Here is a 144,179-nt window from a genome sequence, read left to right as displayed (position 1 = left end):
CAAAGCCTTTGCCGTGCGCTAAAGTCCCTTTGCCGTGCGGCAGGACTCTTTGCCGTGCGCCTACGCACGGCAACGTTTTTTTTATTTTACCATTTCAATTGTCATATATGAGAATTTAGTTTTATTTCAAATTAAATTAAACCTGTTTTTCCAACATGAGTACTTTGTAATAATGTTCTTATCATGTTTTCTTAAAACTATAGCGGTGCAAAATCGATCGCCTAAATCCTAACCCTAACTGTCGGTGCACACACATACCGCTGTTTTGGGCGGGAGGAGGGGGAGAACGACCGCCGGAGCACCGGAACCCCACCAAATCTTGCATGTGGGCCTATGCTATGTGTCAAAGTGTGGTGCAAGGTGTAATGGTGCGAAATTAGCTCCCCTAAACCTAGAACCTAGCCCTAACCCTACGCCGAACCCTAACCAGTAGATCAGGCACACCGTCGATCGTGTGATAATGGCTCGAGCTGCGGGTGTATGTGCCAAAGGGTCCCAATCTTGGTTCTCCATGTGTATATGTCCTAAACAAACCTAAAAGAATGAAAAAGTACATTGGTGCACCCTCTCGCGGAGAAATCTAGGGGGGTAGACCCACCGGGGCACATGTTCCGCTGTTTTGGGGGGAGGAGGGGGAGAACGACCGCCGGAGCACCGGAACCCCACCAAATCTTGCATGTGGGCCTATGCTATGTGTGAAAGTGTGGTGGAAGGTGTAATTGTGCAAAAGTAGCTCCCCTAAACCCTAGAACCTAGCCCTAACCCTACGCCGAACCCTAACCAGTAGATCAGGCACACCGTCGATCGTGTGATAATGGCTCGAGCTGCGGGTGTATGTGCCAAAGGGTCCCAATATTGGTTCTCAATGTGTATATGTCCTAAACAAACCTAAAAGAATGAAAAAGTACATTGGTGCACCCTCGCGCGGAGAAATCTAGGGGGGTAGACCCGCCGGGGCACACGTTCCGCTGTTTTGGGGGGAGGAGGGGGAGAACGACCGCCGGAGCACCGGAACCCCACCAAATCTTGCATGTGTGCCTATGCTATGTGTGAAAGTGTGGTGCAAGGTGTAATTGTGCAAAAGTAGCTCCCCTAAACCCTAGACCCTAGCCCTAACCCTACGCCGAACCCTAACCAGTAGATCAGGCACAACGTCGATAGTGTGATAATGGCTCTAGCTGCGGGTGTATGTGCCAAAGGGTCCCAATCTTGGTTCTCCATGTGTATATGTACTAAACAAACCTAAAAGAATGAAAAGTTACATTGGTGCACCCTCGCGCAGAGAAATCTAGGGGGGTAGACCCGCCGGGGCACACGTTCCGCTGTTTTGGGGGGAGGAGGGGGATAACGACCGCCGGAGCACCGGAACCCCACCAAACCTTGCATGTGGACCTATGATATGTGTCAAAGTGTGATGCAAGGTGTAATGGTGCAAAAGTAGCTCCCCTAAACCCTAAACCCTAAACTGGGGAGGCTTCGAGCCCTAAACCCCTCTAAATCCCTAAACCACGACGCCGGAGCTGCAGAACCATGCTTCATAAACCCTAACCCTAACCCTAAACCCTAAACCTATACCTAACCATAAATACTTACCCTTTAACCTAAACCCTAGCCCTAGCCCCTAAACCCTAGCCCTAACCCTACGCCGAACCCTAACCAGTAGATCAGGCACACCGTCGATCGTGTGATAATGGCTCTAGCTGCGGGTGTATGTGCCAAAGGGTCCCAATCTTGGTTCTCCATGTGTATATGTACTAAACAAACCTAAAAGAATGAAAAGTTACATTGGTGCACCCTCGCGCGGAGAAATCTAGGGGGGTAGACCCGCCGGGGCACACGTTTCGCTGTTTTGGGGGGAGGAGGGGGATAACGACCGCCGGAGCACCGGAACCCCACCAAACCTTGCATGTGGACCTATGATATGTGTCAAAGTGTGATGCAAGGTGTAATGGTGCAAAAGTAGCTCCCCTAAACCCTAAACCCTAAACTGGGGAGGCTTCGAGCCTTAAACCCCTCTAAATCACTAAACCACGACGCCGGAGCTGCAGAACCATGCATCATAAACCCTAACCCTAACCCTAAACCCTAAACCTATACCTAACCATAAATACTTACCCTTTAACCTAAACCCTAGCCCTAGCCCCTAAACCCTAGCCCTAACCCTACACCTAACCCTAACGAGATCGTGCACACCGTCGATCGTGTGATAATGGCTCTAGCTGCGGGTATATGTGCCAAAGGGTCCCAATCTTGGTTCTCCATGTGTATATGTACTAAACAAACCTAAAAGAATGAAAAGTTACATTGGTGCACCCTCGCGCGGAGAAATCTAGGGGGGTAGACCCGCCGGGGCACACGTTCCGCTGTTTTGGGGGGAGGAGGGGGATATCGACCGCCGGAGCACCGGAACCCCACCAAACCTTGCATGTGGACCTATGATATGTGTCAAAGTGTGATGCAAGGTGTAATGGTGCAAAAGTAGCTCCCCTAAACCCTAAACCCTAAACTGGGGAGGCTTCGAGCCCTAAACCCCTCTAAATCCCTAAACCACGACGTGAGCTGCAGAACCATGCATCATAAACCCTAACCCTAACCCTAAACCCTAAACCTATACCTAACCATAAATACTTACCCTTTAACCTAAACCCTAGCCCTAGCCCCTAAACCCTAGCCCTAACCCTACACCTAACCCTAACCAGTAGATCAGGCACACCGTCGATCGTGTGATAATGGCTCTAGCTGCGGGTATATGTGCCAAAGGGTCCCAATCTTGGTTCTCCATGTGTATATGTACTAAACAAACCTAAAAGAATGAAAAGTTACATTGGTGCACCCTCGCGCGGAGAAATCTAGGGGGGTAGACCCGCCGGGGCACACGTTCCGCTGTTTTGGGGGAGGAGGGGGATAACGACCGCCGGAGCACCGGAACCCCACCAAACCTTGCATGTGGACCTATGATATGCGTCAAAGTGTGATGCAAGGTGTAATGGTGCAAAAGTAGCTCCCCTAAACCCTAAACCCTAAACTGGGGAGGCTTCGAGCCCTAAACCCCTCTAAATCCCTAAACCACGACGCCGGAGCTGCAGAACCATGCATCATAAACCCTAACCCTAACCCTAAACCCTAAACCTATAACTAACCATAAATACTTACCCTTTAACCTAAACCCTAGCCCTAGCCCCTAAACCCTAGCCCTAACCCTACACCTAACCCTAACCAGTAGATCAGGCACACCGTCGATCGTGTGATAATGGCTCTAGCTGCGGGTATATGTGCCAAAGGGTCCCAATCTTGGTTCTCCATGTGTATATGTACTAAAAAAACCTAAAAGAATGAAAAGTTACATTGGTGCACCCTCGCGCGGAGAAATCTAGGGGGGTAGACCCGCCGGGGCACACGTTCCGCTGTTTTGGGGGGAGGAGGGGGATAACGACCGCCGGAGCACCGGAACCCCACCAAACCTTGCATGTGGACCTATGATATGTGTCAAAGTGTGGTGCAAGGTGTAATGGTGCAAAAGTAGCTCCCCTAAACCCTAAACCCTAAACTGGGGAGGCTTCGAGCCCTAAACCCCTCTAAATCCCTAAACCACGACGCCGGAGCTGCAGAACCATGCATCATAAACCCTAACCCTAACCCTAAACCCTAAACCTATACCTAACCATAAATACTTACCCTTTAACCTAAACCCTAGCCCTAGCCCCTAAACCCTAGCCCTAACCCTACACCTAACCCTAACCAGTAGATCAGGCACACCGTCGATCGTGTGATAATGGCTCTAGCTGCGGGTATATGTGCCAAAGGGTCCCAATCTTGGTTCTCCATGTGTATATGTACTAAACAAACCTAAAAGAATGAAAAGTTACATTGGTGCACCCGCGCGCGGAGAAATCTAGGGGGGTAGACCCGCCGGGGCACGCGTTCCGCTGTTTTGGGGGGAGGAGGGGGAGAACGACCGCCGGAGCACCGGAACCCCACCAAATCTTGCATGTGGACCTATGCTATGTGTCAAAGTGTGATGCAAGGTCTAATGGTGCAAAAGTAGCTCCCCGGTGTGTGACCTTCCTCACATTTGGGCGAGAACACTTAGCTGATTTTTCGAAGCGCGTACGTATTAATTGCTCTGAAACCCTGATATATGTGGGGGATGAACATGGAGAGTAATTTTGTATTGCACATTGTCTTAATTAACACTAATAAATATTCATCAAAAAGTAGAACTAAAAAAAAAATAAGTATTAGATGAAATAAAATAGAAAGAAAAACAAATAAAATGAAGTATGGCGCACGGCAAAGAAGAAGTCGCACGGCAAAGGCGGCTTTGCCGTGCACTTTCTCTGGCCGCACGGCAAAGGGTGGCCCACGGCAACGTCCCGGCCCTTTGCCGACCATATTTTCTTTGCCGTGCGTCGTTTATTGGCTTTGCCGTCCTGGATTCTTTGCCGTTCGCATTTGATGGACTTTGCCGTGCACATTAACTTTGCCGTGCGGCACTGGTGAGTTTGCCGTGCACATGAACTTTGCCGTGCGCCCCGCTCTAACTTTACCGTGCGTATATTGTTTGCCGTGAGTGCCTCTTTCGGCGCACGGCAAAGATGTCTTTGCCGTGCGGTGCCTCACGACAATGATAGGCCGCACGGCAGCGCCTGTTTTTCCCGTAGTGCATCATGACTGGGAAGGTCGCTCCAGCAGCAGCATCACCATGTCCCATGGCCATTGTTGATGTCACCCATGGTGTAGTCGGAATAGCTAGATTTTTCAAGGAACCAAACAAACCGGCGAGGAAGAACTCGAACCGCAGCGAGAAGTCACGCCGAGACGCTCCCCAAAAACTTTATCGCCCGTCTCATGCTGCAGGATCTCGACGGACGGGGTTTCGGAGGCCTTCTCTCCCGGACGGTCTTGCGCGCAGTCATCGGGATGGTGAAGACTAAAGAGCAACACATCAAAAGGAACTGAGAGAGAGAGAGAGAAGAGTGTGTGATGAGTGCATTTTTGAAGTGTTTTTACTATTTTATTTCACATAGGTATCCTTGTGTAGCAATAGGATTTTGGTATTTCACTGCGCTTTCGTGCACCTTTTATGCTTGTTTCAGCAGGATCTTAATATATCAAGGCAATGATGAATTATCAATAAAAATTATCATCTTTATGTTATTTTGACGTGATAAAATTCATCTGAGCACTTAACCGTGCACTTGGACCAAAGGAGGATGCGAGGAGGAACTCCAGAGGGTTTAGTGGGTATCGGTACCGGGGGACCTGCCCGTACACACCGCCAGGAGCTCTGCCTCGTCAAATACTTTCACCTCGTGTAGACAAATCAGAGATCCAACATTCATAGCTGCTGAAAACACCGAAACACCACCTCTGAGAGAGATCTGGAGGAGAAACTTGGGAGAAGACATAATCGGGGCTGCTACACGGATCATTGGAAGACAAGGCATCATCTCCCTCGTCATCAACAGCTGCATCTTCATCTTCATCACCATCACCAATCCCTTTCTTATTCGACCATAGTTGTGATCTCAATTGCTATTATGGATTTGTATTTGAATTCATACCGATACGTTTATTCCATCCATAAGATTATGATGATGTTCTCGATTGCTTCCAAGTGTGAGTAGTTCCATTTGTTCTTGGGGAGATGGAGAAACCCTGGCATATATCACTATGAGATGAATCATGGATGATCAATGATTTTAATATATGACTGTGTGTTAGTTTTCTCTCTAGATATTATGTGAAGTGCACCATGTAATATTCGCCTTAGGTACTAGAGAGAGAACTACCCATTGAAGTTTGATATAGTGTACGTCGGGAAGTGACATTACCGTGGCGGTGCTCTATCATATGGAAGAGTGGGATAAAGAGAGACTCACTAAGCTCATATCGATGACCATGGGGAAATCCTTAATTGCAATAGACAATATGTGGTTGCAGAAGGCTTGGCCGCAGTGGTTATTTAGAGATGCGATGACAGATGGTTTTCTGAACGAATCTTATTATGGAGCTCTCTCCACACACACACCATGATTAAAGGCCTATTTTATCTTGACTAACAGTAATTCTAATGCTAGAGGTGGATCCAACAAATCCCCGAGAAAACTTTGCCTTATCACGTTTTGTTTCATTTCTTACTACACTTGTTACTTTATTGCTTTGTTTACTTTCTTCCAATCAAATACAACTCTCTTCAAAACACCCTTACTTAAGATTAAGGAGCGACTTAAAAGTGGTCCTTGATAGATAGTAGCAAGGGGAATTAAGATCTTAACTAGTAGCTCCTCGTGGTTCGAAACTCTTATTTTCAAACTAGCTACAATTGAACTGTGGACTTGCAGTCATCAGTGTGTAACTCCTGATATGTTCTGTCTCCCGATATAGCCTGGGACATGAGCACCGACCGAACCGCCACCTGTAGGAAGCCAGGGACACGTGGCGAGCTTGCACACGCATGGTTGACACGTACCTAGGGACACGAGGCAAGCTTGCACAATGCACATCGACACATACCCAACTCAATTGGTGCACCAATCAAAAATTTAGGCTTCGACAAAAGGGGTTATGAACTCGAACTCAAGTCACAAAATGCGATGAGACACGACGCGCGTGCGATGCGTAGCGAGGCAGGGAGGTTGGCGGAGGAGGAGGAGTGTGCGAGGACTCCTTGTCTTCTCATTCTCTTACAAGTAAGCGACTAGAGGAGCAGCCCCTATAAACCACTCCAACTCCCTCCCAACTAGCAATGTGACACTAAATTTTAGTCATCAAAGTTGTTCCCAAGCTGCCATCATGATGGGCCTTGAGATTTAAGAAATTGTAGGTTATATGGGCTGCCTAACTGGGGGTTGGAACTCATCTACATCCAATAATCCCCCACCAGATCTCAGAAGCACATTAGGATACACATTAGTTCCAATCACTATTTAATATACCTGCACTTTAGTGGAGAATGTTAAGTTGAACTTCCACTTAGAGAAGGAACTACGCTTGACCACAACTGAACAATGGACTATGCCTTGAATTTTCTGCCTTGTGCAGCAAGTTTCACTCAATGCCGACATGGTTTTAGGCTGCCATAGACTTCCCCTCGGGTTGATCTTATAATTCATACTCCTCCACCCTTCTAGTACAAAACCATCAGGCTGATCCATGTAAACTTCCTCTTCCAACTCTCCATTTAGGGGAGCTTTCTTGACATCTATTTGATGAATAAGCAGATTGTGTGAGACGGCCAATGAAAATAGTACTTGAATTGTGGTAAATCTCTCCACAAGTGACTTGGTATTGAAGAAATATTCTCCTTCCTTTTATCTACAACCTTTAGCCACAAGTCGATCTTTGTACTTCTCAATAGTACCATCAGCTTGAAGCTAATTCTTAAATTCCCATTTACATCCTACATGTTTGCATCTATAAGGAATCATAGTTAACTCCCATATTCTATTACCCAAGATGGAATCCATCTCTCTTTGAACTGTTTCCTTCTGGTAGGAATCAGGAGATGCAAGAGCTTCTGAAGTGGTAGTGGGAGTATCATCTACGAGGTACACAATGAAGTCACTACCAAAGAACTTTGCAGTCCTTTGTCTATTGCTCCTTGTGGGAGCTTCATTGTCATCCTCATCAGAATCTGAATTCTCATCATCAGAATCCTCACCAAACTCCATAGGAGTTTCAGGAATTGGATCAGATTCCCAACTAGACAGGCCATGCATATCTCTAATACAAACTATATCCACAAAGAATGTAGCATCTCCTGACTCAAAGATGGTGCCGACATTCATGTCATCCACTCCAGATTTCACAACAGGAAATCTATAAGCAATATTATGGGTAGCATAGCCAAGAAAGATGTAGTCCATGTTTATTTTTCCAAGTTTGACTTCTTGTTGTTTGGCAAATTTACTTTCACCAAAGAACCCCAAGTTCGTAGGTAGGAGAGTGTTGGCCTTTTCTTTTCTCATTTCTCATATGGGGTAATCACTTTATTCTTAGTTGGAACACAGTTTAGGACATGCCACGAAGTCAATATAGCCTCCCTCCACCATTTCTTGGATAAACCCGAAACATCTAACATGGCGTTAACCAAATCTATCAGAGTATGTTTTTTTTCCTTTGTGTAATCTCATTAAATCCTGGGGAATTGGGAGGCATCCTCTCAGGAATTATACCATGTTCACATATAATAAATTGAACTCATTAGAAAAGTATTCCCCACCATGATCGGACTGAACCATTTTTATCTTTCTTTCAAGTTGATTCTCAACTTCAGCCTTATAGATTTTAAATAAATCTAGAGCCTCATATTTTCTTTTCAGGATATACACGTAACAATACCTAGTGGATTCATCAATTATAGTCATGAAATATTTCTTTCCACCTCTTGTCAACCACCATTCGTATCACATAGATCTGAATGTATGAGCTCTAGTGGTGCCAAGTTTCTTTCCTTCGCTGGCTTGTGAGGCTTGCGAGACTGCTTTGCTTGCACACAAGCATGAGACTTTAGAGCCTTTTACAAAGGTGAATTTTGGAATTAAACTCATACCGAAATTAATATGAAAAAATCGTGAATGCCAAACATTAGTATCATTAACACTAGTGTTACATAGTTCACAACATTATGGCAGAAGTCTTCCCAAGAGAAGCGAAACATGTATTCGCATTCATAACCCTTTCGAAAAAAATTCATACGATAGACAGTAGAACTCTATTGGATTCAAACACCAAATTAAACCAATATTTCGTAATATGGGATCCACTAATGAGATTCTTCTTGCACTAGTAAGGAAAATGCTATAGGGGGACGCAACACAGCAGTCTAAATGCACACGACTGCTATTACTGGTCGCGGGCCAAAACGCGCACGCAACTAGTGTGTTTGTACTGGTAGTGTAGAGGAGAGTAGCGCACACGATTACTAGGTGGGCCCTAGATGCACCCGGTCCTAGAAAGTACCAACAGCAAGCGCCAATGGAGGTACTGGCTTGCTATGTCCATACCGGTTGTGTGTCCCTTTCCTAGCCCGCTTCCAATATATTTGGCTGACTAAGGGCAGGTGAGCGAAAATATTTGTAGTGCTCCCTATGTTGGCATGATACTACTAAGTAGATTATTCGTAGCCTACCCTATTTTGGCATGCTACAACTAATAGAAAAAATCTGCACTTCCGGGGGATTGATATCGCCTTTTTCAGTTTTTTATAAAAAAGAAAATGATAGAAATTTCAAAAAATAAAATCCTTCGACATGGCCATGTGTTATGTCGTCTAGTTTTAAGGAAAAATAAGTAAACATGAACTTCGTCCTATTTTGCAAAATGGTGTCATCCTTTGGTAAATGTCTTTAGATTTTGCATACGACCTTCGATGAAGAATTTTTTTAATATGAAAATGTATATGCAAAAAAGTTACATCCAATTTCGACTGGCTATGATGGTTCGCCGATTTTTTATAATTTGAAAAATCTAAAAGGAAAATAGTTTTTGGAGGTTTTAGATTTCGATGAAAAAAAATCTGAAAATTTTCATTAAAAAATCACATGCCCACTTCTCCACCCTCTTTCCCTCATCCTCTTACACTTCTCCACCTTCTCCTCTCATCCTCTTCCACTTCTCCACTCTCTTTCCGTCATCCCTTTCCACTTCTCCACCATCTTCCATCCTCCTCTTCTTCTCCACCTTCTTCCCTCATTCCCTTTCATATTTCCACCATCTCCTCCCTAGAAACGGCGACCACCTCCTCCCTGATGACGGCAGACACCTCCGCTCCGGCATCGGCATCCACCTCCTCCCTGAGGATGGTGACCACCTCCTCCCCAACAAAGGTGACCACCTCCTCCCAACAACGGCGACCACCTGAAACGTCCTACTCTGATGCACAGTTACAATGCACTGCTCCGCCACCACCGATGCTCTGCTCCGCCACTGCCGACACCCTACTTCGGCGACCTGCTTCTCTCCTAGATCCCGTCAATGCCAGGAGGAGGCGACATGGACTCAATTGCTTTCTTTTGGTTTTTAGAGTGTTTTGTGTAAACTCACGTGGATAGTTGGGTGTTTTTTAAATTGCAAGAAACACATTAGCGGAGGACTGAAAATGTGCACGCGACTAGTATAGTAATTGTAGCACGCCAAAATCGGTGTGCGGCTGGTACCTGGACTACCGGTCACGTGCGGGGTGGGCATACGACTGGTACTGACTACCACCAGCGAGGTACCAGTTGCGGGCCAGGGCCCGTGACTAGTAGGCTTATCCCTGCTAGTGCTGGTAGAAGGGACATGCAACACATTCTTCAATTGCACTATCTTGCCTGAAGTAAACTCCAGATCTACCGTGCCAACATCAAGAATGGTAGCATGTAACCCATTCCTTATCATAACAGTGGAACATCAGGCCTGATAAGAGGTAAACATGCAGATGTCAACACACACATAAACATTAGCACCCATATCGACCCACCATTATGTGGGCTGAAACACTAACATAATAGTAGGTAATAAATTACCGTATCTGTTCCTTCCTCTGTGTTACCAATGACCATGTTGACAAAATTGGAATTCTATCCAACTTAACCTTTCTTTCCTTTGCGTTGTGGACAATGATGAGCCCAATGTGTCATGAGCATACCCTTCGGGTACCCATTATTAGTATACCTGACTCGGCCGAATATGAAGAACGCCCAAGAAGGCAACCCGAAGAAGTAGTTGACTAGGACTCTTGTAAAACCCTAGGCTAGTTGCATATATAAATCCAGCCAAGGCACCCATATAGGGGAGGAAAAAGAGACAACATAGTTTCGGCTTCATCGTCAAGAGACAACATATATCCGGGCGGGATCCGTCTGCATCATCATTAAGCTCATCATCGGCTAACTCGTCTGCACCGATGCCTTCAATCTTGCATGGTTCCGCATGAGCCAGTGCGAAGGCTTCATCGTCTTCAACTACTATAGATTGCATCTGGCCGGTTTATCTTCTTCGGCTGTCTGGTTCCATCAGATTGATCCACGCATCGCGAACTGGTGGCGGCGGATGTCATTTTCTCTATCAAAGCCAAGCTTCAGCCGAGTGCCACCCAACAGAATTGGTTCCTGTGGAAGCCATCGACTGCTGCAGGGAGACAGTTATTCGCCGGTTCAGAACGTGATGACTTCAGAATTAGGAATAAAACAATCGGTCTGACAGGAAAAACAAGAAGATGTGATGTGGAGGATACGACCATCGCAACAATGAAGAGAAGCACATGCGTGTGTCTAGGCCTGGATTTCAAGCCGAGCCAAGCCAGCTCGGCTTGACTCGCTAAAGCTTGGTCAACTATCGAGTTAGCTCGACTCGACTCGTTTAACAATCGAGTCCAGATTTGAAACTCGGCTCGACTCGCAAAACTCGCGGGCAACTCACAAGTAGCTCGTTTAAAATAGTCAAATAAAACATGTACAATACACTTTTCATAAATATTTAAGAAGCAGTATATCACGAGAATAAGTTTGGTAGTAGCCACTCATTAGACAAGGCATAATCCACACATTCGATTAACCTTAACCAGCAACATTCAAGCCAAATCAAGAACCACAAATATGTTAACTAGACTAGGCTAGCGCTTAATAGTCCAATTTATTACATTATTACGAAAGTCTAGACAAGGAGCCACATATCACATAGATAGAAAATAGAGCATAAGTTGTAGTTTGGTTAGATTATACACCATATTGTTCATTTTACCGAGCTAAACAAGTTACTCACGAGTTCGATGAACTCGGCTCGTTTAGCTTGAACTCATTTAACGACAAAATATAAAACTTGGCTTGGTTCGTTATACACCGAGTTTGAGTCAAGGCGAGTCGAATTGTGAGTTACTCGTTTAGCTCGCAAGTTTCAAGCTTTAATTCTAGGCCTACACCTGTCCGGTAGAAGCTCGTGCGGGTGCAACCACACAGAAAATAGCAAATTGAGATGACAGGAGCGCATTGTGCAAGGAAAGAGTTCATGAATCTTTACTATTATATTTCAGTTGGTCGCACGTCATACAACGCGTTTGGTGAAGGAGATTAAGAACATCCTGACCGTTCAATTTAATCTCGTGGCCTCCGCTTAACATCCAACAGTCTGTGAATAATTATGGAAACAATAATCATGCTACAAATTAATAAGGAAAAAATCTCACAACCATCTTTAGCACTCACGGTGTCAATCAATCACAGTAAAACTTAATTAGGAAACAATCTATTTTCACTCAATCACAGTATCCGTAAGCGTAATCAGGTTGTTCTATTTTAAGGAAGCAATCTTACACTTCCATTCTCTCCATCCCATTATCTCCATAATCAGAGCATAATCAATCTTTTGCACTCTCCCATCCCATCCGCCCTCTCCCGTACGGCCATACCATCAAGCGGCGGCGCCCTGACTCCCCCTTGCGTTCCCGATCTCCACCAGCGCAACGCCCATCATCGAGGCGTTCACGCTCGGTGCCAACGCTGGTGTGGTGCTCCGCGTTCTTCCGCAGCTCCAGTGCCATATCCGTGATCGAGGATAAAGGCTTCAACGCCGCTGGTGCCAGTAACAGCAATAACACGGGCTGCTCATCCTCCTCCGAATCCTTCTCCGGGAGTGCCCACGCATGGTCTGTGTCCATCTCACCGCGCTTGGAGCCTCCGGTGCTCGTCATCCGGTGTGTGCGTGCAGCAAACCATCACACGTCAGGATGATGTGTTCTTATTTTTCAAGTTCTCCTTCAAACACGCTGGCAAATCCATCTCCCTCGTTCAAAGGGGACACTATGATAAGGCACAATTTCATCTTCCAGTGGCTCAGTAGCCATTGAAAGATGAGGGGCCAATCATGGAAGCCGGATCACATGGCAGCGGTGGCAAGGGCATCTTCTTCCCTGGGATGTCATGGTCTGGTATGGTTCTTAGTTATTGTTGCCTCATTCTGTGCAAGCTTCCAATCACCAGCAAGATGTATGACTAAATGCTCCTACAGGCTGTAGCTAAGAGCAAATGCGAGAACATTCTTTCAGAATAGGTTAGGATCAATGCCAGGCTGTATCTACTTAATTATGATCTTAAAAAAGCGCTTACTTGCATTTTGCAAATATTTCCCTAAATTTTAGCATGATTTTTCACCAAATTGTAGCTTCTTAGCGGGCTTATCTTGCATTATTCTTCTCTGAACTTTCACATGATAATTTAACTTAAAATTATTTTCCTATGTATCGTTGTACTACAGACATCAGCTACTGAGTGTTTTTTTACTTCAGGCTAGATAGGGCTAAGATAAGTTTCTCTTATCAATACAACTACTTCATTTCTTATGAGAGCAACATCAAAGCAAACACAAATGCGTGCGACATGCAAAATTCCTAAATGGTTTTGTGCCCAATGCTGTAGGAAATCATCGAGGCGAGGCTTCCATGATAAAAATCTTGTGAGATGGCAACCATTATTGTTTCTGGCCTATAATAATATTTAGAGCTATATTGTGAACTCTCTTACTCCTTAGATTGTCGCCATTATCGGAAGAAGGTATTTGAATCCCCCCTAAGTCTAAGACACCTTGCAGAAGAATTCGTGATTGCGAGATATTAAAGGTGATCTCACCATCCCTGTTCCTAATCAATTTTTTATTCTTATTTCTTGAAGTGTATCAGTATACTCATTTACTATTCTTTACTGAAAATCTACACTGAGATAAGTTCTAATTGCACATTTCAATGTTACAATATTTTGCATAGTTATCTATGCTAAAATCCTCCTTTGTCTAACAGGAATTGTTTTGCAGATCCAGGACTCTCTTATTCACGGTGGCAATACTTAAAATGATTCAGTACCCTAATGATTCGATTTTCCAAATGCCATAAGTGTAAATTAATTGTTGACGCCTATAATTTCAATGAACTAAGGATTCACTTGAAGCCTCTTACCAGAACGAAATAACATGTCTTGTCAGCTGAGACTGACATATTTCATGATGTAGCAATAGCCAATAGGAAGCAAGTTGAGTATGATCACCGGCTCAAAATCGAAAGCTATATGCAACATTATGGTTCTTTCTTATATTATTATTCATGGTTGAGTTCATTTTAAAATCGGGTGGTTCTGGCATTCAGTTTGTAGTATATTTTCTTGTGTCATACTTTTGGACATTTTGTCTTCTACAATATTCAGCCTGGTCTCAAACTAATTAGATAAGGATTGCCCAGAGGAGAAATAATGATATTTTCAATTCCATGGACTACTCATATTTTAGTTCATGAGCTTGCACTGCTCCAACACATGTCAAAGAAAATTAGCAACTACCGCTCTATGTTTCATTCTCAAGGGAACTTCACTGAACCACCTGAATATGCTTCTGACATTGCACATTATGATGATTATATATCAGCATGTATATGATTAATTCACGTATAATTGATTTGGGAGATTGCCATCAAAATTAGAGAAGTCTGGTTTTATTTCTGCAGTTCATTTTCGATACATGATATAACATGTCAAAAGAGGGACCAACCAGATTACTCATGAGACTGCGAAGTAGGCAAGCGGGGGTTGAGTGGTGTTTCATCTAATGTATTGGATATATCTACCTTCCGTGGAGGTTAGTAATTCATTTATAACCCCATGGAGTTTGTTTTGCAGGTAGGTTTCATGAACGCAAACCCTTCTTCGAGTGCTCAAACGCCAAACCTGTAACATATCGCGCTAGATACCACCATAAAAATAATATTCACGTGCAAGAAATCCCTAGCCAGATGGATATTGCAATTACCTTAGGCTTTTTTTTTCCTTTTGTTCTCATCCTTCAACACGTCTGGCTTTGCCTATTTATTTTGCAGGTTGGATCGTCGGAGTTAGGAAGACATGGAGGCGAATGACAAGAAGAACTATGGAGGTGAGTTGTGAGTTGTCTCCGAATCATATTTCTCGATTATTTATTCCCTATCCTTCAAAGTTCTAATGGGAGGCGTAATGAGAGTTTAATGTATTCTGGATCAAGTACAACGTAGTGGCGAGTAAGAACCTGATGCTTAACTATATGTCTTCTTCCTTTTCTATTTATAAGTTTACCTTCAGACAGATTACCCAAAGATGTAGAAATATGGAGGCGTCTTTTCTTATTTTGTATTAGTCATCGGCATAAACCATAAGTGGGTACATTTATTTGTATAAGCTGAAGTAGAATAAAAATCGTAAGTGAATTCACCTATATCTATTGCCGCACAAGAGACAGAGTCGAGACATATGTCATTATGGAATAGTAGGTGATTTCTGTTAATATTTTCACCCTTTATTCTAGCTACGTCACATTTTCTTCCCTTTTTGAGGTCCATCCGATTAATAAACTCAAAATTACCCACCTCTGTATGATGCAATATTGTATGAACAGTCCTAGCATGAGCACACAATTAATCTGGTATCATGAGATTTATTGCATATCCACAATCTAATTGTCTAGAACTGAAATTGAAATGGTCATGGATAGTATTTTTTATGTACAAGTTACCAGTGCAGGGATGTTGTAATTGGTGATATTCAACTCTTCACTTAATGATTTTATTACTGGTAAAAACTTGGATTATTGATTGATGAATCTGTGTGTCATGCATTAGATTTTTCCTCATTTTCTTTTCTAGATTCAGTTCAAGTCTTTGGTGTTTATTAGAAAGGAATTGAGAGATGCTGACCAAGGAGAAACATTCTAGGAATAGGAGCTAGCTAGATTGCAAGATTGGATCATCTTTTTGAGCTTTGAAAATGAATACTATGATCAATTTTAGCTTTCTAACACTTGTGACATACTCCCTCTGTTCTCAAATATAGGACTTTTTGGCCCAGTTCAATGTGGATTGCCAAAACTTCTCATATTAAGTAACTGGGGGTAGCTGAACTTACATGAGAAGCTTTTATATGTTGTTCGAAGATGCTAATCGAACGCACATATTTTGAGTGAAAATAGTTATATTTCTCATTTGTGACCAATTTCAATGATCATTTGAGATACGAAGAGTTAATCCATGCATTTTGTATACTATTGTACCAGTTTGGTTTAAATGGTATTCAATGTATCATGTGATTTTTTTATGTACTCTGAAAATTGAGGTATGTTCAATGGTTAATTATTCATATTACGTCAATTTCAAAGTTTAAGGCTTATATGTTTTTTGAAAAAGTCAAACCAAGTAAAATTTGATCAATTTTTTTTGAAAAATCTTTCATCGTTTATCTAATTGATATTGATTTTATATTTTGTATGTTAATGATTTTTAGTAAAACCTTGGTCAAACTTGACATAGTTTAATTTTCTAAAAATAATATAAGCCTTAAGCTTTAGAATGAAGATAGTATACATTTGCTAAGATGATATTTTGTCTGAGAGGGACATGAGAAGGTGGAGCGGGGCATGGTAAAAAGACAACACATTGTCAAGCTGGGGTGAAAATGTTGTGAGGTGAAAGATTAAAATATTCATGAAACAAGATGAGAATAAATATATTTATATTTATATTTATATATCCGTAGCAACGCACGGGTATTCAACTAGTTATTTAATATACTATCGATAGTCCAAGCCCCAATCAGCAAGGAAAGCTTGGAGCCAAATGAAAAAAGAGAAGAGATAGATTAAACATTAGCTAATTGCTAGCTCCGTACAAGAGATAGTGGCAGCAAGTCCGCGTATTTTGTATCGGCGAGTTATCAAGCTACTGCACTAATGAGTCATCACGGTGCACCGTAATTCGAAAAGTACTTTGATTTATATTTTCATCGACTTCGGAGGAGCCAATAGCCATCAACTACACCCACCTTATCAACTGCTACTCCCCTACATGGATCAAGCTATCCGAGTTCATCAGCGACGAACATCCAATACAAAAATATCAGGTGCTATATTTTCAGGTACGTAAAATTTATTTCGCCAAATATTTTTGGCTCGTACTATTATTTGCGATGTAATATAATTGCAGATCTAGAATAAGCTTTGACTATTTTGGTGTGTTCATTCCATTCTCCATCACGCATACTCGACATCTCGCACTCACCACGCCCAGGTCGAATTTCAACAATGATCGTGGATCCATAGATTCATCGTGAATTTATCTTCTTCGGTTCAGTGGATATAGCGGATTTATCTTCTTAGGCTCTGGATGTATCTTCCCTGGCTCAGTGGATTTACTTTCTTTGGCTTAGTGGATTTATCTTCTTCGGTTCAGTGGATATATCTTCCCCGACTTAGTGGATTTATCTTCTTCGGCTCTGGAGATATATCTTGCCTGGCTCAGTGGATTTATCTTCTTCGACATACTGGATTTGTCTTCTTCGGATTCATATTATAAGGTTATCATTGATTTCCTCTAATATAATACAACCCGGTGCATTTTCGGGCCAGTGGATTTATCATCTATCATTATTACTGGATTTATTTTCTTCGGGTCAAGGGATTCATCCTCTATGATATCGGCGGATTCATCTTCAATATATGTTTCATATTTAATGGCATAATATTCAATGTGGATTCATCTCAAATAGTTCATCTTGAATTCATCTTCATTACTTCAACTTTAATGATGTAAGCTTCAATGGTTTAATCTTCAAACGATTTCATCTCCGGTGGCGTAAATTTTCATTGGATTCATATTATATTATTGTCAATGGTTGCATCCTAAATGGCTTCACCTTATATGACGTCGCGACTCCGTCAACTTATTCCGAGTCACAACTACTCTGGGGCTCAACAATGACTTTACCCCGATTCACAACTACGACACGACGTTTAAGCAACAATCATGACATCATCCCAGCAGCGCTCGGAGGCTCGGCTATTTCTTCATCAATAATTTGGCGGCATCCACTTTCATTATTTGGTGGTTTCAACTTCGGCTGGACTTTTTCGCCGCACTCGAATACTTTATCGACTCAGCTACATGACCTACCTCCGTCGACTCCATCGTACCCTACAAGCTAAGTGTTCTTTTAATTTACACAAAGTTCATTATCATTTACTTTCGCCGCACCCGACACTCGGGGGTTGCGCTGTATAAATTCACTCTACATCTCAGGCCGACAAAAGAACAATTGCGCCTAGGAAAAACTACATCAATGAAGAACTCTACGAAAATTTCTTCAAGGAGGAGCTCGATAAAAAAAATCTTCAAGGAGAAGCCCGATAAAAAAATTCAAGGAGGAACCCGACAAAAATTTCTTCAAGGAGGAACCCGACAAAAAAAGGTGGAAAAATCTTTGGGTCCATTGACTCGTCATTTGTTCTGATCGAGGACACCGGCGGTGTACCCGACAACAATATAGAAGAACCCAATACATTCGGCTATCCCATCACGGCCGCGAAAAATATAGAAGAACCCAAAAAATGGGTCATTACATCAGCCGAACAAGGCGCTAGACAACACATTCTCGGAGCGCGTCCGCCGCGGTAAAAACTCCGAATGCCATGACTCATAAAAAGGTCACGAAGGCAAGACCCCAGGATCCATCGTGTGTGGCGTGGAATTGCACCCGAATGCACTCTCCCACTCTATCCACACCAGCAGATGTAAGAAAATTCCTGGCGGACGCGCTGTGGATCCGATAATTTTGCTGGAATTCAGTTTCGGTAAGTCCTAAAGCGGCACATTCTGAATTACGCCACTATCCCGAATTCGTGTCCGGGGACGCGAGTTTGAAGTAGGTTTATCTGGATTTTCCACTAGAGCAATTAACTGGTACCTGATCCGTCAGATGAACTAGCCGCATTTACCAATATCCCTGTACAATATAGTTGTCGAAGAAAATATAGCATCTCCTTGGACTCGAAGAATTTGAAAAAGAGAAAACACACGGAAATTTCATTCCATTTTGTAAATATATACAGGTTTGTAGACTCAACTCGACTCTGCGACTCGAGTGGAGCCTACTCCCATCGGGAGCACATGGATTTCATTAAGTCCTCCAGCAGGAGTCGATAAGAAGAGGGGTTGCGCCCAGATATATTGTCAAGTTCTTTATCGAGTGGTACAACTTAAGTATATGCCCAAGTGCAAACACCTGCTTATAGACTCTAGGGCTACTCCCATTGGGAGCGCTGGTCGCGCACCCGATAGAAAAATAACTTCGAGAATCGTCGACATCATCTATGCTACACATGATCCACGATATCGACCTGGTATATTTCCGGATCAATGGCCTCGCCTTGTATTTCTTCGACTTCCCTAGACACTCGGAGGCTACTGTCAGGGGCATACCCTTCGGGTACCCATAATTAGTATATCTGGCTCGACCCAATATGGAGAAGGCCCAAGAAGGCAACTCGAAGAAGTAGTTGACTAGGACTCTTGTAAAACCTTAGGCCCATATATAAAGCCAGCCAAGGCACCCATATAGGGGAGGAAAAAGAGACAACATAGCTCCACCTACGACGGCCCCTGTAAACATACTTATGATCATATACTAGATTGCTAGCAGCATGTAGGGATCCTCCACCGAGTTGACCCGAAGTTGGGTACGCCGTGTGTCTCGACCCCGAGGGTCAGGGCTAGACAAACCCAGATATCACATCTGGCGTAAGCCGAACCTAGATCTCTAGGGCCTACAGGGTGAGAATCGGTAACACAACAGTGACTCTACGACTGAAAGAAAATATATTACAACTCTTAACAGAATTAAGATCCAAATTTATTACACGCAGAGGTCACTGACCACAATTCAACAAGCAACGGAAAGCAAATTATGTTATTCTAGATAAGAAGACTGCAAAGGGCCTAAGAGGCCATAACATAAGGCGACGTCCCAGCCCATAAGTCTCAGGCTGCCACCTGGGGAACTCCGAACTACTCATCGATGTCAAGGTAGAAACAACCATCAGTTGGAAGGACTTAGTACAGGGACTCATCAAGACTTAGTACAACCTGTTAGCAAAGCGGTTATGCGAGGCTTTATGTGGAGCTTATCTTGCGGAAAGCCAGTTTTCCTTTGTAAACAGGAGGGAGCGGAAGCTCGTCTATTCAGACCATTTTCAAAGGGGATAAGTGAGCGATAACAACTCTAGCTCTAATATCATCAAGTTGAATCCACCGAATCTTCATCATCACCTGAACCTATCACCTAGGATCACCCTCTCGACACCCTGAGAAGGGATCCTTATTCACACATAGATATCAAGTTTTGACGATCAGGTTCAATTTGTCTATGATCATCACGTCCTTTCCCAAGTCATCCGTAACCGTGGACATGAGTTTTCGAAAAGATTTACCCTGCAGGGGTGTACAACTTTACCCACACACGCCGACCGACTCTTAATGCCACTAGTATTACACACTTCCTCGGTGTGCCGGCAGAGGGTGGTCGACCAAAACATTTCCCTTACTTTGCCTATTCCACGAGTCAAACTAACTGGGGAACTCCGTCATTGTAGGTAGCTATTATCTGAGGCGGTCCCGGTCGTTATGCGCAGGGGATCCAGTTCAATGCCTCCAACATCCTTCACCCCGGCCACACCCTATATGATGCACTTTGAAAACCTTTTCCACCTTTTTCCCATGCGTATGGCAAATGGAACTCGCAAACTAATTGACTCATGGGTAAGCTAGGCAAGTTCGGGCCAAGGGGTTCCCATGGGCCCCGTGTGACTGTACGCTCGGTCTTGGCTCCGAAGGCGAGAACTCAGGTCCTAGTCTCGGCGAGAACGAGTCAAATCACCACATCCCCATGTGGCGACCCATCCAAGCCTTTAAACATGTTTACTAACATCATCTCTGATCTTACCACATCATCCTGACAAACTAGGTTCATTCGTAGCTCTGATTCATCAACCGGATGGATCAGACTTCAATAGCTAAGCAAGGCTAATCATATCATGTATACCGCTCTAGCGATGCGAACAAGATCAACCTAATTTTCCTGGGAGCGGTGGATCAGGAACTTTGGGCTACAAGGATGGAATATGCAAACATAGGATATCTACAACTGCCGAAACATATTTGAAGCGGATGCAATATATAAGAACCAGAAGTAAAAGCATTTCGAAACCATATATGAACCAAATTAGGGCTTGCCTTGTCCCTCGTTGTTCTGGTGCTGCTCTTCGGTGGCGTTGATCTTAGGTTCACGTTCGGTCCCTATCGAGAAGAACCAAACACCGGAAAGGAAGAGCACAATCAAGACATGGTACAATGCAATGCACATACAATATGATGACATGTCATATTAAAGGGTTTTGGGTAACCCTAGGTGCATCGATGGAAAATTAAAGGGGTTCGGCATCGATCCCGACACATGAGAGGGGTCGATTTGGGTTTCCGCTAAGGCATGAATTTTAGTTGGTTCAAACATGTGTGAAACATGGATAAACAGCTAGGATTTGTTTTTCTCATCATTTTGGTATATAATTTTATATTTTTTGATTTAAAATGAATTACTTATGAATTATGGAAAATAAAACAGAAAATAGAAAAACTTTACCGCGTCACACTGACGTCATGCTGACGTCAGCGCGACCATGGGCTCGCGGGTGGAGCATCAATCGGCCGATTCGGGCCGCAATAGGGTGCGCGGGCAGGGGCAAAAGACTCGGGGCGACGCGGGGAGGCGTTTGGTGGTGGCGCCGCCCGCGTTTGGTCGCCGGAGCTTGGCCACCGGCGAGGAGCGGCGAAGGCCGGGGCAGTAGCCCGTGGTGGCGGCGGTAGGGAGGGTTAGGGGGCGAGGCGAGGAAACCGGGAGAGAGAGGAGCTCACCGCGGTTGCAGTGGAGGCGTCGACGATGGCCGGGGAGCCTCGCCTGACGCGAAATCGAGCGGGGCAGGTCCAGCAGTAGGTAAGCTAGGGTTAGGGTTTCGCGGCCGCAGGAGACCGCAGAGAGGGGGAAAAGGGGAGGTAGGGCTCGGGGCGGAGGTGGAGGAGCCCTTATAGCCATCGGGGAGCGGCAGAGCTCATCCTAGACGCCGGCGCCATCGGGTGGCCACGCTGCAGCCACCGAGCTGCTTCGGTCGGCGGGGAGAAGATGGTAACTTTGCAGAAAACCCCCTGCGGGGTGGTTGGGCTGGTTTGGGCTGCGCTGGGCCGACTTGGGCCGAGCCAGAGAGAAGATAAGGGAGAGGGAAAATGGGCTACGCCTAGGGAGAGAGAAGAGAGCTCTCTCTCTCTATTTTTCCCTTTTTCTAGTTTTGTTTTTTCTCTTTTCAAAAGTGCAAATTCAAATCTGTTTTGAATTTTGTTTGAAACTCAAATTTCTAGAGGAAATAGAACTCACACATGGGTTTATTAGGTAACAACAAAAGCATGCATGGGGCTTATTTTATAAAATCTTGGGAGAATTTGAGACAAAGAAATAAAGAAGGATTTGAATAATTATTAGGGTTTGATTCAAACTTTGCTAAAATTCAAACTATATGCATGCAATGCTGATGAACACTCATTTATCTATTTTATACTAAAAGCAAAATAAGGGAGTTTTCGAGGCACCAAGTTAATCCATATATGCTATAATAATATAGACCAATGATCTTAATTTTAATGTCTAAGATTAAAGAATAAATTGTTTTACGCACAACAATATGCGTGTACAAAAATAGACAATGTCACATGTATACTGTTTGACGTTTAATATGGTTGTAACCCATATACCGTGTTCCACTAATAAAAAAGATTAGAAGATCTCGCTGCTTATATAACGATTCAATGAAAAAAGAAGAGTTTGTGCACAACACGGAACATATTGACACGGTCTAAAACTGTCACGGTAGCCAATCTACCTTTCAAAAATAAGATATGGTAGTCAATTTGCATAGGACTCTGCAGTCCCTTTTTAACCTTTAAAGAAGGACACGGTAGCCAATCTACATGGAACTATTGGTCTAAACCTTTTTTTTCGCTAGCCAATCTGCAATAGTTTTGGTACGTACAAGATCAAAACAACTCAACTTCCGATACCTTTGCATCTGCACGGGCGATGGAAAAATACATGTACATGATGCTGTTTACAAACAATTGCAGTAAAAAAAAGTTTGGCTGCCTTATTCACGAAAAAAACAAAGTTTGGCAACCGAGCTAATTCACGAGCAAGATTGATATACACTCGATGTAAAAATAATAGTTTTGAGGAAGGCATCGGTCGTGTATCAACAAGCCCTGTTCAAAAAATAACACTAGCTGTTAATGTTAGTATGTGCATAAAAAATTTACGCAATAATAGCATGATCTACACCGATTACAACAATCTATTAATTAGATAATTCATAATAGTATATGTGGTCTTAGCGCCTATACGTGTTGTGTGCAAACTTTTTTTCTAAACAGAGTAACGGTCTGATCTACTATTTGTGGCTGGGACTTGAACAAACCAATGGTTACATAAAATTGTGGTTGGTATAATTAACGGTCAACAATGTCACGAATAAGCAGTAAAATTCCACAACTAAAATAGACGTGCAACTGGTAGATAGTTAATTAGTTTTGTGTGGATAAGATGTAATGAAAGATCATTGGTACTAAATCCATGCACTTCCGTTTGATAGGTTTAGGTGAACTCCCGATTTACTTGGACTCCAACAGTTTTTCTTTTAAAAATAAACTTCACCATGGCTTCGAATTGAAATGCAGCAAATCTGTCTCGCCAAAGTGTGCTCGACTAGCTAGCTAGGTGAAATTGATACATTTGAGTGTGTAGATGTACTAGGATATTTATTTGTACATTGTAATTAGTCATCATTTTCTCATGTTGGCTAGCTAGCTACTAGCTAACTCCGGGTTGTTTGAAGAATTTTGTGCTGAAAATGACATAGTGCGTAAAGAAATTGGCTGTTAGCCAGTTTATACACGTGAGGTGTATCACCTGTAAATATACCACATATGCACATGTGAGGAAAATCCACAATAAAAAATGACATGCATCACTGCATTATACAGTATGCATGCATGCAAGGCTAGCTCAAGTATGCTTTGATGGGCTAATTGCCGAACCTTAATTACTCCAGTGGTTTAATTAAGCTACTCATGACCACTTTATATGTAGCTCTTTTTTTATTTGATATATATGTAGTAGTTATTTGTGTTGGTTTCGCATGGGCACATGACATTTTTTTACATGAGGAACTTAGGAACTGAAGCCTAGCCGACACGCCGGCGTGGTATGTTGTCTGTATCTATGACTCTACCATGTACTTAAAAAATCCCACTATTTTAGGATGGTTAATTATTCTTATCACATATGTGCTATTATATATACCTAAAATTTGTAATAGTCATAGGATAGTTTTATGTATTATCATAAAATATGATAGCTATGAAACTTTGAAACCACTAAAGATGATGTCCTCGCATCTGCGAGGGCCATTGCGCTAGTTCATATTAAGAAGTTTGGGATGTTACAACTCTACCCCCCTTACAAGAATCTCGTCCTCGAGATTCCTAGATTTTAGAAAAGAAGGAAGGGTACTTAGATCGTAAACGATCTTCTCGTTCCCAGGTTGCTTCTTGCTCAGAATGATCAGACCACTGAATTTCCAGGAACTTGATGCTCTGACGTCGAGTTTTACGCTCGGCTTCATCAAGGATACAAACAGGGTGTTCTCGATAAGTTAGAACCTCTTGAAGGTTAAGAGTCTCGTGATCAACACCACGGATAGGATCTTTGAAGAACCGCTTGAGTTGGGACACATGGAAGACATCATGAACTTCAGGAAAGGTTGAAGGTAACTCCAACTTGTAAGAAACATCACCACGCTTGGCAAGGATGTGGAAAGGACCAACATAGCGAGGTGCTAGTTTGCCTTTGATACCGAAACGACGGACACCCTTGAGAGGAGTGACCCGAAGATAAGCTTGATCACCAATTTGATACTTCACTTCTTGATTATGGCAATCATAGTATATCTTTTGACGTGACTGAGCAGTTTTCAGACGCTCGCTAATGATGCGAACTTGATCTTCTGTTTCATTGATTATATCTGGTCCAAAGAACTTTCTTCCTCCAGTTTCGGACCAGTTCAAATGAGTTCTACACCTTCTGCCATACAAAGCTTCAAAAGGTGCCATGCACGGGCTAGATTGGAAGCTGTTATTATAGGTGAACTCGGCAAATGGAACGCACTTTTCCTAATCTTTACCGAATGATATAACACAGGCTTTGGGCATGTATTCAAGAATTTGATTCACTCTTTCTGTTTGACCACCGGTTTGAGGATGATAGGCTGTGCTGAAGGAAAGACGAGTTCCCATAGCTTTCTGAAGACTTTCCCAAAATTTGGAGGTAAGCAAACTTCCACGATCAGAGATGATCTTCTTGGGAACACCATGAAAAGCGACTATCTAGGATATGTATTGATCAGCTAGTTGACTAGCATGAATATCTTCCTGAACAGGAAGGAAACGAGCAACCTTGGATACACGGTCAACCACTACCCATATAGCATCTTTTCCATTTTTGGTCTTGGGGAGACCGGTAATGAAATCCATGCCAATTTCATCCCATTTCCACTCTGGAATTGATAGAGGTTGGAGAGTGCCAGCAGGTCTTTGATGTTCAGCCTTCACACGACGACACACGTCGCATTCAGCAACAAACTTAGCGATCTATTGCTTCATCCTAGACCACCGGAATCTTTGGCGGAGATCCCGATACATCTTGGTACTACCAGGATGGATGGAGAAGGGTGATTCATGAGCTTCTTTAAGGATTAGCTCTTTTAGATCCGATTTATCCGGCACGACTAGACGTTTACCGAAATAAACGGTACCTTGATCATCAATGGAGAAACATTTAGCAACTCCACTATCAATGTTCTTCTTGATCTCGGTAATGCCAGAATCTTGCTTCTGAGCCTTATTGATCTGGTCTTCAAGAGAGGGCTTCACCTCTAGATTAGCAAGGAATCAACTAGGAACAATCTCAAGGTTGAGTTTTGCAAGTTCCTCATAGAGAGAAGGTTGCGCTTGCTTAACCATCAGATTGTTGCAATAGGACTTCCGACTTAGCGCCTCAGCAACGACATTAGCTTTTCCGGGTTTATAGTTGAGACCCAAGTCATAATGTTTGATGACTTCCAGCCATCTTCTCTGTCTAATATTTAGATCTGGCTGGGTGAAAAGATACTTCAGACTTTGATGATCTGAGCAACTCACAACGATTACCATAAAGGTAAGGTCGCCATTGCTTAAGAGCATGGATCACAACTGCAAGCTCAAGATCATGTGTAGGATAATTGAGCTCATGTGGTTTCAACCGTCGAGAGGCAAAGGCCACCACATGGCCATCTAGCATCAACACACATCCGAGCCCTTGGAGAGAGGCATCGCAATAGAAAATGAAGGCTTTGCTTGTGTCCAGAAGGACAGGCACAGGAGCAGCAGTCAGTTTGGTTTTCAAAACCTGGAAAATTTCTTCAACCTTTTCTGACCATTCGAACTTCTTGTCTTTCTTGAGAAGATTGGTCATTGGCTTGGCAATCTTGGAGAAATTTTCAATGAAACGGCGGTAATAACCTGCCAGACCAAGAAAAATCTGAATCTCGTTAGCTGACTTAGGTGTCTTCCAGTCAAGAACGGCTTGAACTTTATCTGGAATGAATTCAACACCTTTTTCAGAGATAACATGACCAAGGAAGATGAGCTCTTTTAACCAGAACTCACATTTGGAGAACTTAGCGTAGAGACGGTGCTCACAAAGTTTGGTTAGCACCAGGCGTAGATGTTCATCATGTTCATGTTCGGTTTTGGAGTAGATCATAATATCGTCGATGTAGACCACGATGAACTTGTCAAGATACTCCATGAAAACAGAGTTCATGAGATGCATAAAAGTGGCAGGAGCATTTGGGAGGCCAAAGGAGATGAAAGTGTACTCGTAAAGACCATAACGAGTTGTGAACGCTGTCTTTGGAATGTCCTCCTTTCGGATTTTGATTTGATGGTACCCTGATCTCAAATTCATCTTTGAGAAGACTGTGGCACCGGACAACTGATCAAAAAGATCATTGATTATAGGAAGAGGGTATTTGTTATTGATAGTCACTATGTTGAGCGGACGGTAATCAAGAACCAGCCGCGGATTGTTGGTATCTCTCTTCTTGACAAAGAGGGCAGGGCAACCCAGGAAGAAGTACTAGGTTGGATGAAGTTCTTCTCTTCTAGCTCCTCTAACTGCTTCTCCAGTTCAACCAACTCTTCCGGAGGCATACGATATGGTCTCCGGGAAACAGGGGCAGTTCCGGGAACCTACTCAATGACAAAGTACACACTTCGATCAGGCGGCATGCCATGTAACTCTTCAGGAAAGACATCTGGAAAGTCAAGGACCGCCTAGACATTGGCAATTTCTGTCTTAGGTCGGGCTTCTATAGCATACAACACGGTTTCAGGGGTAAACCTTGCCGACGGAGGTATTGCGGATGGAGCCCAGTACAAAATGCTTTTGCCAGAAAGATTGGTCAGCACAATAGACCTGGATGTGCAATCAATGACAACCTTATGCTTTACCAACTAATCCATGCCCAAGATGACATCAATGTCAGATGACTTGATGGCAATGAGAGAGGTGGGAAATAACATATGCCCTATACTGATTATAACCTCACGGGTAATCCAGATGGTTTGCCAACGAGAACCAGGAGTTGTGATCTCTAGAGGGGAGGGCATTGTCTCAAATGGTATATCGTGCTTTCCTGCAAACTATTGAGATATGAATGTATGCGATGATCTGGAATCAAACACAACTGTAGCTAGGATTGATTATATTAGAGCGTACCCATTAGGACGCTTGGATCCTCTTCAGCCTCATCAGTAGAGACATGGGTCATACGAGCACGACTAGAGGAGGGATATTTGTCATCCTTCTTGGACTGAGAATATCCATGACCAGCAGACTTCTGGGGGCACTCCTTTGAGTAATGGCCAGGCTGACCACAAGAGTAGCAGCCACCACTCGGCACAGTACCTATGGCAGGACGATAGCTTGAACCACCAGATGCTGGCTTAGAGTTATTGCTAGAAGACCTTGGTGCATAAGGAGCACGAGGTACAACACTGTAAGGGATCCAGACACGGCGCTTCTTGTTGTTAGAGGAACACGCACGAGAATCACCTTCTTCACGCCTCTTAGATTTGTCCATATCCTTCCTTCCATTCTCCATCAGAAGAGCACGGTTATGCAGGTCTTGGAATGACTGGAAGGTGAAAGGCAACATCTCATAGCGAAGCTTAGGGTTAAGTCCCTTGCGGAACAGATCTTGCTTGTCAACATCATCAACCACATCACGGGGTGCATAGCGAGACAACTGAGTGAACTCGCGTCCATATGTCTCCACATTTAGCTTCACCTGAGTGAAGTCCAGGAATTCCCTCCTTTTTATGTCCATGACAGTCTTCTGCACGGAAAGCTATGACAAACTCCTCCCAGGTAACATCATGTCCTGGCGCTTGAAGAGCCAGAAAACCTTCCCACCAAGAACCAATAGCACCTTCTAACTGGTACATGGCAAAGTTCACGCGTTCACCTGGTGGAACACGAAGAGCATTGAAATTGCGCTCGATGGTGCGAAACCAATCATCAGCGTCAAGAGGCTCCTTGGGGTGGGTGAAGACAGGAGGCAGTGCACGGATGAAGTCCCCAAGTGTGACACAGTTGTCGGGAAGATGTTCTGTGTTTTGAGCTACACGCTCCAGGAGTTGTTTATTCCTCGGGCGGTTGGTCTCAATGTTGTTAAGAACCTGCGCCATGGTGGGAGGTGGCGGCAGTTCCTGTTCAGCATTGTTTTGTCCGCGTCGACCAGGACCACGACCAGCCATCCTGAAGAGAAAGACAAATATCATGAGAAACGGATTCCTTGGAAATGATTCAATGGAAATGATTCAGTGGAAATGATTCAGTGGAATGATAACAATCACTGAATGGAAGGAATAAGATTCAGATCTTCTGATGTAACTTTAGGAACACTGAGTTAAGCAACCAAGTACGGAGTACTTACAGAGAAAACAACCCAAACCTGTAGTTCCTAGATGTTTGGAAATAACAGGGTAGAGGTAAAACCTTTTTCAATCAAAACAAGGTAAGATGACTCAGCATTAGAGTGACACCAGGTAAGGAGTAAAAAGAATCCTATTCAGATTTTTGCAAATACTTTTAGGTTTCAAATAGTTTTCACAACTACTAGACTCAACATCGACCAGTAGAAAGGGTTTCCTATAGGCAGTCCTACTCTGATACCAAAACCTGTCGCGACCCCGGAGGTCAGGGCTAGACAAACCCAGATATCACATCTGGCATAAGCCTAACCTAGATCTCTAGGGCCTACAGGGTGAAAATTGGTAACACGTCAGTGACTCGACGACTGAAATAAAATATATTACAACTCTTAGCAGAGTTAAGATCCAAATTTATTACACGCAGAGGTCACTGACCACAATTCAACAAGCAACGGAAAACAAATTATGTTATTCTAGATAACAAGACTGCAAAGGGCCTAAGAGGCCATAACATAAGGCGACGTCCCAGCCCATAAGTCTCAGGCTGCCGCCTGGGGAACTCCGAACTACTCGTCGATGTCAAGGTAGAAACCACCATCAGTTGGAAGGGCTTCGTCTGAAACAAAGCATGCAAGGCTGTGTTCAGGGACTCAACAAGAGTTAGTACAACCTGTTAGCAAAGAGGTTATGCGAGGCTTTATGTGGAGCTTATCTTGCGGAAAGCTAGTTTTCCTTTGTAAACAGGAGGGAGCAGAAGCTCGTCTATTCAAACCATTTTCAAAGTGGATAAGAGAGCGATAACAACTCTAGCTCTAATATCATCATGTTGAATCCACCGAATCTTCATCATCACCTGAACCTATCACCTAGGATCACCCCCTCGACACCCTGAGAAGGGACCCTTATTCACACTTAGATATCAAGTTTTACGATCAGGTTCAATGTGTCTATGATCATCATGTCCTTTCTCAAGTCGTCCGTAACCGTGGACAAGACTTTTCGAAAAGATTTACCCTGCAGGGTGTACAACTTTACCCACACGCGCCGACCGACTCTTAATGCCACAAGTATTACACACTTCCTTGGTGTGCTGGCAGAGGGTGGCCGACCAAAACATTTCCCTTACTTCGCCTATTCCATGATTGAAACTAACTGGGGAACTCCATCATCGTAGGTAGCCATTATCCGAGGCGGTCCCGGTCATTGTGCGCAAGGGATCCAGTTTAATGACTCCAACATCCTTCACCCTGGCCACGCCATGTATGATGCACTTTGAAAACCTTTTCCACCTTTTCCCCATGCATATGGAAAATGGAACTCGTAAACTAATTGACTCATGGGTAAGCTAGGCAAGTTCGGGCCAAGGGTTCCCATTGGCCCCATGTGGTTGTACGCTCAGTCTTGGTTCCGAAGGCGAGAACTCAGGTCCTAGTATCGGCGAGAATGAGTCAAATCACCACATCCCCATGTGGCAGCCCATCGAAGCCTTTAAACATGTTTATTAACATCATCTGTGATCTTACCACGTCATCCTGACAAACTAGGTTCATTCGTAGCTCTGATTCATCAACCGGATGGATCAGACTTCAATAGCTAAGCAAGGCTAAGCATATCATGTACGACTCTAGCGATGTGAACAAGCTCAACCTAGTTTTGCTGGGAGCGGTGGATCAGGAACTTTGGGCTACAAGGATGGAATATGCACACATAGGATATCTACAACTGTCGATAAAACGTATTTGAAGCATATGCAATATGTAAGAACCAGAAGTAAAAGCATTCCGAAACCATATATGAACCAGGTTAGTGCTTGCCTTGTCCCTCGTTGTTCTGGTGCTGCTCTTCGGTGGCATTGATCTCAGATTCAAGCTAGGTCCCTATCGAGAAGAACCAAACACCGGAAAGGAAGATCACAATAAAGACATGGTACAATGCAATGCACATACAATATGATAAAATGTCATATTAAAGGGGTTTGGGTAACCCTAGGTGCATCAACGGAAAATTAAAGGGGTTCGGCATTGATCCCGACACATGAGAGGGGTCGATTAGGGTTTCCGCTAAGGCTTGAATTTTAGTTGGTTCAAACATTTATGAAACATGGATAAACAGCTAGGATTTTTTTTTTTGATCATTTTGGTATATAATTTTTTTTGATTTAAAATGAATTACTTATGAATTATTGAAAATAAAACAAAAAATAGAAAAACTTTACCACGTCACGCTGACGTTAGGCTGACGTCAGCGCGACCTTGAGCTCGCAGGTGGAGCATCAATCAGCCGATTCGGGCCGCAATAGGCCGCGCGGGCAGGGGCAAAAGACTCGGGGCGTCGCGGGGAGGAGTTTGGTGGTGGCGCCGCCCGCGTTTGGTCGCCGGAGCTCGGCCACCGGCGAGGAGCGGCGGAGGCCAGGGTAGTAGCCCGTGGCGACGGCGGTAGGGAGGGTTAGGGGCGAGGCTAGGACACCGGGAAAGAGAAGAGCTCACCGCGGTTGCAGTGGAGGCGTGGACGATGGCCGGGGAGCTTTGCCGGCGGCAAAATTGAGCGGGGTAGGGCCGGCAGTAGGTAGGCTAGGGTTAGGGTTTCGCGGCCGCAGGAGAGCGCGGGAGAGGGGGGAAAAGGAGAGCTAGGGCTCATGGCAGCGGTGGAGGAGCCTTTATAGCCGCCGGGGGAGCTCATCCTGGTCGCCGCGCCATCGGGTGGCCGTGATGCGACCACCGATCTACTTCAGTCGGCGGGGAGTGATACGTCCATTTTGCATCACTTTTTTATATCATAATTTACTGTTATTCATTGATATATTTCATATTTAGAGGTGATACTTATGTTATTTCATCTATTTTGCATGTTTCATGATTATTGGAGGATCACTCACCGGAGTCAGGATTCTGCTAGAAAAAGCACCGTCGGAATGCAATATTTCTGGAGGTCAACAATTTATGGAAATTACACAGAAGATCTTATTTTTCTAGAAGATGAAGCCAGCCAAAAGGAGGAGCCGAGGAGGGCCGCCATGGGCCCCCCATAGGCCGGCGCGGGCCCTGGCCTGGCCGCGCCGCCTTATGGGGAGGGGGCCCACAGCCCCCTTCGGCCGCCTCTCCTTCGCGTAGTTCTTCGTCCCGAAAACCTAAGCTCCAGAGGATAGTCGCGAGGAGTCACAGCCGCCTCTGTGGGGCGGAAAACACCAGAGAGAAAAGAGCTCTCCGGCAGGCTGAAATCTGCAGGGGAAATTCCCTCCCGGAGGGGGAAATCGACGCCATCGTTACCGCCATCGAGCTGGACTTCATTGGGATCATCATCACCATCATCTCCACCACCGTCACCGTCATCTCCACCGTTGCACCTCGTCACCGCTGTAACATCTAGGGTTGAATCTTGATTGTTTGATAGGGGAAACTCTCCCGGTATTGATTACTCCTTGTTATTGATGCTATTGAGTGAAACCATTGAACCAAGGTTTATGTTCAGATTGTTATTCATCATCATATCACCTCTGATCATGTTCCATATGATGTCTCGTGAGTAGTTCGTTTAGTTTTTGAGGACATGGGTGAAGTCTAAATGTTAGTAGTGAATTATGATTGAGTAATATTCAATGTTATGATATTTAAGTTGTGGTGTTATTCTTCTAGTGGTGTCATGTGAACGTCGACTACATAATACTTCACCTTTATGGGCCTAGGGGAATACATCTTGTATTTGTTTGCTAATTGTGGGGTTGCCAGAGTGACAGAAACCTAAACCCCCGTTGGTATATCGATGCAGGAGGGATAGCAGGATCTCAGAGTTTAAGGTTGTGGTTAGATTTATCTTAATTACTTTCTTGTAGTTGCGGATGCTTGCAAGGGGTATAATCACAAGTATGTATTAGTCCTAGGAAGGGCGGTGCATTAGCATAGGTTCACCCACACAACACTTATCAAAACAATGAATATTAATCAACTATATGAAGCGAAAGCACTAGACTAAATTCCCGTGTGTCCTCAAGAACGTTCGGTCATTATAAGTAAACAAACCGGCTTGTCCTTTGTGCTAAAAAGGATTGGGCCACTCGCTGCAATTATTACTCTCGCACTTTACTTACTTGTACTTTATTTATCTGCTATGTCAAAACCCCCTGAATACTTGTTTGTGAGTATTTACAGTGAATCCTTCATCGAAACTGCTTGTCAACACCTTCTGCTCCTCGTTGGGTTCGACACTCTTATTTATCGAAAGTACTACGATACACCCCCTATACTTGTGGGTCATCAAGACTATTTTCTGGTGCCGTTGCCGGGGAGTGAAGCGCTATTGGTAAGTGGAATTGGTAAGGGAAACTTTTACTGTACGTGCTGATTTTATTTCTGCCTACTGCTATAATTCATTATGGAGAGATCTTCTCTTGAATTTCTATTTGGAAAATCTACTACTACTTCAAAGGTAGTGGATGAGGCGCCAGGTGAGAAAGAGGTTCCATACAAAATACCTATGAAAATTATTGAACGTGTTGTGGATAACCGCTATGAAGGGGATGGAACTGTCCATCCTGGACACCATTTACTGTTTTTACATGAATTATGCGGGCTATTCAAATGTGCAGGTATTGCTATGGATGATGTTAGGAATAAACTATTCTCTATATCGCTGTCTGGTAAAGCGGCGCATTGGTATAAATTACTGAAGAATGGGGATTCTCTTGATTGGAATGATATTGTGCCTCTATTTTATTCTAAATTCTATCCTCCAAGTGAAATTCACAAAGACCGGAACCGCATATATAATTTCTGGCCTCATGATGGAGAGAGTATTGCCGAAGCATGGGGGACATTGAAGTCTTTAATGCTCAAATGCCCCATTCATGAGCTTCCTGGTAATATCATCATTGATAATTTCTATGCAAGACTTTCTTTTCAAGATAAAACCTTGCTGGATACTTCTTGTTCTGGATCATTTACACGCAACAAAGAAGAGTTTAAAAGGGACCTTCTTGATCGGATTCAGGAGAATACTGAAGGATGGGAGAACGACAAAGATAGAGAGTCAGGTATAAATTATGATTACAAATGCATTGAAATTTTTATGAATACTGATAAATTTCATAATATGAGTGCTACTTATGGTCTTGACCCTCAAGTTGCTGCAAATCTTTATAAAGCTTTTTCCTCTCATTTCGAATTACCTAGGAAGAATTTTGATAAGTATCATGAACCGTACAAAGATAAAACTGATTCATCTATAAATAAATCTGTTGTAATTGAAACTGTTGATCATGTTCTACCTGAAGCTTATATTGAAAAAACTCCTTTCCCTGCTAAAATGAAGGAGTATTCTGTTATAACTAGTGCGGTCAATAAAAGTGCAAAGAAACCTATAGAACCTGAAGAGCAAATAAAGGTTGAACCTGCTATTGCAATAGTTAAAGATCTTGTGACTGAAAATGTAGAAGATGGTCATATTATTTTCTGTGAAGATGCTTCTAACATTGTTTCGCATCCTAATAAGTCTAGGGAAGCCAGTGTTCCTATGCTCTCTGTTAGAATTGGCGATCATTGTTATTATGGTTTATGTGACATTGGTGCAAGTATTAGTGCCATTCCTTATGAGCTTTATACGGAAATCATGCATGAAGTTGGTTCGTGTGAACTTGAAGATATTGATGTGGTTATTCGGTTAGCTAATAGAGAAACTATCTCTCCTATTGGTATTGTTCGAGATGTGGAAGTTCTATGTGGTAAGATTAAATATCCTGCTGACTTTTTGGTACTTGGTTCTGCTGCTAGTAAGTCTTGTCCTATTATTTTTGGTAGACCTTTTCTAAATACTTGTGGAGCTGTTATAGATTGCAAGAAAGAGAAAATTGTGACTAAATTTGCTGGTGAATCTTATGAGTTTAATTTCTCTAAATTTACCAAAACTCCTTATAAAGCTGATTTGCCTAATAATGATTTTAGAGTTGAACAGTGTGCATCTATTGCTCTTGCTCCTAACAATCCTTTGCAGCAACATTTGGAGGATAGTGAGAGTGAAGTCTTTAGGGAAGAAAGGAATGAGCTTGATGAAATTTTCCTTCGTCAACCTATTCTTAAACATGACTTGCCGGTTGAAGATTTAGGTACAACACCACCACCAAAGGAAGATCCTGTTTTTGATTTAAAACCGTTGCCTGATAATCTTAAGTATGCTCATATTGATGATAAGAAAATATATCCTGTTATTATTAGTTCTAAGCTTTCAGATTTTGAGGAAGAAAGGTTATTGGAAATATTGAAGAAACACCGAGGAGCTATTGGCTACACTCTTGATGACTTGAAGGGGATTTCTCCCTCTATTTGCCAACACGCCATCAACATGGAAGATGATGCAAAGCCCGTTGTTGAACATCAGCGTCGTCTAATTCCTAAGATGAAGGATGTGGTAAGGAATGAGGTATTAAAACTTCTTGAAGCAGGTATTATATATCCTATTGCTGATAGTAGATGGGTTATTCCTATGCATTGTGTTCCTAAGAAATGAGGAATAACTGTTGTGCCTAATGATAATGATGAGCTCATCCCTCAAAGAGTAGTTGTAGGGTATAGAATGTGCATTGATTATCGAAAAGTTAATAAAGTTACTAAGAAAGAACATTACCCTTTACCTTTTATTGATCAAATATTAGAAAGGTTGTCTAAAAATACTCATTTTTGCTTTCTTGATGGTTATTCTGGGTTTTCACAAATTGCTGTTAAAACTAAAGATCAAGAGAAAACTACTTTCACTTGTCCCTATGGAACTTATGCTTATAGACGTATGCCTTTTGGGTTATTTAATGCTCCTGCTACTTTTCAAAGATGCATGTCTGCTATTTTTCATGGCTTTTGCGAGAATATTGTAGAGGTATTCATGGATGATTTTTCTCTCTATGGGAATTCTTTTGATAATTGCTTGCAAAACTTCGATAAAGTTTTGCAGAGATGTGAAGAAACTAACCTTGTTCTTAATTGGGAGAAATGCCACTTTATGGTTAATGAAGGAATTGTATTGGGACATAAAATTTCCGAGAGAGGTATTGAAGTTAATAGAGCTAAAGTTGAAGCAATTGAGAAGATGCCCTATCCCAGGGATATTAAAGGTATTCGTAGTATTCTTGGTCATGCTGGGATTTATAGGAGATTTCTTAAAGATTTCTCCAAGATTTCAAAGCCTCTTACTAATCTTCTTCAAAAAGATGTACCTTTTGTTTTTGATGATGATTGTAAGGAAGCTTTTGAAACTCTAAAGAAAGCCTTAACAACTGCTCCTATAGTTGAACCTCCTGATTGGAACTTACCTTTTGAAATTATGTGTGATGCTAGTGATTTTGCTGTAGGCGCTGTTCTTGGACAACGAGTAGATAAAAAATTGAATGTTATTCATTATGCTAGCAAAACTCTTGATGCTGCTCAAAGAAATTATGCTACAACTGAAAAAGAATTATTAGCTGTAGTCTTTGCTTGTGACGAGTTTAGATCTTATATTGTTGATTCAAAAGTTACAATTCATACTGATCATGCTGCAATTAGGTACCTAATGCAAAAGAAAGATGCTAAGCCAAGGCTTATTAGATGGGTGCTTCTTTTGCAAGAATTTGATTTGCATATTATAGATAGGAAAGGTGCTGATAATCCTGTTGTTGATAATTTGTCTAGATTGGAAAATATTACTTATGATCCTGTTCCTATTAATGATAGTTTTCCAAATGAACAATTGGCTATAATAAAGGTGAGCTCGCGAGATAGTCCTTGGTACGCTGATTATGCTAACTTTATTGTTTCCAAGTACCCACCTCCAACCTTTTCAGCTCAGCAAAGGAGGAAATTCTTTTATGACTTGAGGCATTATTTTTGGGATGACCCACACTTATATAAAGAAGGAGTGGATGGTATTCTGCGTAGATGTGTTCCTGAATATGAACAACAAGAGATATTGAGTAAATGTCATGGTAGTGCTTATGGAGGACATCACGCCGGAGATAGAACCGCGCAAAAGGTTCTACAATCAGGTTTCTATTGGCCAACTCTCTTCAAAGATGCAACGAAGTTTATTTTATCTTGTGATGAATGTCAAAGGGTTGGTAATATCTCGAGACGCAATGAAATGCCTATGAATTATACTCTTGTTATTGAACCATTCGATTGTTGGGGATTCGACTTCATGGGTCCTTTCCCTTCTTCAGAAGGCAACACTCATATACTTGTTGCTGTTGATTATGTTACTAAATGGGTGGAAGCCATACCCACAAAAAGTGATGATGGTGAGACCGCTTTAAGAATGCTTTTAGATATTATTTTTCCTAGATTTGGAGTCCCTAGATATCTTATGACTGATGGAGGTTCTCATTTTATTCATGGTGGTTTTAGAAAAACTCTTGCTAAATATGGTATTAATGATAGAATTGCTTCCGCTTATCATCCTCAAACTAGTGGGCAAGTAGAATTATCAAATAGAGAGATTAAATCTATCTTGCAAAAGACTGTTAATAAATCTAGAAAGAACTAGGCTAGTAAATTGAAGGAAGCACTATGGGCTTATAGAACTGCTTATTAAAATCCCATGGGTATGTCACCTTATAAGATGGTTTATGGGAAAGCTTGTCATTTACCTTTAGAACTAGAGCACAAAGCTTATTGGGCTGTGAGAGAATTAAATAAAGATCCTAAACTTGCCGGTAAGAAGATATTGCTACAATTGAGTTCTCTAGATGAATGGAGAAGTGAAGCTTATGAAAATGCTAAACTCTTTAAAGAGAAAGTTAAGAAATTGCATGATAGAAGAATTATCAAAAGAGAATTTAACGTTGGAGATAAAGTCCTATTGTATCGGTCTCGTCGCAGATTCTTTGCAGGAAAATTACTCTCGAAATGGGAAGGACCATATGTCGTTGAGGAGGTGTATCGTTCAGGAGCAATTAAAATTAGCTCTCTCCAAGGCGATGCCACACAAGTGGTGAATGGACAAAGACTCAAGCATTATATCTCAGGTGATTCTTATAATGAAGATGTTGATGTTATTCGAGTGGTGACTCCGGAAGCTTTCATCAAAGGCCAAATTGATAGTTCTGCAGAGTTCGACTTTGAATAGGTAACAGTACTGGTAATAAAAAGTCCGCGTTTAACTTTCCGATCAATGTTTTTGCTATTTTTTGAAAATATGAAAAATTACGAGATCGAAACGGAGTGGAGGAGACGCACGAGGGCGTGCCCCCATAGGCCGGCGCGGGCCCCAGCCTGGCCGCGCCGCCCTATGTGGTCGGCTCCTCGGTGTCCCTCTCTGACTCTGGTTCGACCTGGTACTTTCCTTTCGTCGTGAAAATTCCTGCTATATAATCCCCCGGACCCCTGGAGGTCCGTATATCGTTTTCTCGTCGTGTTTTGTTTCGAGCTGTTTTCTGCCAGGATCTGCTTCGGATCTAGAACCAGCATGTCTTCGTCGGAGACTCCGAAGGACAACTTCTTTGAGGACGTCGTCAACCCGTACATGAATGAGCTGAAGATGCACCCGAAGGAATTGCTGCTCGTAGATGGATAGTTGAAGATTGAAGATGTCCGAGGTCCTAAAGGAGAAGGAAGTTGGAGGACATGATGGAGAAATTAGAACAAGAGGTCTTCAACTACAAGAAGATGGCTGAGCGTGAAGTGGACATCTTCCACAAAATTGTGTCTGAACTTATTGATGGACACAAGAAGGAGACTGCAAAGCTGTGGGACGATATCCTCTCGCTTCACGACACTACCAACAAACTCCAAGCTCAACTCTATGATGTTCAGAATCAAAACTGTGAGTATGAAAACAGGTTTAAACACATAAGCTATGCTGCTAGTTTCAGGATTCCTGAGACCAAGATGTCGTTTGTTGATGGAGAGCCTTGATGACCCACAAGTATAGGGGGTGTATCATAGTATTTTCGATAAGTAAGAATGTCTATCCCAACGAGGAGCAGAAGGTGTTGACAAGCAGTTTCGATGAAGGATTCACTGTAAATGCTCACAGACAAGTATTCAGGGGGTTTTGATGCAGCAGTTGAATAAAGTACGAGTAAGTAAAGTGCGAGAGTAACAATTGCAGCGAGTGGCCCAATCCTTTTTAGCACAAAGGACAAGCCGGTTTGTTTACTTATAATGACCAAACGTTCTCGAGGACACACGGGATTTTAGTCTAGTGCTTTCGCTTCATATAGCTAATTAATCTTCATTGTTTTGATAAGTGTTGTGTGGGTGAACCTATGCTAATGCACCGCCTTCCTAGGACTAATACATACTTGTGATTATACCCCTTGCAAGCATCCGCAACTACAAGAAAGTAATTAAGATAAATCTAACCACAGCCTTAAACTCTGAGATCCTGCTATCCCTCCTGCACCGATATACCAACGGGGGTTCAGGTTTCTGTCACTCCGGCAACCCCGCAATTGGCAAACGAGTACAAGATGTATTCCCCTAGGCCCATAAAGGTGAAGTATCATGTAGTCGACGTTCACATGACACCACTAGAAGAATAACACCACAACTTAAATATCATAACATTGAATATTACTCAACCATACTTCACTACTAACATTTAGACTTCACCCATGTCCTCAAGAACTAAATGAACTACTCACGAGACATCATATGGAACATGATCAGAGGTGATATGATGATGAATAACAATCTGAACATAAACCTTGGTTCAATGGTTTCACTCAATAGCATCAATAACAAGTAGAAATCAATACCGGGAGAGTTTCCCCTATCAAACAATCAAGATCCAACCCAAATTGTTACAGCGGTGACGATGTGTGATGTCTACGCCCCCTCCTTTTCCTGTAGACAGTGTTGGGCCTCCAAGAGCAGAGGTTTGTAGAACAGCAGCAAGTTTCCCTTAAGTGGATCACCCAAGGTTTATCGAACTCAGGGAGGAAGAGGTCAAAGATATCCCTCTCATGCAACCCTGCAACCACAAAGCAAGAAGTCTCTTGTGTCCCCAACACACCTAATACAATAGGTGCACTAGTTCGGCGAAGAGATAGTGAGATACAAGTAATATGGATGAGTGTGAGTGGTAATAGCAATCTGAATGAAATATGGCAGCGAGCAAACATTCAACAAAACAGTAGACAAACGGAGATTCGATGCTTGGAAGCAAGGCCCAGGGATCCTGCTTTCACTAGTGGACACTCTCAACAATGATCACATAATAGGACTACTCTACACCCTCTTGTTGGATGATGAACATCATTGTGTAGGATTACACGAACCCTCAATGCCGGAGTTAACAAGCTCCACAATATTCAATGTTCATATTTAAATAACCTTAGAGTGCAAGATAGATCAACACAACCAAACCAAGTACTAACATAGCATGCACACCGTAACCTTCACACTATGAAAGGAGGAATAGATCGCATCAATACCATCATAGTAATAGTTAACTTCATAATCTACAAGAGATCACAATCATAGCATAAACCAAGTACTTCATGATGCACACACTGCCAACATTACATCATGGAGGAGGAGTAAACTACTTTAATAACATCACTAGAGTAGCACATAGATAATATTCAACTTGATCACAAAGAGAGAGAGATAAACCACATAGCTACAGCGGAGCCCTCAGCCCCGGGGGTGAATTACTCCCTCCTCATCATGGAGGCAGCGATGGCGGTGAAGATGGCGGTGAAGACGGCGGTGGAGATGGCTCCGGGGGCAATTCCCCGTCCCGGTAGGGTGCCGGAACAGAGACTTCTGTCCCCCGAATTGGAGTTTCGCGATGTGGCGGCGCCCCTGGAGTCTTTCTGGAGTTTCGTCAAGCGGTGTCGAAGTTTTAGGTCACGACGGCTTAAATAGGCGAAGAATCGGAGTCGGAGGGGCCACGGGCCGCCCAAACCATAGGGGGCGCGGCCCCCCTGGCCGCGCCGGGGTGTGGTTTGGTGGCCCTGTCCCCCTTCTCTGGCGGTTCTCGTGTGTTCTGGATGCTTCCGGTGAAAATAGGAACTTGGGCGTTGATTTCGTCCGATTCCGAGAATATTTCGTTACTAGGATTTCTGAAACCAAAAACAGCAGAAAACAGGAACTGGCACTTCGGCATCTTGTTAATAGGTTAGTTCCAGAAAATGCACGAATATGACATAAAGTGTGCATAAAACATGTAGATAACATCAATAATGTGGCATGGAACATAAGAAATTATCGATACGTCGGAGACGTATCAGCATCCCCAAGCTTAGTTCTGCTCGTCCCGAGCAGGTAAAACGATAACACAGATAATTTCTGGAGTGACATGCCATCATAACCTTGATCATAATATTTGTAAAGCATATGTAGTGAATGCAGCGATCAAAACAATGTATATGACATGAGTAAACAAGTGAATCATATAGCAAAGACTTTTCATGAATAGTACTTCAAGACAAGCATCAATAAGTCTTGCATAAGAGTTAACTCATAAAGCAATAATTCATAGTAAAAGCATTGAAGCAACACAAAGGAAGATTAAGTTTCAGCGGTTGCTTTCAACTTGTAACATGTATATCTCATGGATATTGTCAACATAGAGTAATATAATAAGTGCAATATGCAAGTATGTAGGAATCAATGCACAGTTCACACAAGTGTTTGCTTCTTGAGGTGGAGAGAAATAGGTGAACTGACTCAACAATGAAAGTAAAAGAATGGTCCTCCATAGAGGAAAAGCATCGATTGCTATATTTGTGCTAGAGCTTTGATTTTGGAAACATGAAACAATTTTGTCAACGGTAGTAATAAAGCATATGTATCATGTAAATTATATCTTACAAGTTGCAAGCCTCATGCATAGTGTACTAATAGTGCCCGCACCTTGTCCTAATTAGCTTGGACTACCGGATCATCACAATGCACATGTTTTTACCAAGTGTCACAAAGGGGTACCTCTATGCCGCCTGTACAAAGGTCTAAGGAGAAAGCTCGCATTGGATTTCTCGCTATTGATTATTCTTCAACTTAGACATCCATACCAGGACAACATAGACAACAGATAATGGACTCCTCTTTTATGCATAAGCATGTAACAACAATTAATAATTTTCTCATTTGAGATTGAGGATATATGTCCAAAACTGAAACTTCCACCATGGATCATGGCTTTAGTTAGCGGCCCAATGTTCTTCTCTAACAATATGCATGCTTAACCATAAGGTGGTAGATCGCTCTTACTTCAGACAAGACGAACATGCATAGCAACTCACATGAAATTCAACAAAGAGTAGTTGATGGCGTCCCCAGTGAACATGGTTATCGCACAACAAGCAACTTAATAAGAGATAAAGTGCATAAGTACATATTCCATACCACAATAGTTTTTAAGCTATTTGTCCCATGAGCTATATATTGCAAAGGTGAATGATGGAATTTTAAAGGTAACACTCAAGCAATTTACTTTGGAATGGCGGAAAATACCATGTAGTAGGTAGGTATGGTGGACACAAATGGCATGGTGGTTGGCTCAAGTATTTTGGAGGCATGAGAAGTATCCCCTCTCGATACAAGGTTTTAGGCTAGCAAGGCTTATTTGAAACAAACACAAGGATGAACTAGTACAGCAAAACTCACATAAAAGACATATTACAAGCATTATAAGACTATACATCGTCTTCCTTGTTGTTCAAACACCTCACTAGAAAATATCTAGACTCTAGAGAAACCACTCATGCAAACCAAATTTTAACAAGCTCTATGTATTTCTTCACTAATAGGTGCAAAGTATATGATGCAAGAGCTTAAACAAGAGCACAACAATTGCCAAATATCAAGTTATTCAAGACATCATACCAATTACTACATGTAGCATTTTACGTTTCCAACCATATAACAATTAACGAAGCAGTTTCAACCTTCGCCATGAATATTATGAGCTAAGAACACATGTGTTCATACGAACCAGTGGAGCGTGTCTCTCTCCCACACAAGCATTTATTCAAATAAAAACAAAAACAAGAAACATACAGACGCTCCAAGTAAAGTGCATAAGATGTGACGAAATAAAAATATAGTTTTAGGGGAGGAACCTGATAATGTTGTCGATGAAGAAGGGGATGCCTTGGGCATCCCCAAGCTTAGACGCTTGAGTCTTCTTAGAATATGCAGGGGTGAACCACCGGGGCATCCCCAAGCTTAGAGCTTTCACTCTTCTTGATCATAGTATATCATCCTCCTCTCTTGACCCTTGAAAACTTCCTTCACACCAAACTTCTCATAAACTTCATTAGAGGGGTTAGTACATAATCAAAAACTCACATGTTCAGAGGTGACACAATCATTCTTAACACTTCTGGACATTGCTCAAAGCTACTGGAAGGTAATGGAACAAAGAAATCCACCCAACACAGCGAAAGAAGCAATGCAAAATAAAAGGCAGAATCTGTCAAAACAGAACAGTCTGTAAAGACGAATTTTTAATAAATACTTCCGTTGCTCAGATCAGAAAACTCAAAACTAATGAAAGTTTCATACATATCTGAGGAACACGCACGTAAATTGGCATATTTTTCTGATTTTTCTACAGAGAAAACAGCCCAGATTCGTGACAGATAGAAATCTGTTTCTGCGCAGAAATCCAAATCTAGTATCAACCTTCGATTAGAGGCTTCACTTGGCACAACAAAACACAAAACTAAGATAAGGAGAGGTTGCTACAGTAGTAAACAACTTCCAAGACACAAAATAAAAACAAATTACTGTAGCAAAATAACACATGGGTTATCTCCCAAGAAGTTCTTTCTTTATAGCCATTAAGATGGGCTCAGCAGTTTTAATAATCCATTCGCGGGAAATAGTATTTGAAGCAAAAGAGAGCTTCAAGAGGCAAATTCAAAACAAATTTGAGTCTAACATGCTTCCTATGAAGAGGAATCTTGTACACAAATGAATTCATGAAGAACAAAGTGACAAGCATAAGAGGATAAAACACGAGTAACTTCAAGATTCTCAACATAAAGAGGGGAAACTTAATATTATTAAGATGCATACGACCATATTTCCCTCTCTCATAATAACTTTCAGTAGCATCATTGATGAAATCCACAATATACCCATCACTTAAAACATTCTTATCATGGTTCATATGCATAGAAGTATCATTAAATTTGGCATAAGAAGAGTTATTCTCATTAATAGTAATTGGAGCAAGATTATTATCAAGAATTTGAACATGGTAAACAAGTTGCATATTAAGGGAATTGCTTTTGGTAACCCAATCATGACTATGACAAGTTTCATAAGGATAGTTAGAACCTATATCATAGCATTCTTTGTAATAATCATCAAAGATCGGAGGCACAGTGTCATCATAAGAAATAGAATAGTTATCTTTCACAGTCGGTTTATCTGTGTCCACACCATCATTGTTATTAGAAGGAGATGTATCAAGAACATAATGACCAGTAGCAAAAGGATTTTCAAACACCTCTTCCCCAAGCTTAGAGCTTTCTATATCATTATGGGAGGAAGCATGGATAGCACTGACACTATGGCAATTATTATCATCTTCAGAATTAGTTTCCCAGATATTTGTAATATCAAAAGTAGTGTGCTCATTCAAATCATGATCGCTAATGTATGTAAAGGGCATAGGAAGATCATCGTATTCAGATTCATTATCACAATAATCATTAGGAGCAACATACTTACGGTTACCTAGCGTTATCTCATTCACGCGGGGATACGCCGTTACCTCTTTCTTTTTATTCTCCTCCTCCTTCTTCTTCTTCTTCTTCTTCGTTCCCTTCTTCTTCTTCTTCTTCTTCTTCTCTTCCTTCTCCTCGTTCCCTTCTTTAGGAGGAAGAGGCTTGAAGGGTGGCTTGTCCGCATAACCTGATTTACTTTCAGAAACAATAGAAGAAACTTGGGAGGATCCCTCCTTTTCATTAATTAGTTGAAAGCACACAGCGGTCCTATCATATTTTGGCAAGGTGTCATCTTCTAAAATATTTTGTATGTAAGTATTTGTATGGCTATTATCAATGCAATAAGAAAAACACCCATGCAGGACATCATCAATATCAAGATCACTCATATGTAACAAAGAGATTTTCCGCGACAGTTCTTCACACCCCAAAAATAAAGTAAGTTCATCATGCTGATTAGGAGTAATTTCATCATCACAATACAAATTTGCAGCACTCATTGGGTTCAAATTATCATTGGAGGAGCATTGAAAATTAAAATGACCCACTTCATGGCAAACTTCACAAATAAAAGGATAGAGGGCACAAACTTTTTTACCAAGATCATCTAGAGCCCTAAGCCACTTTCTAGTTTTTTCATTAGCATGATGGATACAATATTCATCTTTGATTTGATTAATTCCACAAGGTCTATGTATTCCACAAAAATTAACACGCTTATAGGAAATAGCATTCTTAGGAGTTTAAGCATGCTTATTGCAATAATTAACAACAATTTCATTCTTCATGCAAGCCTCTTTAAAAGGTTCATGATACTTATCAAAATTCTTTTTAGGCAATTCAAAATGAGAAGCAAAGGCTTTATAAAGATTTGCAGCAACTTGAGAGTCAAGACCATAAGTAGCACTCATATTTCGAAATTTATCGGTATCCATAAAAGCTTCAATGCATTCATAATCATAATTTATACCTGACTCTTTACCTTTGTCGTTCTCCCATCCTTCAGCGTTGTCCTCAATCCGATCAAGAAGATCCCACCTAGCTTCAACCTCCTTGCTTGTGAAAGATCCCTCCGAACAGGCATCCAGATAGTCCTTGTGTTGTCCTGAAAGCCTCGCATAAAAATTGTTAACAATAACATTACGGGGGAGCTCATGAATGGGACATTTGAGCATTAGTGACTTCAATCTCCCCCACGCTTGAGAAATACTCTCTCCATCACGAGGATAAAAGTTATAAATATAATTCCTATCAATATGCACTTCATGAGGAGGATAAAATTTAGAATAAAAGAGAGATGCAATTTCCTCCCAACCAAGAGAATGACTATTCTCCAACAATTTATACCAATGCGCCGCTTTACCGATCGGCGAGAAAGAGAATAGCTTCTTCTTCACTTCATCCATAGAGATACCTGCACACTTGAATAACCCGCATAATTCATGCAAAAACTGTAAATGATCTCCAGGATGGACAGTTCCATCCCCTTTATAGCGGTTATCCATAACACGTTCAATAATTTTCATGGGTATCTTGAAAGAAGCACTTGCAGTAGGTGGATTTAAAGTATCACAAGCATTATTAGAGTTATCGCATATGGGAGATAAAGCATTATCAGAACAAATTTTCTCCCCTAAAGATGGGAAGCCAAAAAGATCACAGAAACTAGCTTCCCCAAGCTTAGACTTATTCATAGCATTAGCAGTGATTGCGTTCATACCAATAATATTGCTACTAGCACGCAAATGAGGTTCCATAGGTTCTTTAATTTTCGCATCACACAATTCATGTCTTAGCTTAGGAAATAAATTAAGAAGCTCATAGTTATATTCCATTATGCCTAACTAGTGTAAAACAAGAAACAAAAAGATGCAATTGCAGGATCTAAAGGAAATAGCTTCGAGCACGCACACACTGGTGCCGAGAAAGAAATCTTGTTACAGGAACCGGAGTATGAGTGCCTTTTACCTTTCCTCCCCGGCAACGGCGCCAGAAAATAGCTTGATGTCTACGCCCCCTCCTTTTCCTGTAGACAGTGTTGGGCCTCCAAGAGCAGAGGTTTGTAGAACAGCAGCAAGTTTCCCTTAAGTGGATCACCCAAGGTTTATCGAACTCAGGGAGGAAGAGGTCAAAGATATCCCTCTCATGCAACCCTGCAACCACAAAGCAAGAAGTCTCTTGTGTCCCCAACACACCTAATACAATAGGTGCACTAGTTCGGCGAAGAGATAGTGAGATACAAGTAATATGGATGAGTGTGAGTGGTAATAGCAATCTGAATGAAATATGGTAGCGAGCAAACATTCAACAAAACAGTAGACAAACGGAGATTCGATGCTTGGAAGCAAGGCCCAGGGATCCTGCTTTCACTAGTGGACACTCTCAACAATGATCACATAATAGGACTACTCTACACCCTCTTGTTGGATGATGAACATCATTGTGTAGGATTACACGAACCCTCAATGCCGGAGTTAACAAGCTCCACAATATTCAATGTTCATATTTAAATAACCTTAGAGTGCAAGATAGATCAACACAACCAAACCAAGTACTAACATAGCATGCACACCGTAACCTTCACACTATGAAAGGAGGAATATATCGCATCAATACCATCATAGTAATAGTTAACTTCATAATCTACAAGAGATCACAATCATAGCATAAACCAAGTACTTCATGATGCACACACTGCCAACATTACATCATGGAGGAGGAGTAAACTACTTTAATAACATCACTAGAGTAGCACATAGATAATATTCAACTTGATCACAAAGAGAGAGAGATAAACCACATAGCTACAGCGGAGCCCTCAGCCCCGGGGGTGAATTACTCCCTCCTCATCATGGAGGCAGCGATGGCGGTGAAGATGGCGGTGAAGACGGCGGTGGAGATGGCTCCGGGGGCAATTCCCCGTCCCGGCAGGGTGCCGGAACAGAGACTTCTGTCCCCCGAATTGGAGTTTCGCGATGTGGCGGCGCCCCTGGAGTCTTTCTGGAGTTTCGTCAAGCGGTGTCGAAGTTTTAGGTCACGACGGCTTAAATAGGCGAAGAATCGGAGTCGGAGGGGCCACGGGCCGCCCAAACCATAGGGGGGCGCGGCCCCCCCTGGCCGCGCCGGGGTGTGGTTTGGTGGCCCTGTCCCCCTTCTATGGCGGTTCTCATGTGTTCTGGATGCTTCCGGTGAAAATAGGAACTTGGGCGTTGATTTCGTCCGATTCCGAGAATATTTCGTTACTAGGATTTCTGAAACCAAAAACAACAGAAAACAGGAACTGGCACTTCGGCATCTTGTTAATAGGTTAGTTCCAGAAAATGCACGAATATGACATAAAGTGTGCATAAAACATGTAGATAACATCAATAATGTGGCATGGAACATAAGAAATTATCGATACGTCGGAGACGTATCAATGTGCAGCAGTGGAGACGGCGGTGATGATGATGGAGATGATGACGATGGTGATGGAGATGATGTCCAGCTCGATGATGGTGACGATGGCGTCGATTTCCCCCTCCGGGAGGGAATTTCCTTGGCGGATCTCAGCCTGCCGGAGAGCTCTTTTCTCTCTGGTGTTCTCCGCCTCGCAGAGGCGGCTGTGACTCCTCGCGATTGTCTCTCTGGAGTTTAGGTTATCGGGACGAAGAAATACGCAAAGGAGATGAGGCCAGAGGGGGCTGTGGGCCCCCTCCCCACAAGGCGGCGCGGCCAGGCCTTGGCCCGTGCCGGCCTGTGAGGTGGGCCCATGGCGGCCCTCCTCGGCTGCCCCTTCTGGCTCCCTTCGTCTTCTGGAAAAATAGGAATTTTCATATAATTTCCGTCAATTGTTGATCTTCCGAAATATTGCATTCTGACAGCGCTTTTTCCAGCAGAATCCTGACTCCGGTGCGCGATCCTCCAATAATCATGAAACATGCAAAATAGATGAAATAACATAAGTATCATCTCGAAATATGAAATATATCAATGAATAACAGCAAATTATGATATAAAATAGTGATGCAAAATGGACGTATCAACTCCCCCCAAGCTTAGACTTCGCTTGTCCCCAAGCGAAACTGAACTCGGTAAACAGGACCACATGTTTATGGAGTGAAGAGTCGATAAATAAAATACGGACAAGAAGCATCATATTCATTCACACAAGACATTCTAGTAAACAACTTCCTCATATAATTCAACTTGAAACAAGTAGGAGGTAATCACAAATAAAGGTGCATAAGAAATCATAATTGGTGATGGCAAACTTCGTTCTTGGTCAGAGAACAATTAACAGGTTATACTTATCTATCGAGCGGCGCTCTCATGTTAAAGTTTATATGGCACAACTTGCATACTCAATCATAATAATCTCCTCATAATCATTGATAACTTACAAAGCTATATTCATTCGGATAAAACTTGTACTAAACAAGGAAGAGTAAAAGACATGATGAAGTAAATCACAATATAGATGGTTTGATCACAACAACTCAAATGCTTGCTTAAGATGGAGAGAAATAGGTTTACTGACTCAACATAAAGTAAAAGATAGGCCCTTCGCAGAGGGAAGCAGGGATTAAGTCATGTGCTAGAGCTTTTTCAGTTTTGAAGTCATATAAAGAGAGTAAAAGTAACATTTTGAGAGGTGTTTGTTGTTGTCAACGACTGGTAGCGGGTACTCTAACCCCCTTGCATGACAAACTCTCGAAGAGCGGCTCCCATAAAGTTTTATTTTAGGTTGGCACTCCTCCCAACCTTTACTTTCACAAACCATGGCTAACCGAATCCTCGGGTGCCTGCCAACAATCTCATACCATGAAGGAGTGCCTTTTTATTTTAGTTTTATTTAGATGACACTCCTCCCCTCCTTTTCTTTCTCAAGCCATGGCTAACCGAATCCTCGGGTGCCTTCCAACAATCACGTACCATGGAGGAGTGTCTATTTATAAAATTATGAAGGTTAATTAATCGGGGCTGGGAACCCCATTGCCAGCTCTTTATGCAAAATTATTGGATAAGCGGATGAAGCCACTAGTCCATTGGTGAAAGTTGTCCAACAAGATTGAAAGATAAAACACCACATACTTCCTCATGAGCTATAAAACATTGACACAAATAAAAGATAATAAATTTTGAATTGTTTAAAGGTAGCACACGAAGTATTTACTTGGAATGGCAGGAAATACCATGTAGTAGGTAGGTATGGTGGACACAAGTGGCATAGGTTTGGGTTAAGGTTTGGATGCACGAGAAGCATTCCCTCTCGGTACAGGTTTTTGGCTAGCAAGGTTAATTAGCAAGCACAAGAGTTGAGGGAAACAAACAAATATACATGTGATAGAAACAATCATGCATCTTCCTTGTAAGCACAAACAATTTTAACTTCAGAATAATAAGCTAAGAAGCTAACAAGAAAGAAAGACAATGAAACAACATATCTACATGTATTTCTCTTTTCTACTTAAACCTCAAAGTGTTGTTGCTATTGACCAATGCTAAGTTTGCCAAAACCAAATAGATTTATTCAATGCTCCCAAAGTGATACCAATACTAATAACAAGATCAATCATATAATAGAGATTGCAAACTAAAATAAGATGTGCAATATGTAAATGATAAGACTTCTCATTAATATTCCATAACGATAACTCACACCAAGGGATACATAGACAACCAACTAAAGGAGAGATACTTCCACACTGCAACCCATCTTATATGATAACTTCCCTACTCATGATATGACACTACTTGATAGTAAAAAGTAAAAGATAGTGATGATGTGATACCGCGGCACTCCCCCAAGCTTGGAACAAACCAAGGGGATGCCAATACCGATGATGAATTACTCCTTCGGCGGTGGTGGTGATGAATTTCCATCATCAGATTTCCAAGGAAGAGGCTCTCCATCAACAAACGACATCTTGATCCCGGGAATCCTGAAACTAGCAGCATAGCTTATGTGTTTAAACCTGTTTTCATACTCACAGTTCTGATTCTGAACGTCATAGAGTTGAGCTTGGAGTTTGTTGGTGGTGTCGTGAAGCGAGAGGATGTCGTCCCACAGCTTTGCAGTCTCCTTCTTGTGTGCATCAATAAGTTCAGACACAATCTTGTGGAAGATGTCCACTTCACGCTCAGCCATCTTCTTGTAGTTGAAAACCTCTTGTTCTAGCTTCTCCATCCTGTCTTCCAAGCTTCCTTCTCCTTTAGGACCCTGGACATCTTTGATCTGCAACTCTCCATCAACGAGCAGCAACTCCTTGGGTGCATCTTCAGCTCGTTCATGTACAGGTTGACGACGTCCTTGCAGAAGTTGTCCTTCGGAGTTTCCGACGAAGACATGATGGATCTAGATCCGGAGCAGATCCTGGCAGAAAACAGCTCGAAACAAAACACGTTGAGAAAACGATATACGGACCTCCAGGGGTCCGGGGGATTATATAGCAGGAATTTTTACGACACAAGGAAAGTACCAGGTCGAACCAGAGTCGGAGAGGGGCGACGAGGTGGCCACCTCATAGGGCGGCGCGGCCAGGCTGGGGCTCGCGCCGGCCTATGGGGGCACGCCCTCGTGCGTCTCCTCCACTCCGTTTCGATCTCGTAATTTTTCATATTTTCCAAAAACAGTAAAAACATTGTTCGGAAAGTAAATCGCGAACCTTTTATTACCAGAACTGTTACCTATTCAAAGTCGAACTCTGGCGGACTGTCAATTTGACCTTTGATGAAAGCCTCCGGTGTTTCCACTCGAATAACATCAACATCTTCATTATAAGAATCACCTGAGATATAATGCTTGAGTCTTTGTCCATTCACCACTTGTGTGGCATCGCCTTGGAGAGAGCTAATTTTAATTGCTCCTGAACGATACACCTCCTCAACGACATATGGTCCTTCCCATTTTGAGAGTAATTTTCCTGCAAAGAATCTGAGACGAGACCGATACAATAGGACTTTATCCCCAATATTAAATTCTCTTTTGATAATTCTTCTATCATGCCATTTCTTAACTTTCTCTTTAAAGAGTTTAGCATTTTCATAAGCTTCACTTCTCCATTCATCTAGAGAACTCAATTGTAGCAATCTCTTCTTACCGGCTAGTTTAGGATCTTTATTTAGTTCTCTTACAGCCCAATAAGCTTTGTGCTCTAGTTCTAAAGGTAAATGACAAGCTTTTCCATAAACCATTTTATAAGGTGACATACCGATGGGATTTTTATAAGCAGTTCTATAAGCCCATAGTGCTTCCTTCAATTTACTAGCCCAATTCTTTCTAGATTTATTAACAGTCTTTTCCAAGATAGATTTAATCTCTCTATTTGATAGTTCTACTTGCCCGCTAGTTTGAGGATGATAAGCGGAAGCAATTCTATGATTAATACCATATTTAGCAAGAGTTTTTCTAAAACCACCATGAATAAAATGGGAACCCCCATCAGTCATAATATATCTAGGAACTCCAAATCTAGGAAAAATAATATCTAAAAGCATTCTTAAAGAAGTCTCACCATCATCACTTTTTGTAGGTATGGCTTCCACCCATTTAGTAACATAATCAACAGCGACAAGTATATGAGTGTTACCTTCTGAAGAGGGAAAAGGTCCCATGAAGTCAAATCCCCAACAATCGAATGGTTCAATAACAAGAGTATAATTCATAGGCATTTCATTGCGTCTGGAGATATTACCAACCCTTTGACATTCATCACAAGATAAAATAAACTTCCTTGCATCTTTGAAGAGAGTTGGCCAATAAAAACCTGATTGTAGAACCTTTTGCGCGGTTCTATCTCCGGCGTGATGTCCTCCATAAGCACTACCATGACATTTACTCAATATCTCTTGTTGTTCATATTCGGGAACACATCTTCGTAGAATACCATCCACTCCTTCTTTATATAAGTGTGGGTCATCCCAGAAATAATGCCTCAAGTCATAAAAGAATTTCCTCCTTTGCTGGGCTGAAAAGGTTGGAGGCAAGTACTTGGAAACAATAAAGTTAGCATAATCAGCATACCAAGGGCTATCTCGCGAGCTCACCTTTATTACAGCCAATTGTTTATTTGGAAAACTATCATTAACAGGAACAGGATCATAAGCAATATTTTCCAATCTAGACAAATTATCAGCAACCGGATTATCATCACCTTTCCTATCTACAATATGTAAATCAAATTCTTGCAACAGAAGCACCCATCTAATAAGCCTTGGCTTAGCATCTTTCTTTTGCATTAGGTATCTAATTGCAGCATGATCAGTATGAATTGTAACTTTTGAATCAACAATATAGGATCTAAACTTATCACAAGCAAAGACTACAGCTAACAATTCTTTTTCAGTAGTAGCATAATTTCTTTGAGCAGCATCAAGAGTTTTACTAGCATAATGAATAACATTCAGCTTTTTATCTACTCGCTGTCCAAGAATAGCGCCTACAGCAAAATCACTAGCATCACACATAATTTCAAATGGTAAGTTCCAATCAGGAGGTTCAACTATAGGAGCAGTTGTTAAGGCTTTCTTTAGAGTTTCAAAAGCTTCCTTACAATCATCATCAAAAAGAAAAGGTACATCTTTTTGAAAGAAGATTAGTAAGAGGTCTTGAAATCTTGGAAAAGTCTTTAATAAATCTCCTATAAAACCCAGCATGACCAAGAACACTACGAATACCTTTAACATCCCTAGGACAGGGCATCTTCTCAATTGCTTCAACTTTAGCTCTATCAACTTCAATACCTCTCTCGGAAATTTTATGTCCCAATACAATTCCTTCATTAACCATAAAGTGGCATTTCTCCCAATTAAGAACAAGGTTAGTTTCTTCAAATCTCTGCAAAACTTTATCAAGGTTTCGCAAGCAATTATCAAAAGAATTCCCATAGACAGAAAAATCATCCATGAATACCTCTACAATATTCTCGCAAAAGCCATGAAAAATAGCAGACATGCATCTTTGAAAAGTAGCAGGAGCATTACATAAACCAAAAGGCATACGTCTATAAGCATAAGTTCAATAGGGACAAGTGAAAGTGGTTTTCTCTTGATCCTTAGTTTTAACAGCAATTTGTGAAAACCCAGAATAACCATCAAGAAAGCAAAAATGAGTATTTTTAGATAACCTTTCTAACATTTGAACAATAAAAGGCAAAGGGTAATGATCTTTCTTAGTAACCTTATTAACTTTTCGATAATCAATGCACATTCTATACCCTACAACTACTCTTTGAGGTATGAGCTCATCATTGTCATTAGGCACAATAGTCATTCCTCCTTTCTTACGAACACAATGCATAGAACTAACCCATCTACTATCAGCAATAGGATATATAATACCAGCTTCAAGAAGTTTTAATACCTCATTCCTTACCACATCCTTCATCTTAGGAATTAGACGATGCTGATGTTCAACAACAGGCTTTGCATCATCTTCCATATTAATGGCATGTTGGCAAATAGAGGGAGAAATCCCCTTCAAGTCATCAAGAGTATAGCCAATAGCTCCTCAGTGCTTCTTCAATATTTCCAATAACCTTTCTTCCTCAAACTCTGAAAGCTTAGAACTAATAATAACAGGATATATTTTCTTATCATCAATATGAGCATATTTAAGATTATCAGGCAATGGTTTTAATTCAAAGATAGGATCTTCCTTTGGTGGTGGTGTTGTACCCAAATCTTCTACCGGTAAATCATGCTTAAGAATAGGTTGACGAAGGAAAATTTCATCAAGCTCATTTCTTTCTTCCCTAAAAACTTCACTCTCACTATTCTCCAAATGTTGCTGCAAAGGATTATTAGGAGCAAGAGCAATAGATGCACACTGTTCAACTCTAAAATCATTATTAGGTGAATCAGCTTTATAAGGAGTTTTGGCAAATTTAGAGAAATTAAACTCATAAGATTCACCAGCAAATTTAGTCAAAATTTTCTCTTTCTTGCAATCTATAACAGCTCCACAAGTATTTAGAAAAGGTCTACAAAAATGATAGGACAATATTTACTAGCAGCAGAATCAAGTACCAAAAAGTCAGCAGGATATTTAATCTTACCGCATAGAACTTCCACATCTCGAACAATACCAATTGGAGAAATAGTTTCTCTATTAGCCAGCCGAATAACCACATCAATATCTTCAAGTTCACAAGAACCAATTTCGTGCATAATCTCCGTGTAAAGCTCATAAGGAATAGCACTAATACTTGCACCAATATCACATAAACCATAATAACAATGATCACCAATTCTAACAGATAGCATAGGAACACTAGCTTTCCTAGACTTATTAGGATGTGAAACAATATTAGAAGCATCTTCACAGAAAATAATATGACCATCTTCCACATTTTCAGTCACAAGATCTTTAACAATTGCAATAGCAGGTTCAACTTTTATTTGCTCTTCAGGTTCTATAGGTTTCTTTTCACTTTTATTAACCGCACTATTTATAACAGAGTACTCCTTCATTTTAGAAGGGAAAGGAGTTTTTTCAATATAAGCTTCAGGAATAACATGATCAACAGTTTCAACTACAACACATTTATTTATAGATGAATCAATTTTATCTTTATACGGTTCATGATACTTATCAAAATTCTTCTTAGGCAATTCATAATGAGAGGCAAAAGCTTTATAAAGATTTGCAACAACTTGAGAATCGAGACCATAAGTAGCACTAATATTACGAAATTTATCAGTATCCGTAAAAGCTTCATGCATTTATAATCATATTTTATACCTGACTCTCTATCTTTGTCGTTCTCCCATCCTTCAGTATTCTCCTGGATGCGATTAAGAAGGTCCCTTTTAAACTCTTCTTTGTTGCGTGTAAATGATCCAGAACAAGAAGTATCCAGCAAGGTCTTATCTTGAAAAGAAAGTCTTGCATAGAAATTATCAATAATAATATTACCAGGAAGCTCATGAATGGGGCATTTGAGCATTAAAGACTTCAATCTCCCCCACGCTTGGGCAATACTCTCTCCATCATGAGGCCAAAAATTATATATGCGGTTCCAATCCTTGTAAATTTCACTTGCAGGATAGAACTTAGAATAAAACCGGGGCACAATATCATTCCATTCAAGAGAATCCCCATTATCCAGTAATTTATACCAATGCGCCGCTTTACCAGACAGCGATATAGAGAATAATTTCTTCCTCACTTCATCCATAGCAATACCTGCACACTTGAATAAACCGCATAATTCATGTAAGAACAGTAAATGATCTCCAGGGTGAACAGTTCCATCCCGTGTATAACGGTTATCCACTACACGTTCAATAATTTTCATAGGTATTTTGTATGGAACTTCTTCCTCACCTGGCGCCTCATCCACTACCTTTGCAGTAGTAGTAGATTTTCCAAATAAATATTCAAGAGAAGATCTCTCCATAATGAATTATGGCAGCAGGCAGAAATAAAATCAGCACAAACAGTAAAAGTTTCCCTTACCAATTCCACTTACCAATAGCGCTTCACTCCCCGGCAACGGCGCCAGAAAATAGTCTTGATGACCCACAAGTATAGGGGGTGTATCGTAGTATTTTTGATAAGTAAGAATGTCGATCCCAACGAGGAGTGGAAGGTGTTGACAAGCAGTTTTGATGAAGGATTCACTGTAAATGCTCACAGACAAGTATTCAGGGGGTTTTGATGTAGCAGTTGAATAAAGTACGAGTAAGTAAAGTGCGAGAGTAACAATTGCAGCGAGTGGCCCAATCCTTTTTAGCACAAAGGACAAGCCGGTTTGTTTACTTATAATGACCAAACGTTCTCGAGGACACACGGGATTTTAGTCTAGTGCTTTCGCTTCATATAGCTAATTAATCTTCATTGTTTTGATAAGTGTTGTGTGGGTGAACCTATGCTAATGCACCGCCCTTCCTAGGACTAATACATACTTGTGATTATACCCCTTGCAAGAATCCGCAACTACAAGAAAGTAATTAAGATAAATCTAACCACAGCCTTAAACTCTGAGATCCTGCTATCCCTCCTGCACCGATATACCAACGGGGGTTCAGGTTTATGTCACTCCGGCAACCCCGCAATTGGCAAACGAGTACAAGATGTATTCCCCTAGGCCCATAAAGGTGAAGTATCATGTAGCCGACGTTCACATGACACCACTAGAAGAATAACACCACAACTTAAATATCATAACATTGAATATTACTCAACCATACTTCACTACTAACATTTAGACTTCACCCATGTCCTCAAGAACTAAACAAACTACTCACGAGACATCATATGGAACATGATCAGAGGTGATATGATGATGAATAACAATCTGAACATAAACCTTGGTTCAATGGTTTCACTCAATAGCATCAATAACAAGTAGAAATCAATACCGGGAGAGTTTCCCCTATCAAACAATCAAGATCCAACCCAAATTGTTACAGCGGTGACGATGTGCAGCAGTGGAGACGGCGGTGATGATGATGGAGATGGTGACGATGTTGATGGAGATGATGTCCAGCTCGATGACGGTGACGATGGCGTCGATTTCCCCCTCCGGGAGGGAATTTCCCCGGCGATCTCAGCCTGCCGGAGAGCTCTTTTCTCTCTGGTGTTCTCCGCCTCGCAGAGGCGGCTGTGACTCCTCGCGACTGTCTCTCTGGAGCTTAGGTTTTCGGGATGAAGAAATGCGCGAAGGAGAGGAGGCCAGAGGGGGCTGTGGGCCCCCTCCCCACAAGGCGGCGCGGCCAGGACGTGGCTCGCGCCGGCCTGTGAGGTGGGCCCATGGCGGCCCTCCTCGGCTCCCCCTTCTGGCTCCCTTCGTCTTCTGGAAAAATAGGAATTTTCATATAATTTCCGTCATTTGTTGATCTTCCGAAATATTGCATTCTGACAGCGCTTTTTCCAGCAGAATCCTGACTCCGGTGCGCGATCCTCCAATAATCATGAAACATGCAAAATAGATGAAATAACATAATTATCATCTCCAAATATGAAATATATCAATGAATAACAGCAAATTATGATATAAAATAGTGATGCAAAATGGACGTATCAAGCCTCTTCCTTGGAAGTCTGATGATGGGAAGAATTCACCACCGCCGAAGGAGTAATCCATCATTGGTATTGGCACCCCCTTGGTTTGTTCCAAGCTTGGGGGAGTGCCGCGGTATCACATCATCACTATCTTTTACCTTTTTTATTATCAAGTAGTGTCATATCATGAGTAGGGAAGTTATCATATGAGATGTGTTGCAGTTTGGAAGTATCTCTCTTTTAGTTGCTATGTATCCCTTGGTGTGAGTTATCGTTATGGAATATTAATGAGAAGTTTTATCATTTACATATTGCACATCTTATTTCAATTTGCAATCTCTATAATATGATTGATCTTGTTGTTAGTATTGGTATCACTTTGGGAGCATTGAGTAAATCTATTTGGTTTTGGCAAACTTAGCATTGGTCAATAGCAACAACACTTTGAGTTTAGGTAGAAAAGAGGAAATACATGTAGGTATGTTATTTCATTATCTTTCTTTCTTATTAGCTCCTAGCTTAGTATTCTGAAGCTAAAATTGTTTGTGCTTACATGGAAAATGCATGATTGTTTCTATCACATGTATATTTGTTTGTTTCCCTCAACTCTTATGCTTGCTAATCAACCTTGCTAGCCAAAGACCTGTACTGAGAGGGAATGCTTCTCGTGCATCCAAACCCTTAAACCAAACCTATGCCATCAGTGTCCACCATAACTACCTACTATGTGGTATTTCCCTGCCATTCCAAGTAAATACTTCATGTGCTACCTTTAAACAATTCAAAAGTTATTACCTCTTATTTGTGTTAATTTTTTATAGCTCATGAGGAAGTATGTGGTGTTTTATCTTTCAATCTTGTTGGGCGGATTTTCACCAATGGACTAGTGGCTTCATCCGCTTATCCTTTAATTTTGCAAAAGAGCTGGCAACGGGGTTCCCAGCCCCAATTAATTAACTTTCATTAATAATTCTCTTCACATGTTTTGCTCTGATTCATCAGTAAGCAACTTAATTTTGCAATAGACACTCCTCTATGGTATGTGAAATGTTGGAAGGCACCCGAGGATTCGGTTAGCCATGGCTTGAGAAAGCAAAGGTTGGGAGGAGTGTCATCGTTAAATAAACTAAAGTACATGTTTAAACAAAAGAGAAAGGGGATGATCTACCTTGCTGGTAGAGATAACGTCCTTCATGGGAGCCGCTCTTTGGAAGTCTGTTTGGAAGGGGGTTAGAGTACCCACTACCATTCGTTGACAACAACAAACACCTCTCAAACTTTACTTTTATGCTCTCTATATGATTTCAAAACTGAAAAAGCTCTAGCACATGATTTAATCCCTGCTTCCCTCTGCGAAGGGCCTGTCTTTTACTTTATGTTGAGTCAGTAAACCTATTTCCCTCTATCTTAAGCAAGCAATTGAGTTGTTGTGATCAAACCATTTATACTGTGATCTACTTAATCATGCCTTTTATTCTTCCTTGTTTAGTACAAGTTTTATCTGAATGAATATAGCTTTGAAGGTTAACAATGATTATGAGGAGATTATTATGATTGAGTATGCAAGTTTTACTATAAGCTTTAATATAAGAACGCTGCTCGATAGATAAGTACAATCTGTTAACTGTTCTCTGACCAAGAACGAAGTTTGCCATCACCAATTATGATTTCCTATGCACCTTTATTTGTGATCTCCTTTTACTTGTTTCAAGTTGAATTATATGAGGAAGTTGTTCACTAGAATGTCTTGTGTGAATTAATATGATGCTTCTTGTCCGTATTTTATTTATCGACTCTTCACTCCATAAACATGTGGTCCTGTTTACCGAGTTCAGTTTCGCTTGGGGACAAGCGAAGTCTAAGCTTGGGGGGGAGTTGATACGTCCATTTTGCATCACTATTTTATATCATAATTTACTTTTATTCATTGATATATTTCATATTTAGAGGTGATACTTATGTTATTTCATCTATTTTGCATGTTTCATGATTATTGGAGGATCACTCACCGTAGTCAGGATTCTGCTGGAAAAAGCACCGTCGGAATGCAATATTTCTGGAGGTCAACAATTTATGGAAATTATACGGAAGATCTTATTTTTCCCGAAGATGAAGCCAGCCAAAAGGAGGAGCCGAGGAGGGCCGCCATGGCCCCCCCATAGGCCGGCGCGGGCCCTGGCCTGGCCGCGCTGCCTTGTGGGGAGGGGGCCCACAGACCCCTTCGGCCGCCTCTCCTTCGCGTACTTCTTCGTCCCGAAAACCTAAGCTCCAGAGGATAGTCGCGAGGAGTCACAGCCGCCTCTGCGGGGCGGAAAACACCAGAGAGAAAAGAGCTCTCCGGCAGAAACCTAAACCCCCGTTGGTATATCGATGCAGGAGGGATAGCAGGATCTCAGAGTTTAAGGCTGTGGTTAGATTTATCTTAATTACTTTCTTGTAGTTGCGGATGCTTGCAAGGGGTATAATCACAAGTATGTATTAGTCCTAGGAAGGGCGGTGCATTAGCATAGGTTCACCCACACAACACTTATCAAAACAATGAAGATTAATCAACTATATGAAGCGAAAGCACTGGACTAAATTCCCGTGTGTCCTCAAGAACGTTTGGTCATTATAAGTAAACAAACCGGCTTGTCCTTTGTGCTAAAAAGGATTGGGCCACTCACTGCAATTATTTCTCTCGCACTTTACTTACTTGTACTTTATTTATCTGCTATATCAAAACCCCATGAATACTTGTTTGTGAGCATTTACAGTGAATCCTTCATCAAAACTGCTTGTCAACACCTTCTGCTCCTCGTTGGGTTCGACACTCTTATTTATCGAAAGTACTACGATACACCCCCTATACTTGTGGGTCATCAGGGAGACAGTGGTAACTTTGCAGAAAACCCCCTGCGGGGTGGTTGGGCTGCTTCGGACAGCGCTGGGCCGACTTTGGCCGAGCCAGAAAGAAGAGAAGGGGGAGGGAAAATGGGCTGCGCCCAGGGACAGAGAAGAGAGCTCTCTCTCGATTTTTTTCCTTTTTCTGGTTTTGCTTTTTCTCTTTTCAAAAGTTAAAATTCAAATATGTTTTGAATTTTGTTTGAAACTCAAATTTATAGAGGAAATATAACTCACACATGGGTTTATTGGGTAACAACAAAACCATTCATGGGGCTTATTTTATAAAATCTTGGGAGAATTTGAGACAAAGAAGTAGAGAAGTATTTGCATAATTATTAGGGTTTGATGCAAACTTTGCTGAAATTCAAACTACATGCATGCAATGTTCATGAACACTCATTTATTCATATTAACAAGGTTGGGATGTTACACCGTGTGTCTAATCTCGCTCCCGGAATCTGCATCGTCGCTCTTCCCCGAAACCCAAGTCTACAATTCGTAGGCATTGGTGAGGTGATCCCTCGTCACAATGGCCCATCTCGCCACACACCCAGCAATGCCATTTTTTCTTTGTTTTCCCCTTCTTCTTGAAATTGGTGCTCGGGGAGACTCCCTTGTTCTAGCCCTTGGACTTGTGGCATTTTTTCTGCACCATATTGGCAGTAGATCGTCCCTTGGTTCTACCAGTGTGTTTTTCTTTTTCCCTCGCCTTCTACTAAACATTCAGAGAGCCAATGATATTCTCAACATGCCTCCGATGTTTCAAAGAAGTGGGAAAGTTCGTCCACAAAAGCATCCCGTGATAATGCACCTAGCTTAGAGAAAATGCATCCCGCGAAAAAGTTGTCCGGTAGCACACACTTGAGGAGATCGAGTTCCTTTGCCATTGTAACATCCATGTTTAATAAAACCTAATTAGGGTTGATTGTGCATCATCAGCATCATAATTTTCCTAAGAAAATTTGCATCAATGAATTGTTTTGAAAACCCTAAGGTTTGTCTAAATCTCTCTCTTTTCAATTGCTCTCAAAGGTTTCAAAACTCCAATGAGGTTTTATGGGACTTCTGCGATCTGTTAAGAAGTCCACGGGTATTTTGAAAATGTCGAAAATGTTTGAATCTTCAAAGAAAATTCAAAACAACAAAAGTTTTTGTTTGAAAAATAGATATAGAAAACGAGAGAAGAAACCCTCTTCTCTGGTTTGGGCTGCCAGCCCAGCCTCTCTCTCTCTCTTCCCTCTCTTCCCTCTCTTCCGCAGCCCACCAGGCCGACCCAAGCAGCTTAACCAACAGCGCAACCAAATCCCAAGGGGTATTTGGAAAAAATACCATCTTCCCCGCGGAGTCAAGCAGCTGCCTGGTAGCTCCCCGGCCGCCCGATGATCACCGCGCGCTGCTATGCGTGCCGCCGCCCCCGGCGGCTATAAAGACCCCGCCAGCCGCCGCCAAACAACCCTAGGCCACCCAATCCCCCTCTCACTCACTCTCTGGCTCTCCCTCGCGCGAAACCCTAACCAGAGATCGTCGGCCACCCCTTCCTCCACCGTCTCCGACCATCCCCGAGCCCCACCGCCTAGCCCACGAGCTCCGCCTCATCACCCTGCCTTTCCTCGTCAACACGCATCCCGGGAAGGCATGTGGCGACCGAATCGGCCCGTCCCCTCCAACGCCGGAAACCACAGCTCGCCACCATTCCCGAGCCCCTCCGGTCTCGCTGTCTTCACTAACGTGCTCAAGGTGAGCCCCTGATTCTCCCAGTGCTCCTGTCTCACTCGCTAGCCTTCCGTAGCGCTCCCGCACCGAGCGCCTACCCGCGCCGCCGCTCAAGATCGCCGCCGGGGATGCTCCGGAGACCTTCACGCAGCGGCGCCACCCTCGTTCGGTTCCCTGTGAACCGGCACGTCGAACGCGCCATCAAGTGCCTTCGCGCATGCGCTCTAGCACCAGCGCGGTCTGTTCACCGCCGCGGTCTGCCGGAATTGACCACCAGCGGTTGACCGCTGTGGGGCCCGCCCCTTTTTGTTTTTGTTTTGTTTTATTTGTTTTCTGTAAATAGGAAAATCCATGACAGGTGAGACCCCTGTCAGATTTTTATTATTTTCGTAAGTATTTTACAAAAATATTAAATCCCTGACATATGGGTCGAGTCTGTCAGGTTTTTATTAATTTCTAGAATTTTTAGAAATGATTTAAAATGAATAAAACTTGTAAAATTCATAACAAATTCATTTTAAATCAGAAAAATACGTATAATATATAAAAATGTTTGTAAAAATGAGATCTACATTTTGGTATCAAAATCATGCATGCTTTCTGTAAGGGTATTTTACCCTTAACCATTATTTTCTATAAGTGTATACACAGGTTTTAGTCCACATACGAGGTTGCAAGGTGGTGAGAAGGTTTTCAGTCGGCATACGGGGATGCGAGGTCATGAGAGACCCCCCAATTGATGTTCTGAACTAGTGACGGTGTTTTGACTCTTTTCTATAAAGAGGATGTTGCCAAAGCCACATATACACATCCTACCACATAATCTTCACACCAAAAATGCTGAGATGAAGAAGTGTTCCGAGAAGAGAAGAAGAACTGAAGCTCTATGAGAATTTGGCACACAGCCTGGCGGGCCGAGTGCTGCTACCGGAAAAGTCGGCACACAGCTCGGCCAACCGGGTGCTGCTGCCAGATGCCAGAAGAATTGAAGCTCAGGAGAAGTCGTCACACAGCCCGGCATGCCGAGTGGTACTGCCGGGCAGCTCGGCAGGCAGACCGGCCCACCAGGTGCTGCTGCCGGGTAGGCCGGTATGTGGCCCGGTACTGCCGGGTCAGCTGCCAGGTGCTTCGACTCTGATGTCTCAAACGGCTCTTTTCTCGAGAAAACTATATAATCCCCTTCTTCTTCCTTGAAGGTGTAAGGAGACCAGTGCAAAAATCTCAAGACATTTCTCTCTCTCTCATACTCCATTATTGAGCTCCAAAACCTTCAAATCTCCCTCCTTCTCCACCCAAACTCAAATCCCTCCAAGGAAAAGCTAGAGGAGGCCTTGATCTATAGTTCCACCAAGCCAAATCTTTTCCCCCCTTGTATTCATCAAGATACTTGCTCTCTAGGGTTTCTTGGAAACCCTAGGTGGGAAAAAGAGGTCTGGAAGCATCCGGGTTGTGGATTTTCTCCTGACAAGATTGTGAAGGTATGGAGGCTACCTCAAAGTCTACCACAAGTGAGTGAGCTATTCCTTCATGGGATAGGCTCCGGAGAAGAAGGTGAGCCTTCGTGGCGTTGGGGAATCCTTTGTGGGACCCCCACCTCTCCAAACGTGACGTACCTTCTTGCAAAGGAAGGAAACACGGGAATAAACCTTCGTCTCCGCGTGCTATTGGTTATCCCTAACCGAACTCTTTACTTGTGATATAACTGCCTGTGAGAGCCTTCGTGCTCGAGTTACTTGTATCATCATATAGGGTGCTTCACCTAGTTTGCATTAGGCTCATCTTTATATTCCGCAAAGCCTAACATTGCAAAGAAAGAATTAAAACTTATAGTAACCTATTCACCCCCCTCTAGGTTTACCATCTCTGAACTTTCACTGTCAACAATTAAAATGGTACTATTAGTGGAACTTTAATAAACCTTCTCTTTACATATGGAGTTAAATTCAAATGCTATGCTTTATGCATTTGAACTCCATTTAAATTGATGAACATATCATAGGGTTACCTTCAATACCTTTAATATGTCATGTCATCATTCTTGTTTATGCATTCCATCGATGTCATGTGTTGATTGTTGTTTTATCTTTCCAGCATTTGCTTCTTCTCGAACGATAGAGCACATGCCCGAGACGATGAAGATCGACAATGATGCAACTCAATACTTCCATCGACGAACAAGTCAAGCATGGGATCTCCGAAGATCCAGATTGGTTTGTTAGGGACAAAGGTAAGCCCTAGCCTGGTTCATATTATGGTTTCTAAATGCTTTTATTTCTGGTTCCTACATATTGCATACGATTCCAATAGTTTTATCGGCAGGTATAGTTATCCTATGTGTGTTGAATTTACCATCCTTGTAGCCTAATTACTCTAATCCACTGCTCCCAGCATGACTAGGTTTGAGCTATGTGTGCATCGCTAGAGCCGTTATACCAAATATGCTTAGCCATGCTTAGTTGACAAATTCTGATCCATCTGGTTTTTGAATCAGAGCCGCGAATGAACCTAGTTTGACATAATGACGTGGTAAGATAAGTGATGATGTTAATAAACATGCTTAAAGGCTTGGATGGGCCGCCACATGGGGATGTGGTGATTTGACTCGTTCTCGCCGATACTAGGACTTGAGTTCTCGCCTTCGGAACCAAGACTGAGCGTACAACCACACGGGGCCCACGGGAAACCCTTGGCCCGAACTTGTCTAGCTTACCCATGAGTCAATTAGATTGCGAGTTCCATTTTCCATAAGCATGGGGAAAATGTGGAAAATGTTTTCAAAGTGCACCATACAGGGTGTGGCTGTGGTGAAGGATGCTGGAGGCATTGAACTGGATCCCCTCACACAATGACCAGGACCGCCTCGGAGAATGGCTACCTACGATGACGGAGTTCCCCAGTGAGATTGACTCATGGAAATAGGCGAAGCAAGGGAAAGGTATTGGTCGACCACCCTCTGTTGGCACGCCAAGGAAGCGTGTACATGATGGAACTAATAGTCGGTCGGCGCGTGTGGGTAAAGCTGTACACCCATGCAGGGTAAATCTTTTCGAAAAGTCGTGTCCACGGTTACAGATGACTTGGTGATGGATTTTGTGATCATAGACAACATGAACCTATTCGTCAAATGATACGTCACAAACGTATCTATAATTTTTGATGCTCCACGCTTGTTTTGTTACAATTCTTATCTGTTTTATCTGCACTTTTCCACACTTTTTAGCATTTTCTGGGACTAACCTATTAACGCAGTGTTGCAGTGCCAGTTCATGTTTTCTGCTGTTTTTGTGTTTCAGAAAAGTTGTACATGAAAGTTTCTTGGGATTGGATGAAACAAAATCCCAGAGTCTTATTTTTCCGGGACGAAGACGGAGCCAGAAGGACACGTACAGGAGAGCTACCACGTGGAAGTACATAGGGCAGGCGCGGCCCCACCCTTGGCCGCGCCTGGCGCATGTACTGGGGCCTTGTTGCCTAGTTTGCTTCACCCTTTCACCTATTTATTCCTCGTATCGGGAAAACCCCAGGGACCGGAGCCTCCATCCACGAAAAGTTCCGACGCCACCGTCAACCAAAACCCTAGTTCGGGAGGGTTCTGCAGTCCATCCCGGCACCCTGCCGGAGAGGGAAATCACCTCCGGAGGCCTCTACATCGCCATGTATTCATCCGAGGTGATGCGTGAGTAGTTCTCCACGGGACCATGGGTCCATAGCAATAGCTAGATGGCTGTCCTCTCCTTGTTGTGCTTCATGTATAGATCTTGTGAGCTACCTAACATGATCAAGATCATCTATTTGTAATTGCTACATGTTGGTTTGATGTGGATCCGATTTATAGAGAGATTGCTTTGGTTGAGATTATGTATTATGTTATTATGATCTTGCATGTTCTCCGTTTCTAGTAGATGCTCTGGCCAAGTAGATGCTAGCGACTCCAAGAGGGAGTATTTATGCTCGATAGTGGGTTCATGCCTCTATTTAACCATGGGAAGTGACCTTGTTCTCTAAGGTTGTATATATGCTGTTGCTACTAGGGAGAAAACAGCGGTGTTCTATTCAAGGGTAGTTTCATCATTTACTTTACACATATTGCTTGAAGCGATAGTCCGTTGCTTGCAACTTAATACTGGAGGGTGTCGCAGATGCAATCCTGAAGGTGGATTATTAGTCATAGATGCAGTTGGATTACGGTCTATGTATATTGTCGTAATGCCCACATACTTTCATAGCATGTATTATGCACCAACCATTAGCGTAGAATCTCTGTTTGTCAATTGCCCATCTGGAATTTGTTTACCCAACATATTTATTTTATTGGGGAGGCGCCTCTAGTGAACTATGGACCCCGGTCCTTCTTCTTTTAATTACAATCTTCTAAAACATTTTTCCGTTCTTTTCTCTGCAAACAATTCTTCTTCCACACGGTTCGTTTAATCCTTTGTTTTCAGTAAAACTAGTGAGCTTGACAACCTCGCTGAAAGTTTGGGACAAAGTACTTGGTTTTTTGTGTGCATGTCTCCACGTTCTTGCTGACGCCGGCAGTGCGCCCTGCCACGAGTTGGTTCACAACACCTCGGGAGAGAACGTTTTTCTCCTACTGGTCGATAAACCTCGGTTTCTTACTGAGGGAAAACTTCCCGCTGTGCTCATCATACCTTCCTCTTGGGGTTCCACTCAACGTTGCGCATAAATTCTCCTTCATCAACTCCACGCTCAGCAAGACTTTTTCTGGCACCGTTGCCCTGGAGAAAAGCATCTCTTCTTCGAGGAGAGTCTCTCACTCTCAACTCTTTTACTTTGTTATTGTTTTGCTTGCATATTTTATTTTTATCTTGTTTGCATTTTATATCAAAAATCCAAAAAAAAAATTAGTGTAGTTTTTATTTTTATTGCATTTAGTTTACCATGATTATTCCCGAGTTTGAGTTTAGGAACCTATCTATAGGTGATGGATCTATAGTAGGGATAAATAATATTGGAGAGTTCCTTAATCATATTAGTAAGTATGAGAAAATCCCAGAAAAATCTTTAGCTGAACTTGCTCCCGATTATGAAACTGCTATGGCTTGCCTAGTTAAAATGCTAGAGAGTAAATTTATTAGCCTTCACCCATCCTTGCAATACATGTTTCTTAAACTGCATGAAACTGAGGATGGTGAGAAAAAAGAATTTATTCTTGAAACCTTGCTTAGAAAATTTAGGTATGAAGCTATAGAAGCAAGGAAAATATTTGATCATTATGGTATGTGATGTCTACGCACGCTTCTATTCCTGTAGACAGTGTTGGGCCTCCAAGAGCAGATGTTTGTAGAACAGCAGCAAGTTTCCCTTAAGTGAATCACCCAAGGTTTATCAAACTCAGGGAGGAAGAGGTCAAAGATATCCCTCTCAAGCAACCCTGCAATTATGATACAAGAAGTCTCTTGTGTCCCCAACACACCTAATACACTTGTCAGATGTATAGGTGCACTAGTTCGGCGAAGAGGAAGTGAAATACAAGTAATATGGATGATTGTAAGTAGTAATTGCAATCTGAAATAAATATGGCAGCGAGTAAACATGCAGTAGAACAGTGAATAAACGGAGATTCGATGCTTGGAAACAAGGCCTAGGGATCATACTTTCACTAGTGGACACTCTCAACATTGATCACATAACTGAATAAATAAATGCTACTTTCTCTACACTCTCTTGTTGGATAACAAACACCATTCATTGTGTAGGGCTACAAGAGCTCCTCAAGCCGGAGTTAACAAGCGCCACAACATTCGGTGTTCATATTTAAGTAACCTTAGAGTGCATAATAGATCATTGCAATTATACCGAGTACTAACATAGCATGCACACTGTCACCATCAGGCTATGAAAGGGGGAATAGATCGCATCAATACTATCATAGTAATAGTTAACTCCATAATCTACAAGAGATTACAATCATAACCTATGCCAAGTACTACATGATGCACACACTGTCAACATTACATCATGGAGGAGGAATAGACTACTTTAATAACATCACTAGAGTAGCACATAGATTAATAGTGATACAAAGCTCATCATATGAATCTCAATCATGTAAGGCAGCTCACGAGACCATTGTATTGAAGTACATAGGAGAGAGATTAACCACATAGCTACCGGTACAGCCCTTAGCCTCGGGGGAGAACTACTCCCTCCTCATCATGGGAGACAGTAGCGGCGATGAAGGTGGCGGTGGTGTCGATGGAGATGCCTTCCGGGGGCACTTCCCCGTCCCGGCGGCGTGCCGGAACAGAGAATTTTGTCCCCCGAATCTTGGCTTCGCGATGGCGGCGGCTCTGAAACTTTTCTCGTATCGTGGCTTATTCGTTTAGGCTTTTCGCGACGGAGGCCTTAAGTAGGCGGAAGGGCAGCCTCGGAGGAGTCCTGGGGGGCCCACACACTAGGGGGCGCGCCCCCCTTGGCCGCGCCGCCTTGTGGGGTGGGGCCCTCTTGGCTCCCCTCTGGCCCCTCTTCGGTGCTCTGGAACTGATGTCTACGCACGCTTCTATTCCTGTAGACAGTGTTGGGCCTCCAAGAGCAGAGGTTTGTAGAACAGCAGCAAGTTTCCCTTAAGTGAATCACCCAAGGTTTATCGAACTCAGGGAGGAAGAGGTCAAAGATATCCCTCTCAAGCAACCCTGCAATCACGATACAAGAAGTCTCTTGTGTCCCCAACGCACCTAATACACTTGTCAGATGTATAGGTGCACTAGTTCGGCGAAGAGATAGTGAAATACAAGTGGTATGAATGAATATGAGTGGCAATACCAATCTGAAATAAATATGGCAGCGAGTAAACATGCAGTAGAACAGTAAACAAGCGGAGATTCGATGTTTGGATACAAGGCCTAGGGATCATACTTTCACTAGTGGACACTCACAACATTGATCACATAACTGAAACTACTCTACACTCTCTTGTTGGATGACAAACACCATTAATTGTGTAGGGCTACAAGAGCACCTCAATGCCGGAGTTAACAAGCTCCACAACATTCGATGTTCATATTTAAATAACCTTAGAGTGCATGATAGACCAACGCAATTATACCGAGTACTAACATAGCATGCACACTGTCACCGACAGACTATGAAAGGAGGAATAGATCACATCAATACTATCATAGTAATAGTTAACTTCATAATCTACAAGAGATCACAATCATAAACTATGCCAAGTACTACATGATGCACACACTGTCACCATTACATCATGGAGGAGGAATAGAGTACTTTAATAACATCACTAGAGTAGCACATAGATTAATAGTGATACAAAGCTCATCATATGAATCTCAATCATGTAAGGCAGCTCATGAGATCATTGTATTGAAGTACATGGGAGAGAGATTAACCACATAGCTACCGGTACAGCCCTTAGCCTCGATGGAGAACTACTCCCTCCTCATGGAAGACAGCAGCGGTGATGAAGATGGCGGTGGTGTCGATGGAGATGCCTTCCGGGGGCAATTACCCGTCCCGGCGGCGTGCCGAAACAGAGACTTCTGTCCCCCGAATCTTGGCTTCGCGATGGCGGCGGCTCTGGAAGGTTTCTCGTACCGTGGCTTATTCGTCTCGAAGATTTAGGTCAGGAAGGCTTATATAGGCGAAGAGTCGGAGTCGGAAGGGCCACGGGGGCGCCACACACCAGGGGGGCGCCCCCCCTTGGCCGCGCCGCCACCATGTGTGGTGGCCCTGGGCCTCTCCTCTGGCCCCACTCTGGCTCTCTGGAAGCTTCCGGGAAAAATAAGGTTCTGGGCGTTGATTTCGTCCAATTCCGAGAATATTTGCTTACTAGGATTTCTGAAACCAAAAACAGCATAAAACAGGAACTGGCACTTCAGCATCTCGTTAATAGGTTAGTTACGGAAAATGCATCAAAACATTATAAAGTGTGAACAAAACTTGTAGGTATTGTCATAAAACAAGCATGGAACATTAGAAATTATAGATACGTTGGAGACGTATCAGCATCCCCAAGCTTAGTTCCTACTCGTCCTTGAGTAGGTAAACGATAACAAAGATAATTTCTGAAGTGACATGCTACCAACATAATCTTGATCCAATAATGATGTAAAGCATATGAACTGAGATCAAATCACTCAAAGCAAATGTCTATATTGATATAAGAGATGATAATGCAAGAGTTAAACAAGCTAGAAGTTTTCATGAACTATTGCTTCAAAGACATGAAACCGTACAAAGTTCATTAAAGATGTGTTAAGTATCCAGCGTAGAAGTTCTATCCTTCATTCCAAGCATCAAGTAAATTTTCACAACATAAGAAGGATTCAGTCAAGTAAACATAAACATGAACATCATAAATCAACTATTTCGAAGTCTACTCAACCGGTGAGCGCAAGCATTTGGTATTAGCACCAGGATGTTATGGCATGAAGAACGTTAATGGGGGTTTGGAAGGCCAAATGGAAGAAAGTCTTACAAAGCTATAAGTGATCATTAGACAAGAGGAAGTCTTATAATCGAAGCTATGCAAGGAGTAGTGATTGCCATGCAACGGAAGTACATAGAGCTATATGTGTATGAAAGCTCTCCAATGGAACTAGTGGGGGTGCATCCAACTTGGTTGCTCACGAAGACCTAGAGCACTTTTGAGGAAGCTCATCATTGGAATATACAACCCAAGTTCTATAGTGTAAATTCCCCACATAGTTATACTAGTAAAACATGAAAACTCTCTCATATGGAGTGTAGGTGCTAAACATGAGCACAAATGATGACTATGAATACTGCAGGTGCTAAAACATGAGCACAAGTGTGGATAAAAGATAGTAATGCTGCCCCCTTTTTCTTTATTCTTTTTTTTTCTTTCTTTTTCTTTTTATTTTCTTGATGGCCTCCATGGCTCTTTTCACTTTTAGGGGCAACATCCTAATATGACAACACACTTTTTGGTACAAATAACTCATAATGAATGAAACATGATGTATAAAACTGTATGCCTCTGCCGGTGTAGCAGGATGTGCAATGATCTAGCGTAACATGGGTAAACCACACATCAGCTGTATAGAATCATGCAAAGCAATATATAAATAATAAATGACAACATGTAATGTCAAATGGAAGTTGCATGGCAATATATCTCGGAATAGCTATGGAAATGTTGTGGTAGGTAGGTATGGTGGCTGTTTTGAGGAGATGTATGGGCTTATGTGTAGGAGAACAAGAGAAAGTCCTCCCACGGGTTTGGATGTACCGGCGAAGTATGCACAATTATCAATGTGAGCAAAAGGTAATGCACAGTACCGAAGAGGCTAGCAAATTTGGATGGTGGAAGTGCCAAAAACTGTAGCTTAACATTAGTCAAAAAGAACTCACAAGCTTATTGCAAACAACTAGCAGGTTCATCATTAAGAGCATGATTAAAATTTACTCCAAGGAGGGCCATTCACGGTGGCACAAGTACCCCGCTAGCTCCCTCAACCTTCAGCACAACTTAGTTATTACGATGAACTCTCAGACATGGAAAGCTATCAAGTCCAACTACACCTTCAACTATTTAAGTAGAGTTTGTAGTACGGCACAAGCTTAAAGACAACAATCCACTACTAATTTTAACTTATTTATCTAGCAAGCTTTACCATCTAAATACCTCAAATCGTTTGCAAAGAATCAAGTTATCAAAGCTCAATGATCTACAAGATTATGCAAGTATTTCATTATACCACTACCACATGCAACATTTTCTGCTTCCAACCTTCGCCATGAACATTAAAAGTAAAGCTAAGAACACATGTGTTCATATGCAACAGCGGAGCGTGTCTCTCTCCCACACAAGCATGAATTTATTCAGAGAATGAAAATAACAAAACGAAAATAAAACACACAGACGCTCCAAGTAAAGCACATAATATGTGACGGAATAAAAATATAGTTTCACTAGAGGTGACCTGATAAGTTGTCGATGAAGAAGGGGATGCCTTGGGCATCCTGTAACGCCCCACTTTTGCAAACTTGTTTAATTGTCCTTAATGCAAAAATCAGGGGGAACGAAAACTTTTTCTTTAAGCTAATTAAATGAATTGCCTTGATCTGTTTGTTGTGATGAGTTGCTTTGATCTGTTGGTAGATGTATAATCTTGATTGCTTGTTGAATTTTGTCTTGAGTACCTCAAAGAACAACACCTCTAGTGGTCAAACATACAACTCACCTAACAAAACACATGTGTGACTTAGGAAAAATTGTTTTCCTTTTTACTACACCAAACTCTTCTTCTGATGGCAACATGTGTGTGCCATCTTGATTTTTCTCTTGGTGGTACAAGATAGCTCAATCATCCTTAATTCAAAACTTGGGATCATCTACCCCTCATAATATCCTTCTCTTATACCCACTCATCCTTGTTGGTTTTGAGGCCATGTCGACCATCTGTGTTGACAGGCTTAAAATGTCCAAACTTTGGCAGTTGATATCTAAGCAACCACCACTGTTATTGGTGATCTCAGTTCATGGATCCCATCTATGCAACACCCTCTTCAACCTCCACGTCTTGCATGTCTCAGTCAATCCTTGCAGCTCATATATTCAACTTGATCTTGTATCCTATTCAATGATTCAACCCTAGATCACTTCCTTCAATTTTACCTCTTGTTTTTATTCAAGTTTAATCTTCACAAAACCAAGAGTGGGAATGGTGGATACATTTTGTAGCCATCATCTACCCTTGAGAACACTTCTCCCTAAATTAGTTTTCTCTCTCAAAAATCCTATTGATTTTCCTTCTCTAGTTTTGATCACAAAACTACTTCTAGTTTTATTAAATCTTTTCAAGATATTTCTTCAAGGAAAGCAAAGAACTGAAATGGGTTTTGTTTTTCATCCTATTTCTACCAAGCACTGATTTCTAAAACATTACTCTCTATTTTGCTTTGTTTTTAACAAAAGTCTTGTTTATGGTACCTATACCATTTCTTGTTTACTTTAAATTTGAGAAAAACTCTACTTTACTTGAGAAAGTAAGTAGAATATTTTGAACTCCTATGTTCCAACTAGTTTTCTCTCAACATATTCAAAATTCCATTTCACTTGAGTTCATTCCCAATTGTCTCTAGACAATTGAGGTGTGTCCCATACCTTTCAATTAAATCCTTTTTTCAAATGGCAACACTTGCACACCTTATGCACACCTCTGGCCTACCACATTGTATTTCTCCATCCTCCAATTCTTGATCAAATGGATGATCATTTGATACTCTCAAATGACTCCCATTTGACCTCTTATTTGTAGAGCAACTTATATATATTTCTTCCTACCCATCTCAATCATCTATTTTTTTTCATTATCACATTGGTCTCATGAATTGAAGATTTATGTCTATATATTCATCTTTGTGAGTTTATGAATACTTCACTCACCATCTCTCTTAATCTTGCTCTATTATTGACTAAGCCACTGTCACCATACCATCTACCTTGACATGCTCATGCATTGTTGCATGTGGTCAACCCCAATATTTCCAAGATTGAATTCAAATGAAAACTTCTATTCATTAACTCTACCTTGGGAACTATCTTCATCATAAGTTGGTCTCCACCAAAGTGGTGAAGATTATTCTCATGGCACATGTCACCTTCATACCCCTTTTTTATCTATATGTATCTACTCCTATTTTTATCATTATCAAAGTCACTCATTGATATTATCTTCTCAACATCATACCTTGGTCTATACACATTGATGTTGTGCCTCTCTCTCACATTGCTCACTTGTGCTTGGCAAGAATGGAGCCGGCCATGACAATTTCGGCCAGCCATGTTTCTCCTCATTTTCTTCTCTTGCAAGCATTGCCTCCCAACTACTCCAATCAATAAATGGGCAGCCACCTTCCTTGGCCAATGAAAAAGGAGGCAGCCACCCCTCTCCCTCTATAAATACCCCCTTGGCCGGCCAGCACCTCCCCCTTTGCTCATTTTCTTCACTCTCCACTCCTTCCTCCACTCCAGCCACTCCAACCCCTTCTTATTCCCACGAGCTGCTGCTCCCCCTTGCTCACATGGCCGGCCATGGCCATGAAAACCAGCCAAGATGCAGCTCCCCTCCTCTCTCAAGCTCATCCTCCCCATGAGAGCATTCCTCTCACTCTCTTCTCCCCCAACCCTAGCTGGTTTCCTCTCCTCTTTTTCTTCCTCCATTGCTAAGATTGGATCTTGATGCAGGTGCATGTTGGTCCAAGCATGGAGAAGCTTGAGATCAGATCTGAAGTTCTTGAGCAAAGTTCGTCCAAAACCTTGCAGTAATTTCTGCTATCTTGCTGTTTCAGATTCTGGTACGATCTTGTAAAATCCGTCAAATCTTGTGTGCAGATCCAAATCGAGTGATTCAAAGTTCCACAGATAGGTATTGAAAAGATCTACAACTTGGCGTTGGTCCCATCCTCAGATTCGTTACGGATTTTGCATGGTAAATAAAGTTCTGTAAACATGCAGAATCACTGTTTGTTAGATTTGTTCCGTTTTACAGAACCTTTTTGAGCAAACTCAACTCTGGGCGAAAGCCCTCTTCAGTACCTTCATTTTGGCGTTGGTTTCATTTCAAATGACCTCTTGAAATTGAAATGGTTCACAGATGAAGATCTGGTCAGATCTGACTTTGTCGAATTAAACCAGGAGGTTGGAAACGAATTTTTGAACACTAGTAGAAAAACGGTCATCTATACCGGTTCCAGAGGGCCATTCGTACCGGTTTTGCAACCGGTACAAATTATTCGGCACTAAAGCCCCCCCCCTTTCGTACCGGTTGCTTACGAACCGGTATAAAACGGGCCTCCACGTGGGCCACCAGGAGAGCTCAGGGCTGAGGATCTTTGGTACCGGTTGGTAATACGAACCGGTACCAAAGGTTCCCCCCGCGGCAGGGAATTTTCCCAAATCTCTGCCGCGGCAGAGAATTGGCTTTTTAGGGTTTTGGAGAGGTTTAGGGATATCGGTTTGATTCATATCGCGTCGATGCACCAGAAACGCGTTTGGGTTTAGGTAGTACATGAAGATCAAGATGATGCATAGCAAGTTGGTGCATATAATATAACACACATGTTATTGCATGAGATCGCAAATTAAGTAGCACTATGCATGAAGATCGATCTTCATGCATAGTGGTGCTCTCCGAGGCGTACTCTATATATGTCTATTACATGTAGCATAGTGGTACTCTTCGAGTCAACGATATATGTAACATGTACATCTTCATTCATTGTGGTGCTCTGCGAGTGGTGGTATGACGTCCCGAAGGAAAAATCCCGCCAATTCCTCGCCTATTGCTATGAAGCGGTCATCGATTGAGAGCTTGTTCCGCTTTCTTGCCAACTATAAAAGAATAAGATACAAATGAATACATGAAACAACTATTACTGAAACTCGGCACAACTTATGATAACAAAACAAATTTGTGAAGATTGTTTTTGTACCTCTTTATTTCTCTCATTATTCGTTCTCTCGTTGACAATTCTGCGGATGAACTCGCAAACGAAGAATCCACAGAGATCGGTCCCCGGAGGTTGTTGCGGGCATTTCTTTACAAGAATATAATTCAATCAAACAATAGTCAAGTATGATAATTGAAAGGTGTGTGGACCTAGGTAGTACTACTTACTTTCGCACGCCATCGCAGCTTCGGTGGCCATTCACGGGACGTATCTTCCTTGATGAAAGTTTGCCATACGCTGCTCGACAAAAGAAAATGCATAAAAGAGTCATCAATTAGTTCAAAGCAGGAAATTAACGAAACAAACCGATAAGAATTCAAATTACCTTCGAGCATTAAAAAACAAGACACGTATAGATCCTTTTCTTTGGTTAGTGAGTCCAAGACTTCAACTTCTCCAATTTCCAAATTGATGACGAGAAGAATAAAGTGAAACCTACGCACGTTTCAATATGTAGTCATTAGTTAAAATTTTGACATACGGTGAGCAAAATATAATGTGTTATAAGACAGTAAGACTCACTCGAAGTTGTAAGGCCAAAGTATTAGCTTTTTGTCACGTTGTCGCTTCAAAAACCTTAGCAAAGTCTGCGGTGTATCCTTGTTATAGAGGGGATCATCTATGGTTTTGACATGCATTGTGTTCGGGTCAATGAACCCAATGTACGTGATATCGTCCCTTTTGCATTCGAGCATCTTCGATCTGCATAATATAGCGCACAAAAGATTATAATCTGCAGACAATGAACGACTTCTCAAATTAAATAAATAAATCACTTACGAGACAATAGCAGCGATGATTGATTTGTCGAGGGCCCGGAGATTGTATAACCGAAAGAGTTCGGCGAAGTCAACGTTCACACAGTACTCCTGGAAGTAGTGCTCTTCCCTAACTCGCACCATGATAGTCTCGATCCCTTCCTTTGAGGCCTTAAGGTACCACGAATGCAAGTTACGCATACATGTTGGTACCTTCCCGAGATTCTCGACCAAATCTTTCCCTTGAACAAACTGATATGCTCGTTCAGCTAAGGCGTAATCGGTTGCGTCTTGTCGAGAACTTTGAACGGTCTTCCCGTCAAACACCTTGAGAGGGGCGACCGATTGAACGGGTTGTTGTCCGAGCTGGTAGACACTTGTGTATCCCTTTTATCTCCCCGATACCCGATTTAACGGGTTTTGTCGCCTCGATCATCTTGTCATACGACCTTTCAATAGAACGCGCATAGTCGGATGGCGGCGATGGTACAGGGTCATATAGATTGTCAACGGTACGCACAACTTTCTCCCGATCTAGTGTCTTCTCGAAAGGTATCTACGGCACTTTCGGTGCAAAAATTTCTTCACCTCGGCCTTAACGGCCTCCGCGTTTTCCTGCGGAGTTTTTTCCCAAGGTAACTTCTCAGGAGGCGGCAGTTGTTTCTCCTTTCTAGCTTTCTTCCTAGGCGGCGTACCGTTCCGCTTAACGGACGCTGTCTTACGCGGAGGATCTCGAGATGGTGGACTCACGCTGGGGTCCCTCTCAGGTAGGTGTGGACTTGGCTGCTCACCAGGACTGCCACCGGGAGGAGTCGATGGCATTTGCTGCTCATGTGTAGGAGTCGGTGGCCTTTGCAAAAGGACGACGTACTTCTTCGGCCATAGGGCGAAACCGTGCTTGACATCGCCCAGTGTCCTCTCATCTTCACCTCTAGGAATATCAAGCTCCACTTTTTCAAACCCCGAAACAACTTCATCCACCCCGACACGAACACAACCAGGTGGAATGGGCATATGATGGTGCATTGCTCCATCTTCACTTGGGTACACATAGCCGACCGCCACCTTAACGAGACGCGGTCCTGATTAACATATGTAGCTCGCAATCTGTCTTCTCCGTGACATAATCCACGGGGTAGCTTCCTCCACATCCGTCAAGATGCGAGGAACCGACATCGCTTCTTCGCTGAGATGGGGCAGCATCGGCTTGTGGATCTGTAGAAACAGCGGCTGATCGGGTGCCCTCTCGATTTCTCTCAAGAGCCTCCACCCTAGATAACAACTCCGTTACAATGTCGGCGTCCTTCTTCTTCTTTCGCGAACGGCTTCTATAAGTGTCAGCGCTGTCCGGCCACGCTTCCTTCATGGTGAGACCTGGGCGAGCTCGTACCCGTCCAACATGTTCAGGGTTCCCCAGAGCGAGTGTCAGCTCGTCATTCTCTCGATCGGGAATGTACTCTCCCTTTCTGACCTTTTCAATTGCATCTACAAGCTTCGGTACAATTGCCTCAATTTTTTCCTTCCATTTTCCCTTCGCAACGATCAACCCTGTCTTTGGGTCCAACCCTGCCCCATGAGCGAACAACCAGAACTTGGACCGTTCGGGCCAGTCCCATGTCTGTGGAGTGATTCCATGATCCATCAGTTTATTCTCAAACGCTGTCCACTTCGGAATGGCACTCTTGTAGCCACCTGACCCCAAATGATGCGGAAGTTTCTTCTTTGCAGCATTTTCGGTATTTTTCTTCGATCGGGACACAAACTTAGACGATTTCTTATACTCCTTAAATGCGGCCCAGTGATCTTTTATCTTCACTAGATTTTCGGTATTATCATCGAATACTGGATCTTCATTCTTATATTTGTCCCATAAATTTTTCTTGAAGCTCGGAATTGTATGGCCATCTTCTTCCATGTCCATTCCTTGACTTTATCCTTCGGCCTTCCGTCATGTCTTCCGGTCGGCTGAACTTTGTCAGTAGCGGTTCCCAAAGAAATTTTTTCATGCTGTCGTTGACATAAGTAGCACCACTCTCCGGGTTCTTCGGCTTATGCCACTCTTGAATGCTGATCGGTACATGGTCCCTAACAATAACTCCGGATTGACTTGTAAATTTGCGGCAAAACTCCTTGGGCTCCACTGGTTCACCATTAGCCTTGAATGCCGTGAGGGCTAACCTGCCCTCGCCCTTTAGCACCCGCGTCGGGCCTCGTTTTGTTCTAACAGACTTGCTCGATGATCCAGAAGGCTAAAAGAAAAAATTATTCGTTAATAAGTGCAATACAAATAAATGAATGCATCTAGGGATGAACACAGACTAATTGATACATAGATATACACCTCGCCGGAGTTTGTGATGGACACTTCATTGTCTTTTCTAACTTGTTCAGACTCAAGTCCCTCGCCAAAATCATTCAGAAAGTCGGGGTACTCGTTGTCATCTCCATCGTCGGGTTCCGGACCACGGGCACTCTCATAGATCAATCGCTGCACCGCTTCTTCCCCCTCCTCATCTCGGACGAAGGTGCCGTCCTCCATACCTCAATGTCACTGCAAAATTAAGAAAGCAATTGTATTTCATTCATCATGTAATGATCATATAACAGATTGCTAGATGGATAACAATTGAAATGAAGAAAGCAAAAAAACCCTAACGGACCGCCACGGCCACGGACACGGTGTTCCCCCTCCTCCTCTCGCTCTTCTCTCTATGTCGCGGCGGCACCGCCACGGACTCGGCACCGCTACAGACCCTAACCCTAACACTCGGCGCTCGTCCTCTCGCTCTTCTCTCTATGTCGCGGCGGCTGTCTATATATCGACCGTACACCCCTCGCCGTATGGATACACGCCTAGCACTACAAAGCAACGGAACAAGGGATGGTCCAACCCAGCTGCCATCTCGCCTAAATAAAACACTCCCCCACACTTCACCACACTTCGTGGCGCTCTTCGCCGTCCCGCTCCTCTCCTTCCACTTCATCTCCACCAACGACCCCTACACCATGAACCTGCGCTTCATCGCCGCCGACACGCTGCAGAAGCTCATGATGCTCGCCATGCTCACCGCCTGGAGCCACCTCTCAGCGAAGCGGCGGAGCGCCCGGCCCACCCGGCCCACCCTGTGTGTCCGCCCATGGTCAGTCATACAAGAGGCAAGCAAACAGACACACGAGCAGTCTCCCGTGAAAACGACCATCCGCCGGCCGGCCGGCCGGCCTTACCGTCCTATCACATGCATAGATGCTGTTCGCAATCACATACCGCGAGCACCAACAACCACACACACCCGTAGCCCAAGATCCGACGAAGCCATGGCGTCCTCGCACAACAGAGAGGACCAGGTCCTCATCACCGTCGCGCTGCTACTCGTCCTCTCCTCCCCGCGGGCCGCCAGTGGCGCGCCCAACACGACGCCGCTGTCCGTGCGGTGCAACGGCGCGGTGTACGGCGCCGGGGACCCCTTCGCGGAGAGTCTCGCCTACGTGCTCGCCGACCTGCTGGCCGCCACGCCGTCGTCCCGCGCCCGCGACGCCTACAGCATCTCCCCGTGCCCGAACGCGTTCGCCTACGGCCACGCCGCGTGCGGCGGCGCGCTCGACAGCCGCGGACTGCGCGACCTGCCTCGGCTCCGCCGGTCTCAGCGACGGCGGAGCGCGTCGTGGCGTCGGCCCGCCGCGTCGGCGCGCCCACGAGCGTGGTCCACGAGACCACGTTCTTGCTTGGCATTTCGTCGAACACACCCCGAGCGCCGGCGCGAGGCGGCCGGCCTTGGCGTAGCGCGTGCGCTAGCGCGGTGGCGACGAAGACGGAGGAGACGGCCGAGGACCTGACGGCGAAGGCGTGCAGCGACGCGGCGTGGCCGGCGTCGCCGGCCGCGGCGCAGGCCTTGAGCGCGAGGCTGACCACGAAAGGGTCGGCGGCCGCGAGCGGGGAGGCGTGGATGCGGGCGGCGGAAAAAAGGAGGAGAGGGCCGGGGAGGTACCTGCGGGCGGCGGCGGCTGCGTCGGCGGCGGCGGCTCGTCGGCGGCGGCGTGGGTGCGTCGGCGGCGTGGAGTGCGTCGGCGTCGTCGGCGGCGTCGGGGCTACGTGTCGCGCGGGGAAGAAGAGGATTTGGGGCTCTTGTCCGCGCGGCTAAGTCTAAAACATGGCGATGGGCCTTTAGTACCGGTTGGTACCACCAACCGGTACGAAGACCTTTCGTACGGTTGGTGGTACCAACCGGTACTAAAGGTTTTTTTTTTTTGTTTTCTTTTTTCTTTTCTTGTTTTCTTTTCTTTTCTTGTTTCTTTTTTCTTTTCTTGTTTTCTTCTTTCTTTTCTCGTTTCTTTTTCCTTTTATTTTGTGTTTCTTTTCTTTTCTTCTCATTTTCTATTTCTTTTCATTTTCTATTTCTTTTCTTTTCATTTTCTATTTCTTTTCATTTTCTATTTCTTTTCTTTTCATTTTCTATTTCTTTTCATTTTCTATTTCTTTTCTTTTCATTTTCGTTCCCCTTTCTTTTGTGTTTCTTTTCTTTTATATTTCTTTTCTATTTATTTTGTTTTCTGTTTCTTCTTTCTTTTCTTTTATGTTTTTTTTCTTTTCTTTTGTGTTTCTTTTCTTTTCTTTTTATTTTCTCGTTTCTTTTCTTCTCTATTTCTTTTCTATTTCTTTTTCTATTTCCGTTTGTTTTCTTTTCTATTTGTTTTCTATATCCTTTTTTATATTTCTTTTCTACATATTTTCTAATTCTTTTCTATATATTATCTATTTCTATTCTTTACTCTTGCCACGACGCCGTCCGCGCGGGAAACTTTATTACGATTGAACTCGAATTAAAATACATAGTTTAACTGAAAATTAAAGATACATGGCCAAATTCTACTGTTGGAGTCATTCAGTCATACTCCTGCCTAGCCCTGTAGTACTCGCCACTGTAGTCGTCGTAGTCGCCGTCATCATCGTCGCTGGCATCGGGGTCGCGGTACTCGAACGTCGGCGGGTGAGCACGCGTGGGCTGGGACTGAGGGTAGCGCAGGCGGGGGCCACGGTAGGCCATGACGCCCTGGAGAGTCCGGCCGCGCCACCACAGCCGACGGCCGGCCTCGTTGAAGTTCGGAGGAGGCGGGCCGCCCTCCTCGTGCCTGGCAAGCGCCCTCTCACGCCGATTGATGAAGAAGCTTTCCCAAGTCGGGCTGTAGTCGGGATGCCACTGGGGATTCCTCCGCTGCTCTGGCGTGAGCTCGAAGTAGTAGTGGTTCGTGATGGCCATCTCGCGCGCCACACCTAGAGGGACTGGAGGGACCGGTACGCCTCCGACGCTTAGCAACCAGCCGGTCGGGACGCGGTAGCCCGGCGGGCAGGGGTAGTTCGAGGCGCAAAGCGCCTCCGCCTCCCGGGGGGTTAGAGATGCGATGGAAGCCATGGGAGAGAATGATGAGGTTTGCAGATATGAGTCTAGATGTGATATGTAAATGGTGGCCAAGCCTACATATATATAGTGAAAAAATGGCGGGAAGACAGAGGCGGGAACCGGTGGAAAGCGCGGGAAGAAAATAGGCGGGAAGACAGATCGAGGCAAACCTTTAGTACCGGTTGGTGGGTGCAACCGGTACTAAAGCTGTCGGCGGGATAAGGACGCCCTGCTCGATGAGATAAAGTATGTAGCGCACGACGCCCGGTCGGTGGGAGAAGGACGCGTGGGTAACCTTTAGTACCGGTTGGTGGGTGCAACCGGTACTAAAGCTGTCGGCAGGATAAGGACGCGTGGGTAACCTTTAGTACCGGTTGGTGGGTGCAACCGGTACTAAAGCTGTCGGCGGGATAAGGACGCCCTGCTCGATGAGATAAAGTATGTAGCGCACGACGCTCTGTCGGTGGGATAAGGACGCGTGGGTAACCTTTAGTACCGGTTCGTGTCTACAACCGGTACTAAAGCTGTCGGCAGGATAAGGACGCTCTGCCTATAAAAGGAGCATCGATACACCATGGGAAGCAGCTCAACAAGCCAACATGGATGGAGAGTTTCATCACCATGGATGGAGGAAAGGGTTGGGAAATCTCCCGTGGCGGAACTTGTCGAAGATGCCCTTGGTGCACACGCCCTATGGCATCTTCGGAAGTTCCGCCTCGGAAAAAATTCCCTGCAAGCCCGTGGAAGACTCCATCTCCTCTAACAAATGTTGGGGAAAGGGTTGGGAAATCTCCCGTGGCGGAACTTGTCGAAGATGCCCTTGGTGCACACGCCCTATGGCATCTTCGGAAGTTCCGCCTCGGAAATTTTTTCCTGCAAGCCCGTGGAAGACTCCATCTCCTCTAACAATGTTGCGGAAAGGGTTGGGAAATCTCCCGTGGCGGAACTTCTCGAATATGCCCTTGGTGCACATGCCCTATATATGGCATATTCGGAAGTTCCGCCTCGGAATATTTTTCCTGCAAGCCCGTGGAAGACTCCATCTCCTCTAACAATGTTGCGGAAAGGGTTGGGAAATCTCCCGTGGCGGAACTTCTCGAATATGCCCTTGGTGCACATGCCCTATATATGGCATATTCGGAAGTTCCGCCTCGGAAAAATTTCCCTGCAAGCCCGCGTGACTTAACTAGTAAAACAAGCCAACCATCTCCATTGTTAATATCTTACATACAGTAACATCATTACACAAAAGTGATTTCCATATTGAGATACACAAGTTATGATCCCTATATGTAGCTAGCTAGTCTTCTGAGTTTTCTTCGCTCGTTTCCCTTTCTTCTTCTGCGACGCAACCATGGACAATCTTCATTGTTTAAGATGATGCTTGGGTCAATTTTTACCTTGAAGGGTGGAATATCGTCAAACTTATTATAATCTTCTCGACATGTCTGTCTTGTCCTCTACTCCCACGATGTTTCTTTTTCTGAAAGAACTATGTGCCGCTTTGGCTCATCGTATGATGTGTCCTCTTGCCTTTCTTTCCTTTTTTCGGTTTGCTAGACATATCCTTCACATAAAAAACCTGAGCCACTTCATGGCTAGGACGAATGGTTCGGTGTCGTACCCAAGATTCTTGAAATCCACTTGTAGTCATTCCGTCTGCGGGTCTACTGTGCCCCGTCTTTCAGGTTGAACCATTTACACCGGAACAAAGGGACCTTGAAATTAGGTCCATAGTCAAGTTCCCATATCTCCTCTATGTACCCATAATATGTGACCTTGTTCCCATTGCCATCTTCTGCATCAAAGCGGACACCACTGTTTTGGTTGGTGCTCTTTTTGTCTTGGGCGAAAGTGTAAAATGTGTTCCCATTAATCTCGTACCCTTGAAAAGTCGATATAGTAGAAGATGGTTGCTTGGCCAACAAGTACAGCTGCTCGTCATCGGTGACATTCATGAGACGTGTTTGCAACCAACCGCCGAAAGTCTTCATGTGTTCTCCATCAATCCAATCTTCACGTTGCTCCGGGTATTTAGAGCGTAAGATCTCCTTGTGTTCCTCTTTGTACGGAGCCACCAAGATGGAATTAAGTAGAACTGTGTAGTGTGCTTGAGTGAAAGAATGTCCGTCCATACACGTTGCTGATTTCTTTCCTAGCGTGCCTTTTCCACGCAGTCTCCCTCATAGCGCGATTCAGGAACACCGATCGGCTTAAGGTCAGGAATAAAGTCAACACAAAACTCAATGACCTCCTCTGTTCCATAGCCCTTGGAGATGCTTCCTTCGGCCTAGCACGGTTATGAACGTACTTCTTTAAGACTCCCATGAATCTCTCAAAGGGGAACATGTTGTGTAGAAATACAGGACCGAGAACGCCAATCTCTTCGACCAGGTGAACTAGGAGATGTGTCATAATATTGAAGAAGGATGGTGGGAACACCAACTCGAAGCTGACTAGACATTGGACCACATCCTTCGTAAATTTTGTAGAGTAAGTGGATTGATCACCTTCTGAGAAATTGCATTGAGGAACGCACATAGCTTCACAATGGGTACTCGAACATTTTCCGGCAGAAGCCCCCTCAATGCAACCGGAAGTAATTGTGTCATAATCACGTGGCAGTCATGAGACTTTAGGTTTTGAAACTTTTTCTCCGACATGTTTATTATTCCCTTTATATTCGACGAGAAGCCAGACGGGACCTTGATGCTACTCAGGACTTCAAAAAAGATCTCCTTCTCCTCTTTGGTAAGAGCATAGCTGGCAGGACCTTGATACTTCTCTGGATTCAGGTTGTTTCCTTCGTGGATACTTTGCTGGTCCTGCCGTGCATCCGGTGTATCTTTTGTCTTCCCATACACGCCCAAGAAGTTTAGCAGGTTCACGCAAAGATTTTTCGTCACGTGCATCACGTCGATTGCAGAGTGAACCTCTAAGAATTTCCAGTAGGGTAGCTCCCAAAATATCGACTTCTTCTTCCACATGGGTACGTGTCCGTCAACATCATGCGGAACAGATTGTCCGCCGGGACCCTTTCCAAAGATCACTTCTAAATCCTTGACCATATCATATATAACTTCCCCATTAGGGCGGGTAGGCTTGGTTCGGTTATCTGCCTCACCTCCGAAATGCTTTCCTCTCTTTCTTACGTGATGTTGTTTTGGAAGAAATCGACGATGCCCCAGTACACATTCTTGTTTCCCAAATAAATACTATCAGTCTCACCTAAACAGTGTGTGCATGCATTGTATCCCTTGTTTGACTGCCCTGAAATGTTACCAAGAGCAGGCCAATCATTGATGGTTACAAATAACAACGCTCGTAGGTTAAATTCCTTTTGTTCGTGCTCATCCCACACAGGTACACCTTCGTCACGCCACAACTCTAAAAGTTCTTCAACCAATGGCCTCAGGTACACATCAATGTCGTTGCCGGGTTGCTTCGGGCCCTGGATGAGCACGGCATCATAATGAACTTCCGCTTCATGCACAACCAAGGAGGAAGTTTATAGATACATAGAGTCACTGGCCAGATGCTATGACTGGAGCTCTGCTCCCCGAAAGGATTAAAGCCATCTGTACTTAGACCAAATCTTAAGTTCCTTGCGTCATCTGAAAATGACTTGAACTCTCTGTCGATTTTTCTCCACTGCGACCCGTCAGCGGGGTGTCTCAGCATCACATCTTTCTTACGGTCCTCTTTGTGCCATCGCAACAACTTGGCATGCTCTTTGTTATGGAACAAACGTTTCAACCGTGGTATTATAGGAGCATACCACATCACCTTCGCAGGAACCCTCTTCACTGGGGTGGACTCACCCTCAACATCGCCGGGGTCATCTCGCCTGATCTTATACCTCAATGCACTACATACCGGGCATGCATTCAAATTCTCGTACTCCCGCGGTAGAGGATGCGAGTCATTGATGCATGCATGTATCTTTTGCACCTCTAATCCTAGAGGGCAGACAACCTTCTTTGCTTCGTACGTGCTAGAGGGCAACACGTTCTCCCCGGAAGCATCTTCTTTATTATTTTCAGCAACTTTTCAAATCCCTTGTCGAAGTACCATTCTACGCCTTCCAGCAGCAATTCCAGCGTGGTACCCAGCTTTTTCGACCATTTTCGCAATTTGGGTACAACAGTTTGTTGTGATCCTCTAACATTTTCTCCAACTTCAACCTCTCCTTTTCATTTCCGCAGTTCATCTTCGCATCAAGAATGGCCCGACCCAAATCGTCATCCGGGTCATCAAAAATCGGCTCATCGAAAATGAGCTCTTCTTCAGCTTCATCTTCCCCCATTCTACTACCACCGTCTTCAGTGAATAAGCTGGGATAGTTGTCACTATCCTCTTCTTCTTCGTTGTCTTCCAATATAACTCCTCTTTCTCCGTGCTTGGTCCAACAATTATAGCTGGGCATGAAACCATTCTCCAGCAGGTGGACGTGAAGGGTCTTCGAGGTAGAGTAATCCTTCATATTCTTACAGAACTACATGGACAATACATTACACCATTCGACTGCCTGTTTGCCTCAGCCACGTTGAGACAATAATGCATGCCAGTAATGAACTCGGGATGGCACCGGTCACCGTACATCCATTGTCGACTCATCTGCATTTTATATGTATATCAAAAATCATTAAGTACACAACATCATGGATATATGAGTGACCAACTTAATTAATATTCAAGTTCATCACATAAAACTAAGTTATTTTTATAAAAAAGAAGAGGGGCTCACCGAGGTGGTACCGTGCCGGCTAGGGGACGACGCTAGCGATCGACGGCGGTGAGGACGGGGATGATACTAATTAAAACCTACAAAACATACCATAATTTCAGCTCAAATTGCATATAAAAAAATAAAATCACTAACTTAGGCATTTCATCGAACACCTTGATTGCACTACAAAAATAGTACGAGTTAAAACTACCAAAGAACTGAGCTAAATTAGGAACGCCGGAAGGAAGGATGATATTGCTAACCCTTGGATAGATGTATGCCGTTAATCTTGTTAAAATGGTGGAGAAAAATAAAGATTATTGGAGTGTGTGAGAGGTGGAGAAAAATTTAGAGTGTGAGGAAGATGAGAAAAATGAGAGCCAGCAGGGGGCTCGGGACGAGCTGGGCGATTTTGATATGGCTGGGTACCCTTTGGTACCGGTTCGTGTTACGAACCGGTACCAAAGGTCCAGCCCGGGCCCCACCACGCGTCTGAATTTTGGCCGAAGACCTTTCGTACCGGTTCCTAACACGAACCGGTACGAAAGCCCCTCCCAAACCGGTACGAAAGCCCCTCGCCCACCTGAGCCCTCAAACCGGTACAAATGGCCCCATTGGTACCGGTTCGTAAGGGAACCGGTACCAATGGCTTAGATGGATGTGAGGTTTTCTACTAGTGGAATGAAACCAATTGGGTAAGAAACACCTATTCAATACCTTTCAGATGCAGTCGACCTCATATTTTTATGATTTATGTATGATTTGTGGTGAATTAAACTTTTTCTGTGTGTTCTGCAGACAGGGCTGTTAGCTTTTAATTCATCAAAAATCCATTTTTGAACCTAATTGAGTGATTCCAATTTTGTAGGACTGCTGAATGTTTTCTTAATCATCTCAAACAAGTTTCAAACATTTATCTGTTGTGTAAGTCCAGAGAGAGAACAAATGGTACAGACATGCAGTAAACTTGTAAATCCATTTGTGAGAGTTTCAGAAACAATTTGAACCCAAATCCAATTGTGTATGCATCTCTGTTTAATTACCTTTCAAATGCCAGTGTGACAAGGTATTAACTTGTCAATGCCTACGGGTTGTAGACTAGGGTTTAGTTGGAAGTAGAGGGCAAGTAGATCTCGAAGGTTTCAGCCGAAAAGTACTCGACGATTATGAAACTAGGGTTTGAGAACAATGATTCGATGATTTCTGCGTCCCTCGACTCCCCCTTATATAAGAGGCGGAGCCGAGGGATTCGTGTAGTACAAGTTACAGAGTCCGGGAAGGTTTCTAACTCATCCCGCAAGATTACAAATAACACTTCCTATTACAATTCTAGCTTTCCTTAATAATATCTTGGGCTTCCGAATCTTCTTATTCTTCGGGTAGTGGGCCTTCAGTAAACCTCGGGTACTATCTTCGGCAGGCCCATTTGGGATGCCTATGTCAGTAGCCCCCGAGATTTTGCTTGAATCGTAGAGTCAGGGAAAATCTCCACTGTTTATTTTTATTCGACAGCTTCAACTTTTCTATATTTCTTCACATAAAATTCTATATTGTACAGGGATAATGGTAGTTGGGGCTAGTTCATCTGACGGATCAGGTACTAGTTAACTGCTCTAGTGGCAATCCGCAAAAACCTACTTCAAGATCACGTCCCTGGACATGATCTCGGGATACTGGTGTAAACTTCGACAGGTGCCGCTTAAGGTCTTACCATTCTGGTGAGTCCCAGTAAAATTTATCGGGTACCTAACGCGTCCGTTAGGATTTTTCTTCGTATCTGTTGATACGGATAAAAGTAGCAGAGCGCAGTCTCTGGCGATGCCACGCCTCACAGAACGGATCTGGGGTCTTACCTTCGCAAATTTGCGGCATTCAGAAATTGATCGCAACTTTGGCGTTCTGAGAATATATTGTCGAGTGCTTATTCGGCTGTTGGAATGGCACATTTTATCGAGTCAAAGATGACTTATATTGCTCTCCCGATGGGAGTATATGCAGAGTTATTTATAACTCGAAATATACTCTTTTGCTCTGCTATCTTTCTTTTTCTTTTTCTTTCTTTCTTTTTCATGATTTCATCGGGCACGCAGACAGCGTTCCCGATGGGAGTAGCCCCCGAGGCTACAGCCAAGGACTTGTGTTTGGTTGTAGGCTCCACGCCTTATGCCGCTATATTTTCTTCCTCTCCCGAAGTTTTACAATTGCTCGGGTGCGCGAACAGCGCTCCCGATGGGAGTAGCCCCCGAGGCTATGAACAAATATTTGTATTTGGTCATAGGCTCACGCCATTTATATCTTGTCTTTCTTGATATTTTTTTTTTCGAAGTAGCCCCCGAGCATTTGATCAAAAACTTGTATTTGATCAAAGGCTCAGCATTATTTTTCCATGTCGCCTTTTATGAAGATGTTGAGGTGAATTTTCCTTCTGCCATGGTGACGTTATTGCTGACGATAGCCACGATTGCCAGTCAAAAATCGCGAGAAGTCTTCTCCCGCTGCCTTACGGGCCCAATTTATCCACTATTTTGACACATCGTGCAGGTGGGGGACACACGTCCTCCGCTTTTTCTGGCGCACACACCGTAACCTCTCCAATGTTAAAATACTTTTTTACCCTCGTTTCCACGTGGCTATCATCTGCCACACATTTTTCTCATCCAACGGTCCGCTGTTTCACTGCACCTCTATATAAGATCTTCTTCTTCTTCCTCGAGCACTTCCGCTCGCGCCGTTCTCCTGCTCTCCTCTGCGAAATTTCCTCCTGCGACCCACAGCCTCCTAAGCTCCTCGTCTCCAAGTTGCAAACCCTGCGCCATTGTTGATGCCACCGCGTCGGTTGACCAGGCACAACACACCGGAATCCTCAATGTCCGCCGTGGATCTGGGAACGGCGGAGTGGGAAAGGTCGAAGATTTCCACCCAAGACATCAATATGCTGAAGAAGCTGGGGATCAGCAAGAAGCCCAAAGCGCTGAGCTTCCCCAGTGAAGAAAGCTACCCAACCCCTCCAATGGGGTATCGGGTAAGTTTTGTCGACCACCTCATCCGCGGTCTTTCCGCCCCCATTCATCCTTTTCTCCGCGGACTGCTTTTTATTTACGGTCTGCAACTCCACCATCTCACACCCAATTCAATCCTCCATATCTCCATTTTCATCACCCTTTGCGAGGCCTTCCTTGGCGTCCAGCCTAACTGGGCGCTATGGAAGCGCATTTTCTTTTGTCGCCGCAATGGCTCGCCCAATGTCGCCTATAATATAGGTGGCGTTGTTATTTCTGTTCGCCCCACCGTCGATTACTTCGACGTCAAACTTCCTGACTCCGTTCAAGGGTGGCGCAAGAAGTGGTTATACATTCAAGAGGAGAACCATGGATGTGCTGAAGACAACATCCCTCCTTTTGATGGCGCCGAAAAAATTCTTCGCCGCCGCTCCTGGGACGCAGAGGCTACCGAAGAAGAAAAGATGTCGACAGAGGCCTTGATGACTCGCATCCATGAGTTGCAAAATACTCGCGGCAAAGAGTTGTCAGGTATCCAGATCATGGCATATTTTCTTAGGACTAGGGTGCAGCCGCTTCAGGCTCGCAAATACCCCCTCTGGAAATATGCTAGCGATAAGGACGCAGATCGGTTGTCAGCGGATTTAGAGGTTAAGGACTTAGAAAAACTTGTCCGAAAAATCTCGTCTCTCAGCAAAAAAGATCCTGTCCCTTCTTCTTGCCGTGTAAAACCATTCAGCGCCGCCAATCCACTTCCCAAGGTAACCTTTGTCGATTGATTTGTTATTGCTTTGCTATCTTTTTTGTAACTCCTTTTCTGATATCTTCCCCTATATTTTTTTACAGAACCATCCAAACCTTGTCTCGCTTCCTCCTCTTCCTGAAGGTGGAGAAGTCGAGGAAAGGGCCGTTGTCACTGATGACAACCAAGAGGCTCCCTCTTTTGTGAATGAACCCGTGGATTCTCTAAAATCTGCGGGATCTTCTGAGAAGGATGCTGCCTCCGAAGGCACTACGTCAGCACAATCTCCTCCTCCTGCTGTTTCTCCAAGGAACAAAAGGAAGAGGAATGATGCCGACGATTCCGGCACCTCCAAAGCCGAAGAAGTTGGTCCTTCACGTCAGAAGGCAACTTATGATCCATATCTTGAATCCCTCATCAGCTCGTAAGTCACTTTTACTTCCCCTTGTTTCTGTATTCGAAGATTTTTGTCTTATCTTGCTTTTTATGCTGTCGATTTTTAATCACAGTGATGATGAGGAAGAAGTACCAATTCTTGATGTGGCTGCTCGAACGAGCACGTCACATACTTTAATTGTTTCGGAGACGCCAGTTGAGGGAGAAGAATCCTCGCCTCCTCAACAAAATGTTGGCGCCACCACTCCTCCTTCAAGCCCCCTTGTCCCTTCACAAAAAAGGACAAGGGTTGAAACAATCCCGGAGCCTACCCTCCAATTGGGTAGCTCCTCCAATTCTCTCTTGGATGATGTAAGCTCTTGGTTTTCTTGTCATTATCTATATTTCCTCTGTTTTTTCTTTTTCATGCCTTCATATTTTCCCATACCGACGTTTTCTCTCTTTGTTCTTTTTTGATAGCCTATGATCAAAGAGCTTGTTCGCATCGGTGCCCAATTCATTGGGTACCGTGAGTATGCCAGCAAGACTGAAGGTAATAACTCTTTTGATGACCCCTGTTTATAATTTCCTCCTCCTGTTTTGTCGCAATTTTGACGATTCTTTTCTATTTTGACAGAAAAACTTGCAGAAGCCAACAAGCTTGTCGACACTCTTGCTCAAAAACTGGAGCAAAGTGAAACGGCTCGCAAGAAGGCTGAACTTGACGCTAGCCAAACCAAAGCAGAAGTTGATGAGGCCAAGGACAAGGCTGCTGGTGTCGAAGAATTGCAAAAGAGACTTGATGATGCCGAAACTGCTTTGAACGAGCACAAGGCTGCCCAGGCCACTCGTGAACAGGCGATCATTAAGCGCTTGAACACGCAGAATCGACGCTTCCTTGGTAACTTTGTCGATCCCTTCTATCTTTCTTAGGCTTGCTTTTCCTTGCTTTCTATCGACCAACATATATTTTCCGCGGCAGGTAAAACAAACCAAGAATTTGATCTAGAAAATCCCGCCGATGATCCTCTCCTGGACGCACTCTCTTATCTGGAGTTTCATGGAACCGAAGCTCGCGAAGGCATAGCGCATGCTGACGCAGGATTATCGAGTCTGTTCCCCTACTTCTTCCCGAAGAAAGAGGAGCCCAAGACTTTTCTTGCCCTTGCCAAGAACTTCAATCCATCGGAGGATCTTGGAATGAAGATGCGCCAGGAGAACATGAAGATTGCTATCGAGAGCACCGTTGCCTTGGTCGCTGACAGCCAACAAACTATTGACTGGATTAAAGTTGGCGACACCGAGCAGATAGAACAAACAAAGTGGCGGTCGTTGATCAAGGCGGCGAAGCCCAACACGAAGAAAATCCTGGCTTATCTCGGGATCAAGCCGTCTGCAACTCCTAGCTCATCAAGGCCGGAGGTCTAGTTGAATGCCTCTTCTTTTGCTTTCTCTGTTTCTTTTGTTATTGTCGCCATATTAGCTTTGGCGACAATTATCTTAGTAGTCCTTTTGGAGAACTTTCTTCTGTAATATCCATGTAAATTTCTTGAAGATCAATGAAATTCTACCTTGCACTATCATTGATCCTGAGACTTTCTTTTCCAGTTAATATTTGATAACTACTTCGCCAACCCTTGTTCTGCCGATACTTCACCTGCTTCTTCCTTCTCGAAGAAAACGCTAGTCGATGATAACCTCATCGAAGGTTCTGCAAGCAAACATTTGTCGCAAGATTTGCAAGAACTTCGACAACAGCTTCAATCCATGAAAAAGCAAACTCTGGCAATGATGGAACAATCTCGAAAAGCATCTGAAAAAGAGAAAATTGCTCTCCAACAAGCCAAAGAGGCCATAGCTGCCAAGGATGCTGCTGTGTCGGAGGCTGAAAAGGCTACTGCTCGAGAAAATAGCATGCTCGAGCTAATGTCTGAAGCTAGCACGGATATGCTAGGTATGTTTTTCCATCTCATACTGCTTCTTTTTTACTTTTACCGTGCCTCCCCTTAAATTTCTTGCCTTGTCACTTAATAGGCTCTGTTCTTGACGCTGCCGCTGAAGATGAAAGAGTGAATGTCAGAACAAATCTCCTCGTCAATCTTTCTCTTAACCATGGATGTCTGTTTTGGGCCACCCCTGAACGGACCCAACAAATTGTTAGGTTCCAAGATCGCGCTTGCCAGGTGCGCGAATTTCTCAATTTTTGCACGAGAACCTTGACCCTGGTTTACAAGACTTTATTTCCTCGAGATGAAACTCCAAAAACTCTTCCTGGACTACTGGAGAAATTTAGAGATGCCCCTCGCATTCATAATTTTGTGCGAGCCCAATTGACTGCTGGAGCAAGGTTCGCCATGATTATGATAAACATCTGCCATCCCAAGTTGGATCTGACGAAGATTGTTGCTGATTGCTTGGCCAAGAAATCGCGGCGAAAAAATGATATTGACACAATCAATGACATGGTGACTCCTGTGGCCGAGTCGATGATGGACGAACTTCTTCGAATGGATTCAGAATTCTTCATCAAGGGGACCTATGCTGAGCACAAAACAACCAGAGGTTTATCCATAGATAGTATCTTAGGACTTGATTGAGCTGTACTATATTGCGAGAAATTATGTCTGTATTGTTTTGATCTCTTTTTGTTCCAAAGAAATATGTTTATATTGTAAAGTGGTCTATATTGTTGGAGCCCCCGAGCTTCTGGCTGGAGTTTATATTGCTATCTCGAAAAATTTTCCTCTTGTCGTAAGAAGATATATTGATCTTCCCATCGGTGGGTTACAAGCCCCCGAGTGTCTTGGTGTCGAAGTTCTATATTTTTCTTGCGAGGTTTTCAGACCAAAGCAATAATATTTTGACGAGTATACTATATTTATAATTGGTAGCTTCCGATGTTATATTTGGCGAGGTATTATTGTACCAAGGCGAAATATTTCGGTAAGTGTAGTTTATGTATATTGTATGTATTTTGAAACTTGAAGGCGTTGAGCCCCCGAGCGTGTCGAAGAATAAGAAGTATATCTCCACTATCTTTATTATATTGCAGCGCCGCGAGCCCGCCTCATTAAAAACCTTTCCGGCCCCACTCGGTGCCCCGAAAAGGAAAAGAGTGCGTCTGAAAACTCGCGGGCGTTTCAGTACATTGTATTTTTACAAAGGAGGACTATATTTCGACTCTAGGCGTAGAACCGCCTGAGCTGCGCCACGTTCCAGGGGTTTTTCTCGGGAGCCCCCGTCTTCTTGTCCTTGATTCTGTATGCTCCTCCGTCGATGACTTCCGTGATGACGTAAGGGCCTAGCCATGGTGATTCGAGCTTTTCAGTACCCTTTTGATTTAACCGTAAGACCAAATCTCCGACCTGGAAAGATCTTGGCCTTAACCGTCGACTATGGTAGTTTCTGAGGTCCTACTGGTATTTGGTGACTCGTGAAAGTACTTCGTCTCGAGCTTCATCGAGTGCGTCCATGTCATCCTCCTGAGCTGTTCGTGATGTTTCTTCGTCATACTCTGTTACTCTTGGAGAATCATGCTCTATTTCAATTGGTAATACCGCTTCGGCTCCGTGGACGAGAAAAAATGGAGTTTCTTGTGTCGCCGTATTTGGTGTTGTTCGGATGCTCCACAAAACACTTGGCAATTCCTCTGGCCAGGTATGTCGAGCTTTTTCAAGCGGTCCTAGCAGGCGCTTTTTGAGGCCGTTGCAGATGATGCCATTGGCTTTCTCGACTTGTCCATTGGTTTGCGGGTGCCCAACTGGCGCAAAGTGCAATTTGATGCCTACTTCTGCGCAGTACTCCTTGAATTCCTTGGACGTAAAGTTTGAACCATTATCTGTGACAATGCTATGAGGCACTCCAAACCGAAAAATGAGGCCTTTCACAAACTTTATTGCCGACGCTGCATCTGGTGAATTTATTGGCTTCGCTTCTACCCACTTGGTGAATTTGTCGACAGCGACCAGCAGGTACTCATATCCTCCTGGCGAAGCTTTGTGCAACTTGCCCACCATATCAAGTCCCCATTGGGCAAAAGGCCATGACAATGGTATTGGCATCAGTTCTGCCGCCGGAGAGTGATGTTTTGCGGCAAACCTTTGGCACGCGTCGCAGGTTCGTACTATTTCCTTGGCATCCTCAATTGCTGTCAACCAATAAAATCCTGCCCAAAAAACCTTGGCTGCAATAGCTCGACTACTTGCGTGGTGGCCACATATTCCTTCGTGTACATCCTTCAGAATTATTCTTCCTTCTTCGGGTGTGACGCACCTTTGCAAGACGCCTGAAATACTTCGCTTGTATAACTCCCCTTTGACCACTGTGAAAGCTTTGGATCGTCGAATAACTCGCCTTGCCTCAACTGGATCGTCGGGTATTTCTTTCCTGAGGATATATGATATATACGCTTGCATCCAAGGAACTTCTACCATCATCACAAGCTCTCCTCTTCATCCTCCGCAGCTTCTTTGAGGGATGCCGAAGCTTTTCCTTCCTTTGCTTTTTTCTGCGACTTCTTCGGCTTTGTGGATCTCTCTGCTATCTCCTCCCAAAATACTCCTGGCGGGATTGGGAGGCACTGCGACCCGATGTTTGCGAGAACGTCGGCTTCATCATTGCTCAACCTACTGATGTGGTTTACCTCGCATCCATCGAACAGCTTCTCGAGCTCATTGTACACCTCCTTGTATGCTATCATGCTATCATTGACTGCATCACATTGGTTCATAACTTGCTGAGCCACCAATTGTGAGTCGCCAAAGATTTTTAATCGAGTTGCACCGCAAGCTTTCGCCATCTTCATCCCGTGTATGAGGGCTTCATATTCTACTTCATTGTTGGATGCATGAGGGAACGTCATCCGGAGGACGTATTTTAACTTGTCGCCTTCAGGTGATATAAGTATCACTCCTGCGCCAGCTCCTTCTACTCTCTTGGACCCATCAAAGTTCATGGTCCAAGTTCTCGACAAATCTGGGGGTCCCGTGTTTTGCAGCTCCATCCACTCTGCAATGAAATCTGGCAAAACTTGCGACTTGATTGCCTTTCTTTTTTCATACATGATGTCCCGAGGGGAAAGTTCTATTCCCCAAAGGGAGACACGCCCCGTAGCTTCTGGATTGTTAAGTATATTTGAAAGAGGTGCTTCGTTGACTACTATTATCGAGTGTGCCAAAAAATAGTGGCGCAACTTTCTTGCCGTTGCAATTACTCCATATGCTAATTTCTGGTACTGCGGGTACCGCTGTTTGGAAGGCGATAAAACTTCACTGATGAAATATACCGGCCTTTGCACTCCATGGAGTTTTCCTTCTTCTTCTCTCTCGACAACTAGCACCGTGCTAACCACTTGGGGTGTGGCTGCAATGTACAGCAGGAGAGGTTCCCTATCCTTCGGCGCCACCAAGATTGGTGGTGTCGAGATTGTGCGTTTCAGATCCTCAAAAGCTCTATCGGCTTCTTCGTTCCATTGGAATTTCTCCCCTTGCTTTATCAAAGCGTAGAACGGTAACGCTTTTTCTCCCAGCCTGGCGACGAATCTGCTCAAAGCTGCGACTCGCCCAGTTAGTTGCTGTATTTCTCTCAACTTTGTTGGCTTCCTCATTGTTACGATAGCTTGTATTTTATCGGGATTTGCTTCAATCCCTCTTGCTGAAACTAGAAACCCCAGAAGTTATCCTGCTGGGACGCCGAAGGAGCACTTCGTCGGATTCAGCTTGAGGCAGAATTTGTCGAGGTTGTCAAAGGTTTCCTTGAGATCCTCGATCAACGTCGCCCCCTTTTTTGACGTTATGACGACATCGTCAATGTATACTTGCACGTTTTTTCCAATCTGTGTCGCCAAACACTTCTGCATCATCCTCTGATATGTTGCTCCCGCGTTTTTCAGACCAAAAGGCATTGTTACTCAGAAAGTAAAACGCCGTAAGGTGTGATGAACGCTGTTTTTACTTCATCTTCTTCTTTTAATCTGATCTGGTTATAACCATAATATGCGTCCAGGAAGGAAAGACGTTCACATCCTGCCGTGGAGTCGATAATTTGATCGATCCTCGGGAGGGGAAAGTGATCCTTTGGACAATGTTTATTGAGACACGTAAAGTCGACGCACATGCGAAGGACCTTAGTGTTTTTCTTCGGCACCAACACTGGATTTGCTACCCATGTGGCTTCTGTGTGCAACTCCTTGATAAAACCAGCTTCTCTTAGTCGATCGATTTCTGACAGCATAGCCTTGCGATTTGGTTCCGAAAAACGTCGCAAAGGTTGTTTGATTGGTCTCGCTAGTGGATCCAAGTTTAGGTGGTGCTCGGCAAGTTCCCTGGGTACTCCTGGCATGTCAGCTGGACACCATGCGAAGATTTTCTAGTTCTCATGGAGGAACTCGACGAGCGCGCTTTCCTATGCGAGGTCCATGTCGTTTGCGATGGACGTCGTCTTTTTCGGGTCTGTCGGGTGAATCTGGACCTCCTTAGAATTTTTCTCAGTACTAAAAGTTGATTCTTTATTTGGCCTTCCAACGTCTGGCAGCACGTCGTAGTCAGTCATACTCCTTGATGCCAAATACTCAGCTTGCATCCCGAAAGTTTCTGATATCCGATGAAAATCCTTATCGCATTTATCCGCTAAGGCGAAGCTTCCTTTGACTGTGATTGGTCCCTTAGGTCCAGGCATCCTCCATAACAGGTATGTATAATGTGGTACCGCCATAAATCTAGCATATGCTGGTCGTCCCAACAGAGCGTGATACTGCGACGGAAAATCCACAACTTCAAACTCCAGCTTCTCGATTCTATAATTCTCTCGGGTTCCAAACTGAACGTCGAGATTAATCTTGCCCAGTGGATAACTTGGTTTCTCCGGTGTGATACCATGGAACCTCGTGTCTGTTGGCTTCAGGTTTGCTAGGGATATGTTCATCTTCCTCAATGTATCTGCATACATAAGGTTTAAGCTACTGCCGCCATCTATGAACACTCGAGAGACATCAAATCCCGCAATGACTGCTGGTAGAATAAGTGCTGACTGCCCTGGTCGAGGAACTTGCTGCGGGTGATCTGCTATGGTGAAGCCGATGTCTTGCCCTGACCAATTAAGATACTCGACTGTTGGTGGAGGCATTTTTTCTGCCATGAACACCTGTCGCGAGATTACTTTCTGAGCCCTATTGGATGGCCTTCCCTTCTGAATCATCGAGACCGCTCTGTTAGAGTTAGGATCAACGTAAGGCGGTGGTGGAGGTGCTGCCTCTATTCTGAGCTGGTGTCGATTGTCGTCCGTAATCGCGGGAGGGGGTGGCAAGTGAATCTCACTCCAAGGTTCTCGAGGATTTCTCTGTGCTGCCCAAGCATTAGCATGCTCTGCCCACCTTAACATTGCCTGAAAATTGCGACAATCTTTCTGCAGATGTCCTGACTGTCTTTTTCCGTTGCTGTTGAGGAAAAAGTGCATCTGACACGGCCCATTCATCATCTCTTCAGGAGACACGAAAGGCCTCGGGAACCTCGGCCCACTATTTTGCCTATTGTTTCGAGAATCATCTCTATTGTTGCCTCGTTGCTCATTGCTTCTCTGGTAATCATCTCTATTGTTTCCTCCGGTGTTTGCTCGGAAGCCTGCCGAAATTTGACCTGGAGCATCATAGCTCGGGTACTGCCGAGGAAATCGTCGCCTTGGTTGACAGTTTCGACTGCGATCTTCCTCTGGCGACCTATGCCGTTTGTTGTGAACAGCATCTTCTCCATCTTCCCATCTGTTTGCTATTTCCATTAAAGCAGATACTGTCTTTGGATTGGTCCTCCCCAAATCCTCGACAAAATCTCCACGCCTGATTCCTGCGACAAACGCATCTATCGCTCTCTCGTCAGATATATTTTCTGCCGAATTTTTGATGATGTTCCACCTTTGGATATATTTTCTCATTGGCTCATCTGGCTTTTGTCGGCACGCTCTCAACTCCTCTAACGACGCAGGTTTCTTGCACGTGGACCGGAAGTTCTTGACGAACACGTCCTCGAAGCTTTCCCAGCTGTCGATGGATCCTGGAGGAAGTTTCTTTATCCAAGATCGTGCGGATCCACTCAAATGCACCTGGATGCTTTGCATAGCTGTTGCTCTGGTTCCTCCTGTGAGCTTCACCGTCTCGAGATAATCAACTAGCCAATCCTCTGGATCTTGAAGGCCGTCGAATTTCTTGAAGTTATCGGGTAACTTGAATCCTGAAGGGACTCGAGTTTTTCGCACTCTCCTCGTGAAGCACGGCAAGCCGCACATATCCTCGTCGTTTAACTCTGGGGACTGCCGATGTTCCCTCCTGCTTTGTCGCGCTCTGTCGACCCTTGCTTGTGCTGCCGTGTCCCTTGCTCCACTTGGTCCTTCAGGAGCTGCTGCTGCTGCTGCTGCTGCCGCAGGTCGTGGACTATTTTGCCTTGCTGTTCCTTCGGGTGGTGTTGATACAAACGCCGTCCCCATGGCTCCAACTCCTGCTATCGCCATGTTGTACAGTGTTTCCCTTGGATCTCCTGGAGGTGGTTTGGATGCGAGGATAAAAGCTTGTGTCGCCATATACCCAGCCTCTGGTGTCTTAGGGATGAGGTTTCCTCTTGTGTCTATCGACATAAAAGACATGTCGAGGTTTTGGACCAAGTGCTCTCTTTCTCCTCTGGCCTCATATTTTTAGTATTTTTCTACGATTTATGGCTTACAGATCTTGTTTTCTGTACAGTCAGATTCAAAGAAATTCCTAAAATTGTAGGTTTAATATTTTTGGGTGATTCCAATTGGGTTAGTCTTGTATTAGTACTGGCCATCTAGGAAAAATACTATTAGTCTCTGTTCATACATATTTGTTGATGTTAGTAATGTTTATGTGTGACATGCCTTGTTGAAGCAAAACTTTTCGGTCTATTTAAAACCCTTGACCAACTCTTTTTAGTAGAGATGGGCAACCTTTGTTTTATGCTTGCAAAACAAAATCTCTGCAACTTAACATTAGCTCTTTTGTTTTGCTTAAAGTTTTCAAATGGTGGGGCATATCATTTGCTTCCTATTCTTGTGTAGTGTTATGTAAGCTTTATAAAATAGGGAGAATGATTGACCGTTCTTCCAAAAATGTTTCAAATTATAATGTGAATGTTTTTGATGCCAAACTAATGCACTTGTCATCACTATGGTGTTATCTACCAGGGATATTTTGTTTATACCATGGTGATAACCGAGAGAGGCAAATTGCTAAGTCGTGATGCACTCATACCTTTACTAGGTAACTAAATGGGGTTTTCTAAATTAAAACTCTTAAAGTTGTTTTGTGGTATCTATAGGTCCTTAGTATGTTATACCTTGGCTGCATGGTTAGTTGTTGATTGTTGTATGTTTGTTTTGTTGGTACAATGTGATTGATTGTGTTCCTTTTATATTTTCCGGCGATAGATGCGAACAATTCCGGAGAAGAAGAAGAAGTGGAATCGGACGAGGATTTTATTTATGTTGTTGGGATTTTTTATTGATGGAGCTGAAGAAGTCAAGGGACAAATAAGCCAAGGCAAGCCATCTTTTGATCTCTGATTCGGTGTCTAGTTGGACGTCATTTGTTGATATCCAAAGCACCTTGATTCTATGTGTGTTGATCTCTTTATTATTGTCATCTATGTATGGTTGCAAGTGGGGTACTCCCTAGTGGTGATACTCCACTATTGTCCTTGTGTTATGGGATGCATGGTATCATGGCCGTGCTATTCCTCTTGGTTATCTTGTATGCTCGACTTGAGCATGTTCCATCTCAAGATAATGACTTACACCACACCCACCACTTTTGTAGTATAGAGGTATCAATGTCATGATCTTGGTGTATTCTCAACTTGAGAGGAGTATGCCGTGTACCCATTGGAGAGTATGTCGGATAGTGATACCCCCCTATTCAGGTTGTATATTTAGCACCACAAATCTGAAAGTATAATCCTCCTTGTGTGGACATAGTACATGCTTACCTTAAGCAAGTATGATCCACTCCATTACTCCTTTTTACACCATCTATGGCGTGATGACTCTCATCTCGGCCGTAGTGCAATAGTAGTTCCACTCATGAAACTATAGGTTGGGAACCCCTCAAGGCTCACCTTGTTGTAAATGTTTTATGAAAACCTTGGGTGAGTTAACCCAAGCGTATGGTTTAAGAAAGCAAAGGATCTTGGTAAAGATGTTCGGAAAAGTGGTGTATGGCTGTTTGTTGAACAACCAAGGTGTTGTGGGAAAAATGGTTTTAAAAAGGAGCACTGCGTATAAGTGTACACCAGCCCAACTTTTATCGCGCAACCACTCTACCCTGGTGTGGGACGGGGCTTAGCCCGTAGTTTGTTGAAGCTGGAAGGAGCACCCTTCACAACTTTCTAGGGAGGGTCACGACGACCTCCGATGCCGGGTTGCGCTCTGGAGGAGGCAATACACTGTAGTTGTCTATAGCCGGACGATTACTGAGGGTCTTCTGTCATGGCGCCGGAGATACACTCAAAAGGAGGTATGCTGCCGGGGTGCCGGGAAGGGGTAAGCCCGCAGGGAAGGACTCGTGCCAGTGGAGATGGGCGAAAGGTTATGTCCGGGTATCCGTCGTGGCATATGTTGTTATGCGGGGATGATGCCCACACGATAGGTATCCGGATAGTTGTGGGGAAAGTGTGCAAACTCTGCAGAGTCAAATCTATTCGAATAGCCGTGTCCACGGTCATGGACGGGTTGCAAAGGTCTACCTTTACCGGGGCTTGCGTTTTGTTTTGACAAATGCTTTGCAAAGGAAGTGTTGTGTTTATATGTACCGGAAAGGTACGGAAAATGGGCGTGTGTTGACCATATGGAGATGGTCGTGGGAAAATTGAGACCAAGTGGGGAACTCTTTCCTAATGTTTCTTGAAGAGGAACTCTTCTTTAACAAAGATATAGAGATGTCATAGGTATCATTTGAAGTATCTTCTTCAATAAAGATATAGGTATGTTACAGGAATTCTCTAGCATTCCCATCAACTGAGATGGACTTATGCTACCTCATCTTCAATAAAGGTATAGATATGTCATAGAAATTCCATAGTGTCCGCATCACTTGAGATGCCGGCATGCTATATCCACAAGAGAAAATGACGCTCTTGTGCATGCTATATCCACAAGAGAAACTATTTCTCTTTCACATGCTATATCCACAAGAGAAACTGATTCTCTTCCTCATGCTATTTCCACTTGAGAAAATAGCTCTTCCTTCTTGTCTTCTTAGATTAGCACTTGTGATCTTGCGCGCTTGCAAAATACCTTTCTTGATGGTTTGCGAGTACAAATCCAAATGTACTCACGGCTTTGTCCCTGGCTATTTACTTGGCCAGACTTGGAGGAACACGATGGATGAAGAAGGAGTTGGCGACGTCTATGCGAGCTAGGAACGTCTTCCCAGTCAGTTGCCTGTAGGGTTATGGCAGATGACTTGGGTACTGCGCTGCTGAAGTGATGATGCTACTCTGATGTTTTAGTTAGGCCCTTCGAGGCTATTATGTAAGTATTGGTCGTGTGACCATGTTGTAATTTTCTTATTCCGCTTTGTAATGGATGGTGTAATTTGATATCAGTTCGGTTATGTGTTCACGACACACTGATCATGGGATCGTGAACTGTATACATAACAGGGAATTTCGGACAGCTAGTCCGGGGTCCCCACAGAGCTGGTATCAGAGCTATCCTGACTGTAGGAGACCTTAGTTAGCATGGACGTTAGTTAGGAAATAAGTACTTGGACAAAACTATTTACGAAACAAACTTTTTCTTTAGTCGGAAGCATAGCTTCTACTCCTCTTATTTCTTCAAAGGTTCTAAATTCTTACCTCTCCGCTTTATAAAAAGGTTTGAAAATCCTTACTCTATTGTCTCATCCACTTCAAACCTACATATTGGACGATGTCCCCAACTCAGACCCGGAGACTCGAAGTCGAAGATGGATCAACCTTTTATGAAGTCTCACGTATCTCCAACAACAACTATTGAAGATTGGAGGCCGACTTAGTGTGCAGAAAAAAAGAATAACAACAACATGTCTTTGGTTATCACCAAAGTCTGTCAATGATCTGACCTTGTTCCTCCGTGGACTTGCACTTTTTGCAGTCGTCTGGGATCAAGTCCTCAGTTTCTTGACTAGTAATTTTTAGGCCAGCCACGAGAAGATATCGACTTCGGGAGCACCTCAACAGCTACCTCTTCGAAGATCTCATGTTTCCGGGATGCCGAGACTAGAAGTTCTACACAGTTTTCTCCTCCGCCTCAACCTCAACGACTCAACACCCGGCCCCTTCACCACCAACTGCTACAAGGATCCAAGTTGAAGCTGATGCTGACAATATGAAGACGTCAACATATGCGACCAGCCCCCAAACCTATAGGATGGATAGGACAAACTCAATCGCTTTGATTGAGCTACCCCCGCGCATTAGGAATTTCTGGGTACTTAGAGTACCATGTCTGGTTTGATGATTGCTTGTAGTTCCCTAGTGTGCTTCCTTGAGTGTTTGTATCTGTTTGTTGTGTGCATGTATGTCTTGCTATTTAGACGTTTCCGCCCTTTTAATTGTTTGAAATTTGTAAAACAGAAATTAAAAATGGAAATCTGCCAGTGTACTGTTTTGCTAATAAAAATAGTTTGGTAGCTCCGATTGATGTGATTCCAATTGCCCTAGAACCAGTATGAAATTATCTTTCATATGCCACTGACCTTGTATTTTTAGTATTTTTGTGCGATTTTTAATAAATAAAACTTGATCACTGTTTCTGGTTAGTATTTTGAGTCTCAAAAATTGAAAAATAAATATTTATGAATGATTTCAATTGTGTTGATCTTGTTTTGTTACTGTACATCTAGGAAAAATACCAATAGCCTCTGTTAGTGGTATTTTGTCTCTGGTTATGATTGTATGGGTGTCACATGCCATGATAGGATTAAAGTTTGCCTCGCCGATGTATTGCTAACCGCTAGTTAGTTGGGTAGATTAACGAAAGACTCTAACTCTAAACCCGTTAGCAGTTGTTTTTCAACCGTTAGGGAAACTAACTCAGACCCCTATCTACGCCAACTACTTTCAAGGTCATCTAAAGCATCTCTACTACGCCAACAAAGCAAAAGCCAATACCTTCAAGATCCGCTGAAGCATCTCCACTTCATCAAGAAAGCAGAAGCCCCTACCTTCAAGAGTGACTGCACCTCTACCAGAAGACTTACTAACTTGGTCTAACCTTGGTATATAATCGCGCTAACCTCGAGGATATCTTTTTAAAAGCCCCCCCTCTAACACACCGTCTAACAAGCTGAGAGGACAATTGCGTCAAAGCCAAGCTACATCACCTGGTTCATCTGGTCCTCATCAAGTGAAGCTCAGGAAGATGTCGGAAGACTGGTGATTAAATGAAAAATTGCCCGCTCCCTTCTTAGCTGATATAAGTAAACACCGACCCGCCAGCTGAAGATTGTCACCGATAACCCCTGTTGCGGTTTCATATATATGGATACCAACTAGGTGTTTCATCAACTTACTAACTCGCCGCGCGTTCCATATGGCTCAGTTAACACCGTGAGTACCTCTTGAAGTGGTGGTCTGCACGTCGCCCCCGAAGATTCTTCAACTAAACAAGGAAGATCGACGACTTCTTCAGAAGCCCCAACAGGACCGCAAGGCAGACGCTCTGAGTTTTTTTGAAAGCCTGATGAAAAATCTTAAGGGTGGAAGGCTTCGTCTTCCACTAAAATGTGGAGCAAACTCTAAAATTTTCTACATTTCTAAAACACCGTTGGCAACTTGGGATGCACTAACTCCCCTCGAAGCCGTGGACTACACAACGCCCTCTGAAGATATTTGACTCAAGACGGGAGATCAATGGCTTCTCCAAGGAGCGCCCGACAAGACCCGTGGCCAAAGCTTACAGTTTTTAATGCCCCCTCCCGGTGAATAATTTTAAGGGTGGAGGACTTCGTCTTCCACTAAATTTTAAGCTAACTCTAAAAAATTTTCAACCCTGCTCAAGCACCGTTGGAGTGCACTAACCTTTCGGAAGTCATGGACTCTGCTAGGATCATTAAGAAGCTATAGGTCTAGCACTTGCATGGGGTAGTCAACCTCTTCATGAAGCTCGCCATCGGCAGAAATCCATCATGTCTCCTAGAAGATGAAGGAACGACCTCCTCGACAACTTTACATCTACAGAAGAATGGAGTCTAACTTTCGTTAAGTTTTACAACCCCTCTAGTTCTGCGCTTAGTAATCTCGGGACGAGATTATTTTAAGGGTGGAAGGATCTGTAACGCCCCACTTTTGCAAACTTGTTTAATTGTCCTTAATGCAAAAATCAGGGGGAACAAAAACTTTTTCTTTAAGCTAATTAGATGAATTGCCTTGATCTGTTTGTTGTGATGAGTTGCTTTGATCTGTTGGTAGATGTATTGTCTTGATTGCTTGTTGAATTTTGTCTTGAGTACCTCAAAGAACAACACCTCTAGTGGTCAGACATACAACTCACCTAACAAAACACATGTGTGACTTAGGAAAAATTGTTTTCCTTTTTACTACACCAAACTCTTCTTCTGATGGCAACATGTGTGTGCCATCTTGATTTTTCTCTTGGTGGTACAAGATAGCTCAATCATCCTTAATTCAAAACTTGGGATCATCTACCCCTCATCATATCCTTCTCTTATACCCACTCATCCTTGTTGGTTTTGAGGCCATGTCGACCATCTGTGTTGACAGGCTTAAAATGTCCAGACTTTGGCAGTTGATATCTAAGCAACCACCACTGTTATTGGTGATCTCAGTGCCTGGATCCCATCTATGCAACACCCTCTTCAACCTCCACGTCTTGCATGTCTCAGTCAATCCTTGCAGCTCATATATTCAACTTGATCTTGTATCCTATTCAATGATTCAACCCTAGATCACTTCCTTCAATTTTACCTCTTGTTTTTATTCAAGTTTAATCTTCACAAAACCAAGAATGGGAATGGTGGATACATTTTGTAGCCATCATCTACCCTTGAGAACACTTCTCCCTAAATTAGTTTTCTCTCTCAAAAATCCTATTGATTTTCCTTCTCTAGTTTTGATCACAAAACTACTTCTAGTTTTATTAAATCTTTTCAAGATATTTCTTCAAGGAAAGCAAAGAACTGAAATGGGTTTTGTTTTTCATCCTACTTCTACCAAGCACTGATTTCTAAAACATTACTCTCTATTTTGCTTTGTTTTTAACAAAAGGCTTGTTTATGGTACCTATACCATTTCTTGTTTACTTTAAATTTGAGAAAAATTCTACTTTACTTGAGAAAGTAAGTAGACTATTTTGAACTCCTATGTTCCAACTACTTTTCTCTCAACATCTTCAAAATTCCATTTCACTTGAGTTCATTCCCAATTGTCTCTAGACAATTGAGGTGTGTCCCATACCTTTCAATTAAATCCTTTTTCAAATGGCAACACTTGCACACCTTATGCACACCTCTGGCCTACCACATTGTATTTCTCCATCCTCCAATTCTTGATCAAATGGATGATCATTTGATACTCTCAAATCACTCCCATTTGACCTCTTATTTGTAGAGCAACTTATATATATTTCTTCCTACCCATCTCAATGTTCTATTCTTTTTCATTATCACATTGGTCTCATGAATTGAAGATTTATGTCTATATATTCATATTTGTGAGTTTATGAATACTTCACTCACCATCTCTCTTAATCTTGCTATATTATTGACTAAGCCACCATCACCATACCATCTACCTTGACATGCTCATGCATTGTTGCATGTGGTCAACCCCAATATTTCCAAGATTGAATTCAAATGAAAACTTCTATTCATTAACTCTACCTTGGGAACTATCTTCATCATAAGTTGGTCTCCACCAAAGTGGTGAAGATTATTCTCATGGCACATGTCACCTTCATACCCCTTTTTTATCTATATGTATCTACTCCTATTTTTATCATTATCAAAGTCACTCATTGATATTATCTTCTCAACATCATACCTTGGTCTATACACATTGATGTTGTGCCTCTCTCTCACATTGCTCACTTGTGCTTGGCAAGAATGGAGCCGGCCATGACAATTTTGGCCAGCCATGTTTCTCCTCATTTTCTTCTCTTGCAAGCATTGCCTCCCAACTACTCCAATCAATAAATGGGCAGCCACCTTCCTTGGCCAATGAAAAAGGAGGCAGCCACCCCTCTCCCTCTATAAATACCCCCTTGGCCGGCCACCACCTCCCCCTTTGCTCATTTTCTTCACTCTCCACTCCTTCCTCCACTCCAGCCACTCCCTCCCCTTCTTCTTCCCACGAGCTGCTGCTCCCCCTTGCTCACATGGCTGGCCATGGCCATGAAAACCAGCCAAGATGCAGCTCCCCTCGTCTCTCAAGCTCATCCTCCCCATGAGAGCATTCCTCTCACTCTCTTCTCCCCAACCCTAGCTGGTTTCCTCTCCTCGTTTTCTTCCTCCATTGCTAAGATTGGATCTTGATGCAGGTGCATGTTGGTCCAAGCATGGAGAAGCTTGAGATCAGATCTGAAGTTCTTGAGCAAAGTTCGTCCAAAACCTTGCAGTAATTTCTGCTATCTTGCTGTTTCAGATTCTGGTACGATCTTGTAAAATCCGTCAAATCTTGTGTGTAGATCCAAATCGAGTGATTCAAAGTTCCACAGATAGGTACTAAAAAGATCTACAACTTGGCGTTGGTCTCATCCTCAGATTTGTTACGGATTTTGCATGGTAAATAAAGTTATTTAAACATGCAGAATCACTGTTTGTTAGACTTGTTCCGTTTTACAAAACGTTTTTGAGCAAACTCAACTCTGGGTGAAAGCCCTCTTCAGTACCTTCATTTTGGCGTTGGTTTCACTTCAAATGACCTCCTGAAATTGAAATGGTTCACAGATCAATATCTGATCAGATCTGACTTTGTCGAATTAAACCAGGAGCTTGGAAACGAATTTTTGAATGAAACCAATTGGGTAAGAAACACCTATTCAATAGCTTTCAGATGCAGTCGACCTCATATTTTTATGATTTACGTATGATTTGTGGTGAATTAAACTTGTTCTGTGTGTTCTGCAGACAGGGCTGTTAGCTTTTAATTCATCAAAAATCCATTTGTGAACCTAATTGAGTGATTCCAATTTTGTAGGACTGCTGAATGTTTTCTTAATCATCTCAAGCAAGTTTCAAACATTTGTCTATTGTGTAAATCCAGAGAGAGAGCAAATGGTACAGACATGCAGTAAATTTGTAAATCCATTTGTGAGAGTTTCAGAAACATTTTGAACCCAAATCGAATTGTGTATGCATCTCTGTTTAATTACCTTTCAAATGCCAGTGGCCTCATATTTTTAGGATTTTTCTACGATTTATGGCTTACAGATCTTGTTTTCTGTACAGTCAGATTCAAAGAAATTCCTAAAATTGTAGGTTTAATATTTTTGGGTGATTCCAATTGGGTTAGTCTTGTATTAGTACTGGCCATCTAGGAAAAATATTATTAGTCTCTGTTCATACATATTTGTTGATGTTAGTAATGTTTATGTGTGACATGCCTTGTTGAAGCAAAACTTTTCGGTTTATTTAAAACCCTTGACCAGCTCTTTTTAGTAGAGATGGGCAACCTTTTGTTTTATGCTTGCAAAACAAAATCTCTGCAACTTAACATTAGCTCTTTTGTTTTGCTTAAAGTTTTCAAATGGTGGGGCATATCATTTGCTTCCTATTCTTGTGTAGTGTTATGTAAGCTTTATAAAATAGGGAGAATGATTGACCGTTCTTCCAAAAATGTTTCAAATTATAATGTGAATGTTTTTGATGCCAAACTAATGCACTTGTCATCACTATGGTGTTATCTACCAGGGATATTTTGTTTATACCATGGTGATAACCGAGAGAGGCAAATTGCTAAGTCGTGATGCACTCATACCTTTACTAGGTAACTAAATGGGGTTTTCTAAATTAAAACTCTTAAAGTTGTTTTGTGGTATCTATAGGTCCTTAGTATGTTATACCTTGGCTGCATGGTTAGTTGTTGATTGTTGTATGTTAGTTTTGTTGGTACAATGTGATTGATTGTGTTCCTTTTATATTTTCTGGCGATAGATGCGAACAATTCCGGAGAAGAAGAAGAAGTGGAATCGGACGAGGATTTTATTTATGTTGTTGGGATTTTTTATTGATGGAGTTGAAGAAGTCAAGGGACAAATAAGCCAAGGCAAGCCATCTTTTGATCTCCGATTCGGTGTCTAGTTGGACGTCATTTGTTGATATCCAAAGCACCTTGATTCTATGTGTGTTGATCTCTTTATTATTGTCATCTATGTATGGTTGCAAGTGGGGTACTCCCTAGTGGTGATACTCCACTATTGTCCTTGTGTTATGGGATGCATGGTATCATGGCCGTGCTATTCCTCTTGGTTATCTTGTATGCTCGACTTGAGCATGTTCCATCTCAAGATAATGACTTACACCACACCCACCACTTTTGTAGTATAGAGGTATCAATGTCATGATCTTGGTGTATTCTCAACTTGAGAGGAGTATGCCGTGTACCCATTGGAGAGTATGTCGGATAGTGATACCCCCTATTCAGGTTGTATATTTAGCACCACAAATCTGAAAGTATAATCCTCCTTGTGTGGACATAGTACATGCTTACCTTAAGCAAGTATGATCCACTCCATTACTCCTTTTTACACCATCTATGGCGTGATGACTCTCATCTCGGCCGTAGTGCAATAGTAGTTCCACTCATGAAACTATAGGTTGGGAACCCCTCAAGGCTCACCTTGTTGTAAATGTTTTATGAAAACCTTGGGTGAGTTAACCCAAGCGTATGGTTTAAGAAAGCAAAGGATCTTGGTAAAGATGTTTGGAAAAGTGGTGTATGGCTGTTTGTTGAACAACCAAGGTGTTGAGGGAAAAATGGTTTTAAAAAGGAGCACTGTGTATAAGTGTACACCAGCCCAACTTTTATCGCGCAACCACTCTACCCTGGTGTGGGACGGGGCTTAGCCTGTAGTTTGTTGAAGCTGGCAGGAGCACCCTTCACAAGTTTTTAGGGAGGGTCACGACGACCTCCGACGCCGGGTTGCGCTCTGGAGGAGGCAATACACTTTAGTTGTCTATAGCCGGATGATTACTGAGGGTCTTCTGTCATGGCGCCGGAGATACGCTCAAAAGGAGGTATGCTACCGGGGTGCCGGGAAGGAGTAAGCCCGCAGGGAAGGACTCGTGCCAGTGGAGATGGGCGAAAGGTTATGTCCGGGTATCCGTCGTGGCATATGTTGTTATGCGGGGATGATGCCCACACGATAGGTATTCGGATAGTTGTGGGGAAAGTGTGCAAAATCTGCAGAGTCAAATCTATTCGAATAGCCGTGTCCACGGTCATGGACGGGTTGCAAAGGTCTACCTTTACCGGGGCTTGCGTTTTGTTTTGACAAATGCTTTGCAAAGGAAGTGTTGTGTTTATATGTACCGGAAAGGTACGGAAAATGGGCGTGTGTTGACCATATGGAGATGGTCGTGGGAAAATTGAGACCAAGTGGGGAACTCTTTCCTAATGTTTCTTGAAGAGGAACTCTTCTTTAACAAATATATAGAGATTTCATAGGTATCTTTTGAAGTATCTTCTTCAATAAAGATATAGGTATGTTACAGGAATTCTCTAGCATTCCCATCAACTGAGATGGACTTATGCTACCTCATCTTCAATAAAGGTATAGATATGTCATAGAAATTCCATAGTGTCTGCATCACTTGAGATGCCGGCATGCTATATCCACAAGAGAAAATGACGCTCTTGTGCATGCTATATCCACAAGAGAAACTATTTCTCTTTCACATGCTATATCCACAAGAGAAACTGATTCTCTTCCTCATGCTATTTCCACTTGAGAAAATAGCTCTTCCTTCTTGTCTTCTTAGATTAGCACTTGTCATCTTGCGCTCTTGCAAACTACCTTTCTTGATGGTTTGCGAGTACAAATCCAAATGTACTCACGGCTTTGTCCCTGGCTATTTACTTGGCCAGACTTGGAGGAACACGATGGATGAAGAAGGAGTTGGCGACGTCTATGCGAGCTAGTAACGTCTTCCCAGTCAGTTGCCTGTAGGGTTATGGCAGATGACTTGGGTACTGCGCTGCTGAAGTGATGATGCTACTCTGATGTTTTAGTTAGGCCCTTCGAGGCTATTATGTAAGTATTGGTCGTGTGACCATGTTGTAATTTTCTTATTCCGCTTTGTAATGGATGGTGTAATTTGATATCCGTTCGGTTATGTGTTCACGACACACTGATCATGGGATCGTGAACTGTATACATAACAGGGAATTTCGGACAGCTAGTCCGGGGTCCCCACACATCCCCAAGCTTAGATGCTTGAGTCTTCTTGAAATATGCAGGGATGAACCACGGGGGCATCCCCAAGCTTAGACTTTTCACTCTTCTTGATCATACTGTATCATCCTCCTCTCTTGACCCTTGAAAACTTCCTCCACACCAAACTCAAAACAAACTCATTAGAGGGTTAGTGCATAATCAAAAATTCACATGTTCAGAGGTGACACAATCATTCTTAACACTTCTGGACATTGCCTAAAGCTACTGAAATTTAATGGAACAAAGAAATCCATTCAACATAGCAAAAGAGGCAATGCGAAATAAAAGGCAGAATCTGTCAAAACAGAACAGTCCGTAAAGATGAATTTTTTAGAGGCACCAGACTTGCTCAAATGAAAATGCTCAAATTGAATGAAAGTTGCATACATATCTGAGGATCACTCACGTAAATTGTCAGATTTTTCTGAGTTACCTACAGAGAACCATGCCCAAATTCGGGACAGCAAGAAATCTGTTTCTGCGCGGTAATCCAAATCTAGTATCAACCTTACTATCAAAGACTTCACTTGGCACAACAATGCAATAAAATAAAGATAAGGAGAGGTTGCTACAGTAGTAACAACTTACAAGACACAACAAAACAGTAGCAAAATAAAAACATGGGTTATCTCCCAAGAAGTGCTTTCTTTATAGCCATTAAGATGGGCTCAGCAATTTTAATGATGCACTCCCAAGAAATAAGAGTTGAAACAAAAGAGAGCATCAAAAATCAAATAAGAAACAAATTTAAGCCTAACCCACTTCCTATGAAAAGGAATCTTGTAAATAAACAAGTTCATGAAGAGCAAAGTGACAAGCATAGGAAGATAAAACAAGTGTAACTTCAAAAATTTCAGCATATAGAGAGGTGTTTTAGTAACATGAAAATTTCTACAACCATATTTTCCTCTCTCATAAAGATTTTCAGTAGCATCATGAACAAACTCAACAATATAACTATCAAATGAAACATTCTTATCATGAGCTACATGCATAAAATTATTACTACTCCCAACATAAGCATAATCAATTTTATTAGTAATAGTGGGAGCAAATTCAACAAAGTGGCTATCATTATTATCCTCATCAAGTGTAGGAGGCATAGTATAATCATAATAAAATTTACTCTCCATAGTAGGTGGCACCAAAAGACCACTATCATTATAATCATCATAAATAGGAGGCAAAGTATCATCAAAGTAAATTTTCTCCTCATTGCTTGTGGGACTAAAGATATCATGCTCATCAAAACCAGCTTCCCCAAGCTTAGAATTTTCCATATCATTAGCAACAATGGTGTTCAAAGCATTCATACTAATATCATTGCTACTAGCATGCAAATAAGGTTCCATAGGATTTTTAATTTTCGCACCAAACAATCCATGTCTTAACTCAGGAAATAGCTTAAAAAGCTCACTGTTACTTTCCATTATGCCTAACTAGTGATAAACAAGAAACAAAAAGATGCAATTGCAGGATCTAAAGGAAATAACTTCGAGCACTTACAACGGCGCCAGAAAATAGCTTAGTTGCCTGGGACCAGAGTGTGAGTGCCTTTTACCTTTCCTCCCCGGCAATGGCGCCAGAAAATAGCTTGATGTCTACGCACGCTTCTATTCCTGTAGACAGTGTTGGGCCTCCAAGAGCAGAGGTTTGTAGAACAGCAGCAAGTTTCCCTTAAGTGAATCACCCAAGGTTTATCGAACTCAGGGAGGAAGAGGTCAAAGATATCCCTCTCAAGCAACCCTGCAATCACGATACAAGAAGTCTCTTGTGTCCCCAACACACCTAATACACTTGTCAGATGTATAGGTGCACTAGTTCGGCGAAGAGATAGTGAAATACAAGTGGTATGAATGAATATGAGTGGCAATAGCAATCTGAAATAAATATGGCAGCGAGTAAACATGCAGTAGAACAGTAAACAAGCGGAGATTCAATGTTTGGAAACAAGGCCTAGGGATCATACTTTCACTAGTGGACACTCTCAACATTGATCACATAACTGAAACTACTCTACACTCTCTTGTTGGATGACAAACACCATTAATTGTGTAGGGCTACAAGAGCACCTCAATGCCGGAGTTAACAAGCTCCACAACATTCGATGTTCATATTTAAATAACCTTAGAGTGCATGATAGACCAACGCAATTATACCGAGTACTAACATAGCATGCACACTGTCACCAACAGACTATGAAAGGAGGAATAGATCACATCAATACTATCATAGTAATAGTTAACTTCATAATCTACAAGAGATCACAATCATAAACTACGCCAAGTACTACATGATGCACACACTGTCACCATTACATCATGGAGGAGGAATAGAGTACTTTAATAACATCACTAGAGTAGCACATAGATTAATAGTGATACAAAGCTCATCATATGAATCTCAATCATGTAAGGTAGCTCATGAGATCATTGTATTGAAGTACATGGGAGAGAGATTAACCACATAGCTACTGGTACAGCCCTTAGCCTCGATGGAGAACTACTCCCTCCTCATGGGAGACAGCAGCGGTGATGAAGATGGCGGTGGTGTCGATGGCGATGCCTTCCGGGGGCAATTCCCCGTCCCGGCGGCGTGCCGGAATAGAGACTTCTGTCCCCCGAATCTTGGCTTCACGATGGCGGTGACTCTGGAAGGTTTCTCGTACCGTGGCTTATTCGTCTCGAAGATTTAGGTCAGGGAGGCTTATATAGGCAAAGAGTCGGAGTCGGAAGGGCCACGGGGGCGCCACAGTGTGGCGCCCCCCCCCTTGGCCGCGCCGCCACCATGTGTGGTGGCCCTGGGCCTCTCCTCTGGCCCCACTCTGGCTCTCTGGAAGCTTCCGGGTAAAATAAGGTTCTGGACGTTGATTTCGTCCAATTCCGAGAATATTTCCTTACTAGGATTTCTGAAACCAAAAACAGCAGAAAACAGGAACTGGCACTTCGGCATCTCGTTAATAGGTTAGTTCCGGAAAATGCATCAAAACGTTATAAAGTGTGAACAAAACATGTAGGTATTGTCATAAAACAAGCATGGAACATCAAAAATTATAGATACGTTGGAGACGTATCAGGAACCTTCCGGGAAAAATAAGATACTGGGCGTTGATTTCGTCCAATTCCGAGAATATTTACTTTCTAGGATTTCTGAAACCAAAAACGATAGAAAGCAGCAACTGGCTCTTCGGCATCTCGTCAATAGGTTAGTGCCGGAAAATGCATATAAATGATGTAAAGTGTGTATAAAACATGTGAGTATCATCGTAAAAGTAGCATGGAACATAAGAAATTATAGATACGTTTGAGATGTATCAAGCATCCTCAAGCTTAGTTCCTACTCGCTCTCGAGTAGGTAAACGATAACAAGGATAATTTCTGAAGTGACATGCTATCATAATCTTGATCAATACTATTGTAAAGCATATGAGATGAATGAAGTGATTCAAAGCAATGGTAAAGATAATGACTAAACAACTGAATCATATAGCAAAGACTTTTCATGAATAGTACTTTCAAGACAAGCATCAATAAGGCTTGCATAAGAGTTAACTCATAAAGCAATAAATTCAAAGTAGAGGCATTGAAGCAACACAAAGGAAGATTTAAGTTTCAGCAGTTGCTTTCAACTTTCAACATGCATATCTCATGAATAATTGTCAACGCAAAGTAATATGATGAATGCAAATAAGGAAGTATGAAAGAATCAATGTACATTTGACACAAGTGTTTGCTTCTAAGATGGAAAGAAGTAGGTAAACTGACTCAGCATAAAAGTAAAAGAATGGCCCTTCGCAGAGGGAAGCATGGATTACTATTTTTGTGCTAGAGCTTTTATTTTGAAAACATAGAAACAATTTTGTCAACGGTAGTAATAAAGCATATGTGTTATGTATAAGACATCCTATAAGTTGGAAGCCTCATGCATAGATTACCAATAGTGCTCACACCTTGTCCTAATTAGCTTGGATTTACATGGATTATCATTGCATAACATATGTTTCAACCAAGTGTCACAAAGGGGTACCTCTATGCCGCCTGTACAAAGGTCTAAGGAGAAAGTTCGCATTGGATTTCTCGCTTTTGATTATTCTCAACTTAGACATCAATATCGGGACAACATAGACAACAGATAATGGACTCCTCTTTAATGCATAAGCATTCAACAACAAATAATATTCTCATAAGAGATTGAGTATTAATGTCCAAACTGAAACTTCCACCATGGTTCATGGCTTTAGTTAGCGGCCCAATGTTCTTCTCTAACAATATGCATACTCAAACCATTTGATCATGATAAATCACCCTTACTTCAGACAAGACGAACATGCATAGCAACTCACATGATATTCAACAAAGGTGTAATAGTTGATGGCGTCCCCAGGAACATGGTTACCGCTCAACAAGAACTTATAAGAAATAAGATACATATGTACATATTCAATACCACAATAGTTTTTAAGCTATTTTTCCCATGAGCTATATATTGTAAAGACAAAGGAATGGAATTTTAAAGGTAGCACTCAAGCAATTTACTTTGGAATGGCAGAGAAATACCATGTAGTAGGTAGGTATGGTGGACACAAATGGCATAGTTTTTGGCTCAAGGATTTTGGATGCACGAGAAGTATTTCCTCTCAATACAAGGCTTAGGCTAGCAAGGTTGTTTGAAGCAAACACAAGTATGAACCGGTACAGCAAAACTTACATAAGAACATATTGCAAGCATTATAAGACTCTACATTGTTTTCCTTGTTGTTAAAACACCTCACCAGAAAATATCTAGACTCTAGAGAGACCAATCATGCAAACCAAATTTTAGCAAACTCTATGTAGTTCTTCATTAATAAGTGCAAAGTACATGATGCAAGAGCTTAAACATGATCTATATGAGTACAACAATTGCCAAGTATCAAATTATTCAAGACATTATACCATTTACCACATGAAGCATTTTCTGTTCCCAACCAAATAACAATGAACGAAGCAGTTTCAACCTTCGCCATGAACATTAAAAGCTAAGAACACCGGTGTTCATATGAACAAGCAAAGCGTGTCTCTCTCCCACACAAGCATGAATTTATTCAGAGAATGAAAATAATAAAAAAGAAAATAAAAGCACACAGACGCTCCAAGTAAAGCACATAAGATGTGACAGAAAAAAAATATAGTTTCACTAGAGGTGACCTGATAATTTGTCGATGAAGAAGGCGATGCCTTGGGCATCCCCAAGCTTAGATGCTTGAGTCTTCTTGAAATATGCAGGGATGAACCACGGGGGCATCCCCAAGCTTAGAGCTTTCACACTCCTTGATCATATTGTATCATCCTCCTCTCTTGACCCTTGAAAACTTCCTCCACACCAAACTCAAAACAAACTCATTAGAGTGTTAGTGCATAATCAAAACATCACATGTTCAGAGGTGACATAATCATTCTTAATACTTCTGGACATTGCACAAAGCTACTGAAAGTTAATGAAATAAATAAATCCATCAAACATAGCAAAACAGGCAATGCGAAATAAAAGGCAGAATCTGTCAAAACAGAACAGTCCGTAAAGACAAATTTTTCTGGGGCACTTAACTTGCTCAGATGAAAATGCTCAAATTGAATGAAAGTTGCGTACACATCTGAGGATCACGCACGTAAATTGGCAGATTTTTCTGAGTTACCTACAGAGAATACTTCTCAAATTCGTGACAGCAAGAAATCTGTTTCTGCGCAGTAATCCAAATCTAGTATCAACCTTACTATCAAAGACTTTACTTGGCACAATAATGCAATAAAATAAAGATAAGGAGAGGTTGCTACAGTAGTAACAACTTCCAAGACACAACAAAACAGTAGCAAAATAAACACATGAGTTATCTCCCAAGAAGTGCTTTCTTTATAGCCATTAAGATGGGCTCAGCAATTTTAATGATGCTCACATGGAAGATAGAAAATGAAGCGAAAGCGAGCATCAAGAAGCAAATTCAAAACACATTTAAGTCTAACCCACTGATACGTCTCCGACGTATCGATAATTTCTTATGTTCCATGCCACATTATTGATGATATCTACATGTTTTATGCATACTTTATGTCGTTTTTATGCGTTTTCCGGAACTAACCTATTGACGAGATGCCGAAGGGCCAGTTGCTGTTTTCTGCTGTTTTTGGTTTCAGAAATCCTAGTAAGGAAATATTCTCGGAATTGGATGAAATCAACGCCAAACCTCCTATTTTTCCCAGAAGGCTCCAGAACACCGAAGGAGAGTCGGAGGAGAGCCAGGGGGCCCCACACCATAGGGCCGCGCGGGCCAGACCCTGGCCGCGCCGGCCTAGGGTGAGGCCACCCTGTCAGCCCTCCTGCGCCGCCTCTTCGCCTATAAAACCCCTTTTGACCTAAAAACGCAGTACCAATTGACGAAACTCCAGAAAGACTCCAGTGGCGCCGCCACCGTCGCGAAACTCCAATTCGGGGGACAGAACTCTCTGTTCCGGCACCCTGCCGGGACGGGGAATTGCCCCCGGAGCCATCTCCACCGCCGTCTTCACCGCCATCTTCACCGCCATCGCTGCCTCCATGATGAGGAGGGAGTAATCCACCCCCGAGGCTGAGGGCTCCACTGTAGCTATGTGGTTCATCTCTCTCCCATGTACCTCAATACAATAATCTCATGAGCTGCTTTACATGATTGAGATTCATATGAGTTTTGTATCACTATTCATCTATATGCTACTCTAGTGATGTTATTAAAGTAGTTTTATTCCTCCTGCACGGTGTAATGGTGACAGTGTGTGCATCCGTGTTAGTACTTGACGTATGCTATGATTATGATCTCTTGTAGATTATGAAGTTAACTATTGCTATGATGGTATTGATGTGATCTATTCCTCCTACATAGTGTGAAGGTGACAGTGTGCATGCTATGTTAGTACTTGGTTTAGTCGTGTTGATCTTTCATGCACTCTAAGGTTATTTAAATATGAACATTGAATTGTGGAGCTTGTTAACTCCGGCATTGAGGGTTCGTGTAATCCTACGCAATGGTGTTCATCATCCAACAAGAGGGTGTAGAGTATGCATTTATCTATTCTGTTATGTGATCAAAGTTGAGAGTGTCCACTAGTGAAAGTATGATCCCTAGGCCTTGTTCCTAAATACTGCTATCGTTGCTTGTTTACTGTTTTACTGCGTTACTACTGCTGCGTTACTACTGCTTGTTTACTGTCCTGGGCAAAGCACTTTTCTGGTGCCGTTGCTACTACTTATTTATACCACCTGTATTTCACTATCTCTTCGCCGAACTAGTGCACCTATTAGGTGTGTTGGGGACACAAGAGACTTCTTGCTTTGTGGTTGCAGGGTTGCATGAGAGGGATATCTTTGACCTCTTCCTCCCTGAGTTCGATAAACCTTGGGTGATCCACTTAAGGGAAAACTCGCTGCTGTTCTACAAACCTCTGCTCTTGGAGGCCCAACACTGTCTACAGGAAAAGGATGGGGCGTAGACATCAAGCTATTTTCTGGCGCCGTTGCCGGGGAGGAAAGGTAAAAGGCACTCATACTCTGGTTCCAGGTAACAGTACTTTTCTGGCGCCATTGTGTTTGTGCTCAAAGCTATTTCCTTTAGATCCTGCAATTGCATCTTTTTGTTTCTTGTTTACACTAGTTAGGCATAATGGAAAACAACAAAAATATGAGAGATCTTTATGAACTTTATCTTGAATTAGGACATGATGTGTTTGAAGAGAGAATTAGAAAACCCATGGAACTTTATTTGCATGCTAATGGGAATGTTATTAATATGAATGCTTTGAACACTATTGTTGCTAATGCTATGGAAAATTCTAAGCTTGGGGAAGCTGGTTTTGATGAGCATGATCTTTTTAGTCCCCCGAGCATTGAGGAGGAAATTTACTTTGATGATATTTTGCCTCCTATTTATGATGATTATAATGATAGTAGTCTTGTGTTGCCACCTGTTATGGAGGATAAATTTGATTATGATTACAATATGCCCCCTATATTTGATAGCTACTTTGTTGAATTTGCTCCCACTACAACTAATAAAATTGACTATGCTTATGTGGAGAGTAATTATTTTATGCATGAGACTCATGATAAGAATGCTTTATGTGATAGTTATATTGTTGAGTTTGCTCATGATGCTACTGAAAGTTATTATGAGAGAGGAAAATATGGTTGTAGAAATTTTCATGTTACTAAAACACCTCTCTATGTGCTGAAATTTTTGAAGCTACATTTGTTCTATCTTCCTATGCTTGTTACTTTGCTCTTCATGAACTTGTTTATTTACAAGATTCCTCTTCATAGGAAGCATGTTAGACTTAAATGTGTTTTGAATTTGCTTCTTGATGCTCTCTTTTGCTTCAACTACTATTTCTTGCGAGTGCATCATTAAAACTGCTGAGCCCATCTTAATGGCTATAAAGAAAGAACTTCCTGGGAGATAACCCATGTGTTTATTTTGCTACAGTAATTTTATATTTGTGTCTTGGAAGTTGTTACTACTGTAGCAACCTCTCCTTATCTTAGTTTTGTGTTTTGTTGTGCCAAGTAAAGTCGTTGATAGTAAGGTTCATACTAGATTTGGATTACTGCGCAGAAACAGATTTCTTTGCTGTCACGAATCTGGCCAAAATTTTCTGTAGGTAACTCAGAAAATTATGCCAATTTACGTGAGTGATCCTCAGATATGTACGCAACTTTCATTCAATTTGAGCATTTTCATTTGAGCATGTCTGGTGCCTCAATAAAATTCGTCAATACGAACTGTTCTATTTTGACAGATTCTGCCTTTTATTTCGCATTGCCTGTTTTGTTATGTTCGATGGATATTTCGATTCCATTGACTTTCAGTAGCTTTGTGCAATGTCCATAAGTGTTAAGAATGATTATGTCACCTCTGAACATATATATTTTGATTGTGCACTAACCCTCTAATGAGTTGTTCTAAGTTTGGTGTGGTGGAAGTTTTCAAGGGTCAAGAGAGGAGGATGATACAATGTGATCAAGAAGAGTGAAAGCTCTAAGCTTGGGGATGCCCCGGTGGTTCATCTCTGCATATTTCAAGAAGACTCAAGCATCTAAGCTTGGGGATGCCCAAGGCATCCCCTTCTTCATCGACAAATTATCAGGTTCCTTCTCTTGAAACTATATTTTTATTCGGTCACATCTTATGTACTTTACTTGGAGCATCTGTATGTTTTTTGTTTTTGTTTTGTTTGAATAAATGATTGTGTGGGAGAGAGACACACTCCGCTGGTTCGTATGAACACATGTGTTCTTAGCTTTTAATTTTCATGGCGAAGGTTGAAACTGCTTCGTTAATTGTTATATGGTTGGAAACGGGAAATGCTACATGTAGTAATTGCTTAAATGTCTTGGATAATGTGATACTTGGAAATTGTTGTGCTCATGTTTAAGCTCTTGCATCATATACTTTGCACCTATTAATGAAGAAATACATAGAGTTTGCTAAAATTTGGTTTGCATAATTGGTCTCTCTAAGGTCTAGATAATTTCTAGTAAAGAGTTTGAACAACAAGGAAGACGGTGTAGAGTCTTATAATGCTTGCAACATGTCTTTTATGTGAGTTTTGCTGTACCGGTTCATACTTGTGTTTGCTCTAAACAACCTTGCTAGCCTAAACCTTGTATCGAGAGGGAATACTTCTCATGCATCCAAAATCCTTGAGCCAACCACCATGCCATTTGTGTCCACCATACCTACCTACTACATGGTATTTCTCCGCCATTCCAAAGTAAATTGCTTGAGTGCTACCTTTAAATTTCCATTCTTTGTCTTTGCAATATATAGCTCATGGGACAAATAGCTTAAAAACTATTGTGGTATTGAATATGTACTTATGCACTTTATCTCTTATTAAGTTGCTTGTTGTGCGATAACCATGTTCCTGGGGACGCCATCAACTACTCTTTGTTGAATATCATGTGAGTTGCTATGCATGTCCGTCTTGTCTGAAGTAAGGAAGATTTACCACTAAAATGGTTAGAGCATGCATAATGTTAGAGAAGAACATTGGGCCGCTAACTAAAGCCATGATCCATGGTGGAAGTTTCAGTTTTGGACAATATCCTCAATCTCATATGAGAAATTAATAATTGTTGAATGCTTATGCATAAAAGAGGAGTCCATTATCTGTTGTCTATGTTGTCCCGGTATGGATGTCTAAGTTGAGAATAATCAATAGCGAGAAATCCAATGCGGGCTTTCTCCTTAGACCTTTGTACAGGCGGCATAGAGGTACCCCTTTGTGACACTTGGTTAAAACATATGCATTGTTGCAATGATAATCCAGGTAATCCGAGCTAATTAGGACAAGGTGCGGGCACTATTAGTATACTATGCATGAGGCTTGCAACTTGTAGGATATAATTTACATAACACATATGCTTTATTACTACCGTTGACAAAATTGTTTCTTGTTTTCAAAACCAAAGCTCTAGCACAAATATAGCAATCGATGCTTCCCTCTGCGAAGGGCCATTCTTTTACTTTTATGTTGAGTCAGTTCACCTATTTCTCTCCATCTCAAGAAGCAAACACTTGTGTGAATTGTGCATTGATTCCTACATACTTGCATATTGCACTTGTTATATTACTTTACATTGACAACTATCCATGAGATATACATGTTATAAGTTGAAAGCAACCGCTGAAACTTAATCTTCCTTTGTGTTGCTTCAATGTCTTTACTTTGAATTATTGCTTTATGAGTTAACTCTTATGCAAGACTTATTGATGCTTGTCTTGAAGTACTATTCATGAAAAGTCTTTGCTATATGATTCATTTGTTTACTCATGTCATTTACCATTTTTTTGATCGCTGCATTCATTACATATGCTTACAATAGTATGATCAAGGTTATGATGGCATGTCACTTCAGAAATTATCTTTGTTATCGTTTACCTGCTCGGGACGAGCAGAAACTAAGCTTGGGGATGCTGATACGTCTCCGACGTATCGATAATTTCTTATGTTCCATGCCACATTATTGATGATATCTACATGTTTTATGCATACTTTATGTCGTTTTTATGCGTTTTCCGGAACTAACCTATTGACGAGATGCCAAAGGGCCAGTTGCTGTTTTCTGCTGTTTTTGGTTTCAGAAATCCTAGTAAGGAAATATTCTCGGAATTGGACGAAATCAACGCCAAACCTCCTATTTTTCCCGGAAGGCTCCAGAACACCGAAGGAGAGTCGGAGGAGAGCCAGAGGGGCCCCACACCATAGGGCCGCGCGGGCTGCACTGGCCGCGCCGGCCTAGGGTGAGGCCACCCTGTCAGCCCTCCTGCGCCGCCTCTTCGCCTATAAAACCCCTTTCGACCTAAAAACGCAGTACCAATTGACGAAACTCCAGAAAGACTCTAGGGGCGCCGCCACCGTCGTGAAACTCCAATTCGGGGGACAGAACTCTCTGTTCCGGCACCCTGCTGATGGCGTGTAACTCACACGTTCGTTGGGAACCCCAAGAGGAAGGTATGATGCGCACAGCAGCAAGTTTTCCCTCAGAAAGATACCAAGGTTTATCGAACCAGGAGGAGCCAAGAAGCACGTTGAAGGTTGATGGCGGCGGGATGTAGTGCGGCGCAACACCAGGGATTCCGGCGCCAACGTGGAACCTGCACAACACAACCAAAGTACTTTGCCCCAACGAAACAGTGAGGTTGTCAATCTCACCGGCTTGCTGTAACAAAGGATTAACCGTATTGTGTGGAAGATGATTGTTTGCAGAAAACAGTAGAACAAGTATTGCAGTAGATTGTATTTCAGTAAAGAGAATTGGACCGGGGTCCACAGTTCACTAGAGGTGTCTCTCCCATAAGACAAACAGCATGTTGGGTGAACAAATTACAGTTGGGCAATTGACAAATAAAGAGAGCATGACCATGCACATACATATCATGATGAGTATAGTGAGATTTAATTGGGCATTACGACAAAGTACATAGACCGCCATCCAACTGCATCTATGCCTAAAAAGTCCACCTTCAGGTTATCATCCGAACCCCCTCCAGTATTAAGTTGCAAAGCTACAGACAATTGCATTAAGTATGGTGCGTAATGTAATCAACAACTACATCCTTAGACATAGCATCAATGTTTTATCCCTAGTGGCAACAGCACAACACAACCTTAGAACTTTCATCACACGTCCTGTGTGTCAATGCGAGGCATGAACCCACTATCGAGCATAAATACTCCCTCTTGGAGTTACAAGCATCTACTTGGCCAGAGCATCTACTAGTAACGGAAAGCATGCAAGATCATAAACAACACATAGATATAACTTTGATAATCAACATAACAAGTATTCTCTATTCATCGGATCCCAACAAACGCAACATATAGAATTACAGATAGATGATCTTGATCATGTTAGGCAGCTCACAAGATCCGACAATGATAGCACAATGGGGAGAAGACAACCATCTAGCTACTGCTATGGACCCATAGTCCAGGGGTAGACTACTCACACATCACACCGGAGGTGACCATGGCGGCGTAGAGTCCTCCGGGAGATGATTCCCCTCTCCGGCAGGGTGCCGGAGGCGATCTCTGGATCCCGAGATGGGATCGGCGTTGGCGGCGTCTCCGGAAGGTTTTCCGTATTGTGGCTCTCGATGCGGGGTTTCGTCACGGAGGCTTTAAGTAGGCGGAAGGGCAAGTCAGGAGGGGGCACAGGGGCCCCACACCATAGGCCGGCGCGGCCAGGGGGGGGCCGCGCCGCCCTAGGGTTTGGGCACCCTGTGGCCCCACTTCGTTTCGTCTTCGGACTTCTGGAAGCTTCATGGAAAAATAGGCCCCTGGGCGTTGATTTCGTCCAATTCCGAGAATATTTCCTTACTAGGATTTCTGAAACCAAAAACAGCAGAAACAAAGAATCGGCACTTCGGCATCTTGTTAATAGGTTAGTTCCAAAATGCACGAATATGACATAAAGTGTGCATAAAACATGTAGATAACATCAATAATGTGGCATGGAACATAAGAAATTATCGATACGTCGGAGACGTATCAGCATCCCCAAGCTTAGTTCTGCTCGTCCCGAGCAGGTAAAACGATAACACAGATAATTTCTGGAGTGACATGCCATCATAACCTTGATCATACTATTTGTAAAGCATATGTAGTGAATGCAGCAATCAAAACAATGTATATGACATGAGTAAACAAGTGAATCATAAAGCAAAGACTTTTCATGAATAGCACTTCAAGACAAGCATCAATAAGTCTTGCATAAGAGTTAACTCATAAAGCAATAATTCAAAGTAAAGGCATTGAAGCAACACAAAAGAAGATTAAGTTTCAGCGGTTGCTTTCAACTTATAACATGTATATCTCATGGATATTGTCAACATAGAGTAGTATAATAAGTGCAATAAGCAAGTATGTAGGAATCAATGCACAGTTCACACAAGTGTTTGCTTCTTGAGGTGGAGAGAAATAGGTGAACTGACTCAACATTGAAAGTAAAAGAATGGTCCTCCATAGAGGAAAAGCATCGATTGCTATATTTGTGCTAGAGCTTTGATTTTGAAAACATGAAACAATTTTGTCAACGGTAGTAATAAAGCATATGTATCATGTAAATTATATCTTATAAGTTGCAAGCCTCATGCATAGTGTACTAATAGTGCCCGCACCTTGTCCTAATTAGCTTGGACTACCGGATCATCACAATGCACATGTTTTTACCAAGTGTCACAAAGGGGTACCTCTATGCCGCCTGTACAAAGGTCTAAGGAGAAAGCTCGCATTGGATTTCTCGCTATTGATTATTCTCAACTTAGACATCCATACCGGGACAACATAGACAACAGATAATGGACTCCTCTTTTATGCATAAGCATGTAACAACAATTAATAATTTTCTCATTTGAGATTGAGGATATACGTCCAAAACTGAAACTTCCACCATGGATCATGGCTTTAGTTAGCGGCCCAATGCTCTTCTCTAACAATATGCATGCTTAATCATAAGGTGGTAGATCTCTCTTACTTCAGACAAGACGGACATGCATAGCAACTCACATGAAATTCAACAATGAATAGTTGATGGCGTCCCCAGTGAACATGGTTATCGCACAACAAGCAACTAAATAAGAGATAAAGTGCATAATTACATATTCAATACCACAATAGTTTTTAAGCTATTTGTCCCATGAGCTATATATTGCAAAGGTGAATGATGGAATTTTAAAGGTAGCACTCAAGCAATTTACTTTGGAATGGCGGAAAATACCATGTAGTAGGTAGGTATGGTGGACACAAATGGCATAGTAGTTGGCTCAAGTATTTTGGATGCATGAGAAGTATTCCCTCTCGATACAAGGTTTAGGCTAGCAAGGCTTATTTGAAACAAACACAAGGATGAACCGGTGCAGCAAAACTCACATAAAAGACATATTGAAAACATTATAAGACTCTACACCGTCTTCCTTGTTGTTCAAACTCAATACTAGAAATTATCTAGACCTTAGAGAAACCAAATATGCAAACCAAATTTTAGCATGCTCTATGTATTTCTTCATTAATGGGTGCAAAGCATATGATGCAAGAGCTTAATCATGAGCACAACAATTGCCAAGTATCACATTACCCAAGACATTAATAGCAATTACTACATGTATCATTTTCCAATTCCAACCATATAACAATTTAACGAAGGAGAAACTTCGCCATGAATACTATGAGTAGAAACCAAGGACATACTTGTCCATATGCTACAGCGGAGCGTGTCTCTCTCCCATAAAGTGAATGCTAGGATCCATTTTATTCAAACAAAACAAAAAAACAAAAACAAACCGACGCTCCAAGAAAAAGCACATAAGATGTGATGGAATAAAAATATAGTTTCAGGGGAGGAACCTGATAATGTTGTCGATGAAGAAGGGGATGCCTTGGGCATCCCCAAGCTTAGACGCTTGAGTCTTCTTAATATATGCAGGGGTGAACCACCGGGGCATCCCCAAGCTTAGAGCTTTCACTCTCCTTGATCATGTTGCATCATACTCCTCTCTTGATCCTTGAAAACTTCCTCCACACCAAACTCGAAACAACTCATTAGAGGGTTAGTGCACAATAAAAATTAACATATTCAGAGGTGACACAATCATTCTTAACACTTCTGGACATTGCATAATGCTACTGGACATTAGTGGATCAAAGAAATTCATCCATCATAGCAAAAGAGGCAATGCGAAATAAAAGGCAGAATCTGTCAAAACAGAACAGTTCGTATTGACGAATTTTAAAATGGCACCAGACTTGCTCAAATGAAAATGCTCAAATTTAATGAAAGTTGCGTACATATCTGAGGATCATGCATGTAAATTGGTTTAATTTTCTGAGCTACCTACAGGGAGGTAGAACCAGATTCGTGACAGAAAAGAAATCTGGAACTGCGCAGTAATCCAAATCTAGTACTTACTTTTCTATCAACGGCTTAACTTGGCACAACAAAACACAAAACTAAGATAAGGAGAGGTTGCTACAATAGTAAACAACTTCCAAGACACAAAATAAAAACAAAGTACTGTAGGTAAAAACATGGGATGTCTCCCATAAGCGCTTTTCTTTAACGCCTTTCAGCTAGGCGCAGAAAGTGTGCATCAAGTATTATCAAGAGACGAAGTGTCAACATCATAATTTGTTCTCATAATAGAATCAAAAGGTAACTTCATTCTCTTTCTAGGGAAGTGTTCCATACCTTTCTTGAGAGGAAATTGATATTTTATATTACCTTCCTTCATATCAATAATAGCACCAACAGTTCGAAGAAAAGGTCTTCCCAATATAATGGGACAAGATGCCTTGCATTCAATATCCAAGACAACAAAATCAACGGGGACAAGGTTATTGTTAACGGTAATGCGAACATTATCAACTTTCCCCAAAGGTTTCTTTGTAGAATGATCAGCAAGATTAACATCCAAATAACAATTTTTCAGCGGTGGCAAGTCAAGCATATCATAAATTTTCTTAGGCATAACAGAAATACTTGCACCAAGATCACATAAAGCATTACAATCAAAATCTTTAACCTTCATCTTAATGATGGGCTCCCAACCATCCTCTAGCTTTTTAGGAATAGAGGCTTCACGCTCTAGTTTCTCTTCTCTAGCTTTTATGAGAGCATTTGTAATATGATGCGTGAAAGCCAAATTTATAGCACTAGCATTAGGACTTTTAGCAAGTTTTTGCAAGAACTTTATAACTTCAGAGATGTGGCAATCATCAAAATTCAAACCATTATAATCTAAAGCAATGGGATCATCATCCCCAATGTTGGAAAAAAATTCAGCAGCTTTATCACGTAAGCGTTTCAGCGATTTTAGCAGTTTCAGGCAGTATCTCGCGCTTTGCATTAGAAGTGGAAACATTGCTAACACCAATTCTTTTATTATTATTAGTAGGAGGTGCAGCAACATGTGTAGCATTAGCATTACTAGTGGTGGTAATAGTCCAAACTTTAGCTACATTCTTCTCTTTAGCTAGTTTTTCATTTTCTTCTCTATCCCACCTAGCACGCAGTTCAGCCATTAATCTTATATTCTCATTAATTCTAACTTGAATGGCATTTGCTGTAGTAACAATTTTATTTTCAATATCCCTATTAGGCATAACTTTCGATTTCAAAAGATCAACATCAGCAGCAAGACTATCGACTTTAGAAGCAAGCATATCAATTTTCCCAAGCTTTTCTTCAACAGATTTGTTAAAAGCAGTTTGTGTACTAATAAATTATTTAAGCATGGCTTCAAGTCCAGGGGGTGAACTCCTATTATTGTTGTAAGAATTCCCATAAGAATTACCATAGCCGTTGCCATTATTATAAGGATATGGCCTATAGTTGTTACTAGAATTATTCCGGTAAGCATTGTTGTTGAAATTATTATTTTTAATGAAGTTTACATCAACATGTTCTTCTTGTGCAACCAATGAAGCTAATGGAACATTATTAGGATCAATATTAGTCCTATCATTCACAAGCATAGACATAATAGCATCAATCTTATCACTCAAGGAAGAGGTTTCTTCGACAGAATTTACCTTCTTACCTTGTGGAGCTCTTTCCGTGTGCCATTCAGAGTAGTTGATCATCATATTATCAAGAAGCTTTGTTGCTTCACCAAGAGTGATGGACATAAAGGTATCTCCAGCAGCTGAATCCAATAAATTCCGTGAAGAAAAATTTAGTCCTGCATAGAGGGTTTGGATGATCATCCAAGTAGTCAGTCCATGGGTTGGGCAATTTTTAACCAGAGATTTCATTCTTTCCCAAGCTTGAGCAACATGTTCAGTATCTAATTGTTTAAAATTCATTATGCTACTCCTCAAAGATATAATTTTAGCAGGGGGATAATATCTACCAATAAAAGCATCCTTGCATTTAGTCCATGAATCAATACTATTCTTAGGCAGAGATAGCAACCAATCTTTAGCTCTTCCTCTTAATGAGAAAGGGAACAATTTTAATTTTATAATGTCACCATCTACATCTTTATATTTTTGCATTTCACATAGTTCAACAAAATTATTAAGATGGGCAGCAGCATCATCAGAACTAACACCAGAAAATTGCTCTCTCATAACAAGATTCAGTAAAGCAGGTTTAATTTCAAAGAATTCTACTGTAGTAGCAGGTGGAGCAATAGGTGTGCATAAGAAATCATTATTATTTGTGGTTGTAAAGTCACACAACTTAGTATTTTCAGGGTTGGCCATTTTAGCAACAGTAAATAAAGCAAACTAGATAAAGTAAATGCAAGTAACTAATTTTTTTGTGTTTTTGATATAGCAAACAAGATAGCAAATAAAGTAAAACTAGCAACTAATTTTTTTGTATTTTGATTTAGTGCAGCAAACAAAGTAGTAAATAAAACTAAGCAAGACAAAAACAAAGTAAAGAGATTGAGAAGTGGAGACTCCCCTTGCAGCGTGTCTTGATCTCCCGCAACGAGCGCGAGAAAAAGAGCTTGATGGCGTGTAACTCACACGTTCGTTGGGAACCCCAAGAGGAAGGTATGATGTGCACAGCAGCAAGTTTTCCCTCAGAAAGAAACCAAGGTTTATCGAACCAGGAGGAGCCAAGAAGCACGTTGAAGGTTGATGGCGGCGGGATGTAGTGCGGCGCAACACCAGGGATTCCGGCGCCAACGTGGAACCTGCACAACACAACCAAAGTACTTTGCCCCAACGAAACAGTGAGGTTGTCAATCTCACCGGCTTGCTGTAACAAAGGATTAACCGTATTGTGTGGAAGATGATTGTTTGCAGAAAACAGTAGAACAAGTATTGCAGTAGATTGTATTTCAGTAAAGAGAATTGGACCGGGGTCCACAGTTCACTAGAGGTGTCTCTCCCATAAGACAAACAGCATGTTGGGTGAACAAATTACAGTTGGGCAATTGACAAATAAAGAGAGCATGACCATGCACATACATATCATGATGAGTATAGTGAGATTTAATTGGGCATTACGACAAAGTACATAGACCGCCATCCAACTGCATCTATGCCTAAAAAGTCCACCTTCAGGTTATCATCCGAACCCCCTCTAGTATTAAGTTGCAAAGCTACAGACAATTGCATTAAGTATGGTGCGTAATGTAATCAACAACTACATCCTTAGACATAGCATCAATGTTTTATCCCTAGTGGCAACAGCACAACACAACCTTAGAACTTTCATCACATCGTCCTGGTGTCAATGCAGGCATGAACCCACTATCGAGCATAAATACTCCCTCTTGGAGTTACAAGCATCTACTTGGCCAGAGCATCTACTCGTAACGGAAAGCATGCAAGATCATAAACAACACATAGATATAACTTTGATAATCAACATAACAAGTATTCTCTATTCATCGGATCCCAACAAACGCAACATATAGAATTACAGATAGATGATCTTGATCATGTTAGGCAGCTCACAAGATCCGACAATGATAGCACAATGGGGAGAAGACAACCATCTAGCTACTGCTATGGACCCATAGTCCAGGGGTAGACTACTCACACATCACACCGGAGGCGACCATGGCGGCGTAGAGTCCTCCGGGAGATGATTCCCCTCTCCGGCAGGGTGCCGGAGGCGATCTCCTGGATCCCCCGAGATGGGATCGGCGTTGGCGGCGTCTCTGGAAGGTTTTCCGTATCGTGGCTCTTGGTACTGGGGGTTTCGTCACGGAGGCTTTAAGTAGGCGGAAGGGCAAGTCAGGAGGGGGCACAGGGGCCCCACACCATAGGCCGGCGCGGCCAGGGGGGCCGCGCCGCCCTAGGGTTTGGGCACCCTGTGGCCCCACTTCGTTTCGTCTTCGGACTTCTGGAAGCTTCGTGGAAAAATAGGCCCCTGGGCGTTGATTTCGTTCAATTCCGAGAATATTTCCTTACTAGGATTTCTGAAACCAAAAACAGCAGAAAACAGCAACTGGCACTTCGGCATCTTGTTAATAGGTTAGTTCCAGAAAATGCACGAATATGACATAAAGTGTGCATAAAACATGTAGATAACATCAATAATGTGGCATGGAACATAAGAAATTATCGATACGTCGGAGACGTATCACCTGCCGGGACGGGGAATTGCCCCCGGAGCCATCTCCACCGCCGTCTTCACCACCATCTTCACCGCCATCGCTGCCTGCATGATGAGGAGGGAGTAATCCACCCCCGAGGCTCAGGGCTCCGCTGTAGCTATGTGGTTCATCTCTCTCCCATGTACCTCAATACAATAATCTCATGAGCTGCTTTACATGATTGAGATTCATATGAGTTTTGTATCACTATTCATCTATGTGCTACTCTAGTGATGTTATTAAAGTAGTTTTAGTCCTCCTGCATGGTGTAATGGTGACAGTGTGTGCATCCGTGTTAGTACTTGGCGTATGCTATGATTATGATCTCTTGTAGATTATGAAGTTAACTATTGCTATGATGGTATTGATGTGATCTATTCCTCCTACATAGTGTGAAGGTGACAGTGTGCATGCTATGTTAGTACTTGGTTTAGTCGTGTTGATCTTTCATGCACTCTAAGGTTATTTAAATATGAACATTGAATTGTGGAGCTTGTTAACTCCGGCATTGAGGGTTCGTGTAATCCTACGCAATGGTGTTCATCATCCAACAAGAGGGTGTAGAGTATGCATTTATCTATTCTGTTATGTGATCAAAGTTGAGAGTGTCCACTAGTGAAAGTATGATCCCTAGGCCTTGTTCCTAAATACTGCTATCGCTGCTTGTTTACTGTTTTACTGCGTTACTACTGCTGCGTTACTACTGCTTGTTTACTGTCCTGGGCAATGCACTTTTCTGGTGCCGTTGCTACTACTTATTTATACCACCTGTATTTCACTATCTCTTCGCCGAACTAGTGCACCTATTAGGTGTGTTGACTTCTTGCTTTGTGGTTGCAGGGTTGCATGAGAGGGATATCTTTGACCTCTTCCTCCCTGAGTTCGATAAACCTTGGGTGATCCACTTAAGGGAAAACTCGCTGCTGTTCTACAAACCTCTGCTCTTGGAGGCCCAACACTGTCTACAGGAAAAGGAGGGGGCGTAGACATCACCCACTTCCTATGAAAAGGAATCTTGTAAATAAACAAGTCATGTAAGCATAATGCAACAAGCATAGAAAGTCAGTACAAACACAACTTCAAGATTCTCAACATAGCAAAAGAGGCAATGCGAAATAAAAGGCAGAATCTGTCAAAACAGAACAGTCCGTAAAGACGAATTTTTCTAGGGCACTTAACTTGCTCAGATGAAAATGCTCAAATTTAATGAAAGTTGCGTACATATGTGAGGATCACGCACGTAAACTGGCAGATTTTTCTGAGTTACCTACAGATGGGGCGGCTCAATTTCGTGACAGTAAAAATTCTGTTTCTGCGCAGTAGTCCAAATCTAGTATCAACCCTACTATCAAAGACTTTACTTGGCACAACAATGCAATAAAATAAAGATAAGGAGAGGTTGCTACAGTAGTAACAACTTCCAAGACTCAAATATAAAAAAATTGCTGTAGTAAAATAAAAACATGGGTTATCTCCCAAGAAGTGCTTTCTTTATAGCCATTAAGATGGGCTCAGTAATTTTAATGATACACTCGCAAGAAATAAGAGTTGAAGCAAAAGGGAGCATCAAAAGTAAATAAGATACACTTTTAAGTCTAACCCACTTCCTATGAAAAGGAATCTTGTAAATAAACAAGTCATGTAAGCATAATGCGACAAGCATAGAAAGGCAACATAAGCGCAACTTCATGATTCTCAACATAAAGAGGGGAAACTTAATATTATTAAGATGCATATAACCATGTTTCCCTCTCTCATAATAACTTTCAGTAGCATCATGAACAAACTCAACAATATAACTATCACATAAAGAATTCTTATTCACATGCATAAAAGTATCATTACTCTCAACATAAGCATAATCAATTTTATTAATCGTAGTGGGAGCACATTCAATAAAGTAGCTATCATTATTATTCTCATCACCATAATCATCATATATAGGAGGCATATTATAATCATAATTAATTTTCTCCTCAACAGTAGATGGACTGAAAATATGATAGTCATCATTGCAATCATCATATATAGGAGGTAAAGTATCATCAAAGTAAATTTTCTCCTCCATGCTTGGGGGAATAAAAATATCATGCTCATCAAAACCAGCTTCCCCAAGCTTAGAATTTTCCATAGCATTAGCAACAACGGTGTTCGAAGCGTTCATACTAATAACATTCCTACTAGTATGCAAATAAGGTTCCATAGGTTTTTAATTTTCGCATCAAACAATCCATGTCTTAACTCAGGAAATAGATTAAAAAGCTCACTGTTGTTTTCCATTATGCCTAACTAGTGAAAAACAAGAAACAAAAAGATGCAATTGCAGGATCTAAAGGAAATAGCTTCGAGCACTCACACATCGGCAACAGTGCTAGGAAATAGCTTAGTAGTCGGAGGATGTGAATACCTTTTACCTTACCTCCCCGGCAACGGCGCCAGAAAATAGCTTGATGTCTACGCACGCTTCTATTCCTGTAGACAGTGTTGGGCCTCCAAGAGCAGAGGTTTGTAGAACAGCAGCAAGTTTCCCTTAAGTGAATCACCCAAGGTTTATCGAACTCAGGGAGGAAGAGGTCAAAGATATCCCTCTCAAGCAACCCTGCAATTACGATAAAAGAAGTCTCTTGTGTCCCCAACACACCTAATACACTTGTCAGATGTATAGGTGCACTAGTTCGGCGAAGAGATAGTGAAATACAAGTAATATGGATGATTGTAAGTAGTAATTGCAATCTGAAATAAATATGGCAGCGAGTAAACATGCAGTAGAACAGTGAATAAACGGAGATTCGATGCTTGGAAATAAGGCCTAGGGATCATACTTTCACTAGTGGACACTCTCAACATTGATCACATAACTGAATAAATAAATGCTACTTTCTCTACAATCTCTTGTTGGATAACAAAAACCATTCATTGTGTAGGGCTACAAGAGCTCCCTCAAGCCAGAGTTAACAAGCGCCACAACATTCTGTGTTCATATTTAAGTAACCTTAGAGTGCATAATAGATCATTGCAATTATACCGAGTACTAACATAGCATGCACACTGTCACCATCAGGCTATGAAAGGGGGAATAGATCGCATCAATACTATCATAGTAATAGTTAACTCCATAATCTACAAGAGATCACAATCATAACCTATGCCAAGTACTACATGATGCACACATTGTCAACATTACATCATGGAGGAGGAATAGACTACTTTAATAGCATCACTAGAGTAGCACATAGATTAATAGTGATACAAAGCTCATCATATGAATCTTAATCATGTAAGGCAGCTCATGAGATCATTGTATTGAAGTACATAGGAGAGAGATTAACCACATAGCTCCCGGTACAGCCCTTAGCCCCGGGGGAGAACTACTCCCTCCTCATCATGGGAGACAGCAGCGGCGATGAAGATGGCGGTGGTGTCGATGGAGATGCCTTCCGGGGGAACTTCCCCGTCCCGGCGGCGTGCCGGAACAGAGACTTCTGTCCCCCGAATATTGGCTTCGCGATGGCGGTGGCTCTGGAACTTTTCTCGTATCGTGGCTTATTCGTTTAGGGTTTTCGCGACGGAGGCCTTAAGTAGGCGGAAGGGCAGCCTCGGAGGAGTCCTGGGGGGGCCACACACTAGGGGGGCGCGCCCCCCCTTGGCCGCGCCGCCTTGTGGGGTGGGGCCCCCTTGGCTCCCCTCTGGCCCCTCTTCGGTGCTCTGGAACCTTCCGGGAAAAATAAGATATTGTGCGTTGATTTCGTCCAATTCCGAGAATATTTCCTTTGTAGGATTTCTGAAACCAAAAACAACAGAAAACAACAACTGGCTCTTCGGCATCTCATCAATAGGTTAGTGCCGGAAAATGCATATAAATGATGTAAAGTGTGTATAAAACATGTGAGTATCATCATAAAAGTAGCATGGAACATAAGAAATTATAGATACGTTTGAGACGTATCAGTATGCTAGGATCAAGCATAGATATTATGAAATTATTTGGTAATATTAGTAAAGTTAAACCGGAGGAAATCAATATACCAATACCTCTTAAAATTTCAGCAGTGCATGAAGCTTACGATAGGAATTTTGATTGGATTGTTCATGAGAATTTATTTGATGAAGAAAGTAAACCTAAAAGTGCTGAGAGAGAAACTTCAAAAAACCACTATAGATAGCATAGAATTCCTGGTTGAAACTACTTTCATTCCCGATCTTAATGATTTCTCTCTTGATAATACTTGATTTGCACCCTTTCTGCGCCTAGCTCAAAGGCGTTAAAGAAAAACGCTTATGGGAGACAACCCATGTTTTATTTCTATTATTTTTGCTTTGTTGAGTCTTGGAAGTTATTGCTACTGTAATAACCTCTCCTAATCATTTTTATTTCGTTTTTTTTGCCAAGGGTAGCCTCTAATAGAAAGAAAGTAGTGTTTGGGGTATTTGCAATTCTGAAACAGATTATGTGCTGGTCACGAAACAAATTCTAAAAAATCGCCAGAACGTTATTTGAGCTGCAATTTTTTTTGCTTATGCCCCAGTATGTAGCTAAGTTTTGTTAGTTTAGCATTTTTTGATTTTAGCAATAGAACTATTTCCTTAATTTCGATCTCTGCCTGCTGGTCTGTCTTGATAGCTTTCTGCCATATTTTGCATTTGCATCTTATGCTTCATTTTTTTGAGTTCTTTTGTGAAAAAAGATCTTTGAGAAGAAGTAGCTACAGTAGCATATGTTAAAGTGAGTGTTTGATATGTGCCATTACTGAAGCCTTGCTGGTTTGATATAATTTTATTTAAACTAATATTCCTAATCAATTGTGCTGAGTTTTTTGTGAAGAAAGTTTTCAAATGTAGGGAGTAGAATGATGCAATAAGATGAAGCATGGAACCTTATTTGCATGCTAGTAGCAATGTTATTAGTATGAACGCTTCGAACACCATTTTTGCTAATGCTATGGAAAATTCTAAGCTTGGGGAAGCTGGTTTTGATGAGCATGATATTTTTAGTCCCCCAAGCATGGAGGAGAAAATTTACTTTGATGATACTTTACCTCCTATATATGATGATTGCAATGATGACTATCATATTTTCAGTCCACCTACTGTTGAGGAGAAAATTAATTATGATTATAATATGCCTCCTATATATGATGATTATGGTGATGAGAATAATAATGATAGCTACTTTATTGAATTTGCCCCCACTACGATTAATAAAATTGATTATGCTTATGTTGAGAGTAATGATACTTTTATGCATGTGAATAAGAATGTTTTATGTGATAGTTATATTGTTGAGTTTGTTCATGATGCTACTGAAAGTTATTATGAGAGAGGGAAACATGGTTATATGCATCTTAATAATATTAAGTTTCCCCTCTTTATGTTGAGAATCTTGAAGTTGCGCTTGTGTTGCCTTTCTATGCTTGTCGCATTATGCTTATATGACTTGTTTATTTACAAGATTCCTTTTCATAGAAAGTGGGTTAGACTTAAAAGTGTATCTTATTTACTTTTGATGCTCCCTTTTGCTTCAACTCTTATTTCTTGCGAGTGTATCATTAAAATTACTGCGCCCATCTTAATGGCTACAAAGAAAGCACTTGTTGGGAGATAACCCATGTTTTTATTTTACTACAGCAATTTTTTTATATTTGAGTCTTGGAAGTTGTTACTACTGTAGCAACCTCTCCTTATCTTTATTTTATTGCATTGTTGTGCCAAGTAAAGTCTTTGATAGTAGGGTCGATACTAGATTTGGACTACTGCGCAGAAACAGAATTTTTACTGTCACGAAATTGAGCCGCCCCATCTGTAGGTAACTCAGAAAAATCTGCCAATTTACGTGCGTGATCCTCAGATATGTACGCAACTTTCATTCAATTTGATCATTTTCATCTGAGCAAGTTAAGTGCCCCAGAAAAATTCGTCTTTACGGACTGTTCTGTTTTGACAGATTCTGCCTTTTATTTCGCATTGCCGCTTTTGCTATGTTGGATGGATTTCTTTGTTCCATTAACTTTCAGTAGCTTTGTGCAATGTCCAGAAGTGCTAAGAATGATTATGTCACCTCTGAATATGTGAATTTTTGATTATGCACTAACCCTCTAATGAGTTTGTTTTGAGTTTGGTGTCGAGGAAGTTTTCAAGGATCAAGAGAGGAGGATGATACAATATGATCAAGAAGAGTGAAAAGTCTAAGCTTGGGGATGCCCCCGTGGTTCATCCCTGCATATTTTAGGAAGACACAAGCATCTAAGCTTGGGGATGCCCAAGGCATCCCCTTCTTCATCGACAACTTATCAGGTCACCTCTAGTGAAACTATATTTTTATTCTGTCACATCTTATGTACTTTACTTGGAGCGTCTGTGTGCTTTTATTTTCGTTTTTGTTATTTTCATTCTCTGAATAAATTCATGCTTATGTGGGAGAGAGACACGCTCCGCTTTTTCATATGAACACTAGTGTTCTTAGCTTTACTTTTAATGTTCATGGCGAAGGTTGAAACTGCTTCATTCATTGTTATTTGGTTGGAAACAGAAAATGCTTCATGTGGTAATTGGTATAATGTCTTGACTAATTTGATACTTGGCAATTGTTGTGCTCAAATAGATCATGTTTAAGCTCTTGCATCATGTACTTTGCACCTATTAATGAAGAACTACATAGAGCTTGTTAAAATTTGGTTTGCATGATTGGTCTCTCTAGAGTCTAGATATTTTCTGGTGAGGTGTTTGAACAACAAGGAAGACAGTGTAGAGTCTTATAATGCTTGTAATATGTTCTTATGTAAGTTTTGCTGTACCGGTTCATACTTGTGTTTGCTTCAAACAACCTTGCTAGCCTAAGCCTTGTATTGAGAGGGAATACTTCTCGTGCATCCAAATCCTTGAGCCAAAAACTATGCCATTTGTGTCCACCATACCAACCTACTACATGGTATGTCTCTGCAATTCCAAAGTAAATTACTTGAGTGCTACCTTTAAAATTCCATTCTTTGTCTTTGCAATATATAGCTCATGGGAAAATAGCCTTAAAAACTATTGTGGTATTGAATATGTACTTATGTATCTTATTTCTTATAAGTTGCTTGTTGAGCGGTAACCATGTTTCTGGGGACGCCATCAACTATTACGTTTGTTGAATATCATGTGAGTTGCTATGCATGTTCGTCTTGTCTGAAGTAAGGGTGATTTATCATGATCAAACGGTTTGAGTATGCATATTGTTAGAGAAGAACATTGGGCCGCTAACTAAAGCCATGTATCATGGTGGAAATTTCAGTTTGGACATCAATCCTCAATCTCTTATGAGAATATTATTTGTTGTTGAATGCTTATGCATTAAAGAGGAGTCCACTATCTGTTGTCTATGTTGTCCCGGTATGGATGTCTAAGTTGGGAATAATCAAAAACGAGAAATCCAATGCGAACTTTCTCCTTAGACCTTTGTACAGGCGGCATAGAGGTACCCCTTTGTGACACTTGGTTAAAACATATGCTATGCAATGATAATCCATGTAAATCCAAGCTAATTAGGACAAGGTGCGAGCACTAATGGTAATCTATGCATGAGGCTTGCAACTTATAGGATGTCTTATGCATAATACATATGCTTTATTACTACCGTTGACAAAATTGTTTCTATGTTTTCAAAATAAAAGCTCTAGCACAAACATAGTAATCCATGCTTTCCTCTGCGAAGGGCCATTCTTCTACTTTATGTTGAGTCAGTTTACCCACTTCTTTCTATCTTAGAAGCAAACACTTGTGTCAACTATGTGCATCGATTCTTACATACTTGCTTATTTGCATTCATTATATTACTTTGTGTTGACAATTATCCATGAGATATGCATGTTGAAAGTTGAAAGCAACTGCTGAAACTTAAATCTTCCTTTGTGTTGCTTCAATGCCTTTAATAAGAATTTATTGCTTTATGAGTTAACTCTTATGCAAGTCTTATTGATGCTTGTCTTGAAAGTACTATTCATGAAAAGTCTTTGCTATATGGTTCATTTGTTTAGTCATTATCTTTACCATTGCTTTGAATCACTTCATTCATCTCATATGCTTTACAATAGTATTGATCAAGATTATGATAGCATGTCACTTCAGAAATTATCTTTGTAATCGTTTACCTACTCAAGGGCGAGTAGGAACTAAGCTTGGGGATGCTTGATACGTCTCAAACGTATCTATAATTTCTTATGTTCCATGCTACTTTTGTGATGATACTCACATGTTTTATACACACTTTACATCATTTATATGCATTTTCCGGCACTAACCTATTGACAAGATGCCGAAGAGCCAGTTGCTGTTTTCTGCTGTTTTTGGTTTCAGAAATCCTACAAAGGAAATATTCTTGGAATTGGACGAAATCAACGCCCAGAATCTTATTTTTCCACGGATCTTCCAGAAGACCGAAGGTGTTACGAAGTGGGGCGACGAGGCGTCGCCACACTAGGGCCGCGCGGCCAGGAGCGGGCCCACGCCGCCCTAGCGTGTGGGGCCCTCGCGCCGCCTCCAACCCTACCCTTCCGCCTACTTAAAGCCTCCGTCGCGAAAACCCTAAAACAATAAGCCACGATACGAGAAAAGTTCTAGAGCCGCCGCCATCGCGAAGCCAAGATTCGGGGGACAGAAGTTTCTGTTCCGGCACGCCACCGGGACGGGGAATTGCCCCCGGAAGGCATCTCCATCGACACCACCGCCATCTCCATCGCCGCTGCTGTCTCCTATGATGAGGAGGGAGTAGTTCTCCCTCGAGGCTAAGGGCTGTACCGGTAGCTATGTGGTTCATCTCTCTCTCCCATGTACTTCAATACAATGATCTCATGAGCTGCCTTACATGATTGAGATCCATATGATGAGCTTTGTAATCAAGATGTCGTTATGCTATTCAAGTGGATTTTACTTATGTGATCTCCGGAGACTCCTTGTCCCACGTGTGTAAAGGTGACAGTGTGTGCACCGTGTGTGTCTCTTAAGCTATATAGTAAAATTGCCCGTGCGTTGCACCGGGATTAAAAAAAACTCTTCCACAGACACGGTTACACCACCGGTGATGATCATCGGCCGCACGAGGTGATAACGTGCGTGAGCGCTACCAGCACTTGCTTACATGTTGACGATTACCATCATTGTGAAAGTGATAGCTCCCATGAGCGTGGCCAGCACCCGCCACGCTTTCTAGAGACTACCAGGAACTAAGCGCGTCATCAAAATCCCTATCTTGATCAAGCTCCTAACCAGTACCCTATCTCCTGGCCCAGCCCAGTATATGGCAAATGTATGACTATTATTGAAAGCATGTCTTTGGATCGAACCGTTTATAACGTGTATCCAACCATTTGTTACATTGTGTACGACTCATGATACTTCGACCTTGGCATGCCATTTCTTAAATCTTGAGCAATAGCCATAATGTAAGCTGAGACAGTCCAAATATGCAGACGAGGTACCGTTTGATTTGCTCCAAAATTGACATTTATCTTTGTGCTACATGTGAAGTACAGGCAAACTATCTTCATTCTAGAATCTACGAGGTATGTTGTAAGAGCATGCTGCACAACAATTGCTTAGCTGCAAAAATACAGTGAAATTGTCTCCCAACCGTGTAATGAGTAAATCAAATGATAGGAGTTTCTTATATTTTTTGAGATGTATTTCGTCTTTAACTTTTGTGTTTTAGCAAGGAACGGATAACTTGGGCAGCTTTGAGCATTTGTTTCACATCAATAAAGCAGGATGGCTCGTCAAATATATAACATTTGCTTCGTTTGTAGCACGAGCAGAAACTGTAAATCTCTCGCTGCCTGATAGACCTGAAGTCCAGAGCTTGATTCAACTAAAAAGATATCTCATAATTTGCCATTCACTTGTCTCTCATCTTAAGAAAGTCTCCGACCAGCCTTCCCTTTACCAGATTTCTGAGTAGTATCATGTAATGAAGTTTCGTAGCATCGTAGTATGTTAGACAAAGCAAATAACAAAAACAAACAACCGCTGCAGGTTAAGAAGTTGTATAATACTGCCGGAACTAAACCAATAGCAGACACACGGTAGCAGCAAGGATAGGAAAAGGCAGAGCAGCGGAGCAGTACCGCTGCCTTGCTGAGATGCTGGTTTGTACTGTCCGACAAAGGCTTCGATGAATCAACCTCATCTCTCCCTAGCGCACCGTCGCCTGCTTCCGCTGAGGTCGTGCCTGTCTAACTGTACTAAACGGCATGCATCTTTGAGACTTTGACCAGTTAAAATTAAATCTCAATCTAAATCCACAGAGCAGCTAGCCTGTAAATTCGATCGTTCTCCTTGGGCCGCGGACTGATGGACACCGTACTTGTGCAGCACATCAAAAGCACAGCAGGAGTACTCCTTGCCTCCTTCCGCTGAGCTCATCCATGTATCGTGGGTAGCCGGCGCGCTGCCTCCCCGACACGCCGGTGTGCCTGGCTCCAAAGGAGTAGGGCAGCTACCAATCAGTAACAAGAGACAGCGCATAATGCACATGCCGGACGGCATATGGGCAGAGTTCCCAACCGCAAATTCGCGCTGCGATCGTCGCTCGCCGCCGTTATCGGAGGTTATTGTAGATTGCCATGTAATTATGAGTTCCCTCTGCTCGTCGACGGCTCACTCCTCCGACATATGGCCGGACGATCGATTAAGCTTGAGCATCTAGATCGCGGCCGGCCGGCCAGCACTGGTGTGCCAATTAATATGTAGAGCTCATGGCCGGCCGGTTCCGTGTACTACTTTGTAATCAGCGAAAACTTGATGAAATCGCTCTTGATAGGTCGATTATACACGGCGAATAACGGATCGGTGCTAGGCTGGGTTGGCAGCCTTGCGATTGGGATCGTGGGCAAGGGCCAAGAAGGCAGCCCTGCTTTTATTAGTCCTGATGTTCGTGTATGAATCGATGTCTAACTCTGAGTTGTGGGTGCGTGCGTCGCTCATAAACGGGTACCGTCGCAGCCGGGCCAAAGTGGGTTTCCAGCGGACGGACGCCGTACAAAGGGCACAGTGGGTAATTTTCATCCACTTTTTGGGTAGTTTTAAGTTGGACAACGACCGAGGGAGAAACCCTTTTGCTTTTATTATTAGGTATAGATTTCACAGAATACTTGTTCACTGGGTTATGATTTGAGTTGGATGTCTCTATGAAATTATGGTGTATTAGTACCTCCTATGAATGCTCACAGTGAAAGCGTTGGGTGTTTATTAGTACTTGAAAATACATCTTTAAGGTTTGCTTTTGCAGCCCTACACGGTGAATTAGTGTTCGTTATCCTACCAGAGAGTAATTCAGAATAGCATAGTGAAGTGTTTATATTTATATTCCTTTATGATAACATTGTTGAGAGTGTCCACTAGTGAAAGTATGATCCCTAGGCCTTGTTTCTAAGCATTGAAACACCGTTTCCAACAAGTTCTGTTACATGTTTGCTTGCTGCCATCTTTATTTCAGATTGCAATTACTACTTACAATCATCCATATTATTTGTATTTCACTATCTCTTCGCCGAACTAGTGCACCTATACATCTGACAAGTGTATTAGGTGTGTTGGGCACACAAGAGACTTCTTGTATCGTAATTGCAGGGTTGCTTGAGAGGGATATCTTTGACCTCTACCCCCTGAGTTCGATAAACCTTGGGTGATTCACTTAAGGGAAACTTGCTGTTGTTCTACAAACCTCTGTTCTTGGAGGCCCAACACTGTCTACAGGAATAGAAGCGTGCATAGACATCATAGCTCTCTGGACATTTACTTGTTTTTCATATATGAGAGTTGTTTGGTTTTATTTGGTTGGCGTTGGAAGCATGAAAAAAAATGTGTATGTGATGCAAATGGAAGCATTTTTTACACTGTGGCATAGTTATTTTTGCATATGTTGCTAGATGTTATTCTCATGATGAGCTTATTAATTATGTTTTCATTATGATTAGTCTCAAATACTTAGAGTGTTTAGTGTAACATTGAAGGTTTCATGCATTGTTTTTAGCATACAATAGAAAAGCATTAATATTGTGGTATATATTCTCCTGCGAATGTTTTTATTTGGGTCGACTTGGCACATATTTTGCAACATGTTATGACTAGATTCCAGTAAATTCTTGCCTCTATGATCATTTAGTTGGAAACTTGTGTATCACTTTATGCTTTGATTAATATATTTTGTCGCTGTGGATGATTATGACCATTTTTCTCTCCTAGTTGGTCGCACCCGGTCTTTTTCTAGCCTCCATTTGTGTGAGTATTTTATTCATGCATCCAACCACCAAAACCAAAATATGCCAAAGTATCCACCATATCTACCTATATGTGGTATTTCATTGTCATTCCATAGTAGTTTGCTCATGTGCTACCTTTAAATTTCAAAGTATTATATTTTTGTTGCTCATGGGAAAGTAGTCGAAAATGACTATTGTGCCTAGCGTGTGTTCCTTGTGTAACCGTAGCTCTTTTAAGTTGCTTGTTGCGTGATAACCATTGAAATATTGGGGACACCTCAGCGTGCTTTGCCGCTGAATATCATGTGGGTTCTATGCATGTTCATCTTGTCTAAAATGAAGGAGATTATCCATGAAAAATAGTTTGAGTATATATTTTTGTTAGAGAAGAACATTGAGCCGCTAACCAAAGCCATGTATCATGGTGGAAGTTTCAGTTGGACAAATCCTCAATTTCTTATGAGAAAGCTTCTAGGAATAAAAAATAAGAGGATTACATTTATCTGTTGCTCGTGTCATCCCGGTATGGATGTCCCAAGTCGAAGATGCTTAAAAAATGAGAAATCAAAAGCAATGCATCTCCTAGGACCTTTGTACAGGAGGCACGGGGGTACCCCTTTGTGATACTCGGTTAAAACAACTTGTATGTGATGAGAGCTAATGGTGACCCGAGGTGAGTAGGACGAGGTGTGAGCACTAGTAGCAATTATGCATGTGGCTTGCGACTTAGGAGTAGCACTTTTGCACAACCCATATGCTTTGTACTTACCGTTGAAATCATCCACCTCTCAAAAGTGCATTTTATACTCTTGTTTCAATAAAAAGCTCTAGCACATGAGTGATCTTACTTGCCTCTCAAAGAGAGACCTTCTTTTACTTTTATGTTGAGTCTCCACCTTCTAGTTTATTCACCACTTATGAGAGCATAGTTGTCATTCTTAGTTTTCTGTGCATGGTCCCAAGATTTTATTGATTGATTCATAATTATGGTAATGCTTGTTCAAACTTTTTGTTTCTAGTCATCCTTATAATCTTTTAAAGGTGTCCAAGCATTTACGTTTTGCTTCCACTTATAGGACAAGCTGAGTACCACTTTATTATGTATCTATGCTATGCTCTTGACAATCACTTGGCTTTCCATGCACGTTATAAATTTTCTTTTGTTTGATTACTATTCATGTTTAGCATGGTTATTAAGTTTCATTGTTTGTATCTATCATGCTTATGTTAGGATTCTATGATTCCAGCTATGTT

The sequence above is a fragment of the Lolium perenne genome, chromosome 6 (genome assembly GCF_019359855.2).
Source record: "Lolium perenne isolate Kyuss_39 chromosome 6, Kyuss_2.0, whole genome shotgun sequence".
NCBI lineage: Eukaryota > Viridiplantae > Streptophyta > Magnoliopsida > Poales > Poaceae > Lolium > Lolium perenne.
The sequence above is the reverse complement of the archived record's forward strand: the minus strand, read 5'-3'. Positions refer to the sequence as shown.